We start from the raw sequence: 128,202 nt of genomic DNA, 5'->3' as shown, positions 1-128,202 counted from the left end.
GTGTGGCTGACGGTGGGAAAGACAAAGAAGGTCAACCCGGGACGGCCCGGAGTTCAGGGGGTGGGCGGGCGCGGGGGGGAGGGTTAGGGAATCGGGGGAACGGGGCGGGCGGCCACCCACTGAGCTCTAAAAACCAATAAAATTTAAAAAAAGAAGAAAGAAAATAGGGGAGGGAGTAGGAAAATGGGCACGTCTCTGTCTCATCTCTGGTTCCGAGGAAGGAAAGACACCATTTTCGGCAAATTTGTGCTGCGGGCCGATTCCCGCAATGCGGCTACTGTGAAGGCTCGCCCGGAGCAGGGGAAAAACCCTTTAAATGTCGCTTGTCGTTGTTGTGTTACGGCCACAAGGTGGCACAGAAAACTCACCGATTTCTAGCAGAAAGGGATGCGCTCGGTGGGCTCCTCTTTGCAGGCATGTTGCAATGCGTGGTTGCCGCTAGAATGCCTGGTACATTAATCTTTTTTTTTACAACCCTGATAATGAGAGGAACAATTTTTTTTTCAGGTTTTTAAAAATGCTATCGTTGAATTTAAGTTGACAATAAAATGAATCTCTATGCAAACTTTTATGTTTGTACCCGGCAGGCAACTCTGTTAGCTACCCGTAGATTTCTTCAGTGGTTCAGAGCATTAAATTGAAATATAATGGGCTAAGAGATTTTAAATTTCTGCTTAAAGGCATTTTTTAAATAGCAGTTAAAATTTGAGGTGTAAGTGACCTTTGTAGAATCATTTACATGAATTCCAAGTTTTGATCCTAGTGTTATCTAATTTAGTTGATGTGAATTGTAGTTGCCTGAATCTGATTTTAAATTTGTTGTGGAGTCAATGAACACTGACTTTTTTATTCATGCCAGTAGATTGGGTAATGACAATCTGGAGGGAAGGGGGTGGCTACGCTTCCAGGCTTCAAGGCTAGGCTTCAAGGGGGTGGCTACGCTTCCAGGCTTCAAGGCTAGGCAATAACTCTCGGTGGCTTCCTTTAAAAGAGTATTCAACCCAAAGAAGCACATATTATTTCATGAGGATTTTTTGTTTGTTTGTTTCCAACATTTATAGTCAAGCTAAGGTCGTGGCAATGGACAATTGGTAATAGCTGCTGGTCTGATACTGAGAGCAGTGGGTTAATCTGCACTTGGTATACAGCAGAGAATACCACAAGCCAAGAAAGAAGATTAAATGAGTTAATATTTAATGGACGCAGCAGTATTAGATATATGGTAAGAATTTAATTAACCTGTAATTTTTTGTACTCCCTACTACTTCAAACACAGAGTACAGTATTGATCCCATACATATTTAGGAAATCTTATAGAACTGCTGAGGCACTTCAATTGTGTCTTTGTTTGGCTCTCTTTTCCCCAGTTCTTACACTGATCCGTTTGTATCTGTATTATTTTATCATATATTTAAGAAGTTAAAGGAAAGCCCTTAGGAAAAATAGGTGGTTCTGGTGAAGACAAAGTAAAAGCAAGCAGACAAAAAATAAAACAGAGATAAATATATATCATTAAATTCAGAAAGAAGTTTAAAGACTGTTGTTCAAGTTCTTTATTTTACAAAGGAGTACAGTGAAGCCCAAAGTTAATAAATAGTCTACTCAAGTTTTCTACTCTCAATCTAGCTTTCAAGGCAGCTATGAATAATAATAAGATGAAGTGTTTGTCTTTTCTTTTTAAGGTTATTTTACTATAAAGTTGAAATAGGAGACATAGAGTATAAAAATGTATGAAATCCAAATAAAGTAGTAGCACATAGTTTAGTCTCAGAGGTGACATCATGGAAAAATTAGAGGTTAAATAAAGTCAGAATTGCTGACTTTGACTTAAGGCTCTTTTCTTTAATAACTTTGCAGCTTTGGGTAAGTCATTAACTTTCCTCTGCTTTAGTTTATACATTTGTAGCAGGTAATTGGAAATAGGATTGTAGTATTTGCTTTGTCATACTTTGTCAGTATATAGACTGAGATTATGTGAAAGTATTTCAAAACTTGAAAATCACTGTGTAAAACCTCACAGCATATTTACAGGAAATTTTCATAGCACAGTTACAAGACAGCTCCTTAACTAATGAGCTTTTTGACTGTGGGGCCAGCCATCTTACCTCTCTGAGATCAGGATTCAGCTTTCCATATTCTATCCAGTGCTCTTGTCTTTTCCAAGTAACACAGTACAAAAGCACCATGTTTTTGAGTCCTGTATCAAGCTGGTGCAAAAAAATAAGATGGTTGTCATAATGTTGGGGGCAGAGATGTTGATCATGCTCTGCTAACCGTGACTGTGAAAGGGGAGAGGGCACCTAATAGGAATAGGACCATAGTTGTTCAGTGATTATATTCACCTTACTAACTATAGATAAGATTTTCTACAGGCCCTGGGAACCTGGAGGATGTGCTGCAAGAAGACAAACAGCTGTAAACAATGAGACTCCTTGGGGCCTGGATGGGTCCATTGCTCAGAAAAGAAAATGCATTTTCAAGAACAGACAAGGGACGGGATGCACTTTGATGTGGTTGCTGTGCCTGGAGCCTGACACGGCTCCTCCCCTTTCCCCCAGGAATGACGACCATTCTCAGGTCCTGGGAACTGACTAAACTGGGTTTTAACACCATTGAAAGTTAACTACCTTGTTATTGGACTTCTAGATGCTGGAAGGAGACACAGGGACCACAGACCCTGCAGCCATCCTCCCACCCCCCACCCTCTACCCCCCACTTTCTTTCCCTTGCATGCAGCCCTGTATAACCAGCCAGGTAATAAGGGAAGAGTAGAGCAGATTTTATGTGGACAAATCTCACTGCTTTCCCATTTGCCCACAAAAATGGAATAAATGCTCATATTTGATTCAACCTTGTCTCTGCTTAATTGGCTGAAGCAGCAACAGGCAGCCCATACCTGTTGTGTCCAGCTTCAATAACTCATCCCTTTAAAATGCCACAGTCTTACCCATTTAAGTTAGGGACAAGACAACTGGGCTCAGCCACTTGCTTTTCACATTTCTTTTGCTAAATGACACTATAGAAAAAGTTGAGGAAGTGAAATAAGGTCTAACAATGTATTGTTCAATTATTCCTTCATTCAGTCACCAAACATTACAAATTTTGCCCCTGCTCTCATAGAGTTCAAAGTCTAGGAAAGGTAGATAGACCTTGAATAGATATTCACAAAAGGAAATAAACAAATTACAAGTAGTGACAGCTTTGATAGATGTTTTAGGGAGTGCAATTAAACAAGAGACTGAATTGAATGGTCTCTGCCCAGGTTCAGGAATGATTCATACACATTGCTTGTTATAGCCAGGAAATCCTTCCATCCAATTCCTACAACTGCCTTCTTTTAGACCACTGTATGATACTTTGTTTTTCTTTAAGAATACCTGATGGCTGAGAACATCTCACAACAGGAAATTTGCTTTTCACTCACCTGAGCTATCAGATGCAGTGAGTGTTTCTTCCTCAAATGTCATGACAGAGACTTACCAGGAGAGTTATTTTTTCTTGGTTTTCTTGGCAATATCTTAACATTTCATTTATGCAAAAGTAGGAGAGAGAAGACACAGAAAAATACATCTCAGAACCTGGTGGTTTGAAATAGAAATAATGAATTATTAAATGTTTACAACTGTGATATACAAAACATCTTGATAAAATGCCATCTGTTTTTCCTTCTACTTCTTTAAAGAATCTTTTTGAGAATAGTGCTAACTACCCCCTTTGCCTGGTGTGAATCTAAGGCTGACAGTTCATCATTTTTTATTTTACTCACTTAGGTCCAAGTTTAAAACTGAAAAATCTTACCCAACATAAATTCACACAGCACATCTATTATTTCTGGATGTGAGATAACCAGAGCTCTGTTCTCGTTTTTATTTTAAGGTTGAGAAAAATCAGGCCTCAACTTTCTAGGTGTCTAATTCTTGATAACTTTGTTTATGGCAGTGTTGCCGTAATGTTGAGTTTGCAAATGTAAGGAAGAGAACAGGGACTCCATGCCCAGTAGCCTTAAGGTTATGCAGGATGCTCTGCTCTAGACTGATCTTCCTTGGATGTAATTTTTCTCAGTGATCTTATTTTCTCTGCCTTTCTATTGTCTCTCCCTTCCCTGCATCCATTTCAGCATCTCTGTGTTAATAGCTACTGTATGATGCCTCTGCTTCACTGGATTGCCTCTCCCCAGCCTGTGATTCCAAAATGCTTGTCCTAAATGCTTCTCAGTCCCCCAGCTTGATTTCTTTCTCTGTGAGAAATTAGGCCAGAAGCTCATCAGAGAATCACTTTACAGTGCTGCACCTGCATTCCCTCCACCCCAAAGGCACCCCCACTCCACATCCTTCAGGAAGAGACCCTTTCCCATTCAGAGTAATGCCTGGAGGCAGAGCTGTCCCCCTGAGAGCTGAGATTGTTCTTTCTCACTGCAAGGTATCCAGGTTTTCGCTCTTCACATTCAACTCCTGGTTTCATTCATCAGCCCTACCATTTGTTTAAATTGACTGAATTAAAATAGCTGGAGCTAACACCACGGGATCCCTGTTCATAAAATCCATTTATAATTAGGCTTTAATTTGTGGCAGTATATGTTTTTCCCCAAAAATTTTTATTTGGAAAATTTTTAAACATAGAAGTTGAAGAGTACCTCTATTTATACTCCTCAGCAGAGAACATTTTTGAGCTGCTATTTCGTATTGCTTTCCATATTTTCTGTTGTCCTTGCTTTGTGTAGATTGCTGGGCCATTAGTATTTTTGTAGCAGGATGGAAGCAAAAGCCTTTAGAACTGGGCTGCCCAATAAGATAGCAACTAGCCACCTAAGGCTGTTTAAATTAATTAACATTAAAAATTAAATTCATCAGTTGCACCTAAGATATGCTTTAGCACAGTGGTTCTCAAACTTTAAGATACATCAGGATCATCTGGAGAGTTTGTTAAAACAGCTGGGCTGCCACCTATAGGGGGGTGGGGACAAAAACGTGAATTTCTGACGTATTTCCAAGTGATGCCAATTTCTGGATGTGAGATAACCAGAAATCAGCATGCAGAGATGGATGCAGAGATGCTGAAATGGATGCTGTTGGTCTGGGACCATGCTCTGAAAACCACTGCTTTAGTAAAAATTTTAAAGTATGGTGATAAGACTATTTATTGACCAAAGTTACTTCATTATTCGGGTTTTATAAGCAGCACAGAGGACAACCTGGATGCTGTAATAATAGTTGGCCTGGATGATAAAAGCCATGGATAGCAGAACTGAGTGGAAAATCAGAAGTTCAGGTGAGGACATAAGTTTAAAATATCCCTTATACCTTCAAGTGGAGATACTAAAGAGGCCGTTAGATATTGGGGCATGGAGTTCAGGATAACAGTCAGAACAGAATATACAAGTTTGGGAATCATCAGGTGTTAGACGACATGTAAAGTCATGAGAGAGCATGAGATTGCAAAGGCAGTAAATGTCACTACAGTACTAAAATCAACTAATGGTGAGTCCCTGAAGGCCTTCAACCTTACCAGGCTACCTACCACGAAGCCAGGGTTTTCCAGACTTGCTGAAAGTCAGATTGTCCTGGGGAGCTTGTGGTAGCTTTCTCCTATCCCATTCTAACTCAGTATAACTCAATAGACATTTTCAAGCCCTTTTCTGGGGATTCTGATTTAATTTAAGATGACACTTAGAACTGTATTTTTAGCTATTGCCCTGGTAGGTTTTTCTAATTAAATAAGTTGTTAAAAAATTGTTCTAAGATTGTTGAAATATAAGAGATAATATAATAGGCCCAGAGACTTAGAACCCACCATACTGAGGTTATCAGTGGATTGATTTGGACGGGTTAAAGGATGCCGGGGAGAATGCCATGGAATTACCTAGGTTTTGGCATGGGGAAAGCAGAACGTCATAAAGCCCTAAGACATATCTGGCTAGTTTCATACTATATTTCATGCAATTTTATTTTAGCACATCATAATATATGATAAATAGAAGAACCTCTGCTTATTTGAATGAAGTCCTTCCTCACTCTCCTTTTCTCTGAGCAAAATGTTTCCATTTTGAAACATTTATGGAGAAACTCTAACCGTTCTCCATAAAACCTGTTATTTACCTTCTTACATATAAGTTTACAATCTTACAGTTACTATATTGTGCTCTCTAGCATTGCACCTGTTTCAGGTTATCAGTCAGTATAACTCAATAGGTATTTTTCCGTAAGGTAAGGCAAAAGGCTGCACTTACCACTGAGGTTGAGCAAAGGCACAATCTGTTTGCCTTTAGAAATTTGTGTTTTCTGACTTCAAGAGATACTGCTGAACAAGACATTTCTTCACCATCCTCGATGAAAGATGAACATTAATAATGCAGATGAGAATCAGGCCAAGTGATGCCGAAGAGGAAACAAGGTCCAGAAGCCCTAATTCCTTTTAGAGGAAGAAATTTAAAATGGTAAGTTCAATAGTTCCACCATAGCAAAGTACGAGGTGAGCATTATAGATCCCTGAAGTTAAAGAGTTAAAAATCAATGTATGGACTCTTACACTGTGGAAATACTTACACCTACACTTACACCTCTGTCTCTTTCTCATAGGTAATAAAGAGGAAGTATATGTGCTCTTATGGATGTAACATGTTCATTTAAAATGTATATATATATCTCCAATAATACTATAGGATACTAAGGCCAAGTTTCATTTGTAACCTTTGTGATATGTTATTAATTTATATATTTTACATATAATGACAGGCCTCTGATATACAAGTAAAGAGGGAAAGATCTTAGAGGGGTAAGTTAGAGAAGAACATTTAAAAGCAATGCTAAAAATTAACTAATTTGCTCATTTACTAATTATATACTGAGTACCTTTTGTGCACAAAACACTATAAAGAATACAAAGTACAGTGGTACCTTGGTTTTTAAATGTGATCAGTTCCGGAAGCCCGGTCGAGCTCTGAAACATTCGAAAGCCGAGGGATCCACAGCCCACAGCTGGGCCTCAGGACCTTGCCCTCAGCGGGAGCCGTGGGGCAGGTTCAACTCCCGAGGCATGTTTGGAAACCGAAGCGTTTCCTCCCGGGGTCACAGCGTTAGTAACCTGAAATGTTCGCCAACGGAGACGATCGAAAACCCAGGTGCCACTCTACTTAAGGCTAGTTTCTGATTATCAGACATTATCTGGTGTGTGTTGGTGGTGGCAGACGTGGAGGAGAAGGGTGATGAGAGGAGAGCCCCACCCCTGCATTGAGGCCCTTTATGTGCCATCCGAATGGCAATTTTGGGGTCCTGGTTTGCCTAGGAGGGCCCTTGCTTAGGCCTGCTGTTGTAGCGTAATTATTAATAGTCCCCTCCTTCACTCTCAAAAGTGTCTGGGTTTGCGCTTATACATCAAAATCCCGCAGAGTTTATAAGAGATAACATTCTCTTCCAGTAATAAGAAACAAGGGAGCTGCCACTGACCCCTGAGGCTGGGTTTGGTTTCAGGAGGTAGAAAAAGATAAAAAGGTAGGGAATGGAGTCAAAGCTTACAGCCCATCATTGCTTTCTTGTTTTCCCCAGTAGCTTCTTAAATGATGTCCCTGCTTTCTGTTTCCTTTTCCTAAAAGCCAAGTCTGCTCTAACTAGCACCTTCACTCTGCCTTCACTTTTTTACAAATGCCTTAAGGATTCTTCATCACCGTAAGTTAAAGCCAAAGCCCAACGTGAGCTTAGGGTTCTTCTTTATCTGGCCGCTGCTTGCCTCTCAGTCCCCGCCAATGCTCACCTTTCACTTCAGCAATACTGAACCTTGGTGAATGTTCTGAACGTGCCATCCTGTTTCTCATTCTCAAATACGTCTCTGGCCGTTATCATCGGGGCACACACGGGTAGTCACTGTGTATGCTTGGAACTGTCGATCTGAAGCTCTACTTGTATGAACTTGTTTAACCCTCTCAAGAATCATTATTACCATTTACAAATGAAAAATCGAGGCAAAGAGGGGTTAAGAAACTTTTCAAGGTGGTTCAGCTGGAAAGTAGTTTAGCCAATACTTGAACCCAGGCCATCTGGCTTCAGAGCCTATGCTTTTGACCACTACTGTATAAAATTTCTGATGTTTTTGGGCTGCCCATCCCCTCTGAGTCTTCTAACCCAGATCAGAATATACCCTGTTATAATCATCCCCGTAGTCTCCCATAGAGTAAATCTGTACTTACTACTTTTGCTAAGCTAGAAAGATAAGCTAAACAATAACAGATGTTGGGGAAGCAGGTTAGTGGTGGCTGAGAGGAACAGAATATAGTTAGATCATATTTAGTTGACGGTGATATTCAAGTATAAATGAACAGCAGTTGCAATACTAGCACAGACGTGGCAAAAAGGGCCAATGCTGCAGTATTAATCTAAAAGGGGAGAAAAAGTTAATAAACAGTAAAGGCAAAGATTCTAAAATACACAAGGAGGCCTAGAGTAGCTTATTTAGTTTTATAGAAGGCAAAGGAAGATACATTTTAATGAAGGAGGTGGTGATGGTCATCACCATTAGATTCTAAAAATCCATGAAATATGATGACAGCTGAGTAGAGGTCATTGAATTTGGCTAATTGTAGACTGGTGGGAGTAAGAGGCAGATCTGAGAGCATTAAAGAGAGAAGGAAGGTGCTTTGGAAGAATAAAATTCGGCATTGGTTTGGTATTTGAATTTGTCAGTCACAATTTATTTCATACAGCTTAAAAAAGAAAAAGAAAAACCTCTATCTTAATGCTTCCCCATGAAATGTACACATGTTGTGGCAAGTTTAACACAAGGTAGTGAAGTCATTAATAGTTTAGTGAGCAAATTAAATTTTCCTTGACAATCTATTTTTCATGAAGAATTTACGAAAAATATAATTTCCTATAAATTTATTCTAAGAAATTTCTGGTCCTCATACCCTCATAAATAAAGGTTACATTCCTGGAAAACAAACAAACAAAAAACAAAGAAAAAATGCTGCAGTTAAGATTGAATAGCTCTATGAACATCTTGCCTTTCTTAGTGAACATTAAACAGCGATGTAACTCATGATAACCAGTAGCAGAGAACGTACAGCTTTGCCCCACACGGGTAACATTCTTTGCTCGTATGTCCGTCTTTTGTATTTTCCAGTTCTTTCCTTCTAATGTTATTGAGAAGGATAACAGCCAGCCACAGCATTTTGAAAACTCAAAGCGCTATGTCAACAAGCTTATTCACAGCCAAATTTTCTCATAAATATCATTGGGACTTATATTTCATTGAATTATAACTGAGACTGAAGGTGGTTAAGTATAGAACCCTGACTTTAGAAGGTAATGGGACAGTGGGTAAAAATGCATCGGACTTGAGCAAAGTTAATTTTCAAGGTTGAAACAACAATTTTGAAAGTGCAAATCCAGACAGAAAGGCTCAATCAAGAGTCAGAGAATAGAAAGAGAGAAGAACTCATGGGGCAGGTCCCAGGGTATGTAGAAATGAATGGGGAAAATGATCTCTGGGAAGACACGAAGGGAAGGAAAGAGGGAGGGAAGAGGAGAGAGGGAGGATGGGGGATGGTAAAGAAGGAAGGACAGCAGAGAGAGGGGCGAGGAAGGGAATAGAAAGGAAGGGACGAGAAGGAGGACATTTTTCATTGGCGAGGAAAGAAGTTCATGACAATGACCCCGTGTTTCTTGGTGAAGCAAAGGCCAGTGTTCTGAGGGGATAAGGAACTTGAGCAACACTGAGTGGACATTGCAGATTATCCACTTGTGATGTTAAGAATTTCTTGGTGATGCAACTTCCCCAGCAATGCGTGGTTGCCTGGAACATTTTCCTCCGCTAGTGCCTTTGCTGCCACACGGATTGAATCAATGTTAGTTGACAACCTCATAGACTATTCCCATGTGCCAGGGAGAAATGTACTATCAGCTGCACTTGATGGAAGTAATGTTTTTGATTAGGAATGTTTTAATAAATTCATAGTAATTCAGAAACATTTATTTTCTTACATAATAACATGAAATTTTAGTGCATGTGATAGAATATGCAATTACAGGACATTTGTTCTGTCTTTAATACACTTTATATAGTTCTAATGTCTGAACTATCTGGTACACACATACAAACATACAAACTTAAGAGGCTGAGTCGTTTATCCCAGTGGTTTCTAGACTCCTGATTTCAAGTACCAGTAAAACACAAATAGGTGAACCAACACAAGGCTGCCAGTTTTTAATTTGGTCAAATAAAATATTAAAACAAGTTACCTGCTACCATTTATTCTCATCATAATTTCTAAAAGAGCTTTATAACATAAAAATAATTTTAGCCTTTAAAAATAATTTCAAAGACACACTTTTTACAATAAAATTCTTTAAAATGAATATGTTCAGCTTTATAAATATTGATGACATTATTCTTAATATCCTAGGTTAACTGTAGACACCTGAAAACCTTGACACGGGGGATGCTGGTCTGTGGAACTGTGTTTAGGGTGATTAGTTTACACTAATATGTGCAGACAGCTAATAAGCTAGCCACCTTCTATGGTAATACGGACAGAATCACCAGAATTTAGACCATACAGCTCTAATTTAGGTCTGCCTAGCTTCAAATACTGGGGTCTTATTTTTAGCAATATAAAAATTAACACAAAGAATAAAAAACGTAATCATTTAAGTTACTCTTCAGGAAGATGACTTCCAGGAAACAAGAATAGTAGATAAAATATAGTATTCTTTAAGGTAATTGGAGATAGCATATCTAATTTTCTGGGTAGAAGTCATAAATTTTAGGATACCAAAAACAGATGGTAGAGTGAACACACATACATAAACACTTCAAGAACTCCTTCCCCCAAAACACACATATTTATACCCATATATATTTATGTATTTAGATTTACATACATGCATATATGCATATAATTAATTTCCTTTGAATCCACTTGAGAATGAATTGCAGACATCATCCCAGTCATCCCTAAATACTTTAGTATGCATTTTCCAGGAACAAGGACATTACCTATAGTAATGTTATAGCTGCACTAGACTTAATAAAATTAAGAAAGTTAACCCTTTTAGAATGCTAACAATTAATCAACAGTCTATCTTCAAACTTAGTTTTCCCAATAATATCCATAATCACTATTATTTTCCAAGTCAAGTATCCAATCTAGAATCAAACATTATGTTTAGTTTTTATAGCTCTTTAACATCAAGCAGTTCCTTAGCCACTTTTGTTTGTTTTTTATAACATTAACATTTTGAAAAGTTGAGTCATTATTTTATAGAATGTCTTCAATTTAATTTTCTTTATAGTTAAATTCTGGTTATGCAATTTTGACTGGATACCAAAAAATTATATAATTGGTCCCATAATTGGTCCCATAATTTGAAGGTAGTGTTTGCTAGATTTCTCCACTGTAAACTTTCTTCTTTATAAATTTTTAAAATTAATACAGAAGAGATACCTTGAAACTATGTAAATTTCCTATTCCTCATTGAACTTGCTCGTGAGTTTTAGTATTCACTGATTATTCTTGCTTGAATCAATTGTCATGATGGCCAAATGGTGACTTTCTAACTCCATTCTTTCTACTACACTTACTAGCTAACATTCAACTGCAAGGAAGATACTTTTCCTTTTCTCCATTTATTTATATCAGTATATACTGGTGGATTCTTATTTTACTCAATGGGTTACAATCCATTACCATCATTATTTATTTTTACCTCAAATTGCCCATTTTGGCCAGTGAGAACCCCCTTCAAGCTGTTTTACTATGTCTTACTAACATCACTCTATTCCATGAGCATTAAATTACTTTTTGGCACAAAAATATTATGCAAAGTAATACAAAAATATGGTGATTTATATGATTATGTTCACCAGTTCTCTTCGTATTTGGTGAGTACTGGTGTGGATGTGGAGTATAAAAAAATCTGTAGGAATTCTTCTATAATTCTAGTATATGTTGATTGGAAATAGGAAATTCTTTTCAGCCATTGATAAATCAGAATTGTCATGTTGTTTTAGGGCTATGATGTTATGAAAAGATGAGGTTGTAGAAGGATGAGAGAAGCCCTGTGCATTACTGCTCTTTTTCTTATCAAAGCCATGTTCTCCCTTCTGGCTTCATGACTGAGAGTGTCAAATGCAGTCACTGCCAGCCCAGAGCAACCCAGCAAAGAAGGAACTGAGGGACAAATACCCAATCCACTCTTCTCCCACTGCTGCTTTCCTGATGGTGCTTCCCTGCTGGGGCTTCCCATTGGCCAAAGCAGTCGGGAGCTAGAGAGTTAAGAGATTGATTGATGAGACTGATGCAATGTCTACAATTACCCTCACACAGAGCAGGGTGCAGAAGCTTGGAGAAGCATGTTCTTGGAGGTACAAATAAAATATCCAATGCACACATAGCAACTTTTACTTTTTTAAATACAGGTTTAAGGGCTTCAGTTTGTGCCTCAAGTGGCCATCCACCAGTACTTGGGTTTCCTTACTTTTCCTCCTGGAGCCACCAGCTTATGCTCTGACATTAGTTCTTTCTCCTAACAGAGACACACCTTACTGTCAGCCCAGGTAGATCCATTTGTGTGTGTGTTTGTGTTTAGCTCCCCTTCTCCCCCAGTTTGTAGAATAAAAATATCTTCATTTTGTTTTAAAACACTTTTAACCAAAAGTAACTGGGCAAACAATAAAATAGAAAATGTAATCTTTATTAGTTTTGCACATTTTTAATGTTGGTTAGCATCATTTAGGGTAATAGTAGCATTTTTTCCAGCATGCAGTTCACGAATACAGTTTATCTAAGTAGTTTTAAGAAAAAGAGGAGCCTATGGTTTGCTTCTTCTGTAAGAAACATAAAATGTCCTGATGTAATTGACTAGGTAAGTTAACTACTCTCTGTTTTTGTGGGGAGAAGGGGGGGAGTGAAACCCACATCATATTTAGAGCAATCTAAAGCAGCATGACTCCAAAGAAATAAAAACATAAAAATAAGTTAGAAAAGAAGGACAAAAATGAAAAATTAAAACTGCCTTCAATCAGTGCAGACACCACCAAAAATGTAAATCAAATTTTATACCCTTTTCCAATTGCAAAGCATAATTTGGATGTGAGTTGTGAACCTATTTTGCCCTTTAAAATTATTAAATAATCTAAAACTAGCAAATGTAATAAAAAAGCAGAAATATACAACTACCCAGTCTTGTTTTCATTTCTTTTTTAGCAAATTTCTTCCATTAAAAAGTACTATGGACAGAAAGTAAGAAAAGTGATTGTGATCTCAACCTGAAGATAATGTCCTCTTCATATTTATGTACATAATGCTGAAAAATAAAGTAAAATGACTTTTTTTTTTTTACAGTATTTATATTTGCTTATAAAATTCTAAACACATTTTTAACAGGTTAAGCAGTGTTTTTTGTTTAAACATGTCTGTACAGTCTGGCTATACACCATATGTTATCCACTTAAAATTTAAAAATAACCAAAGGCTATTAAAGTGCTGCAAACTATTGCTTAATGACTTAAAGAAATGAAGTCTGTTGAACAATTTCCTTGACTTTACCACTGACATACGGTTTCTCATAAATGAGATTCTGAGCAGCGGGAGAAACCAGAAATAGCAGCATGGTAATAAAAACATGCATTGACAGCATTCAAACTATCTATAATGGTACAGAATACAATATATTACCTGTGTAAAGCTTGCACTCTATAGTTCTTGTGGTACATATTTGATGCAATAAATACTGTGCTTAGGTCATTATTTGTTTGCTCAAACGTGCACCACAGGGTAAAATGACTATTTACATAATAAATAGCATTTCATTAACATATACAGTGTTGACCTTGCTGAGCTGAAGATGGCTGAACAAAGTGCAGGGTTAAAGCAGAAATTTATAAAGGGTTCTTTTGGTCAATTCAGTCTTCAGGGGAGAAGCGATGCTCATTATTCAGTTTCTTAATACAATAAACAGAAACATAATATTATGATTCCAGACATTTGAAGTTTGCACCTGCTAACATTTAATGGCCAGTCTCCCCACCCAAATGATATACTTGGTCTAGGGGCTGGATTTAAAAAAAACAAGATGAGCAAAGCACCTCCAAATATTGCCTAATTTCTCCTCCCAGAAACATGGATGGAACTTAAGAACTCACTGTTTTCCTTGTGACTTTTTTGTCATGCATGATCTCTAAGTGTAGCATGCCCTCATGCAAACCACGTCTTTGTTCAGATGGGAGGACGATGTGATTGCCGTTACTCCTGGTGGCATGCCTGTTAAAGAAGTCCTTTAGTCTATTTCCCAACAGAAACCCCATTTACAAAAATAGTCACATATAATAAACAACATATGGATTAAAAAAAAAAAAGATGAATCCATTAACAGATTTTGTAAAAATGTGACAAATGTGGCAGTTGAAATGCAAAGAGTGGATACAACTACTACACTAAAGTGTTTCATGTTAAACAACCCAAATCATAGGTTTGCACCCCTTGGAACTGGTCCCTACATTCTGAGTAGCCAATTTGTCTCTTGTCTTCAGCAGTGTCAGCTGGTAGTGAGAACAGTAACCTCCTGTCAAGATCATCTCCCCTTTACACAGAGTCGCAGTTTTCTGACAAGGGGTCACTGTCTTAGTGTAGGCACTGACCTTAAGTAGATTTGTGTAAAAACAGTCAGTTTGGCATTGACCTCCTAAAGGAGTCCTGTTGACAAAAATACGTCACCTTCACAGGCTGTAAACAAATAGTAATCCAATTATTTTTTATCTGTTTTAGTTTATTTCCCTTTGGCTTTTTCATCTTTGCCTTCTTGCTCGTGTTTTTCCACGATTGGCTTTGTTACCCGATCATAGGAGGGTGGACAAGCTGCTGTGGACATGGTCAGATCAGTTTTTTCTGTAATAGAATTTTCATTTATTCTGTCAATTATCATGTCTTCTTTTACTAGAAGATTAGCCCCACCTTTGATTTTATTTTTATTATACATAAATGAAGCTTGTTTTACAGTTCTCTTTAAAAGGTGGCGCCTATAAGCGCGCTGAATAATAACAGCAGACACCTCCTCTTGTTTTCGTTTTAAAGTTGTAGTAATTGGCTGGTAGGAGGCCTTTGATGGATTAGAAGCCATGAATCGCTCTTCCATCTGTATTCGGAGAGCGTCCATCTCTCCACTCTCCCCCAGAACCCTCTTAGTAAAAGCAAACAGGATGTCAAGACAGTGGATCCGGTCACCACTGACCATGGGCAGATCCATGGCAATGAGCTGGAGTTTGTTTGGTTGTGGCAAATTGAGAGGAGGCTCAAGAGCAGCTGCAAACTGAGATAGTTTTTCAAATTCCATGAACTGGGTCGCATCGGGATCAAACTTCTCCCAAACCTCATAGAACATCTCGAAGTCGTCCTCACTCAGGGGCTCTGCACTTTCTTCAGTGGCAACGCTGAAGTTCTCCAGGATGACAGCGATGTACATGTTCACCACAACCAGAAATGATATGATGATGTAACTGACAAAAAAGAAAATGCCAACAGAAGGGTTCCCACAGTCTCCCTTAACTGGGCTTCCAGGATTAACTTTATTAGGATCACAGTCTGGAGGGCCACTATTAAGAATAGGTGCTAACAATCCATCCCAGCCAGCAGAGGTGGTAATCTGGAACAGGCAGATCATGCTGTTGCCAAAGGTTTCAAAGTTGAACATGTCATCAATTCCAACTTCCCTCTTAACATAGGCAAAGTTGGACATTCCAAAGATGGCATAGATGAACATGACCAGGAAGAGCAGGAGGCCGATGTTAAACAACGCAGGAAGGGACATCATCAGAGCAAAGAGCAGTGTGCGGATCCCCTTTGCCCCTTTGATCAGACGTAGGATTCGGCCAATCCTGGCAAGACGGATCACTCGAAACAAGGTAGGGGACACAAAATATTTTTCTATCAGCTCAGCCAGAAACATGCCTGTGGATTAAAAAAAATAATAAGAAGAATGCCAACGAGTGATGAAATTATCTATTAAAATAATAATTTTCTGTCAAGACTCCAAGGTGAAGTTCAGAGTACTGAAATTCAGTTACATAGTCTTAAATTTGACATACATATAATATATATAATTGTATATAATATATATTATAAATAAACCATAATTTTGAGATATGGGATTAAATTAACTCAATATTTGCTTTCATCCTCAAATTCATGTTAAAGCCCTAATCCCCCAATGTGATGGTATTTGGAGATAAGGTCATTGGGAAATAATTAGTTTAGATGAGATCATGAGGGTAGGACCTTCATGGTGGATTAGTTCCCTTATAAGAAGAGACATTGGACAGCTTGCTCTCTCTCTGAAAGCCCCCCTCCTTACAGTCACATGAGGATAGAGTGAGAAGGTGGCTGTCTACAAGCCAGGAAGAGAGCTCTCATCAGAAACCCACCATGCTGGCATCTTGATTCTAGACTTTTAACCTCCAAAACTTTGAGAAAATAAATTTCTGTTGTTCAAGCCATCTGTTTTATGGTAATTGGTTATGGCAATCTAAGCCAAGACAATATTCAGTTCAATAAATATTTTACAGTACTTTTTGATCTTGAGGGGTGTTTATAGACTATTTTTATCTTACCTTAAAATCCCAAGACTGAATCCAAAATAAATAATAAGTTAAAAATTCTCAATTCTGGCTGAACAGCATTGGCCAACAGTATAAGAACAAGTTTGTGTGAATACAATTATTTTTTCTGAAATTGCCAGATCACATATCCTCTTTTCAGTCCTTAATCATCTAAAAGTATCTGCAGTTTTTGATGGTATTTTTAGCTCTCCATGAACTTAATATTTCCTAAGTTTGCTCTATAATAATCTTATATATTTATGTATATATGCTTTGGTGCATCTCTAAAAGAATCCAAGGCTGATGCTCTTTTTGATCACCTATAGCTGACATTGGTCTCTCAGCCCTCTTCTTTTAAACTTTTTTCTCCATTTGCCCATTAAATCATGAAATAATGATTGTATTCAAGAAACCAAGTGTTTTTCAGTTACACTGTCTCATTCTGTGAAGGGCAAGTAAGCGTGTGTGCGTGAGAGAGAGAGAAGAGAGAGAGAGGGGAAAAAGGAAAGAGAGGTGCATACAACTTTAGTGTCTTATCTACAAATGATTACACCATGGATTAGTGTAGGAATCAAAGGCTGCATACAACATATGAATTGGATATAAGACCAACTCCTTCAGAGGGGAAATGACATAAAAATTTGCCCAACAGAGGTGCCCCACATTGGATTATTAAATATTGACCCAATATCATCTAGTTTAGGAAAGAATGAATACTTCAGTCCCACGGATGGATTTCTTTGTTTCACTGGAGCTAGAGTCGTATCTTTAATGATATGTGCTATTGCTCATGTGGCCTGTTGAACATTCTAACCTTTGAAGTATGTAACCAATGAAATAATATGCCATGCCACCTCACTTCCCTTGTGCATTACTATTAAACCCATATCAGGGTACTCTAGAAAATCTCTACATAATATCCTTAAAAAAGTTACTGTATGCTATTGCTAACATTCTGTTCTTACTTTTATTCTCTTCTCACTCTGTGCTTTACCTTATCTTGCCACCAACTTCCACTCCTATTTATGTGCTGATGACTCTATGTCCATATCTCTGATGCAATGTATTTCCTAAATACCAGACTAAATTTCTATTCCTTTTCCCAACAGAGCCATCTAGAATATTGTATAGGCTACTCAATCTCAAGATGTCAAAACATTTTGATCTTAGTTAATAGTACATTTCTAATTCAAATGAATGAAACTTTATTATATTGACAAATAATACACCTAGTGTCTAAAATGGACAGAATAGGATACAATACTGTATATATAGCAGGAGCCACATTTTGTAAGAAAAACACACCTGGATGAAATACATTAAAATGTTCTCAGTGGTTATCTCTGAGTGGTGGAATGACCTCTAATTTAAACTTGATTGTTCCCACTTTTACTTGTATTGAGCTGAATTTAAGAGACTTTAAATATTTCTTACCTACAATGGAGAGAATGACAACCACAAAGTCAAAAATATTCCAGCCTATGGTAAAATAATAATGGCGGAGGGAGATGAGCTTCAGAACACACTCTCCAGTGAACAGCACAATGAACACCAGGTTGATGCGTGACAAAACGCTAGTTACATATTCACTTTGGTCATCTGTTTCTACCATCATTGTCACCATGTTGAGACAGATGAGAATCATGATGCTTATGTCGAAAACTTGTCTGGTTACAAAGTCAAAGACCATTCCTTGAAATTTGTTCTGTAGAGAAACAGAAATGCTTTTAGCAACAGGGGAGTTTTCTGGTGCACATTAACATCTATATAAGTATTTTCTCCATTCACTCTCTAGTATTGTACAGAATAACCACTGACCCTGAATTTTGTAAAAGATGGTTTATAATTTGTTATTTTAAATTCAGTTATCTAAATTGCTGTTTACTAATGTGTATTCCACAGAATAACAATCCATTCCTTGTCAAAAGGAGTTTCTGATTAAAAAACATTACATACTAAAACTCTTCTCTCAGAGGCACAAAATGCACATGAACAAATTGGGACTATGAGACGTTAAGAAATCTGCTTTATTTTGTTTTACCAAAATGTCCCATGATCAGTTGCACCATGCATCTGTTTAAAAATGTAGTATCTATCAACATTTCATTTGCCTTAGTCTCAAATAGCTGTTCAAGGGGACTTGGGATTTCCAGGACACACCTATAACATTATGCATTTGAAGTTCATGTATGTCAGCACTGATGTTCTCCCACCACACAGTCTTTGCTGACATTGTCAGATACAGAATTCTGATTTAGCCTACACAGGGACAAGAATAAGGAGAAGCACTCCTTATTCTTTGAGGTAAAAAATTCACATCTCCAGCCCTGGCCAGTGTGGTTCAGTTGATTGGGAATCATCCAGTGCACCAAAAGGTTGCTGGTTTGACTCCTGGCCTGGGTTGTGGGCTCAATCCCCGGTAGGGGAAGTGCAGGAGGCAGCCGATGGATGTTCCACTCTCACATCCATGGATCTCTTTCTCCCTTTCCCTTCCTTTCTCTCTAAAAATCAATATATATATATATATATATATATATATATATATATATATATATATATATATATTTTTTAATTCACATTCCTTGTCACTGATCTATGGTTCTGCTCCTCAGTTCTGCCACTGTCAATACTTGCAGTCCATTGTTTGGCTCATTTCCCTAGGCCACAGAGGACTCTGAGAATATTGTCTATCTTACATTTTTCCTATACACAGTTGACCCACTTCTACTTCCACTGTTAAGGCTTAACAGAGAAAGTATATAGCACTCATCATTCTCAAGAAGTCAACTGCTGGCTAGCATATTATGAATGTTTACTAGTATTTTGTTCCCCAATGTACCCCAGGAATAATTTTAACCTCACAGATCATCATCATAAATATCAATACAGTGTGGGATAAGGCACATTTCACAGCAGTTGTTTTGTTGGTTCACCATGGAAACACAAGAATGTTATTGTCATTATTAATAGTATTTATTGACTCTGACTTCTGTAGACTTCAGTAATTTCTAACTTTATAGCCGTATATATGAATAATGATACTAGAATTCTTTACTCCTCCAAAATACTCAGTAACTCTAATGAAAAATAAAATGGAAGCAAGATGCTATTTCATGTAACACTTCATCAACTTGATAATCTGGCATAAACCTGCATATTTTAACCCCATTGAAGCTTTACTCCTTTCCCTAAGATTATTTGGTAACTACTCTTGAATTATACGATTAACTTTTTCTTTCGCCCATCACATTGCCTATGAGTCCATTTAGTTTGGATTCTAGCTGTGAAATACTAAATCCCTTAAAATTAAGGGTGCATTTTCTGTTTCTTCTTTTTTCTTTGGTCTGTCTCTTTTTTAAACATTTTTTACTATTATCATAAAAGATATGAATTAATGATGCTTTAAAAATGGAAGAAATCTCTGCTGCTGGAAATGTTAGCTGCTCTCTCTTCTGTAGGAAAACCCATGCAAGTTTTTGTTTTTGTACATTTTTCCCCATGTCATTTGGTATTTCTTACTCCTGGTCGAGGTATAGGCTTTTGTGGCTTTTTCGATCCTAATTTTTTCATTGCATTATAGTATTTCTTCTGTTCTTCTGTCATAAAGATGTCTTGACCTCCAAAGTATAGAAAAGAAAAATCAAAACTGGTTAAAACTATGTCCCTTTGCACACAATTTTTCAATGTCAAACTTAAAATAGGAAAGGGATTAATTTAAAAAGGAAATGCAAACTTCAACCAGTTAGAATAATTATGCTTGGAATTTTAAAATTTGAAAAATTAAAAGTACATTTTAGGTACTATAATCTTATTTAGTTCTCACAATCATCCAAAATCGACTTTGTTATTTTCATTATGATTTTATGGAGGGAAAAATCCCAGAAACTGAGAGGTTAAGTATTTTACTCCAGACCATCTACTAAGTGAGTGGTAAAATTTGGTTCTGAGAAACTAAATACTTGGTTCACTACACTATACATACTGCCTTTCTGAAGCTAAAAATGATTTTTTAAAAAAAATTCAAACATAATAAAGAGCTAGAGTATATATATTGCAAGATGGTTTAGAGTACTCGTAAAAAGGCACTTTCACTCTGTCAAGAATTGGTGTAAGAGGATAGAAAGAAAACTGGACAAGTTGATAGAAGAGTTAGGGGATAAGTCGGAGATCATAAATATGGCAGGTAGGTGATAGACCAGTAGATACAGAGGATTTGGAACTCAGGCTAATAAGGGAAATAAAGTAGCCTGGTATTGACTATAAAATAATATTAGTAATAATAAAAGGGAGTGGGGCAGGAATGTTCTAGTAGTGAGAGACTCATAGAATGAAAACACTCATTATAAAATAATAAAACATACTGAGCAAATGAGATGAAAGCAATACAGAAAGAAAGAGATGTAACTGGCAAAAAAGCACTTGAAAACACGTTCAAACCTACCAGTAAAAGGCATAAAAATAAAATTTAACACAAATTCCATTGATCAAATATCAAATATTAAAAACAAAGGTAGTGTCTGATATCTGGGCACACCGGTACATTGTTATTGGCAGTAGGAGCGGGGATGTTATTTTGAGGAAGCAAAAACTACTTTGCTCTGGGAATTTATCTTTTTTTTTCTTTCTGGGAATTTATCTTAAGGAAATAGTTAAAAACTTTTTTTTTTTGCACAAAGACTTTTGACAAGGCACTATTTAAATCATTAAAGATGAGAAACAACCTAAATCATCAATATTATGGGAAATGGTTAAGTAAACTATGACAAAGTATATATGAATACAACAAAATACTTATGTAAAGTCTAAAAGAGAATTTATAATTATAGGTAAAATAATTTTGATAACAAGAATATGTATAGAGAAAGTCTGAACAGAAAACATTATGTGAATAGTGGCTACTGATGAGTAAAGATATACACATATATATATATATTTTAAATATATCTTTATTGCTTTCAGAGAGAGGAAGGGAGAAAGAAAGAGAGAGAGAAACATCAATGATGAGAGCTGTCATTGATCGGCTGCCTCCCGCACGCCCCCAACTGGGGATTGAGCCCGCGTCGAAGCTCAACCACTGAGCCACGCCTGGATGGGCAAAATATTTCTTTACTTTCCATATTTTCTATAATGTGCATATATATTTGGAATGATGATAATAATATAAAGAGCTGTTTAATTCAAGACTAGAACTGGCTGGTAGTTTATAATTAAATATCAGGAACAATGAAGTGGAAATATATAAAAGGAACGAATGAAGGGCTTTAGCTGGAAGATAAATTTTTAGGAGGGGAGTTGTTAGGATAAAACAACAAGTTGACTTTGGGAAAGGGGCATATGCCTGGGTTCTTTTCTAGCTCTTTTCTAATTATTCTCTTTCAAAAGATAGAAAATGTAGTCTCAGATTTTAAAAAAAGAAAGAAAACAGAAGAGAGAGAGGTTATGCAAGCCTCTGCACAAGAATATGGAACACATTCTTAGCTTTCTATAACCCGAAAGAGATGGGCAGTGGATGGCAGATTAGAAGGAGGGATACAAAAAGAGATTTTAATATATACACCCATTTGGTTTCTGAATTAAAGTACCATTTTGTTGTGAGAACATTTCAAATAATTTTACTATCTTTGGTGGAAGAGAAAATGTTAGAAATACTTATCTTCTTTTTTTGCTGGTTGAAATTATCTATGATGACACCAATAAACAGGTTCAAGGTGAAGAAGGACCCAAAGATGATGAAAATAACAAAGTAAAGATACATGTATAAACTTTCTTCATACTTAGGCTGGAGTTCCACCTACCAAAGGAAGATATTTTGTAAAATATCACAATACATGTTGATGCTGGAAGACATTGGTGCTTTCTCATGAGAATAGAATTTTCCCTCTGGTTCAGGTACCTTTAAAAAAATCTCTAAAAGTAGCCTTTAAGAATGTCTTCATGTAAAAAATATGGTGATTAGGACACTTATGAGTCTATTTTTATCACTGTAAGTATAACTAACATCTTAATCTTTGGACAGTAGTATGAGAAATTTTTTAAGGTACTGAATTTTAATAATTTAAAAATTAGTGCAAAATGTTCTCTTGAGTAACTATGTATAGACTGTTTAGAGACAACCATTTGTACGTACACGGATTTATTCAGCAAAAAAGAATTTATTCATTTGGATTTTCGGCATCATACTTTCAACACTACAGCATTCACTGAACTTTTCAGATTGAGTAGACATAACTAGGTCTCCGTCTTGCAAATTCTCAACTGATAATTTAATATCTAGATTGTACTTATGATAAGTTAGCATTGAACTATCCTCTATCTCTTAGTAAAGGAGTCAATTATGGAGAGTTCTCTAATAGGTTCATGTCCTTCTAAAGACAATAGCGTTAAAGGCCAACCAAACACACAAAACAAAATAATAAGTAACCAAATGAAATAACACAACTCTAGCGGATATCAGGAAGGTATTCAATGTAAAACTAAAGTTACTTGTGGGAAGTGCATATCAAGAAACATAAAAGTGAACCCTATCAGGTCAATTTAAAGATTAGAGGGACAGAGTCTACGACGATAGATTAAACAAATTGGGCTTCCGAATAAAAAGATCAAAGCTTTTAAAGACTCTTAATTTTACAAAGTTTGAGGAGCAGAGTTGGAATGAGCATGGATATCAGTTCTTTTCTTGAAGCCTGAAGGAGGCTGTGGTAGGAGAAATCAAATAAAGTTGGTTTTACTTCGATGACATAAACGTAAAGGAATATTTTGGCCATAGAAGTGATAACAGCATTAGTAAAGGCTTCAGTAAATTTATAGATACTAAAATCATATAAAAGAATGAATTTGAAAGGAACTGTCATAGAAATTTAAGGCTGCCTGGATGACAATATCCCTAACTTTCACACTGCTGCATATGAGGAGTAACTACATATTTCAACTACTGATGGTAATCACATATATTTTCACATTTGCTCCTGCACACCAAAATTATTACTGATTATATATTTACTAGATAAGAGGAAACAAAATAGAAAATATTTAATAGAAGAACATTTGTTAGTTATTAAGTATATGAATAAGCTACTTAATTTTGCCTTTCAAAATAATTAGTTTTGATTTATCTTTGTAAGACTTTTTTGATAAACTGGTATACTTGAATATTTATTTGAGTTATACTTTTTCCTTTATTTTTTAATCACTGTAGAATGATTCCATTTGGCTGCTATGCTGTGCTGAATTAATTTTAGCACCTAACCAATATTATAAACAGAGAGAATGTACAAAATACTTACATTTCTAGAATCTACTGCTGCATACATTATATCCATCCATCCCTTAAATGTGGCCTATTAAAAAAAAATCCATGCTTTAGTTTGGCGCAAAAAGAATTGAGACCTGACTTTTAATAAATATTCTTAGGTATTTTTTAAAAAGGAATATTTTCAAAAGACTTTCAAAGCAAATTTTACATGGATTTTGACCAACACAATATTTTTAGTTAGTCTGTTCATTTCCGGAACACATAATGAACAAAATGCTCATTTGCTATATCCTTCTGCTTGGTAACCAAGTCACAAATACTTCTCAGTTCTTTAGAGTTAGTGAAATCATGCAATTTAAAGTGCTATCAAAATTTGGTAGAATACTTTAAGAAAGACTTACAAATACCAACACATTTGGCAATGTCTGTAGCGGCAAACAATTACAATGATCTAATCATCTGCTGATATCTATCTGCAAAGTGATCAAAGTGACTGAAAGTTTAAAATTTCTCTTGATTTGTAACACTAAGGATTATACGGGTATACAGAAGTGAGAAAAAGTGCATTTACAGTTGTGAATATATGAAACGTAGACTTTATTCTTGTATTATTTATTAATTATTATATTATTTATTTGTATTATAACTGTAAGCCTACTTTTGCCCACCCCTGTATATAAAGTTAGAGGTGCAACTATCCTTTTAAGAATTTTGGACATAACATCCAGAAATAATCCTATATTCCATCTTTCTCTAGAATTTTTTATGAGAGTGAATTACTATGGATAAGAAAAGTGAAAAAAAGTAGACACTTGGCATTTACAAGTTCAAGAAGGATCCTAAGTCTAATAACTTAGAGAAATTTGTTATTTGTCCCAGGATATGAATTTTGAGCCCCATAAGTCTGAGGGGATCGTTTGCTACCTAGTAAGTAAATCTAACAAAGTTTTCAGCATCTGTATAGCAACACACACACACACGTATTTTCATAACACTAATACTTGCTAAGTGGTAGATATCATGGGAAGAAAGGCACATAAGGGTGGGTGTGATGACAGTGAAGGGAATGTAATGACTGTTAGGTAGACAACAGAAGTTATTTGTATATCAAAGAGGGAAATGTTGAATGTGTCAATGGCTGAGGTCAATGATAGAACATGTCCATTACACACTAGGTACAGAAACAGAGGAAAGTGATTCAAGGAACCATTTCAGTGAATTACTAATCAACAGAGAGGTAATTCTGTATAAAGCCAAGTATATAGTTCAGAGTTTCTTTAGGAGCAGAATTTATTTAATGACTTTGTATAGGATCATTATCCTATATTTTCAGGTTTGTTTAGTATTCTAAGGAATTCCTTGAAATTTTTAAATTTTATTTTCTCAGCTTTATGAAGTGAGAAACTTTTGTGATATTTGCAAGTGTGGTTATTAGTTAAGGGTTAGGATAAATGCTCAAGGAAATATCATGTGTCTGCTATATTTAAAGAAATCATCCTCACCAGGTTTTTTTTAAATCCCTATTTTAATTGCATGAGCATTCAAAGTAAGTAAGCAGCATCCACAAGAGAAATAAGAATTCCCAGCAAGAAGGTGGGAAGATTCTGTAAAGAAATAATAGTACAGACACCTTTGAAAGAGGTGCAGGATGGTTTTGACCAGTGTAGGGTTTTTGCTTGCCTAGTCTTTTGGTTGAACAATTGAAATAATTATCTTGGTGAAAAGAAATAGATATCTGCCCTAAGAACTCTGTAGGACCACAGGGAAGAACTTATACGCTTAAAAAATTTTTAAGTGTGGGTTCAGCAGCCAAAATAGAGCAGTATGCTTACAATGCTTTTCTAACAGTCGGGATTCTGTCTTTATCCACTGCTTTGTTGTGATGCACTTGCAGCTAAAAGCATCATCATATGAAAATATTTAAAGGGCCACTATCTTTTGTGTTTTTATAAAGTGTAAACTACTTTTCTTTTGTATAAATCAGAGACCCAGGAGTGAAAACATTACTATTAAGATAAAATAGACTTAAGTAATTATATGGAAAGGTCATTTGAGGTGAAACAACAGCTGCTTATGTTTCTTTTCGGTATCCAGGCATTACCCAGTATCACTTCCACCTTACTGTGAGAATATGATCCTAAAACCTAAGTAATATTCCCCAATCTTCAATCCCAATGATGCAGCTCAGTGGCAGTTCATTCCCACCAATTGGAGTCAATCCAATCAGGTGTATTGAGTCTATGTGCTTTAGGGGGTGGGTTGGGGTGTGATACCTCAATGAAACAAGCTTTTCAATTCCAATAGAACAAAATAATAAACTTGTTGATGTATTAATCAATTTTTTCACTTGGGAAGAGAAAGCAATATGAGAAGAAAGAGAAAAAGACATTTGGAAAGAACTGAAATACCTTGCCACTATCAACTACGTCTGTATTGCTTAAATATACGAGTTTCCACCCATTTGGGCTTATAAACTGGTACTAACAAATCAAAATTAGAAAAAATAAATAGGTCATAAACTTTCTTCTTAGTAACTAAATAATGGGTATATGTCATTACTTTATTATTCCAAACAATAAACAAATTTCAGAGAAAAAAGAGTGTTCACTTACAACTTGAAGCAAAGAGAGATACCCAAATCCTACATTATCAAAGTTTACTTTCACATTTTTCCATCGGGCAGTTTCATTTCTTTCTATTAGTTTTTGGCAATCAGAATGATTATTCACTTCGTTGATTTCAAATATGTCACCAGTTGTGGTGTTAATACAGTGGTAGAATTTGCCAGCAAACAAGTTTACGCCCATGATGCTGAAAATTAGCCAGAATATAAGACAAACCAGAAGCACATTCATGATGGATGGAATTGCTCCTAAAAGGGCATTCACAACCACCTAATACAAAAATGGAAAAAAGAAAAGTCAGAATTCTTGTTGGTTAAAAAAGATAAGACATTCCCGTACTAATCTTTAATTTTTCACTATTGAGACTATACTGGGATATTTAAAAGTAAAGTAAAAAAATCTTACAATAAAATCTATTCTTTCTTAAGCAATACATTTAGGGAAACAAATATTGACAATATGACAAAGAAACAAAAAGTTTAAAAATAGAGAAGGGGAAGTACTCAAAAGTTAAAGGAAAAGCAAAATCAGAGGAATTTGCTGCCAGAGGAAGTCAGAATATGTATCATTTATTAGAAAAAAGAGACATAAGAAATCTTAATACAGACTAACTCATTAAAAAAAGGCAATATATTAAAGAACAAAACTAAAATCTTTGGGTGAGTGATTTGACCAATATACTTTAATAAATTAAAAATTAAGACGTATAAATATAAAAATATTAAATATCTGATATAATTTTGTCCTTAATTATTCATGCATTGCTATGACTAATAATTTTTGCATAAGAAGCAAGACAATTTAGCATTATGTATTTCATTAGATCATCACATCTTTATTTCAAGCTCCAGTCATGTCAGTTGTTTCATTTACTGAGTTTAATTCAATAAACTTATTTTAAATGAAACATAATAGAAATCAGTTTCTTCAGAAAATAAAGAAAGGAGGGATGCCATATGCAGTTCCCAAATCTGATGTGATTACATCAAGTTCTGGGCTAAATAATTATCTACTCTTTCCTATAGAAGCATGCCCACCCCCCGTTTTTATTTCTAGATCATAAATTCAAACTGAGTTTTCATATTTGGCAACATTGTAGGGATGACTGTTCTTGTTCCCTCCTCCACAGTTCCCATGGGAGCTGCATATGAGTAGCTAAGAGGGAAAATAAAATAGTTCCTAAAATGCTCACCAGTGGCAGATGACGCCTCAGTCTTGAATATTAATAGCTAAGTTAATTCTACCTATGAATCTCTATTATTCTTGTCAATCTGATCCAAAGTAAACAACAGGCATCAAAATACCTTCTATCTGCCATTTCATGTCAGAGTATTTTTAGAGCAAAGTTTTGTGACTGCCTGTCTGAAAAAACAAATACATAAGCGAGTTCCGTATGCGTCTGAGCCCTGCTTAAAGTCTGTAAAAAACTGTAGGCCTTCTGGGTTTACAAAACAGTGTAATGAGTGGGCCAAAGGAAATGATAAAACCACTAATGACAAAGGTGGAGAAATGCACATGAAAAATTAAGTTGGCTGAGTTATCCAGGCAGATCCCAATGATGTCATCTATGCAGTCTATCACACTGACACATGGCCCCTTGCCTTATCTCATTTGGCTCTCGGCATTAATACAATTGATTGAAGAAATATTTGTTTCATACTTCATTTCAGATGTGGGGATACACTTAGATTTCTCTTGGATTCAAAATTTGAAAGCTAAAGTCAAGTTATTACTTATTTGCCTCCTTTCCTAAATATTTTGCCAACCATCCAGATAAAAAAGCTATTTCTATTGTGTATACACAAGAGTACATGTTAAAATATATGTTCTTGCCTACAACAACCAATTTAGGGCATGACCAGAGGACTGGTTACCTATGCCTATCTCTAGGATATTTTTTTCACACCAATCTGTAGGCCTCACTCTTCTTTCTTCAAAACCTCCGTCATCCCTGTCACTTCTTTCCCATTTTCACCTCCACCATTGTAGTTCTGGCTCCCGACAGTTCACACTTGCACTATCGTTAGAGCCTTATAACTTTCTCCTTCCTTTGAGCCATGTAAGGTGAATAAATCTTCTTCAAATGTCACTTTAAAATTATTTCATGGCTCCCCACTCATTATATTTTCCTTACCTTGATATTCAAAACACTCCACAACCTACATTTCTAGTTTTAACTTCCCTAGCCACCTACTCTTCATGACAATCCAGCTAATAGAATTATCCTAGAATTGAGATGCCATTTCCTTTGAAATTTCTTGTCCCAAACCTTCCTTTCTGAAATACTCTTCTTCTCAGAAGCTTTATTGAAAGTGGTAATTTTTCCATGGAGCCTAACTTCACCCCCTCAGTTTAGCTTCCAAAATAAAGATGAATGTTTCTTCTTTTGATTTCAAGAATTAGAATACCAATGCTTGTCAGGGCAGCAGAGATAATTTAGTGTTGTGTTCTCAGTTGACAAGAATGAGGCTAAGATTGGTCAAGTTCAGAAAGTAGACCAGAAAGAAGTAGTGTCCACTGCTCTTTGCACTCAACTTCACTAATTCCCCTTAAGACTTACTTGCATTTATCTGGTACCCATATTGCTCTGTATTAGAGTTAATTGCATTCCAATAATCCTCAAAGATGATAGGCTTTTTCTTTTGTTAAATTTAAGATGCAAAAAATATATTTGTTAATTTTCCAAGGCCCTGAGTGCCTTGCTTAAATATAGAAATATAAGAGAGTGCTTTGAATAAAAAATACAAAAATGGTTCATTGAATGAATGAGTGAAGTTTAGCATTTATTGATCAAAGCATAATTGTTAAATGTTCATTGTGGATATGGAATGAGAATAGAGAGCTGGGCACAACAAAAAAATTGGGATTAGTTAATATGTCTGAGAGATTTACTTTGAAGAAGGGGACTTGCTTGGCATTAAAATTAACTCTATGGAATTCATGGTGCACATGCTCTGCCAAAGTGCCTTCCAGGCATGATTGCAATGTTGGCATACATTTGGCCCAGAGAAAGGTTTATTTTTATAAAGGTAAAAAAACTATATTTTGGAAAACATTCCACATAGTAGTAGGGAATTTACAAAAGTCCATTCACATTCAGAATTTTATTAAATTCGGCAATGAAGGATCAGGGAGGGAAAGGAGTGTCTTTTCCCAAGAGCCTCAAGCCAGTTCTTGGTTTAGCACAGAGGGAGGTGTATTAAACCTCTTCAGCCCCCAGGGAACTGCAGTAATTACCACCCACGTGGTAAAGGCACTAGGCAGAACTAGCCTGAATGAATTGAGAAGAACAGATTGAGGTTTCAGGCTGTGTAAAATGAGATATCTAGGAAAGGAATTATTTTAATGAATTAATATTTGAGGTTGCTTCTCACAAATGTTCTATAAAACATCATCAAATGGAATTTCTCTATTCTAGCACAATCCATTCTTATAAAAACTTTCGTTTCTGGTTCATTATCTGCATTTTTTATTAAGTCAATATGAAATGAGGAATTGACAATTAAATACGCAAACGAATATGAGGAATTTTGATACATGCAGAAATGTCCTCTTGTCTGAATGGTCTTTGAACTTCAAATCAATACTAATGGATTCTAATGTTTCTCTACTCGAAATACAAAATAACTATACGAATAAAAATCAAAAGTAGGCAAAGTAGAAGTCATACATTATTAAGTATGAATCTTAAGAGAATCTTTTAAAAATATAATGACTATATTTGTTGTGGAACTTAATTAAGGTAACTATTTTTGAAAGATATGATACGGCAATTACCCATATAAATATTCCAAACATTTTCTGCCTCAAAAATAAAAGCTCCCTTTCTTGTACATTATTCCTAAACTTAAAGAATACATAAAATGTAGGTTTATTTTCATTTATGTTTCCACTGTGATATCTTCTAAGATCCTAAGAAGTTAGCTGGATCTTAGAAGATACCATAGTGATTTATTGCATTAAGTGAGTTTTTGCATTAAATTCATTTAATTAATGAATTTAAATTAAATTTAATGAATCATTAATTTAATGAATTTAACTTAAATTCATTAATTAAAACATCATATCATCAATATACATGATAAGATGTTTTTGTTTTATTTCTAGGTGGGTGTTCTAGTCTGCATAATTCAAATAAGTCTTTGTATGTTAACTTACTTTCATTTAAAACATAAATCACATGTGCTTACCTCAACTCTTTCTTAATATATTTTTGCCTTGTTACATTTTGAAAATAACCCTATAAACTTACAGTTAAAAAAATGAGAATGGTCACACAGTCAATACCAGTATTATGAAGCCAGAAATATTGCGCCCTAGCATCTGCTCACATTTGTACACAAGGCAAGGAATCAACTGCTGGTACTCTGTATCTTGTTGGCAATTTTCAGGACCCAGACCAATGCAGAAAATGGTAAGGGTTTTATTCCTCAAAGAGCATCATCAACTTGACAAGTTAAAATATGCACCCAATCATTCTAAACCAAGGTCCCCCACCATCACCAGTCAATCTCCCCATCAACAGATAACTCAATATACACATAACTAAATCATATTCAACGAAACTTAATAAAGATACCAACAGTTGGGGCTGAAATCCACAGAGGGTAAATACTCAAAGCTACTTTTCTCAAAAGAAAATTCAAGACAGTTGAAAATCGGGGATTAGACTGCAAATACTGTATTTTTCCCTACTGTGGTGCAATAGTACCCTTCCCAATCCCTCCCTCATCCCACTACACAAAGTCACAGTGAAAGGATGAAAGGTAGCAAAAGGGGTAATACAGTACCCATAATAAAGGGCTGAGGGGAGGAACCAGCGCTCCACCCCATCCAAGTTGGAGCAAGATTATCCTATATAAAATAGAAATATATAGTTTGTTATTAGTTAGAAATCTGTATGACAGAACATTTGGTGTTACTTTTTGTATATGATGCTCTCTGTCTGTTTCCCTATCAATCAAGACTTGAGTTCTTTTGAAAAAGAAGGTCTTTATGATTTCCTAGATTAGGAAATTAAATACACAAATTTAAGTACAAATTTTATTTTACTCTAGATAGTCACGACATCAGTTCACTCAGTTCAGTTTTACAAGTTCAAAAATTTGGACTGGAAATTTGAAATACAATAAATGTTGAAAAGCTCTCAGCCAGAATGTGCATAAAACATGCAAAACATAAAGTGCAACGTGATGATAACTTGTTTATTACTATCTAACTTTCTATCAAGCATTGTACAGCATGCTTTACTTGGTAATGTTGCATAAAAGCACATGCTTTGAAAAATGTGACAAAACAACAAAAATAAAATGAATGGCTGATTTACGCTTTTGCACAGCTATTGTGATTTTATGCTGCTAGGGAAAAGAATAAACGAGAGTTTCTGCGTGTATTCAGATCTCACTTCCCAATTATAATCATCATTATTATCTCCATCCCCACCATCATCCATGATTACATTTTTTTACAAAGTTAAAAAGTTAGGAACACAAAAAATAGAATCCATAATCAGGCTATTTTGTCTCTACAATGCCAAATACACATTGAACTGATTGGCCGTGATAGGATTGTGTATATGCTGTCATTATGAGGCAAGGAACCAGATTCATAAAGCTGTTAATTCAAATGATTAGTTCACCTCCTATCAGCATTTATAAGGAGTTTATGCTTTTAAAACTTCGTGTTTCAAAAATTAATCTCTCCTTATAATGCAAAAAGCATCATTGATCAATAATTATAGGTAAGATATTTCTGTAAAAATTGCAGGTGGACCCACAGGACAAACACGGTTACGAAAATAACGTGATATACGGGAGTACCTGGCCATTTAATTCATGGTCAGTTTTGAAATGTTTATAACAGCTTCAGATGCTTAGCATTGCTCAGATTTCAGGAGACCGTTAAAACGTATTACAGCAGCCCCTTCTATCCGAGGGCGATACATTCCAAGGCCCGTAGTAGATGCCTGAAATTATGGATAGTACCAAACCCTATATATATAATGTTTTTTCCTACACATACGAACCTATGATAAAGATTAATTTGCAAATTAGGCACAATAAGAGATTAACAATAATGACTAACAATAAAATAGAACAATTATAACAATATACTATAATAAAAGTTACGTGAGTGTGGTCTCTTTCAAAATATCTTACTGTACTGTACTCTTTCCACATAAAGGAAACACTCACTGTAAGGCACTCTTTGGCATATCCAAATTGCCAGCATTACTGCTCTTGAGCTTTGGGGCCATTATTAAGCAAATAAGGGTGACTTGAAGGCAATAGCTGTGACACTGTGACAGTCAGCCTGATAATCAAGATGGTTACTAAGGGACTATCTCGCTCTTCAAAGGAATGAGTCAGGCCTTGGGTTGGACAGAGCCAGATGGTATGAGATTTCATCACCTTACTCAGAATGGCATACAGTTTAAAACTTATGAATTGTTTATTTATGGAATTTTCCATTTAATATTTTCAGACCGTGGTTGACCGTGGATAACTGAAACCATGGAGTGAAACTTTGAATAAGGGGGAACTAATATACTTTGATTCAGGTGACAAGTTTTCAAGTAGAAGGTATTAAAATAATATTTTTCTCCAGAACTATGAAACACTAGAAAGTGACATTTTAATCGGAAAATAAACTTAATTTTCACATACCCTGGAGAGAATTTACTTTAATATTTTAGTAAAAATATAAGGATCTCTGAGAAATAAAAGAGGACTATATTATGTTGTGTTAAATTATTTCTAATGAGGACTTCTTTATATGTGGTAGAGAAACTGAAGACAAGTCTTATGTTCTTAAAAGGTGACATTTAATATAAATTTTATTTTAGTAGAACACATAATAAAGCTATCAACAACCTGGAACAATGCAAATGGAAATCTGCAATTTATCTTAGTTTCTACAAATATAACTAAATCTTAGGCAACAAAAGAGCAATGTTTTTCTTAAATTAGACTTGATTCAGCATCTTTGTTTCGGTAAAAAAAATTTGATTTTTTAATAAATGACTACTTTTTATGTTATATATCTTATATATAAATGCTCCATGCTTTTAAAAAAGGTATGAGAAATTAACAACAGCAAAATTTTTAATCTGTTATGAATCATAGGGAATGATTTAGTATTTCCTTAGAAATAACATAAAATTTTGTGTAATTCTGATAACTGAGATTTAAGTTATGGTTAATTTACGAATCATCTATGTAATGAGTCAAAATTACATTTTGTGTTCATTATGCTATGAATGTTTTACTTCATTGTCACGAAAAATTGTGTGGATTTCTGTATAAAATCTTTAAGTTACTATTACTATTACTATTAAGAAGGTTAATACAGTTACAAATTGAGGCTATATTAAACATAACTTTTAAAAAAGTTTAAAATTTAGTCAATATTTAATATCTACCCTTGAATATATTAAAACAATGCAAACTTTGGCATTATACAGACAAAATTCTGAGATTTTAAAATTTTTTCCTTTACTCTTATTCTTAGGCACATGTGTAATTCAAATTATTTCTAATAAAACTCATAAAATACAGTTTAGATCCTCACAAATGAGAAGCGCACGACGTCAAATTTACTTTAGCTGATTATTATCACATCATTACACGTAGTACTTTTAATGGTGCATTTGCTTTTTTGTATACAGGTTTGTAAGGAAACTCCCAAGGTAGAGTAGGAAATAAAGTCATTTTAATAAGCACAGCAGATAAATGATGTTGTATCATTTCTAAGGAGGCCTAAATTCTCTTGCATATCATCTAGAAGTTAATATGCAACAGATAAAAAGATAAAATAGCAATTTTGCAAGGATTTGCCATTCTTTTGCATGCATCGGTTTTTTCCTTTTTAAAATTTAATTTAATTTGATTTTGGCTACAGGCAATGCTTCTGGTTCTTTCCGTTTCCTTACCCTCATGCCTTCAAATCGCGATAAAGCTCTCAGGGGTCTCAGAGCTCGTAGTGTCCTGAGGGACTTGATGGCCCCAAGTTCTGAGTAACCCAAGGCATTCGCTGTTAAGCTCACCAATGAGACCTGCGCCAACAAACAAACAAACAAAAACATGAACAAAGAAAACTGTCATTCAATTTTTAGTTACTGTCATACAACAAATATGATTATGTTTATAATTACTCAGAAGGCAAATGGTTGCATACTTTCAGTAAACCTTTTACAACTTTACGGAAATATTTTCAGTTTGATACAAAAAAGTAAAAGCTAGGTGAATAAAACCCTCAAATGTCATGTAATTCTTAATTGTTCTATTACTTTACTGGTAGACCAATAGTTTTTAAAAACTAAATAAAAATTAATTCAACAAAGAAAGAAATCCAAGTGTAAGAAATGTCATTGGCTATCCTTTATTTTATTAAAGTCGCTGCTCAATATAAAGCTTTGCCTACAACTAAATAAGACACAAAAGCTGCTATTGTATCAGAAAAAGCAGGAAACCTCTATCTTGTACTGGTATGTTCAACTAATTATAATTGATAGTCTCAGAAATCAATGTGTTAAATTACATTAATTTTGCATTTTTTTTCCCCAAAGGGGATTCTTTGTCTTGCTAATACCCTGTGCTTTCACTTGTTTAAAGTTTAGTCCTATGTAAGTGAATATAACTTAAAAAGTTATTTCATCTTGAAACTCATTTTTTCTATACTACTTGATACCTTCTGCGATAGTATATGGTCCAAAATGGCCAATCAATATTTATCAAATAAATCTATCAATGCATTTACTTCATTTGCATGAAATATGCAAAGACTAAGAAATAAAAATGTTAAGCGTCTAATTCTCTAAATCAAGACTTTACCAAAACTCCATATTCAAACAGTTACAATTCCTTTCATTTGAAAGTGGCTAGTACTGGACAGTTCCAAATACAATGGACACTGTTTTTGTAAAATTTTCTATTTTTAAGTGTATTAAGTAGCCTCATATTTATTATAATTTTTACATTACTTTAGATGTGCTATAATTCCTTTTGTCTTTTTTAGTGATTTACTAATCCTTATGAAATAATTAAAATTGAACATTTAAAAATAAAAGTATTATTGCAAAACTACAAAATGCTCTATAGAATTACTGACCTAAAATATATCACAAATGGTTATTAAAAACCAACTTGTAATAATTGTGAGGAGTTGAAATATAACTTCTAATATTTGAAACCTCAATATTAGAAACTATTTCTCTTTATGATATGATGAAGCAATTCTTTTTTTTGAGGTTTTTCCCTCAATTTACTTATTTCATAGTAACATTATTAAGCTTTTCAAATAGCTCTGGCTTTACTTTTGTTTAGAATTAAGAGATATAACATATGCAGGACTCTTAGCTCTAGAAATACTTTCCACAAGAAACCTACATAGATCTGCTGGATTATTGTCTTTTGCAGATAAAACTATTGCCTATGGAATTGTGATATTTTAGATACACTTTTCTAACTCTGAAATTATGTCAAATTGATAATATGAAACATGATGTTTAATTTTAATAAATTCGAGGGCAGTCATTTCTTTTAGGGCAAATGAAGTATTAGTCATTAGCTACACAAATCTGTGAAGGTCTGGTACAGTACTAGTCTACAGTCTAGGGAAACTCATCACTGCGTGAAACAGTTTTCCCCCACTCTCTGTACGCCTTGCTTCTTCTAATGAAGTTATAATCTCCATTATATACTCTTTAAACCTGTCCTTTAAAAACTTTGAGTAGATCAAAGAGAATTTAAAAAATTGGCAGAAGCTCCCACCATCATGACTGTTTGCTGAGTGCCTTTAACACTATATGCACTAGTATTATCATTTACAGAGTCAGGAGCCAAGTGACTTACTCACTGGCATACAGCTAATCAGTGGTGGGACCGAGATTCAGACCCAGCTGTCTCATTCACAATAAAAGGAATTTAAGCAACATACCCAATTTTACCACTTTCCGTACAAATTGCTGTTTTTTTACATTCAGCTTTTTCCTAGATAATTACCATAAATCCCATCCCTCCAATGCTAAGTTCTTACTAAATCAGCCTATTACAAAAACTACAGTATCATTCAATGAATTAGTTTAGGGATTATTAAGTAGCACGTCCCGTCAACCCAACATAGTGGCCAGGGATTCACTGTTTTAGAATTAGCGTATACAGAAGACCAAGTACCTTGAATGTAAGACACAGATAAGAAGTGTACCTACGTCAACAATTAAGAAGTCCAGCCAGCACCAGGCATTGGTGAAGTATGTCTGATAGCCATATGCCACCCATTTTAGAAGCATTTCCAAAATGAAAATGTAAGTGAACACCTTATCAGCATATTCCAACATTGTCTTAATTGTCTTTCGCTGATCAATATATATATCTTCAAATGCCTATAAAGAAAAGTTATACATTTTAGATTTCGAAAACTATTATATTCCATAAGCTATTTTTTCTGATCTTCTATATATATATAATAATATAATATTCAATTGGAATAGGACAGAGGAACCGGAGCTATTGTGGCTTTTTTCCTTTTAAAGATCTTTTATGAATCAAGGGAAAATTTATACTCTCCATTTATATTATACCTGGAAGAAAAAAGTAAAAGCATAATTCTAATGAATTAATTTGACTTATTAGGAAATTGTTCTTGATGTCATATCCTGATGGTGCTACCCCAACTTGAAATTATTTATTCCTTTTGTTTAATTTCTTTTGCTTCCCCTTGTTGGCTTTTTACGATAGAAAGGAGGGTGAGGAAATAAAAAGTAAAGCTTAGATTTTCCATAAAGCAGAAATTGTAACCGATAATCACATTGTCCAATTACACTGCATAGTTGGGCTCCTTTGTTTCTTCCTCCCCCCTTCATTTTGTTGATGGTTTATATTTCTCAGCAGAGACAGGGTCTGGTACATTACTAGTCTACATTACTCCTCATTTAGATAAAATTACTTCTTTTTTTTTTTTTTTTTTAAATATATCTTTATTGATTTCAGAGAGACGAAAGGAGAAGGAGAGAGGTAGAGAAACATCAATGATGAGGGAGTCATTGATCGAGCCCACAACCCGGGCATGTGCCCTGACCGGGAATCGAACCCTGATCTCCTGGATCCCAGGTTGACTCTCAACCACTGAACCATGCCCGGCTGGGCAAAATTACTTCTCATTGAGACCACAATATGTATTCTTCTAATAGGAACCTCTTTCGATATTTCACATCTAAGTCTCACATTCATTTCAGTGGTAAAAGATTACTTCTCTCCTGAAGTAGCATGTAGAGAAATTTATTTCATCAGAGAAATATGCAGGAAAATATAGTCCTAAAATCTAATTATAAACTTAAGTTAAAGAAATGTAAGTAATTTGGTTTCAATCAGGTAAGATCCAGCTATCTGTCGGTCTGCCTGTCTGTCTAGCTGTCATCTACATCTATCTGTCATCTGTCTAAGAGCTTGAAGCATTCCATTTGTGTCGGTGTTTTTCTGAAATGCTATCTATATGTTGTAGTTTATATATTTGTTAACTATTTTTATATAAATGTAAATTGATTCTGATGTAAAGAAAACCTTCCTATAAAGAGAAACCAGTCCTTAAATGGATCACTTGGGCACACTGCCCACTAGTTGTTACAATATTCATGGTTCCCGAGTAGCAGAAGAACAGCAACAATTCAGAAGGGGCGGCCAAGTGGCTCCTAAGGACTTACTGACCCTCCTTAAACAGGTAATAACAGTACCGTTTAGCAACACGGTTCATTAGGCTTTAGAGGCTATAGACTCCCAGTCGCAGGGTTATCGCAGGGCTGCAGCGGCCACGCTTACTTTCTTGTTGAAATCTAAGTAATTGAATAGCCATATTCTTCGGTTACAATAAATAAACTGGAGGCAGACATTGTCTTGGTTACTGAGTAAGCAAAACTTAATAAATAGCTTATGAGAAATGTGTGTATAAGTGATTCAGAAGTGAATATTTATACATCAAGTTCGCGGTCTGGGAGACGGAAGGGGGAACTGAAGGTGCCTTGGAAGTGGCCAGAAGGGCAGGCTGGCGACAGAGAGACGCACGTGCGCATATGGAAGAAGCGGGCAGAGGACAGTCTGGGATTAACCAAAGGGGGGGGGGGGCCGCTGATGCTGTGGAGTCGGCAATGGACCTACCATGAGGGTTTGGGGACAAAGTGCATTTACTAAAGCAGAGCTAATGAGCCACTGGAATTCGACGGTTCTGGAGCTTAGTCTTTTGCCCCTTTGCTCCGCGTTCACTCACCAGCGCCCCGCTGCTGAGGAGGATCATGAAAACTATGAAGGTTTCAAACCAGTTGTGCTCCACTATTCGGAAGCACGTTCTTCTCAGGTTCCACCACTGTTTTCCTCTCCCTTCCTCCACGCTGACTTGACAGCACTTGAATCTTTGGACACAGCCTGCAAGAATAATGTTTAAACAGATAAAATGACAACCTCTGGCGCAGCCCTGATCCCTCTTTTCTTGCCCGTTGCCATCCTACCTTGCTAGGATAGCTGTCTAAGCCTGGAGTAGCGAGAGCACGTTTACTAGCTGTGTGAAGTTATAAAGGGGAGGGGAGGGGAGGGGAGGGGAGGGGAGGGGAGGGGAGGGGAGGGGAGGGGAGGGGAGGGGAGGGGAGGGGAGGGGAGGGGAGGGGAGGGGAGGGGAGGGAAGGGAAGGGAAGGGAAGGGAAGGGAAGGGAAGGGAAGGGAAGGGAAGGGAAGGGAAGGGAAGGGAAGGGAAGGGAAGGGAAGGGAAGGGAAGGGAAAAGAGAGAAAGACAGGGAAGGTATGTGCAAGGAAAGAGAGACGAGCTCTCATAAAAGAGCGTATAACTAGTTACCAGGAGAACTAAGTGGGTACATTCATTGTAGCCGTTGATCTCTTTTCCACCACAGTCAGATGAAGGTAGTTTGAGAAGGGCTTTGAGGGATGTGTATAATTTATATAGGAAATAGTGGGAGACAATATATATCAGGCCCTTGAAGAAGAGATCACTAAATAAAAAATAGTCAAATATATTCATCCCTTCAAAACTCAAACTCCCCAGAAAATCTGACCATGGGAATTATGACTCATGGGGAAAACAAAGCTTTTAGACCTATTGTCCGTATTGTACCAGTCTCAGCTAGATATTATTCGGCTATCGGGTATTGGGCAGTGCGTATTTCCTGTGTCATCCAACAAGCATTGGGAAATGATGATTTCATTAAACCATACAGCTTAGCATTTGCAACTCGGTTAATTTCAATAGCCAGATAGTTACTTTTAAGACAAACTCTATGTATGAGAATTTTGACTAGTGTTTAAGATGCCAACTTGTGAAATCACCATTTTATTTTTAAAACGATAAATTAGTCGCTGATTTTGATTATATTTTTTCTTCATGTTCATGATCCCTTCCACATAATGGACAGAGATAACTGAAACATAACAATAGATTTAAAATCTGTTAGTATATTAGAGTTAATTGAAATAGACCCACTACTACAAAGTTCTATTCTATTATGAGTGGTCTATTTTGGGTGATCAAGAGTTTAACAAACAACTTCACTCTGTAAATGGAAGCTTATCATGAGGGGCATTTTCTTTACCTTCAGTGAAACAGGCTTCAGGTTCCATGGTTTCCTCAGGTTCCACCACGGGCTGTTCCTCTGCAGGTGCACCGATGTCTACAGTGCTGCCTTCAGATGAGCTGCTGCTTTCATTAAGTTTCTGTGCACGAGGTGGGCATAAAAAGCAAATCGCTTTAATTTGGGTAACTAATAAGTAGCCTAGCAAGAAAGAATTAGTACTATACATTGATTTTGAATTATCTTTGAAATGAAGAGATTTTAAGTTTAGAGCCAAAGTGGGGTTAAGAGGAAATAAGAAAATTGTCTATATTAACTTCTTTACCATAATTCACAAGTAAATATGAAATCGGATTGCTATGTCATGAAGTTGCAAATGGCCATCAGAAATATGTACTAAGCAAAACACTGTTTTATGACTTAGAGAAGCCCTAGTATTTGTTTAGGAGCAAATCTTTTAATTTTCAAGTGGTTAGAATTTTTCACTCTTAATTTCTAGTTTAGCTGCATTGTGATTAGATAATATCCACATGATGTCTTCTCTTTTTAATTTATGGAGATAGATAGTAAGCCTATATAGTATCTGCTGTTCTGAATTTATTGAGGTTTACTTTGAGATCCAGTGTATTCTTAATTTATATGAATATATCATGGGCACTTGATAATAAGAGCTATCTGTAAATATAATTTTTGAGATAATATACATTTATAGCATATTTACCTTTATTATTTATATTACTCAAATTACCAGTGTCTTTATTGAATTTTTCCTTTTTTTAAATCACAGGCTAAAAGAATGTTATTAAAGGCCTCATCACCAGTACACAGCCTTTTTATCAGTATATTCTTATGGTTCTCATTGTTGGAATCAAAGATGATGTGGCTCTGAGTAGTTTATTTGGTTGGAGTAATAACACTATTACTCAAAAAAGGAAGGGAAAAATTTTTAGATGTGTGGAAAGAGTCTTTTTCTATATTAGTATATTAGATATAAATTCAGATAAAATACTAAAGAAATTGGATAACAGCTAAACTAAAACATTCTCAAACAAGTATTTCATTGATTTAAAAACCAATAAAGTCAATTAATTTTTCCTTTTTTGTTCTTAAATTTAATTTTATTTTGAAATTCAGCTAATAAAGGCACTGGTTCTCATAGTTTTTGAGATTCATAAACTATTTTAAAAATCTATTTTAATGTTTACTAAACCATTATTCAACCTTTAATTTACTAACTTCCAGATGACAATTTTTAAAAAAAATCCTCATCTTAGGATATTTTTTCCATTGCTTTTCAGAGACAGTGGAAGGGAGAGAGAGAGAAACATCGATGTGAGAGAGACACATCAATTGGTTGCCTTTCGCATGTGTCCGGACAGGGGCCGGGGATCCAGATCGAGCCTGCAACTGGGGTACATGCCCTTGACTGGAATTGAACCCGAGACCTTTTAGTTCCTGGGCCCACGCTCTAACCACTGAACCAAATTGGCTAGAGCTAACTTCCAAAATGAGCTAGTTTATTTGAAAATATGTTTTCACACATGACTCTCAAGAGCTAAACTCTACACTGACTTGTATTCTCCATGTGCTTCTGGCAGGCCGACTCAACAAGTGAGCCCAGGGAAGGCAGGGCCACATCATCACTGAGGCGCCCAGTCTGCCTCTCACAGTAACCCTGATGGCAAGGACATTTTCCTCCTCAGTGGCTTTATGCAACATTGTTTTCTTTTTGAAAATGTTCGCTATCAAATGATTTTGACCCTGAGCATGAAAACAAAGCGAAGCAAATAAAATACTCCATGACTTTTTTTTAAGAGTAAATTATTAAATGGTACTTTCTTGATCTTAGGATGTTTTTGCTTTTATTTTAGACTTGGTTTGTTATAGGGAGCTTATTTATAGGATTTAATAGGTGTTCAATTTATAGTGAGTATTAAAATAAATTTAAAAATAAATCTGAAATTTAAGGGTCAAAAGGGTACAGAATATGTATATGTGTGTATATATATTATTTTGAAAAAAATACTTATTTTTAAAGCTAGGTAGGTACTATTTTAAAGGTGACCCTCTTACTATTGTTATATATTTAAGATATATATCTCTATATATCTATATATATATATCTTAAATCATACATAAATGAGATGCTCTACAACCTCAAAAATATTAATATTTCATTGTGTACATTGTGCATTAGTAAATATTTCTAATGTATACTAAGCGTATTAAAAATTAAAAAGACCTCTATTAAAGACTCTCAACCAAGCCTCCATATAATATCAAAGGAAAAGGCACTGTACTGAGATTTAGCATTTTCACAGAGCAGCTGGAAAAGTTAAATATTAACTGATTAATTCCCATGTCATCCCTGAAACCCAGATGATTTCTTCATCAAGTTGTATGTTAGAAGGACAATCTACAGTAGATTATTCATATTTACTAAATATTGAATTGTCCTTATTAGTTGTGAAATCTAGTGTTAGTCAAACACTTGCCCAGAGTAGAGGTGAAGGTATGAAACTCTAATACACTCAATATATGCATAACCCATGGATAGAGACAATAAAAAGCCTGGGCTGGGGGAGGGGTGTAGGGTAGAAGGGGCCAATAGGGAAAAAAGGAGACATCTGTAATACTTTCAACAATAAAGATACATTAAAAAAAATAAAAAGTTAAAAAAATAAAATCAATAAAAACATTTTAAAAAAACCAAAAAGACTGTAATAAACTCTAAATTCTGCTTTAACATATATTTTAGTATCAATGATTAGATGTAAAGTAACAAAAGAAAAATGACATCTCATCATATATTGGACGAACAGAAAATTATTGTAATGTGAATAAGTTGGACACACAGAAAACTCTGCAAGATTCATCTATAATTCCCAGACTAGAAATAAAATTGTAAACCAAATGAGTAATTTCCGTTGTTAAAATCATTTTGCTGAATTGAGCAAAGAGTCACCAGTGTCCTTTTGACATTAATTTTCTTACGTTAAATAAGTTATATTTAACAAATATTTAATGTTTCTACTGGCTAAGGAAACTGTATGATGAGATGGTTGAGTTCTCTATTGAGTCAGACAAGCTTGGGTTTGAATCACAGTAACTGGTTTTATGGACTTCAGCCAATTAACTTAATTCCTTAAGCTTTAGTTTCAAATTTGTAAAATGTCTCTTACTCTCTTACTTCATATAGTTGCTATAGGGATCAAAGGCGGTAACACATGGGCAATGCTTGGCATGTGCTTACCGAATAAATGGTAACAATTTTCATAACAGTTTGAAATATATGTATCACCTCACACCTGTCAGAATGGCTACTATCAATAAATCAACAAACAACAAATGGTGGCGAGGGTGTGGAGAAAAGGGAACCCTAGTGTACTATTGGTGGGAATGCAAACTGGTGCAGCCACTGAGGAAAAGTTTCCTCAAAAAATTAAAAATGGAACTGCCTTTGGACCCAGTGATCCCACCTCTGGTAATATATCCTAAGAATTGCAAAACACCAATCAGAAAATATATGCACCCCTATGTTCAAAGCAGCATTATTTACAAAATAGCCAAGATCTGGAAACAGCCCAAGTGCCCATCAGCAGGTAAGTGGATAGAAAAGCTGTGGTACATTTATACAAGGGAATACTATGAGGCTGTAAAAAAGAAGGATCTCTTACCCTTGGTGACAGGATGGACGGAATTGGAGAGTATTATGCTCAGTGAAATAAGCCAGTCAGAGAAAGACAAGTACCAAATGATGTCACTAATACTTGGAATCTAATGAACAAAATAAACTGACCAAAAAAATGGAACCAGAATAATGGATCCATGGAACAGACTGGTGGGTGCCAAAGGGGATGGGGTGATGGTGACAGGAAAAGAAGGTGAAGGGATTAGCTAAAGAACATATATTCATACCCCATGGACATGGACAATAGTGTGGTAAGGCCAAGGGAGGGGGAAACAAGGGTGGGTGAAGGTGGGCAAAGGTGAATGGGGAGGGGTACACCTGCGATAATGTCAACATTAAAAATTTTTAATTAAAAGAAGAAAATTAGATGATATAAACTAAAGGACACTTTTCTGTTTTTGAGACTTCCCCACAATAAATGGGAAGTGAAGGCGCTCAGTTCTAGACTTCCTTTGAATTATCTTTCAATAGAGTTTTAGCTTAATATTTCTAATTAAGTTGCTATGGACTGAATTGTGTTCCTCCAAAATTTATTTGTTGAAGCCCTAACTCCCAATGTGACTGTATTTGGAGATGGGGCCTGTGAGGTCGTGATAAAGGTTAAATGAGATCCTAAGGGTGGGGCCTTAATCCAATAGGGCTGTTGCTCTTACAAGAAGAGGAAGACAGCAGAGCTCTTTCTCTCTCCACACACACACACATCAAGGAAAGGCCAGGTGAGCACGCAGTGAGAAGACAGCCATGCACAACCCAGGAGGGTGCTCTCACCAGACACTGACCCTGCTATCACCTTGATTTTGGACTTTACAGTCCCCAGGAATGTAAGAAAATATATTTTGGTTGCTTAAGCCATGCAGTGTACAATATATTATGTAGCAGCCTGGAAGATTAATACATAGGTCAATATAATTTTAATTGGAGGATCTACATAGAATATTTCTTGTTAAGTTCTCTGCCATGTAAGTGAGCCAATGTGATGCAATGGAAGATACACAGAACCTATAAACAAAGGCTATACATTCAATTCTCAGCTATATCCCTCATTAGTTATATGACCTGAAGCACCTTAAGCTAATTTTCCTGTCTGAAAAGTTAGAACGATAACACATTCCTTTCAAGGTTATTATAAGTATTAAGTCAGATGATGTTTATTCATTTCTGGGATCATTCATTGACTCACCATCTAACATATATCCATCAATAAAGATGAGAAAACTCTCACAAAAATTTATCAATCATCTCCCTGGGTTTAAATCTTTGATCTCTCAGCTGAATAAAACTTTATATAATGGCAAAAAATTCTAGATGGAAAACATATAATCATAAATATAGGCAATATAATAGATGTATATACATACAAATTCATACCTACCCTCAATTACAAAATCTTACCTCTTTGCTTTCTTCCAGATCCGATTCACTACTGAAGTCTTCTGTGTTTAAATTTTCAAAGTCAGACTCTCCTACAGCAATTGGTACAGTCACAGTAAGACTGGGATTGTTTATGAATGACATGTAATCACTTTCATCAATAATGTATTTTTCAACACTGCTGCCAGTTGCTATTCCACTTGTGGTTCCATTTATATCTTTAAGATAGTCAAGATCTTTCCCAATTTCTGTTGTATGATTGGACATACAACTGTCTTTCTTATTGTGTAGATCATCAAGTGGTTTAATCTCATCTAAAATCTTCTGTTTTCTAACGAAGGATTGTTGAATAAATTCATATATTTTTCTCTTCACATAAGCGATTCCTTTATGCATCCTATCCACAGCTATTTGGAGATTGTTCATTTCATTATCATCATCAGTGGCTGCAAGGTTGTCTGCACTAAATGAGCTCAGAAGCAAGGCCAGAAAGAGGTTCAGGACCTTAAAAATAATACAGACATGATTATAATTTCACCCCAATATAAAGAAGAACAGATTGAGGTCACTCGTTCCTCTAAGTATAAAAGAAACTATACGTTCTAACAACTAGACCAAAAAGGAACACCACAGCATAGTGGTGAGAAATTGGGCAATCTGAATTTGTGATCTTGCTCAACAGCTACTTGACTATACATACATCCTTCTGAAAAGAGATGATTTCTGTTGGTCTCAAGTTCTCTCACTTATAAAATGAGAAGTTGAATGGAATGAGATGCCCTAAGGTTTACCTAAGTTTAAAATTGTGTGATTATAAGGTAACAGGTTGATGCATGTACTTGTACAAGAGTCCTAACCTTAAAAATCGTTAGAGTTTGCAATTATGAATTTAAATACATTCCATAGCTTCTTTATTGATAAAGAGTGATACTGAATTGCACATTAATTTAAATATGACTATTATGACCCAGAATGAGAATTAAGGGTTTAACATAGGCATTGACATTTGTTTTCTTAATCTATAGTATTTTTCCTATCCCACTAATTGGACTAATTGACTAATTAGGAGAATTATTTATAAGTAACCTTTAATATTTCCACAAGACTGGCACATTAATGTATATATCCTTTAGAGTATATTATATATTTCTATACTATAAAAAGTAATTAATATTCCAAACTTAAGAGAGAGAAGAGTTGATCAGTTAACTCCATTTAGGTAATCTCATGACTTACTAACCAATCATTGCTTTGACTGAGAGCCACTACAGAAGTGGCTAACCCAGGTTGGCTAATGCATCTGCCATATGACAGAGAGTGGCTGAATACCATTGCTATGAAGGGGCAAGGAAACAGTAAAATCACTAGGAACACTTAAAGGCACCACTTTTTAGTTGTAAACTATCAGGTAAGATTGGGTTTTCTCTAAATTGTTTTCAGACTTCTCCGTCCCTTGTCTCTGAATGTTCCCAACATATCCTATTAGGCCCATCTTCAATATGATACTGTATAGTAAGTAATTCACATAATAAATGCGATGAAATGATTGACAAAATGATGTTGAGTATAATTACTGTAGGGTCCCTGCTATATTGCTGTGTGGTCAAAATGAGACTTTAAGCATATCCAAGGTAAGAAACATTTTAAATTATTTATCATAGTTTTTGTTTTGGATAAAGTGGTCCCCTTCTGTTGTGCTCTTAACCTGTTTCTGAAATACATATCTTCAATGGGCACGTACCACAAGGTTTCCAATGACCATGACCATCATGAAGACAGTAAGGCACATGGCTTGACCCGCGACCTCCATGCAGTCCCACATGGTCTCTATCCACTCTCCACACAGCACGCGGAACACAATCAGGAAGGAGTGGAAGAAGTCGTTCATGTGCCAACGTGGGAGCTTACAGTCACTGGCAATCTTGCAGACACAATCTTTGTAGCTTTTACCAAAGAGCTGCATGCCAACCACGGCAAAAATGAAGACGATGATGGCCAACACCAAGGTGAGGTTGCCCAGGGCCCCCACTGAATTGCCAATGATTTTTATTAGCATGTTTAAGGTTGGCCAAGATTTTGCCAACTTGAAAACTCGGAGCTGGAAAAGAAAACATTAATATATATTAGCATGGCCTTTAACATCTGCCCTGCCTTTGAACCCTCTCAGGCTCATGGTTAATTCTGGATCCCCTAACAAGGATCTGGTTCTTTCATATTTTAACCATGTAGATAATTTTCCCTAAGAGTAAATATTTAATGGTTACTTGGGGTCCAGTTACTTGGTTTGTGAAGGTGTTTGTGAGGCATACCAGACCTGGCACTAATATTAACAGCATGCTAAGTAGCATAATACTGAGCCCTACTATAAGTGGAGAAACTGTTGATTATTCATCAATGCTCCTTTGGACCACTGACAGCTAGATGTGCCTGCATTTTAAAATCTGGAATATTTCCCATTATTATAACCTTTTCCCTGATATGCAAGAACATATATGTGAATCACTGGGCATGTTAAGTAATCCTACAGATTTCTGTCCTGTGATTTTTGGGAAGGAGCATGTTTTCCAGAGGGAGAATTAGAAAAAGTTTCTGCATGCACATCTCGTATCTGATCGCCATCCATTGCTGCAAAGGGCTGCTTATATTTTCAAGTTACTACAAAAATACGATATATTTTCTTAAAAATTTAGATCCAGCAATATTAACTGTAGTCATCTCTAAAAACTAATTAGTCAGAATGGAAACTGAGAAATATATTAAATTTTACATGACTATGCTTTTGGCAATAAACGTGGTTTTTTTTTTTTAAATAAGTGGGGTAATTTTATCCATTGAGGGACAGTTTCTGATAATGCAAAATGTGACACAAAAACTTAAAAATGTTAATAGTTGTGTGTTCAAACCTATGACAGTGTTATGCAAAAACCCTGGGTATTGGACAGATTTTCTGTTGTTGTTGCTGCTTTGTTTTTTTTATTTACCAGTCGAAATGAACGGAGAACTGACAACCCTTCCACATTGGATAAGCCAAGTTCTACGAGGCTAAGAGTCACAATAATTCCATCAAAGATATTCCAGCCTTCTTGGAAATAATAGTAAGGATCCATGGCAATAATTTTCAGAAACATTTCTGCTGTAAAGATCCCAGTGAAGACCTAAGAGCAAAACAAAATTACTCTACTTCCACCAGATATTGATACCATAGAATGACACAATATTTGCTCTTAGAACAAAGTGTCTATGCTACTTTCCTCATGTGACTCTATTACTTATACTTGTACAGTAAGTTATAACTGATAAAAGGCTCTCATACACATGATTTCATTTTATCCTCACAGAGTTCATTAAGTCACTAATGCAGGTATTACAATTATCTTACTGACCAGGAAAAAGGACTTTAGATGGGTTCAATGACTTGCCTAATAGCATACAACTGGAAAACTAGGATTTGTGTGCCAATCTGTTTTCAACCAGTGTTCTACCCATTACATCAAACTGCCTTTCCTCCTGACTTCAGACAGCACAGGTACTGACAAGACTTTGCCCATAAACAGTTTTATTTATCTATAAGTTTATTCTCATTTCCCTCAACCCAGATAGTTATAACACCTGTATATCTATCATTATAATATGTGCATTATCAATCTGTTATGCACATGAAACAATACATTTACTTCTGTAGTATAAACACTAGCGCTTTAAAAATGTAAATACTGCAGTGCAGGGTGTTTTTCTTTTTTCTTTTTAATTCTCACCCGAGGATATTTTTTCCATTGCTTTTCAGAGAGAGAGAGAGAGAGAGAGAGAGAGATCAAAGTGAGAGACACCATTGATTGGCGGCCTCCTGCACAGGTCCGGAGCCCCAACTGGGACCAGGGATCGATCCTGCAACCGTGGTACCTGCCCTTGGCTAGAATCGAACCTGGGACCCTTCAGTCTTCGGGCCAACACTGTAACCACTGAGTCAAACTGGCTAGGGCACATGTTTTGCTTTTTACCATCAAAAATCCTAAACAAATATTATGGAAAATACATGCATTACCTTAGAGCCCCCTCTCGGGAAATAAAAACTAATATTCCTAAGTTGAGTCAGCTGACAAACACTTCAATAATTTATACTTTTTAAGCACAGTAGAGAAAGAATTAAGTGGCAACCTTCACCAAAAATGGCCTTGTTCATCATACAATACACAAAATGTACTGGAGGATTTCAATATTTTATAGTTTTGATATGGAATAGATGGATAAAACAGTACCTGTCCTACCTAGATCCTGGAAGTGGAAAAGCTGGAGACATTTTTGAGTGGATAAATTATTGCTTATAATGATGAGGACTAAGCAAGATAAAAAGAACTACAATTTTATTTTAGCCTTCCACAGGTAGGGGAACTGTGATAATATCATTTCAAAAAGTGAATTTATAAGTAGGTATAACAAATAATAACTCCTGAATAAGACCTATTATATTTTCTTTAGATTATACTAAATCCAATGCACAAAAATTGAGACATTTGTTTCAAAAGAGACAATGCAAGTTTAGTAAAACTAATCAAAATGGAAATGGAATTTGTTACAAACCTTCTACTGTATTTGTTAATGTATTTGTATCATTTGTATTGTATTTGTATCATTTTAAACTGCTTCTATATCTTAAAGTTATAACTATCAATATTGACTTTTCAAATACTCCTATGCCTATTACTCTCTCAGTTTTTGCTCTGAATTAAGGGCTATTATTGTTGGCAAAATGTATAGTGTAGCCAGCTAGAAATAATTCCTATCATTTAGGAGCTAAGAGTAGGAAGTGTGGTGGAAAGACTGCTATAAGCTATTAAACAGTTCCTCAAACAAAAATTTGAAGACTTGACACATTTACCTTCCAATATGCTTACCAAGTTTCCTACTGTAAGCACATTATTGAAATGCTCTGTCATTGGATAGTGCTCCATGGCCATGAAAAGAGTATTTAAGACAATACAGATGGTAATGGTCAGGTCAACAAATGGGTCCATCACAACCAGGTTGACAATATGTTTCACTTTTAACCAATATGGTGAACAGTCCCAGATTAAGAATATGTTGGCAAATTTGTACCAACATGGTGGGCATTTCTGCCTGGATTCTTCAAGTTCTAGAAAAAATAAGAACAACCACTAAAAGATATACTTTATGCGTACATTTATTTCAGATCCACTAGACTTCTTTTCAGTAATCAACACACTTCCCTTTGCTACAGAGTCAACCTCTTTTGTACTTTAAACACCTAAAGTATTTATTCTTTACATTCACAAAGATATTTCTTCAGACAGACACATAGAACAGAGGTAGCAAAGGATCATTTGTTTTTTCTTGTATGCACTGATGATGTGGCTCAGCATTTGGCCTTAAGTTAAGTAAATGATCTTTTAAATGAAGTCTCAATAGAAACATGGATTGGGGTAGTGTAGATACTGTGTGAAATTCTGTGTTAATATATAGCTAAGCTATGTTCCTCAGGCTATAAGAGATAGGGTAGGGATCAATGTGAGCCAAGAATCTTCTTTTTAATTTGTTTTTATTTTGCAAAAAATGACCTATTCCTCTCCTCCAATCTTGAGAGTATTTAGGTTGATGTTGGAAGTCTTAAACTAAGTAGAACAGAAGACAGGATCACTATGACTAATGGGATTAGAAACACCTAATAAAAATGCTTATTCTGCGTTTTCAAGGGGTTTACACATACAGGAAAACATTTGTTAGAGGTCCAATATCATTAAATTTAAATATATTTTTTAAAGCTCCTAGAATTTATAAGTAGGTATAACAAGTAATAACTCTTGAATAAGACCTATTGTATTCTCTTTAGATTATACTGCGTCCAATGCACACAGACATTTGTTTCAAAAGCGACAATACAAGTTTAGTAAAATTAATCAAAATAGAAATGGAATTTGTTACAAACCTTCTACTGTATTTGTTAAAATGCTGGCTATACTCATTGCTCTTTGCCTTTGGGAAGGATCTTCTAGAAAGTCCATGGACACATGGAAAGAACTTGACCGTCTTTTTCTCATTTCAGTTTCAGTGGTTGTTCCCTGTAAAGAAAACACTAATGTATTAAATAATTAACTTGAGCAATATGATAAATAAACAACGAATGTGACACAGTGAATTTCATGAAAGACATGCATCATGCACTTTCATCTTTAATCGGTGATGGCAGATATTGCTGACTTATTGTATCATTAACCTGGAATGTCCAAACTGTCAACCATTTAGCCATACAGCAAAAACTGAGTTTGTTTAACCTTCTGATTTTATAATTTTATGAGACACGATGTAATTTAGATATAGTTGATAATCTCTTGAATCATATTTAACGGTTACCCTTATTTTGGAACGAATAATAAAAAACTAACAATTTGAAGAAGTCATATAAATGATCAAGGCATTTTATTTTGAGAAAGCCATTTATTTTTAAAGAAATACAAGTGATTATAACACATGAAGTTGCCATCTCATTTTCTGGGCACAAGACATAGATGGTCATTGACAACACAAAATGTATGTTTAAAAAATGCACACACACACATGCTGCGTGGACAACAGTTTCATCCAGGGTACCAAAGCAATAAGTCATCTGATTCTGACTTAGTCATGCCTCATCATGCTGCTATATTTCCAAGGACGTTCATAGTCTAGTAAGAGGCAGGGTGTGTTTAGAAATTCCTCACTATCTAAGTATACATCACAAACACATAACATACCTTCAAGCATAGACAATTATTTTACCTGTCTGTATTAGTTATTTGGTTCTTTTCACTTGGATTAGTTTTGAGAAGACCTATATCAGCATTTTCTTTTAGTAGGACAAATATGGTACTAGAAATTTTGAGATAACAATGAAGCTACGTATTTAAGCACAGTGTTCTTGAAAATCTTTTAAACTAAAGCAGGGTTATACTGAAGAATCTGTTGGAAAGATTTATTATACACCCTTTCCAATTAAACATAGACATCACCCATTCACTTTTATACCGGGGCTTTAGAAGATGTCCTGCTGTCTAAGTTCGGCACGGGTATATAGCAAACCCTCCAACTGGAGGCAGTAATTTATTATTGTGTCTAATGTATCCTGAGCATGTTTTATAAGTAAAGGCATTCAGGTGTTATTATGCAAGAGAGTGTTGAGGCTTTACGTTTTAGTTGGTTAGTCTAGAAAGGTATTACAAGATGCAGGTGCATTCACAGCTTGACCAACCAGGAATCATTCTCAAGGGGTTCCATTCTGTAGAAACACTGGCTGGTGCAGCAATAATGGGCCAGCCATGCCTGAACTGTTTAAAACTTCCTTACATTGTCATCAGTAGCTGGCTTATCTATTATCACCTCTGGCAGAAGCTGTCCAACAGGCGAGGTAGGAACCGAGGGTCCGCCAACCAAGGAAACCACACCATTGCAATCCACGGTGCTGTGCATCTTCCCGCTCGCTGGAAACACCGCCAGCACCCGGGATGACCTACTGGTCTGACTTAGGTTACTGTTGCGGCGCTCTCCGTGCCGTCGGGGCACAAATAAGGAGTCTCTCCGGCTCTCATTATCCTCAAAGGTGCTGTGTTCATCATCAGCAAAGTCATTCTCTGATCCCACGTCCTTCGCTCGCCCTCTAAAGCTGAAAAGGCTCGTTCTGCTATTTCGCCTTGGAGAAAATATGGAGCCCCGGATGCTCAGCAACGACTAAAGTTTGAAACCAAATGAAAAATAAAATCATATTAATAGAGCCATCTGAATTTGCTTTTATTTTGCAAGATCAAGTTGAAGGAGATTTCAGCATTCATAACAGAACATGATTCATTCCTTTTGATTAACAGTATTTTTATTTTATGTGCATTCAGAATAAGTTAAATTAGTTTTATAAGAGAAGGTTTCTAGTCCTTGAGATTAATGAGTGGGGAGATAGACTACAAGTTAAAGATATTGAAAAACAAAACCCTGAGCTACTATTTTTCAAGTTCAAAAGGAAACACCCTTGGCACATTACTATGGACACTATAAACATTCGATAAACATCAGCAGCATGACCATCATAAAGTTACATTTATTTTCATTGCTCTTTCAAGGAATTTCATCACTTTTCATAAATTGTTTTAGTCCATATTTCTAGAATCACTATAAATTAATTATATTTCCTGTTTCACCTATAAGGTCCAGTGTTTTTGGAACTCGAAGTTAAAATTTCTGAAATCAGAGTGATGAACTTTTCGATAAAGTATACCATGACTAATACTTTCAGAAGCACACATGATGGTTTATAGATTAGTTGGGGAGTGGGGGCAAAATAAAATTACCAGAAAGACATTACTGGTTAACTAGTCCCAAACCTATTTTTTTTTTTAAAGGCCGAAGAAAGGAGGGATAAATGGTGATGGAAGGAGCTTTAACTTTAGGTTGTGACACACAATACAATATACTAATGATGTATTACAGAATTGTACCCCTAAAACTTATATAATTTTATTAACCAATGTCACCCCAATAAATTTAATTTAAAAAAGCTGAGGATCAGAAAGATTAAATGTCTTTAGTTACAAGTACCAGCAAAGAGTATCAGGATGAGAATTCAGGTCTCCTGACTTTCAACTCAGTGTTGTGCCAACTACACCAAGCTGTAGGCTTACATATATGCGGAGTAAATTTTCTTAAAACTATGTAAAAAAAGAATGGGTTTAAATGTAATAAATCTAATTTTCATCAATTCAATTGATGAGAATCCGTAAGTCTAATTTAAGTCTCCACCTGTCTTCAGCATTCTGATTTCCACCCCTGCGCATGAGCCCGCAGTGCCGTACCTGGTGCGGGGAGGAGTACCTCTTTTCATAGGTCAAGCGATTTCCTTCGATGGAGAAGCGAAACCCTTTCCTCCTGATGCTGTCTTCAGATTCGGATTTGTGGAATTCATCTTCATCTTTCTCTTCCCCACCAGACTGTTCTTTCTGCTTCCTTTTCTTTCTCCGGTTTCTTCTTTCCTTGGCACTCTTGGAACTCAGCTTGGAGGCTTCGGAGGAGCTGTCTGAGAGCCCGCCTGCTGCGCTGGGCTCTCTGGAATGCTCCGAGGCGGTTGCATTGGCTGCCTGCTACATGGAGGAGAGATGGTGTTAGCCGTGGCATTAGAGAAGACTTTATCTTTCTGAAAAATGGTCCCAAGTATTTGCATGACATACAAAAAATACATTTAGCTGATTCAAGATGATCTTACGCAGAAGAAGCTCTGTAATTGTTAGAGGGAATTATTTTTTCTTTGCACCTAATGAATGCTTTCAGAGTAAACCTGGTGTTCTCTGTGCTAACATGTATTGTATTTGAATTATGCTTTACAGACCACATATTCAAAATGATCAATCAGGCATCAACAAGAACAGAAATTCATTGTACTTTTTGGGATTTGATTTACTCTAAAAATTGGTATTTACTTAGCACTGTCTTCTTCTCTCTGAAAAAGAAACTGCAGGTTGGGAGAAAAGCTGATGAGTTACTTGAGGTCATATCCAAAGGCAGGAGGAATGAAATAAGAGGTGAGGTCCTCTCTCCAGTTCTTGAAACAGGGTTGTCTAATATCCTCAAAATATTATCAATGAAATTCATGGAAAGCAATAAAATCCCTTCCCCAGCCTTGCACAATGCTCTATCAGAAGACTGGAGGAGGGAAGGGCAATAGTTTCTGCTAAGCAAGACAAGACATTCGGTTCTCCAGCACTGGCCCTAGCTTCTTCAGCGCAGCGCTGGGTCGTGCTGGCCACATGAGCATGGGGCAGGAACAATGCTTTTAGGTTGCAGCCTGTAGGTGGTACGAAGTTGGCAACGCTGGATTATTATTACTGTCCCCAGAGTACACTCAGTACAGGGATTCCTCCAAATAAATTAACATTACCCACTAAACTTATGTAAAGACAAAGAGTTTGTATGCTAAACTAAAGAGTGAGGAAAGAAGGAAGTGACAGGAAAGGCATTTTATTGAACTATAAATACTAATGCCTCATTTTAAGAACAAGTAATCCTTAAGTTAACAGATTGCCACAAATTGATAACTTTCATAACATCAGAGAATATTATATCACTTGATGAGTTCCTTATTTATGAAAGAAAGGCAATTAAGAACCACATTAAAAACCAATATAGGGGAAGGGGGATGGGTGGAGGTAGAAGAGGGTATAGAAGGGATAAATGGTGATGGGAAAAAATAAAAGTTAATTTAAAAATATATAGTTTTGGTTACAGACTTGGACTATCTTCTAAAAACCAGGTGATTTTATAGATATAGATATAGATATAGATATAGATATAGATATAGATATAGATATAGATATAGATATAGATATATAATAACAAATAAAATTTTCTGAGACTTAAGACTTTCTCCTAATGCCATATAGTCATTCAGTAAGCATTTATCACTTGAGAAGACCCCAAAATCACATTTTCCCTTTTATTCTAAAAATATTCAGATGATCAAAATAGCATGAGAGAGTTCTATTATGGTCAATATTTTAAACATTTTGGAATAGTTAAACTAAATGATCTATATAGGTGATCAAAATGTAGAAATCTTTACTAATCCCCTATACTACTAGCTTCTCTTAAGTACAACCAAATTATCTGTCTCTCACTTTCTCTCCAGTATTTTTGTAAAAACAATAAAAATAAAAAAAGATCGTACCATGAGACAGGACATATTTCATTTGATGAACTTACCTGAGCTGCTTCCTGTTGCTTTTTAAGCTGTTCAAGCATCTGCTGAAATTCAGCCTCTTTCTGCTCTGCTTCTTCCATGGTGGCCTGATTCTGTTCCTCATAGGCCATGGCCACCACAGCCAGGATCAAATTTATCAGGTAGAACGAGCCCAAGAAAATGACCAGCACAAAAAATATCATGTATGTTTTCCCAGCAGCACGTAATGTCTGGAAACAACATCAGCATTATTTTTCAATATTGTTTCACTAACTGGTGGCTTCAACTTACAACTTGTGTGTTTTGTAGGGCTTTGATATAAATAATAATTATGAAGGTTATCCCCCATTTTCTTCTCTGCTAACTCATGTATTGACATTCTGATCTCTAGAAGGGAATTCTTAGAATTACCAAGAATAAAAGTCAAGTAAAATACCATGGAGACCTTCATCAAAGAGCTGAATCTTAAATGAAAGTCAGGGAAGAAACCAAAGTCATCTGTCTGCATCTGTTTATTAATTTTCATCATCTGCCACCTGAGAGATGTAGCTAGTGCTTGAGAGGCTAGATGGAGCTGAGGGCAAGGTATGTGTTCTTTTTGGGAAGATCTGTGTCTGGGAAGGGTGGTTATTAAGTTTTGAGCCAAGGGGAAATTAGAGAGAATCACTGTCCCTACCATCGCTGTGCTAAATATGTGTTATAATCAATAGGATAAAGGAACTCAAATCTGACTTCAAGTTGTGTTCTTTTCACTATATTATGCTCTGGTCTGAATTTCATTACTAACTTGGCTTTCTTAAATACTTCTATTTAAATACAGTATGTGTCTCTTCAGGTTCTCACCAGTTGGTAAAGGTTTTCCCAAAAGTCCTGAGTCATCAGTCGAAACAGGGACAAAAAAGCCCAACTGAAAGTATCAAAGCTTGTATAGCCATAATTGGGATTTCTACCAGCTTTCACACACACATATCCTTCTGGACATTGGCTGTAAGTGGGAAAAAAGAAAGTTTACAAGAAATTTTGCTATCTTTTTATTCTAGCGGCATGCTATATTTATAACATTGTCTAGTTCAAGAAATAGAAGTATGAAAAATAAATAATACTTTTCTCAGCTTTTGACTTGACATAATTTTACTAGCCACTTGATGCCATCATTAAAATGTGGCATAGAATTTCTAATAATATTTTACAAAATTGTTTTCTGTCCATAATTAGCATTTTAACATATCTCTTGGCCATTGTCTCTACTATGGAAGCTTCCAGAGTTGACTCCTGGCTCATATATACTCATCTAAGAAAAAAAGCATTACAGCTAAACTATAACTTCTTGTTTTATGAAACATAAATGCTTGCCTAATACTTAAATAATCCCTCACCTTACAAGTAACCATAATTACAGTAAATTAGTATAAATAAAGTTAGTAGGCTGTCATCTGTCAGTTTCCACAAAAAGAGAAAACATTTGTGTAGATATACACACACATGTACACGAATGCATACAAATTATTAACTTACCCGGCATCAGAGCTATTTCCACATAATAATGCATCTAAAAAACCTTCCAGAAAATAATGATATCCTGTTTAGAAAAAAGAAAGTCATGTGATGAACATTTGCATTACATTGCACACTGAGAACAAGAAAGTCAGGCCCCACTTTTGGAGTTCACTGAGTAATTTTAAGTACATTCTATAATTCAAAGACACAGGTATCTGCCCTTTCTCCCTCCAAATACTAGATATTATGTTAAGGGGATTAAATACTTACTAGCACAAAGGATATGTTCTTTGTAAATGTGGAATTAGTGATAACTATGTGTATTAACATAATATTTTAAAAGGTATCAGTGTTTTTCCACCTTCATTAAAAAAAAAAAAATTGCATTCTGTAAAAATAGATAAAAATTAAACGGATTCCTTTGCCTTCCCCAAACAGTCACATATTTCAAAGTGAAGGAATTATATCTTTTCTGGTCTTCTAGAATTTTAAACACAATTTAGAAATGCTTAACGATTAATTATAATTTACTTTATACCAACTTCCAGAATATATCATAGGTGGCTTTTAGTAAAGAATGCATATGTCATGTCAACTACTAAAACAAATCAAATAAAAATAATCTAAAGTACTAGAGCTTAAATAATTACTATAGTGAATAGTACATTATCTTAAAGCTTTCTGCCTCTGACAAATTCCTTAGATTCTTTCAATATCCAATTGAAGTGTCATTTCTGTGAATTAGTCCTTGATATTCTCTACTTACTTCCCACTAAAAATTGGCAAAATTGAAAAGTCCCCCTGTGCTACCAACAGTAAGCACATACTCCCATTATTACTATACTCATTGTCTGATAGTGTAATTATTTGCTTACAAATATTGTTTCTCCTTGAAAGAAAGCCTAAGAGTTAATTCTTTCCATATTATAGTGTTTGGAATGTAGAGCTTTTCAATAAAGTTCACTGAATGAATAAGTAAAGGGAGAACAGGAAGAGAAACATGACAGTAAATCATCATTTTGGAAGAACAATTTCTAAAAAGAAAAATTTTAGCTTTTCTAAGAAGAAATATTTTCTAGGTGCTAAACTTTCAGAGAAATGTATCCTATGCATAGTTCTGTAAGGGATACAAAATACATAATACAAAATATAAATTTCACTTTTAAAAAATATATATATATCTTTATTGATGTCAGAGAGGGGAAGAGAGAGGGAGAGAGAGAGATAGAAACATTAATGATGAGAGTCATTGATCGGCTGCCTCCTGCACGCCCCCGACTGGGATCGAGCCTGCAACCGGGCATGTGCCCTGACCAGGAATCGAACCCCGATCGCCTGGATCCTAGGCTGATGCTCAACCACTGAGCCACGCCTGGCTGGGCTAATTTTCACTTCTAATATCTTTATTTCTTTGAACATAGAACAATTGTGATAGAATTTCTTAACTTTTAATTAAAATTAGACAAAGTGAAAGGAATATGTAATTTCTGGATGAATTTTTATATCAGGTATGTATCATTGAAGTTTTATCTGTTAAACTCAATGATCTATAAACTTAAGCTGAAGAAAACATAACTTTCAGTTATGTTGATCTTTAATTTTAATAAATTTCATTTTCTAGCACTTTCAAAGAGAAACTGCTTTGTTTATATTTGTATTTGATTTAAGATAAACTTTTTCAACAAATGGAATATTAGTAGGTAACAGATTTTTAGAGCTGAAAAAGGCCTTAGATATACTTGACTTTGAATGTAAGAAAAATGGCATCTAATAAATTTTCACCACATAAAATAAACCCTAAATGACATCTTCATAGTCAGTTCCTTGATATTAGATTTTAAAACAATAAACAGATTTCAGAGAGTTGATGACAGCAATGGACTTATTGGCATATGAAGTCAATAAGGGACATTTCAGGTACTGCTCTGACACTTATTTTTCTTAATCTAGATATTTACGACTGCTTACAAATTATTTGTTGGTGTATCACTAATATCATGGAAGAGTTAATCTATAGCAACCAAAGCATTGTCCAGTATCAAAAGCATTTGCCACTATAAAAAGACACTGATTAGTTTTTTTTATTATATTATTATTACTTTAAGAATTATCAAACCACCAGTAACCATTTATAATTAACCCTGCGTGGTCTACACAGCCAGTCACTAAGGCTTTCGTCTTCTTTGATTTTTTTTCCCCCCTAAGTATTAGTCATTACCTTAAAATAATAAAGATATAGCTAAATTTAAGTACATCTAAAGTCTAAGTTTTATATATTTAATATTTTTCTCTAAAAGGACATCCCTATCCCTCATGAATCATGTTCTAACTCTCTTTGCCTTTGAAATATTGCTACTGGCAGGTACTAAAATTAAATAAAAGAGAAAATTTCACTTACTTTTCTTGTCACTTTAAAGAGAAAGGATATTAAGCCAATTATTTTTCCATCCTTCTAGAGTAGGCCATTTAAATGTTTGACTATTTTGTCTAAACCCTTGAAATAAAAATAAACTGATTCCCATAACTCCACTGATATCTGACATTTTTATTACTCTCTCTTAAAGCTTAATTGACTCTAATTTCCTTCTATTTGATGTAATACTACTTTTAATTCTTATTCTACAAATATAAGAATAATGTTTGCCTTTATTTCCAAAAAAATGACAATAAAAATAACCTACTAAACTGTAAGCACCCTGAAGCCATGGGTCATCACCATTAATTTTCCAGTGTCCTATACAGTTTTTAGTATATAAAAGGCATTCTGTAATAAACGGTTTATGGGTTACATTTGCATAGTAATTTACAGTTCAAAAAGGGCTTTAGAAATTTTTATGTTATTTAATTTCTCAACCAGCATAAGAAGAATGTACAGCAATCAAAGGTCCTGGGAAAAATTCTTTCTAGCTGAATTCTTTAGCCTCTTATATGATGATACAACAGAAAATGCTATTTAAGAGTCAAAATTAAAATAGTTATTAATAAAATAATTAAATGTATGTGCAAACCATTGCTATGGTAATTAAGAGATTGCAAATTGTGATGCAATCATTTAAAAAAAAATCCATGCCTAAATGGAAGGCAGGTCAATAATGAAAAAATAAATCTACGTAACAGTAATTCTTACTTGAATCTTGAATATATGATTTCCAGTCAAACTCAATGATAGTTTCATTTACAAGTGTGCCATTGTAATTCACAGTTATGTTCTTCTCTATACTATGCTCCTCCAGGGAAGAATTGGTGGGAGGCCATTGAATACATTTATTCCGCAGGTTGCCCATGAAGAGCTGCAGCCCGATCAGCGCAAACACGCTCAGACAGAACACGGTCAGGATCATGACGTCGGAGAGCTTCTTCACGGACTGGATCAGGGCCCCCACGATGGTCTTCAGGCCTGAAAGAAAGAAAGAAGGCCATTACTAGGAAGACTTAGAAAGTGTGAAATAATAAAAGGCTCGCACAATTTTCTTGAAAACATGCACAAGTCTGAAAATGTTTCCAATGCTAGTGAAAGATCAACATTTCATGGTAGGCTGACGTGCTTATGGAGATGGTGACCTCCAAAAACTTAATGATCTAAACAATGAAATGAAGGTCCGTATCCCAATATGTTGGAGAGAAAATAACAGGAGATTCAAGGTCTTCATAAAGCCTATATTAAGGAAAGGCTCTTATATTTCTCCTTTTGCTAATGAAACTTGCCCCATAATTTCATTAGAGTAAGTTTTATAACAAATTACCTGAATAAATATTTTTGAATTCCTACTTATAAGTAAGAAAGATTTTGATATAAAACTGGGGGTGGTTTGGAATACAGTTACACCTTAAGATAATGAGTCTTCCATGCATATTCATACTAGTCTTTTTAAACAATATTAAGATTACATTGCATAGACATAGTCATCAACAACTACAATAAATAAGAAATCACAGATTGGTACATTCAATAGGGGCCAAATCCTTGCAACTGATATAGTAGAAAAAATGGCATCTCTAAGTGCAAATCACATAAGCCGTATATTACAGTTCTTGGGCAAAAAACTTTTAAACTACAGGCTGATGAAAAATGTGAGACCATGAAAAATTATGTCCCGATAATAAGAATCATTTTCTTTGGAACACTCAATTTTGATGATTTTGATTTTGATTATTATGGTTCCGATTTTCTGTAATGCTGCATATCAAGCAAAGAAGCTATTGCTGAAAAACACATGATGGGTTTTAACCCAGCTCTCACCTGGAATGACTGAAATTGTTTTCAATGCTCGGAGAACTCTGAATGTTCTCAACGCTGAGACATTGCCCAGGTCCACAAACTCTGTCACATATCTGCAATAGGGAGTTCACACACAAACACAATAACAGGATACAAAGAAAGAGTTGTAGGTACAAGGAGCCTTATGCTTTACACTAACCACTTCTTACCTGGAATTACAGAAATAGTTTTCAAAGCTCTCAAGACTCTGAAAGTTCGAAGAGCTGAAAAATTGCCTAGGCTTAGAAATTCTGTTACATACCTGTAGAATTAAATCAGAGTTATTCAAGATTTAAGCAGGATTTTATATACTTGCTTGGATTTTTTTTATAAAGACCTTCTTGGTGATTTTAAATGATAATTTTGTAAGTAGCAATTTAAAAGTCAGTGTCTATTGCTCTGGTTTTCTTCACCATATAAGTTAAGGCTATTAACTAGATGTAAACTTCATAAGGTACACAATCCTGTTGCTATTTTGAAAAGCAATACAATCAACTTCATGTGTAACTTGATGAATTTAGGAAAAAGAAAAGAAACCTTGGCTATAGTTTCAAGGCTTCAGTTAGAAAAAGTATGCATATAATCATCCAAGAGTAATTTAGGCATGAAAAGGCAAAATGCCTGACTATCTGTACATGACAAAGCTTTTCTAGTATAACTCTTAAGTGAAAGTTAGGCAAGTTAAGGAAAATATTTTATAGGGGCCCAATGATGCCCCGGCCATTACAGCTATTTTATTTTCAAAAAGCAGTAGTCTCAATATGCTTTCTCTTAAACCAGAGGGAATGGCAAAGAATTGGCTCTTCCTGACTAAATAAGGAATTAAGACGAGACAGGCAGCTTTTGGAGCCCTGAGTATACTGGCTCCACTTTTCCTGTCCACCTTATTACACATGTAAGAGGCTAAAAAAGTCAGCTCCTGAAAGAGTGCTGAGGGCAAGTGGTGTAGGTGCCCTGTGCCCCACACCCCCGTTCCACCTACTCCTGAGTGACCTTCCATTGCTTGTCTGAGTCTCTTCTTCTTTGGGGAAATTTACCACTAAGGGAAAAAGGGGGTGGGGGAAGGGATGCAGGTATTGTGCACACACTGCGTGTATCTGGAAGGGAGGTAAGGACAGCAAGGTTCATGTTGAGGGTGAGGAGAGAGATGATGGGAATTACAAGGGGAAAGAAGAGAAAGAAAGAAACGAAAAGGAATCAGCTTAGAAATAGAAGTGGCAGAGAGAATACATCTGTTTAGGTCTTAAAATTCTTTGCTAATGAAATAAAAATATATTAAATACCTTATTTTTTCCTACTGGTTTGATTCAGAATGTTTTGATGCGAGCAGATGTTTACTTACTATTGTTCTACCAAACTAATCAAAGAAGATGGGAAGAGTACATACTACAGGTAAGGTCGATGAAAGTCGGTGGGGCCAGCAGACTTGTTTTTGCCTGTATTTTTTTTTAAAGCCATTTTCACAGATGTATTATGAATACACTTCTGCTTTCATTTTAAGGTGTGTGTGTGTGTGTTGAAAAAGTAGCGTGTATGAAATTTGCTGACAGATGTTTGTTGCATGTGAAAATAGTGATTTCAACCACTTCAGACTTTATGCTAAAGTGAAGTGTACTTTGACCTCTGTTGTACTAAATTAAAATCCAAAGCTTAAATGTATAAATCACACCAAAATATTCTACAGTTAAAGCAAGCTTATTCTTTCAAAGCATTTCAGAGAAATCCAAACCATACTCTTCTGAAGTTTCAAAAAAGGCACTTACGCAAATGTAATGACAGTAAAGTCGAGCCAGTTCCATGGGTCCCGAAGGAAAGTAAAATCTTCTAAACAGAAGCCCCTTGCAACAATTTTTATAAGTGATTCAAAAGTATATATTCCTGTGAAGGTGTACCTGGAGACAAGTATCCAAAAAGAATTGATAAAGTAATAATTTTTTTCATAACATATCAATTTCTTTTTTTAAAAAAAATATATATATATTTATCAATTTCAGAGAAATGAAAGGAAAGGGAGAGAGAGAGATAGAAACATCAATGATGAGAGAGTCATTTATCGGCTGCCTCCTGCATGCCCCCAACTGGGGATCGAGCCCGCAACCCGGGTATATGGCCTGAAGGGAAATCAAACCCTGATTGCCTGGATCCTAGGCCACCGCTCAACCGCTGAGCCAGGCCTGGCTGGGCCATATTAATTTTTTATCACTCCATCAGCAGAATAGATGAATATTATAAAACGAATTTAAGCAGGTTGGTGTTATTTTCATGGAAATAAAACACAGCCCTAAATTTAAATTCAACTCTCTAACACATGAAGAGTGTCCTAAGAGCAGAGTGAGAAATACATGCTGTATGAAGTCTAGGTAGCTGCTGTCTAAAATGTCTTAGTATTGACATAAATGAATAAAGCCCCCTGAGAATTAACTAGTACATTCTTGTGATGGAGTGGCCAATCAATAATATTGCAGAAGCATAGAATGATTTTCCTTTAGAAAGTAAAAAACTCAATTTCAATCATGTTTTATGAATGAGAAAACACTGACAAATTGGCAAGTCTTTGTTTTTCTCTTTCCACAGAACACGACAGGTTAACTTACTTGGAAAAAGAATTTTGTTAACATCAAAGTAGATAATTCTAGAGTCATAAGAGGTGAAATTTTAATTTAGAATGAAAGATGAGGCTAACTCAGAAGCTTGGATGTTTCCAAAGTTTAAATCTTTTACTCAGAAGTTAAAGAACAAAATCACAAAAACATAGGGTGACTAAAGACCTGTGGGCCTCACACGTTAACTTCAATACTTTAGGTATTGTTTGTATATAATTTTTTCCTTCATAATCTTTCTTCTTTTCTGATTGGTTCCAATCTGGAACTGTCTAAGAGTTGAAGAGGTTCTTGGGAATACCTCCGGGCTGCTGTTTTAAGGGTCAACAGCCCTAGAGTAATAGTGGTTACAACATGGGTAGTGTGAGCAGCCCAGCGGCACTTTTCACAGGTCTGGACCCTTGGCTCTCAAATGTATCCCATAACAGAGCCCGTAACTGTAGTTAGTAATGTTTTTGGTGTCTGAAAATGCTACTCTTTCACCTTAGTTAGTTTACTCCTCAATCTTTTGAGTTTTCAAGTTTGAAAATCCCAACTGTTGGGATACTTTTTCGGTGAATTTTTTGGTAACTACCACCCTTGAAACATACAGGCTTTACCTGAATAGGATGTGCCTGATGGAAGGGAAAACTTTGTGAGACTCCACATTGTCTTCTTCTGGCACGTGTAACCTGACCCTATAAATTCTTAATTCACTGAACTCATCCAAAATTTATCTGGAACCAAGTTCTACTATGTTGGCTCTTTTTTGCAATTGTTTTCATCACATTTGCTTTGGCCGCTGTAGATCCCAAAGGAAAAGTGGTAACTGTCCAAGAATGACGGGCTTCTGGTAACCACCAAGTACAGGTGAAGGAGAGACACTAGACTCAACACAGGAGGCCTGAGCATCAATGGGTATCTTCGTCCTGCCTTGTAATTGTGTCTAGAAATGCCTTTACAAAATATGTTCTTTGGTTTTACTTCGAAGACACGTTAAGACATAGTTTCAAAATCCTAAATACATATGTATGTCTATATGTCTATATATCTATATATTTATATCTATTTAACACACATACATATAGTCACATAGTAGGTGGTTTAAAATATAAGTTGAACTTACTCTACATTCTTTGTCCAGTCAGGAGGGTTACTCATTGTCATAAACACACAGTTCGTCAAAATAGTGCACATAATTAGCATGCTGAATAATGTGGGTTATTGTTAAGGAACACACACAAAAATTCAAATCCATGTATTATATTATACAAAACTAACATTGAAAAGCTTAAACTGCAGTTTAGCCAGGTCTCGGTGACAAATACACCGTGGGCAAGTCATCTAATCTCTAAATTTCAGTTTTGCCTTCGGTAAAATGTGGTAATAGTATCACCCTCCCAGAGTAGTGATATAGATTAAATGAGATCATGTACAGGAAAGCTTTATATAAGGACAAAGCGTTGCTTTTGCTACTATTATTAAATCAATATATTTACCCCCCAGAGAACTTTAGTGGGAAAACTGTGTGCAAACTGGAATCATACAGCTTTTGAGCAGAGAGACTGACTTAAACTAATTCAAGTGATTAAAATAGTAAATTGTTGAAGAGAGCACATATCTGCAATATTGTAATTTCTTAAATACGTGTTATATAATATAGTTCAATACCTTTAAAAATTTATGTACAAACTGCAGCATGGTGCTAGGTGTAGGGTTGCTCTCTTTTGACTGAATTAAATGTAGCAGCATTGGATATGATTAAAAGCGAATATTCTTGAAGGCCAGGAATTCACATAATGTGAATATAATTAAAATTCAGTCTAAAAGTGGTCTTGGGCAAGTCACTCAGCCTCTCCATGACACTGAATCTTCTTATTTCCCCACTGACTTTTATACAATGGACTTAATTTTATATAGCCCTAATCAACCATAGACCTCATCAGTTTGAGGTGCAGATTAAATGACTTAATATGTGTGATATGATCTGAGTATTAGCTAGAACAAATGATTAAGATGTAACAGAATTATGGAGCTAAAAGGGACCTAAAAAAAAAATACTATAATCACTCTATTTTAGAAATTAGGCAAATAAGGCCTAAACCCTAGAGAAATTAAATAACTTGGCTGAAGACTAGAACACAAGTTTCCTGACTTCATATTCAATATTTTTTCTACTCCAGTTTTTTTGCCAAAACAAAAATTTTCCATAAGTAAAAAAAGGAAGCTTTCATCAGATGACCACATGATGGCACTAGAAACAAAACCTAGGATAAGAAAACCATACGGGTAAAAACGCCGAACACAGGATTTTTATGTTTCAAATCTTTAAATTTTAATAATAGCTTATTTATACCACTAAGGAATTTCTTGCTGTCAATTTAAAAATAGAATGGCCTTTTACTTTTATAATTTTTTTAAAAAAATCAGGTAGTATGAGTTTATGATCATTATAATTTCTATATTTATTATTGCCAAAGCCATCCAATGAAACATAACCAGAAATGAATGAACAGTTGAAGTTATTTGCAGTCTTTCTTTTTTAAAGCACCATGGGAATAACAATGCCACGTCCCTAAAGACCAATTTATTTGGAAATATATTCTAAGCTTCTTCCATTAACTTTCATAGTTTTTACTAAGTAATCGGTTTTGCATGGCAGTCATAATTCAATGATTTAAATTGGAAATTCAGTCAATATTCCTGTATTTTCTTCACAGATTTCATTAGGAAATCTCAAGAATTAACTAAGTATTGGCCTGACCGTCTTTCATGGGAAATATACTTAAAGGTTTACTCTAAGGTACACTGAAATGCTCTGTATTATAGATATGCTAAACTTGCTCTGGAAGTAGATTCCTGTGTTCTATCATTCTTTGCTACATATTCCTGATAATCACAAACTGTGTACAAAGATGGTAAAGACAAATATAGCTATCTTATGCTAGTTTTGTAGGACTCAAGTCATACAAATCTCATTAGAAAGATATATGGAGATACATAATGTTAAGACTGTAAGTTTCAGTGACATCTATGTGACTAATAAACTTTAAAAACAAGGCTTATAAAAAAAGATTAAGGCTTCTATGACAAATGTAGATACAAAATTAGAGTGACAAAAGCTATAAAATATGCATGCCCTAATTTAATTTTACATTTAGCTACAAAGCACTTATAGATTATGCACAAATAGTTAATATTGATTACTTGAAAAGGATATGAATGTACCAAAATCTTAATAGCTATTTTCCTAAGAGGATTGAAGGGAGTTAAAATGTACAGGGCAGAGGTGGCACTGAACCGGAAGATGGCCTTCCCTTTATTCAATACTATAAAAGTCTGCAAGATAGGAACACAACATAGAAGTATAAAAGTATAAACCATTTAAACTCTATTGTCTACTTTCTGTTATTTGTCACAATGAATTTTCCAATGTTATGACTTTTGATGTGCACCATGAAGACAAACTGTCACTGGATCTCTTTCTTAACTAGAGTGGACATCCAAAGGTATCACTTACCTTTTACTCAATGCTTACCTGCAGTTTCATCACACATAAGATATATGTAGATACATAATGTTAAGACTTTGCCAAGAGAATTTACTTATTTTCTTTATATCTTAAAAATCTGAGTTAAATAAATGCCTTAAATGGGTGCATCTTTCATTTTATTCTAAAAATTCTAAGACACTACGATTCCTTTATAGTGAGTTCAGCTTTTCCAATTCAAATATCTTGAAAATTAATCCTGTGGAATGCAAAATCACTCAACAAAACTAATACTTTAAAAAAATAACTATTCTTTTATCATTTGTGCTTATAAGATAAACATTATCGTTCTATTTGTAATAGGAAATAAAAACAGCCACCATCAAACCCACTCTTGGGTTAGATGGATATAATCCAATAATTGATTTTTGGAGGCCAAGTTCCCTAGAGAGTATCTGTTGACCAGGAGTGCTAAATTCTGTATTGGGATTTCTGAATTAGCTGACACATTGAATTCTAATCCCAATTGACTGCTTATCTCCTGTAGTGCTTTCTTAGCACAGAGAAAAAGCTCAAAGCCCCTGTAGAATCTGGGATCCATGAATGTGAACAAAACTGCATTCTAAAAATTAGGTATATTTAATTAGCAGTGTGCAGACAAAAAAGAAAAAAGCAGCAACATACAATAGCATATGAAGGATTCTGACTCAGTGTTTCTTAAGATGCCTACTTATAATCAGAGTTGGAGGTGGGGGAAGCCGTTTTCTCTGTGAAAATTTCATACCTTTTTAATTAAAATTCACCCATTCTTAAAAAATTTTGTGGGTTTTTTGGCCTTAGAGTGCATACCTGTAGAGATCACATTATGACATGGCAAGCATTAACTTTATGGTTACTTTCTACTAAGAATCTTCGATAAGGGTTTATTCTCTTTATTTAGTCTTCATATCATTAACAGATTTCTCATTTCTTTTTCCCTCTACCCTCAGGGTTTTCTAAATCCAGGGAGAGTAATCACCCCAAAACATTTACTGAATTGCTGTTTGAAAATAGCACTTCCTGTCCGATATGTGTACAGTGACCTGAATCAGGGCTGTGACAGTGTGGTCTCCCAACCGGTGCTGGTGTCCCCGTCATTGCTGCTCTGTGACAAGACAGTGAGAGTGAGTGTTTAGAAACTTGTAAGTCAGTTTGACAAGCTAATTTTACATCTGTTGAATGCAATAGCAAAAGGGGGTGTATTTAATTGGCCTGTTTTAAAATTTTCTAGTAATTAATTTATTGTATTTTATGGAAGAATGATGACCTCACCTTCACAACAGAGTGTTTAAGAAGCATGTTCTAAGTCTAACTTTGACCCTATATTTCCCTTTTAATCTTTGAAGGTTTCTGGTTCAGAATACAAAGAAAAACTGTATACCAAGTGCACTGTAGGAGGGGAGTTTCACCTGTGCTTACTGGAGGAGCACTCAGCCATGTCTACAATACTTAGCCCCATTTTTTTTTCTGATCCATTCAATGCTCCTGTCCCTAAATGACATTGTGAGTTCATCATAAAATATGAACAGACTTGTGCAATGCAAACGCCTTTGCCCTAAGGAGTGCATGCATGCATGCATGCAAGGAGTATGGTCTGCCTTGCAAACCTACAGCATATACTTCCTTTTCCCAAAAACATGCCAAGTAAAAAGTGATAGAAATATTGGAGGCTAGGAATGGGAGAGCCAATAAAAATATAACCTAGCACACGTATTTTAAAAATAAGAATTTCCTTATATCAAATATTACAAACTAATTTTAAAATAGATACTAGTGATTCAAAAAGATCATGAGGAAGTTACAGTTCATAGGTAGTGTAAATCATGGGCTTGCGGATGAGGTCCAGGGATGCTCTTGGTACTGACTGTGGCTCAGTGGGTGGGGAAAAATCTCCCGGCTCATCCCAACCTAAGGAGACAGGACCATGGGCATAAGAGGTCACCTGTGACTCTGGCAATGAGTACCTTGCAGCCCAAAGGAAGAAGGAATTAGATGGTGAGTGACGTGGTAAAGAGGTAAGAGAAGTTGGAGAGGCCAAAAGAGGGTGTAGAGGAGAGAAAGGAAAATTTTGCCCAAAGGACTAAAACGAAAAAGAAGCAGAGCTCAGAAACTGCACAGAGAGGAGCTAAGAAAGGGAGTAGAAAGGGCTGGAGCCATCAAGGTGAGCTGAACAAAGGCCCTGCACCCCTGATGCTGATAAGGAATGCTAAGTCTAAAAGCCCTGTCACATAGAGGAGTTAACATTTTGACACACATGTGAAAGGCAAATGGACATAATTCTCAATTGTTCCAGCCTTAGTTGGAAACTTCCACTGGTTTTTGGTTGTATTACCTTTATTTATTTATAAAACTCAAAGAATGTGTAGAAGATTATTACTTTTAACATTTACAGGAAATACGTGTACATCCTGTGCATGCTTTACAGTTTGAATTTATCATGAAATTAATGAGGTTTTACTGTATGACAATGTTTCTTTTGTTTTAAATTTTCACATGACATACAGATGGCCAAGACAGCCTCTCGAGAGCTCCCCAGGAAGCTGAGAATAAGAACAGTAGGTGAACCTTTCAGAGGATTTCTTCTGTGAGGACTCCTCTGCTTTTCTCGTGTTATAACATACATACTTATCAAAAACCTTTATAAATGTCGCTTTAAAGTGTTTACAGGTTTATTTTAAACAGCCTCCCAATAAAGCAGACTTACAGAGCAATCTGATATACAGAATCTTAAATGTGTTACCATTTTTATGTCAATAAGTTCCATTTAGAACTTCAAACTTGCTCTTTACAACTGATTTGATTTCTATTGCCTTATCTCCATCTCCATCCTCCTTATAGTTGCTACCCCAGCCAAGAGACCAAACATTTCATTTATAGGTGTTAAGAAGTAATGAAAGATACTTGTCCCCGGGGACTCAGGCACATGTTTCTCCAAATAATGGTATTAATGTTATTGAAGGGAGAAGAGAGCCAGAAGAAGGGAGCACCGTTTACTTATAAGTAGTCAAGTAACTCTAGAATTTTCAGGGGTATTATACATAGATACTTGCCTTCCCCATTTAAGAGATTTAAAAAAGGCTCAAAATGGGAAGAATTCAGCCAAGATGTTACGTACTGCAAGCCGTATAAACACACGCAGGGGTGGCAAAAGTAGGTTTACGGTCGCGAGTATGCGAAAGAGTTTATTTTTGTGTTATTACTTATTAATCACTGTGTTATTTTCCATATGAACAACTGTAAACCTCCTTTTGCCCCACCCTGTATTATATAACTTTAAGCAAATAAAGATTTAAAAACTGTTCAACTGACTGTGATTTTGTTTTACTTTTTCCTCTCTTTTTTTTATTGTGATAAACTGCATAGCATGAAATTTACCAGCGGAACCATTTCTAAACATGCAGCTCGGTGCCGACTTCTTTTACAGAGTGCGTTGGATGGCTTATACCGTGAAGGATCTTGACAGCCTCTAAATTTAATGAGTTCTATGAAAATGCCATTAACAGAACTCACAATACTTATTGCCTGAAGTCACCTCAATACGAAAGGAAAAGTTGGACGTTGGCAGGGAGGCCAAAGGCTGATGTAGCAGCGTCGGGCCTGAAACAGGCTTCCCGCTGTGGCCCTGGCGACAGGGATTCATGGGTCACTTCAGTACCTTGCTGACCGGCTCTTTCGAGCCCAAACTCACTCGTGCGGCCGGCTGCTTTGGTCAGCAAGGTGTTTAAAATTACTTTAAATTAATGTAAATGCAGACACGATTTATCTAGTGAGAAGGCAGCGAGGTGTTTAACATGTGAATCATTTTGAGCTTGAGAACAAATTTCAAAACATAGCAGTTTGATTGAATTAGAAAATGAGATTCTATATATGAAATATCACTTTAAAGGTACATTTGTAGGACCACAACTCTTTATATATTATGGATATTGGTCAAGTTTTTCACTTATCTCTTCATGTATTGTTACCAAACTCAACAGTTATTGAGCCCCTGTTTAATAAGGTGCTAATAAGTAGGAGCACTGCAGATACCTCAAAAGTAGCATGAAACTAATTTTAGGTTCAAGTTTTAATCTAGTTGATTTCAATGTAAAAGATGTGTTTTGTTTAGCACAATATTTACAAAACTTTTTGCTATGGTTTATAGAGGAAACAAAGATACATAAGTTATTACCTCAAGAAGTTATAAACTAGTGAATATTCAACTATCTCTACTAATAGAAGAAAGTTTAGAAGGATAAGTGAAGGTTTACCTAGACTAGAACTTCCCAATAGAAATATGTGAACTAATAATCTGAGCCACATATGTGCTTTTAAATATTCTAATAGCCATGTTTAAAAAAGATAAAAAACAGTAGGTGAAATTAATTTTAATAATGTTTTCTTTAATCCAATATTTCCAATATGTTACCATTTAGGAATGAAATCAATATTTAAAATATTGAGATATTTTACATCCTTCTTCCTACAATACTAAGTCTTCAAAGTCTGAATTCACTACATTTTATGTACCATAGTCACACATGGCTGATGTCTACTGTATTGGGCAGCACAGACCTAGACATAAACCATTCATTGTACTGCTGCTGTAGGTCTCTCTTCAGCAAGACTGCCACGTAAAATATCATTTCTTTAAAGACAAACCAAGAAAAATAGGCAAACATCCCCAGTAGTCAATAGCTTAATAATCTGTAAGGAAACATTAGATTAGGAAAATATAAGTAAGATTTGTTTGAATTTATGTAGTTATTAAGAGTGCAGGCTCTGGATGGAGTCAGAGGCCTGGTTCAAAATCTGGCTCTGGGGCTTCCCAGCAGTGAGACCCTAGACAAGTCACCTGATTTTTTTGCCACTCGCTTGCTTGTTTTGAAAAATGTGAATCAGTATATTTAGCTCTTAAAGGTGTTGTGATTTCAACTCAGGAGAGATTCTCATGCCCAGTGTTTTGCATTTTTTTAAAAATAACTCAGGTGATTCTGCAGTAGCAGGGCTGTGAATCTGTTTTGGTCAACTAGTGAATTTTTAAATTGCCCAAATTATCAATGATTATGTTGCACACATGGATTAAACAGCAAAAGCTATAAGTAACAGAGAAAGGTTAGCAATGATCATGAACAAAAGAAAAATGCAGAATGCATTATTGGTTATTAAATTTATGCCTTAGCTTCAAAATTTAAAACAAGCAATTTTCAACCTGTATGTACACTGTGTTCCAAAAATGTATTTGGAAGTCAACTGCTCAGAACTTTGAATGTATTTTCCCACAACGGAGTATAAGTTGGCTTGCAAGGTACACCTCTCTTTCCTTAATGGTGCCCTGGCACTGGACCTAGGAGAATTCCCTGGCTCTGTCTTTTGCCAGAAGTGGGATCAAACTTTTTCCAGCTCCAGGTTGCTGGCTTAAGAAGAGCTTCCAGCAGGGAGGGGTAGAATAAGAGTCATGTGGCAGGAGGAGAGATGCTTCGGAGGTTAAGGTGTAAAGAACTGCATAAAGAAGTCAAGACATTCCTATTATTACACATCTCTGGGGACAGTCCTCATGCTGAGGAAATTCCATGACATCTAATTCTATTTTTTTTCTGTGGGCTCTCTAAACGGTCTCACCTACTTCCCTGCCTATTTGTTATAACCTGTGGATTCAGGCCAAGGTTTCCCTCCCTTTCTCACTCACTGAGGGATGGAAAGTTTTCTCACAGGTTCTCTACCTGACTCTGAAGTGAGCATGCAATATTAAAATAGCTTTGTTTCTTTTCTAGTCTCATTCTGTTTTTCCCTTTAGACAAGGGATAATCAACCTAAAGAGCAACTTGTGGCAATTGCCTATCTGGGGCCCACCAAGTTTTAATATAGCCCTCACCTAAAAACAATCACAAATCAAAATGTTCACAGAGGCTAGGAGGCAAGAGGTACCTGCCAATTTTTGGTATGCAGATCAGAAATCCTAAATATGCATGATTATGCGTGTGTGTTTGTGTATGAATGAGTGTGTGTATAATCTTCAGACTTATAAATCTCAGAAACTAATTCAAAATTTTAAGCAATATTCCATGAGTCAACAAAACGAGTCTGTGGACCTCATGCCTCACAGTCAGTTTTTTTCTTTGCTTTAAGCTCCTGCAAAGGAGAAGAATTTGTACCCAGAGAAGAGTTTGCAAAATTGCTGTCCCTGGCCTGTAGCTGGGTGAAACAGAGGGGGTGGGGCCAGTGCGGGAGATGTCCCCATAGAAGGTGCCAGCCGGGCTCTCATCACCCAGGGGTGCAGACACCTTTGCCTCTACCTCAGACTGAGAGGAAAAACTATGACCACAGGTGAAATAATAAAATCTGGGGATCAAATGTTTGTTAGCTCTGAATCTTATCCCATACCATGGGTGTGGTACACTCCTACTGACGCAGTTAACATTTCACAGGCTGGAAAAAACTAATTTGAGGCCCAGTTCTAGTGCAGGCTTGTGTGAGAACTTTGAGCAATTATTCCATGTTGATTTCTACATTTAAATGGAGACGATTATAAGAGTGCTAACCTTAGGCTTCTTTTGAGTATTAAATGAAATACAACATGTGAATGCCCTTCATGAATTCTAAAGTGGCATGTAAGTACAAGATTAAAAGACTGAAAATGTGTGTCTGTCTGGTTTTCAAATATATACACATATGGGCTCTTATGTATCTGAAAACCAGGCTAGTTGTCACATTGGAACTTTCCTGTTCAATAACTTCCCTCCCAAATTCCATATGTAGAAAGCAATGCCATTAGCTTGTTCCCTCTGGTACTTGAACGTCACACCTCCGAACAGGTTCGATCCTATCCATTATTCTCCATCTTCATTATCCAAAATCTAGGCCAAGTGTTGGGAAGACTCCTAACTTGATCTTTTAAAATGTAAAGTGGACCATGTCACTCCTCTACCCAAACCTTCTGATAATTCATTTTGTCCTTAAACTTCAAACTCTTTAAGATGTACTAAAAGAGGCCTTTTACCACGCCCCAGGCCCACCTCCCAACCTCATCCTACTCTCTTCTTAGCACAGACCAGCTACATCACATACCCCTGGAAGATTTGTCTTTCTCTTCTCCTTTCTGTCCTTCAGATCCCAATTTGAATTCCATTTCTTTACAGGGGCACACAATTGAAGAGTCCCAAATCTGTCCTCTTTGACAAAAAAGGTGCTTCTCATACAACTAGAATCTGGTGGGAAATGCAATTTTCTAATTATTTTAGAAGCTGATCCAGATCCACTGAGCTTCTAAAATTTTAGTTTGTACAAAGGCATGGGATGCTCCTGATGGAGCAGAAATAGTGAAGCAGCAAGTCAGCTTTGGGAAATACTGCCAGCCTGGGAGGAAAGGTGCACAACCAGCAAAGTGGCATCGATGGAGGGTCAGGAAAAGCAGTAACGGGCTTATTTAGATTCTATCACTGACTCTTCTCCACTGGTATCATTAGTATGAGCGCAGACCCAAAGCAGCATGGCAAAGGGCCATGGAAGCGGACAGATCAGGTTTAAATCTAGTCTCTGTTACTTAATAGCTTTGTGATCTTCAGCAAATTACTTCACCTCAGTTTCATTATTTTTAAATACAGACAAAGGCTATTTTGGAAAGCCATGTGTTTCAAATAAGAACTGTAAATGCCCCGATACATAGCGTACAGAATACAGAGCCATTGTTTTTGCCTGCCCCGAATAACTTCTTTAACAGTCCCATCTCTTTCTTTTAGAAAAACCACTGCCCTATTGTCTGCCCTTGGGACTTCTGTGGAGCTGAGCCATCCATTGGCCACACAGGCCAATGTGACACTACTCTTGCTAATAAGACCATCACATACCCTTGGCCAACATTGGTTCAGAGGAGGCCATGTGACCTAATTAAAACCAATGCCAGGGCTTTTGCTAGAGCTCTTGAAGAAAAGATTAGCTCTTTTCCTTGGAGTTACTAGGCTGTAGGATGTTAGTTTAGTGCTATCGGTGGCTATTTTTGCCATCGTGTGGGAAGGACCAGCCTACCAGTGCAGTAGCATAGGTGAAAGTAGAACCAAAAACCGAAAAGGACTGAGTCTGGATGATATTTTAGGTACCAGATCTTTAGATGGTAAAACCAGAGTTACCCTACACATTTCTTTCTTGTTGTTTTTTTTTTTGTTTTTGTTTTTGTTTTTTGGTTGGTTGTTTGTTTTTTAACTAGTTTTGGTTGCATTTTGGTCACTCTGATTTGAAGGGTCTCTTACTAATACAGCAGGTCCTCAGTAAATGCTAACCATTATTTTATTACCAATATCATCATCTTGGGATTGTTTCTGAGACAGAGGCTTAGAGGTGACAAAAAAGGAGGTGCTTAAGGAAGAAATGATGGGTGGGGAGGAGAAAGAGTTGGAAGTCAATTACGCTGTCATGAATGTACAGGAGGAATTGGGAGCTAATAATACCCAAAGAAAAATTATAAGTTGGGAATTGTCCATATGATAACTCATGGACCCATAAACTTTTAATTACCATTTACTTTCTTGATTTTTTGTTAAATTACTTTTGCAAGAAAAATTCCCCGAACCCAATGAAAAACAAAGCAAATAAATCTCTCTACCCAATATAACAACTAAAAATTCCTGTAGCCAAATAGATCAGACATGAATTTAAAATAACAAATTCATGTATGCCTCTTCATGCAGGCCTAATAAAGAAGGAGTATGCATATTTTTAAAAAGAACTGCTAAAAAGAGAGAATAAGGTGTTTTTAAATGGTCCACGAGACAATCAAGGAAAAGGTATGCTTTTAAAGGATACATTTCAACATTCCATAATTAACAAACTTATCCATTCTCACCACAGATCTAAAATACCTCATTCTATTTCCAGTACACTGCCACATTGTCCATGGTACTAGTGAGTCATCTATAATTTTAAGAAGAACATGAGAAGGGAGAAGTTCTCTGTAATAAAGAGTGGGCGAAGAATTTGAATGCATAGCTAAATGGTACAAAATCAATCCAAGCTATGTAAGGTAACTGTGAAAAAAAATCCCATAGGGGGAAAAAGGAAGACGAGTTCACAAGCTAAAATGTGCTTTGCCACACAACTAAAGTAAATAAACAGCAAAGGGAACCCAACCTTGAATGATGTTCTGAAGACCGCTGCACCAGAGCTCGCATGGTATGGACAATTCTATGACAGTATTCTGGCTGCACCATTTTATTTCTTAGCCCCTACCTTGGACTTCTGAAGACTTAAAACATCTGAGGGTTGGGAAAGTTCCTAATGCTTCCATACACCAGGAATGCTCATGAGAAGGTTGCTATTTCTCCAGTTACTACTACAATGTCACTGATCAAGGATTAAACTACTTTCACAATTTTAGTAGAATTTTTTAACATTATGTAATTTGCACACTTTAAACTGGGGCAGAGAAGATAAAAATATGTGGGCATATGCCATCTGGAAATACAGCATCAGGAGTGACATTTCCGTAAGCTTACTGACATTGTCTTTGTAGAAGATCACAGAGAGCTTAGTGTCTTTTCTATTCCTTACACATTAATTCTATAAATATATATATATATATTATGTATGTATACATGTACTTTAATAAAAAGTGTAACAAAAAGAATAGATTCTGCGACTATTTTTACAGTAGTCTTGCTTTGTTTATTCTATGTATATTAAGAAAGAAACTAGAGACTTTGCATATAGATACGAATGACACATTAATTATTGTACTTGAGTGAAACCTTAGAGAAGTCACTGGCCTAACTGATGTTTGCATATTCCAACTCACTCAATCAATATAATCCACACCCTCAATATCAGTAATAGTGGAAAATCTCATTCTAAGAAGCACTTTCCCTAGTGACATTTCCACATTAGACCCTATGGCTATGCCTGAGTACTGTGCATGTGTACTGCCTTGTTTTAATGAAGATCACCCTGCCCATCTCAGATACTCAAGTTACTAAAATAAAATTACTCATCAAATATCAAAAGAAAAATTTATTATTTTTGAAAGGTGATTACTTTGCCAAGCGTTCTAACTTTAATCAGAGCAAACTAATTCAGAATTTAAGAGTAGTCCCTCATATGAAATAATACAATTATGAAAGAAAATTTAAGATTAGAAAACTGTGTTCAGGCAACTAGAGAAAGTTTTAAATGCAAAAGAATGAAATTTCAAACATATAGCTCAACCAGGTGTCCTAAGCCTGCCATATTGGTTTTGCAGGACTTTGGTCCTGCAAAAAGTTTCATTTGCATTGCTGTTGAATGACTTACTTTTGAAAACTTGTTTGATGTCAGCCCAATGTGAAAGCAATTGGATGTGCCTCACCTTGGGGAAAACTCCTTCCTGATAACAATATTTTTCTTATCAGGTTGTTCTACTTGCACACTGTGATTTGTTCCAAAATGTCAAAATGTTTTTCCTTCCTCACACAATGTGCATTTGAAGATAAAGATAAAAGATGTTCATGGCAAATTTGAATGTGAACCTAACACAGTTTATAAGGGTTACATCAGCACAGGCATCTGGCTGACTAATCATTCCATTGATTCATACTCAGTTGTAAAACCTTTCTTTTAAGTTATTTAGAAGAGTTTGCATAATTTTGTTTCCCATCTGCCTTTATATCCTTTGTTATATATCACTCATTATGAAATAATGTTTTGTTTTGGGAACATCTTCTCAAGATAACACATTTTATCAGTCTGAAAACTAATTAAAAGGAAAAGATTGATTAGATGACCTGGTTTTCACATGAAGAGTCTCCACTCTTGTCAACGTGCTTTAGTTCGGTCTTTCTCAAAGCATTCATTTATTGTTTCACAAATAAGGATATGGCATATGAGCTGGGATGCTATATTCCAGCCTGTTTGATGAAGACTCTGGGTGGCTTTAACAATTTTTAAAGGTGTTTACTGCTGGAGAGATAGGGACTGGGTGTCTGGAAGTAGCAAAAGGCCTTCTGGGGGTTGAGCCCCCTAACCCATAATTAGAGCAGTCTTTGAATAGACTGAATATGTCCAATGACTACCAATAAACTAACACACTCTATGGGGTGAATGAATTTCTGTCTAGAACACAGCGGTTGTCATTACTTCAATAATGAAGTAATTTTAAATAAGTTAAAAATGTTAAAATAATTGGATTATCTGCATTTTTACTTTCCTTGTACAAATAAACCCCTCATAATTTGCTTAATTTGGGCTTTAGCATTTCAGGTAGCATATTAAGTTGTATTCCAAAGGAGTGATTTAATGATAAAGTACAACTTTTCTCATAATTTAAAAGTCAGTAATGAAATGGATAATCCCTTAGCTACTAAGATTTGGCAATATTATGTTATAAGCAATGTTCAATGAAGAAAGAAAAATCCTTGGAAAATGATTATCTCTTCATTTACTGTAAAATGGGCAAAACAGGTTTTAAAAAGGGAAAGTAAGTGTAAGTATTGCATTTAAACCAGCTATATCCTGCAAGTTAAAAGAAAAGAAAAATAAATAAACGGTGCTAGTCATCCTTTTGTGAGGTTTTTATCTCAGAAACTACAGCAATGAAAAGTGATTTACAAAACTCTCAAATCCACATATTGAAATTGCCAAACTTATGTATTTGGCAAGGACTAATTTCATGTTGTCAAGAACTGTGCCAGCCACAAAGGGAGTCTAGGGTATTTTAAGGCCCATGTCCAACTAAAATATTTCATTTGCTTAATTACAATCTTTGTACCTTACCCTTCCACAAAGAGCTCAAAGATGTATCAGAAGAAAAAGATAATAAAATTTTGCAAATTAAATAGTCATAAATTTAATTCAAAATCAATACAATAATCTGTTTTGATTTTATCTTTTTCTATAGGCTTTTCTTGTAGGTTTGGTGAAATCGTGGTCTTAATGAAAGGTTGGGTGCTTAATACGAGGTACTCATTTCAAGCATGGGTACAGAAAATGCAAGCATTAAAATACAGTTTTTATGTCCTTCTGAATTCAATATTTTTGTTAATTCTTACCAATATAAATATGTTTTTAACAAAAGATTGAATAATTTTTTAAATTGGAATTTATATCGCAATGTTCCAGAAATTAACTGATTTATTTATCTAATATAATATAGAAATTGAAAACCCTTGTGGCATAAAATTTTGTTTCATGAAAAATTAATAATAATATTTTTGAAGTCTTTATAGCTTGTGATAATTCCAGGATTTTCAAGTGCAGAAAACACATAAAATTCTACAGTAAATTTTTTAATTCATTAAATTGGCTGCGTCTAACTTAAATTTGCTATTAAGTATCTGTCGTGGTGCATTTGGGACAGCTTCACCAGTTATAATATATTCATTTTTCATGTACGCGCATAAACACATGCAAACCTGTTTTAGTTCTTAAACAGGAGGATACTAAGGCTGTGCTAATTCAGCCTGTGTTGGTGCTATAACAGTCCAAGGTATGCAGTAGGCAATTAGCAGCGAAACATGCCTGATAAAAAACACTCACTTTTTTATTGATATAGTACGGGTCCAGGTCCTCCAGCGGCTCTGACACCATATCTGGAGGGATGTCTCCATAAATAAAAGGAAGGTTCTTTCCAGCTTCCAAGTCACTATTTGGCTTTGGGCCATTTTCGTCATCATCTTTCTTGTCTGGTTTGGGATTCTTAGCCTTTTCTTCTGCAATGCGCCTTTCAATAGCCGCAAGAGATTCTCTGGTGAAGAAGTTGAAGCTGTCAGGTCCTGGTGGTACAAGCACTGTTTGCTCCATCTTGTCATCCTGCACATTTTAATTACCATTTATTCTGCATATGAGAGTCCTAAAAGAAAAAAAGAATGCTGATATTTTACGGAGATTAAGAGAAGACTTACTATCTATAACTATTGCATTAAATACTAGAGTACTGAAATTTGTTTCCAATTAAATTGAAATGTAATTACTAAATATGAATTCTTTTTTTGTAGTAAGAACATTTAGCATTAGATCTACCATTTTAACAAAAATTTTTAAGTGTGTAAGACAGTACTGTTAACGATTGGCACGAAATTATACAGCAGACATTTAGCACTGATTCTAGTTACTTCAGGAGTAGAAAAAAATCACTAGTTTGTCTTAAATGACAGCTTTTTCTCCAGCAAACCCTAAGTGTGTTAGCATTCTTGCTATAACACTGGAACAGATGTAGACCTGAATAGCGACTCCCCGCCTCTCGCTCCCCCAGGCCCTGGGGACCGGCATTCTACACTCTGCTCCTAGGAGTTTGGCTGAGCAGACACGATTTCTACCTAGGGTTTTGTTCCGTGTGCCGACCGTGTTTGTTCATTCTTGTGCTTTGCAGACACAGGAACTGTGCCCTAAGTTAAGAAAGCGTTCAAGTCTAGCCTTAATTAAAGTACAGTGGGCGAAATACCACCATGTCCCTGATGAGTGGCCTTCGCTCTGTGAGACCCAGGAGGCGAGCATGCAGCCCAAAGGAGACAAGGGCTAGCTCAGCGACAGGGTGCAGCAGAAGGGCAGCTGTCTGAGGGGACACAAAACCCAGCCCTCGAGTCCTGGCAAGTGGCTCCTGACCAACGTGGTCAGAGCAGTTTGCTGCAGGCAGCCTTGGTGACCGATCAGACAGTCACTGATGTCCTGATTGGGCCTTCATCTACTCTGAGGTTGAGACAACTGGAACTGTGACTGCTCATGTCATTAGTGATGCTGGTGTTGGCTTACTTGAGCACACAGAAAGAGACAATTCAAGACTGGACAGATGCCATTGATATGGCTAAGAATGAAAGACTAGACTAGATAGAAATTACTAGATTGGGTCGTGGTGGGAGAAGATAGCTAAAGATACAGGAGACAGCAGGGTTCTCCTATTTCAGAAAAAAATAACCAGAAGGAAGGCAGGATACCATGAGCTCAATAGGAACTGCACTATTTTTCTTACTAAAGCAATAACAATATTCTTGCTGATACTATACTCCTATAGTGCTAAACATATTATGAGAACCTGAGGCAAAACTCTCAACTCCAGATAGCAGAGTCAGACCTGATCTGATGCCAGACTCCAAATCCCAAATGTATTCTTTTCAGGCATATTTAATATAAGCTCAAATTTCACAGATATTACTGAGCCAAAACTTCCCAGAGCCTAACCTATTGCTTGGCGACAAGTTTTATTTGGACACTGCATTAACTCATTAAGGTCAGCAAGCTATGATACAGTTAATTGTGTCTTTTGTATATATGAATTACAATAATAAAATTGCAGCTATAACTATTCTGTGAAAAGTCCTATAGGGACCTCAAATTTCACTGAAGGAGGTTCTCACTGCTGTGAGGTTTATGACCAGATTTTTCAGTGGGTGACCAGAAAGAAGGGGGGATTCAAGCCTAAATGCGTAGCCTCCGTTTATTGAGTTATCTAACAAACCTTTCAGATGTTCTTACAATCTACCTGCAATCACTGAGAGAATAAAAAAATTACATTAGTAAATTTAAATAAAAGCAAACTCTGCTTCTCCAATAAGGCATCAAGAAAATAATGGCACTTATTTCTTTATTTGGAAATAAAAGTTAGGGATAACAAATTGGTGCACTGTCTCACAAGGGAAGTATTATGGCAGAGATGTATGTATGGTTTTTATTTTTAGCTAATCAGGTTTTGATAGAAAATATGTGTAAATAATATAAATTCAAAACATTTAACAAAAAATATAGTGTAAATTCTGCCTTCCACCTTGTTCTGCAGTGCTCAGTTCCTGTTCCCAGAGGTAACCACTGTTATCTGTCTCCATCTATTTTTCTAGATATGTAATAGGTACACGCGAATCAGGAGGGTATGCGTATGTACACGTATTCTATTTAAAACAAATACACACAATATCTTACCATATAAGCTGTTTTTCACCTAAAATATAAATTAAAGTTCATTCCTTGTCAGTTTCTATAAATTCGACTCTTTCTTTTTATTGCTACATGGTTTTCCATTGTTCGTAAGTACCATAATTTATTGAATCAATTTCCCAGTCAAGGGCATTCAGGTTGTTTCAAACATTTTGGTATTAAGAATAAAGCTGCAATGAATATATTTTATACACATAATTTCACATATATGTAGATTTATTTATGGAATTAATTTCTAAAGGTAAATTGTCTGTGTAAAGCGAACCTCTAATTTTGATATAACTGAATAATTACTCTCTATGAAGTTTGCACAAATTGATTTTCCTGACAGCAATGTAACACAGTGCCTGTTCATCTACATCCACAACACATACTGTTATAGTTTCAACATTTCCAATCTACTTGGGGCAAATATAAAGTGATATTATAGTTTTAATTTGCAATTGTTTTACTATGAGAAAAGCTAAACTTTTTTTTCATATGTTTAAGAACTACTTTTTATTTTATTTTCTGTGACTGCCTAAAGAACAACCCATGTTTTCATTTTCTTTTTCTTTTTAATCTATAGCACCTTTTTAGATACAAAATGAACCATATAATTTTGCAACGTGGGGCCTTTTGAAAAAGTATATGTTTTTTGACCTTATGATGATCTTGTGCTACAGATTAAAAATTTTTAATTAAAAATTTTAAAATATTAATGTGATGATCTTACTCTAATTCTTTGACTTCTATATTTTGTGTCAAGCTTAGGAAAGCACCTATGTCCCTGGAGGTGTGAAGGGACATATCATATATTGTGTTTTCTTGAACTTTTAACCTTGTTATGATTTAATTTTATAAATATAAATTTGTAACCTATTTGGAATTTGTTTTCTCTATGAAGTGAGGTAGAGATCCTTTTTCCTCCCAGTTGTTACAACATTAATTATTGAATGAATAACTTTTCTCCACTGATACACAATGCTACCTTCATTGTATGTTAAAAATATAATTATATATTTATTTATATGAACCCTAAACTCAGCAACAAACTTTACAAAGTAATCCTAGATGTATTTCATTAAAGATAAAAATTAACACTATTATTTAACAATTTTCTGGTGTGCAAACCAATATAATTAGATATGAGGAATGATTACTTCTTTTCTTTCCTTTTATTATTTTTTTAATATAAGAATAAAGGGAATAAAATTATAATTATTTGCAAACATAGGATTATATGCCAAGAAAACCCAACAGAATATCTGCAAAATTCCTACAAGTGGTAAGCCAGTCAAATTGTCTAAGATGAAAAATAACATTAAAAACTCAGTAGATTTCCTTTATAAGAACAAGACAGGTTTGAAAATACAATGGAAGAAAACAGAAACTTTCTCACTAAGATTAGAAACAAAGCAAGGATGTTCCCCCCCTCACCACTCCTTTTCAACATCATCCTGGAGTCCTGGCTAAACAATAAGACAAGAAAATAAACTAAAAGGTATACATATTGAGAATGGTAAAATGAAAATGTCTTTATAGTTGATGACATAACTGTCTACGTAGGATATCCAAAAGAATTAACAAAAAATTCCTAGAACTAATAAGCAATTATAGCAAGTTTGCAGGATACAATGTTAATATATACAAAAGCCAATCACTTTTCTGTACATCAACAATGAACCTGGAATTTGAAATTGAAAACACTAAACCATTTATATTAGCACCCCCCAGAATGAAATACTTAGGCATAGATCTAATAGACTATGTGCAAGGTTTATATGAGGAAAACTATAAAACTGATTTTTTAAAAATTGAAGAACTTTATAAAAGGAGAGGTGCTTCCTGCTCAATATTATTGGGATGTGAGATCTTTCCAACTTGGTATCTATTGGTCTACTGATCTACTGATCAATGCAATCTCAATAAAAATTCCCTCAGGTTATTATTTTGTGAATATTGACAAACTGGTTCTAAAGTTTATGTGGAGAGGCGAATGACCAAGAAAAGCCAACATAATATTAAAGGAGAAGAACAAAGTTGAATGACTGACACTAGCCCACCTGAAGACTTATTGTAAAACTACAGTAGCCAAGACAGTGTGGTATTAGCAAAATAATATACAAACAGAGCAACAGAACAGGATAAAAAGACCAGAAATAGAGCCATGTAAATATCGTCAACTGATCTCTGACAAAGGGACAAAGGCAATACAATAGAGCAAACATAGTCTTTTCTAACAAATAGAGCTGCACCAGCTGGACCTCCATATGCAAAATTTTATCTATCTATCTATCGATCTATCTATCTATCTACCATCATCTGTCTATCATCTATCTATACAAAACGAGACACAGACCCTACCTCTTTTACAAAAATTAACTCAAAACTGATCACAGACCTTGCCCGGCCGGGCATGGCTCAGCAGCTGAGCATCGACCTAGGATCCAGGAGCTCGCAGTTCAATTTCCAGTCAGGGCACATGCCCAGGTTGCAGGCTCCATCCCAGTCAGGGGTATGCAAGAGGCAGCTGATCAATGATGACTCTCTCACCATTGATGTTTCTATCTCTCTCCCTCCCTCTCCCTTCCTCTCTCTGAAATGAATAAAGATATATTTTTAAAAAATTGATCACAGACCTAAATGTAAAATGTAAAACTATACAATTCCTAGAAGATAAACTAGGACAAAATTCAGATGCTCTTTGTTTTGGCAATGAATTTTTAAATAAACACTGAAAGCACAACCCATTAAAGGAATAATTGATAAGCTAGACTTAATTAAAATAAAAACATCTGCCTCATGAAAGACAATATCAAGTAAATAAAAATAGAGTCCACAGAAAATGTTTGCAAAAGCAAAGCTGATAAAGGATTGTTATCCAAAATATACAAGAACTTTTAAAACTCAACAATAAGGAAACAAGCAAATTGATTTAAAAAGTGGGCCAAAGTCCTTAAGAGATACCTCACCAAAGAAGACATGTAGATGGTAAATAAGTATATGAAAAGATGCTCCACATCATATGTCATCAGGGAAACACAAATTATAACAAGAATGAGACACCACTACACACCTAACAGAATGGCCAAAATCCAGAACAGTGATAACGCCACATGCTGACAAGGGTGTGGCAGAACAGGAAGTCTCATTTATTGTTACTGGGAATGCAATACAGCCACTGCATTGTTCAGCCACTATTGAAGACACTTCTGCATTTTCTTACAAAACAAAACTTACTCTTACCATACCAATCCAGCAATTGCCTTCCTTGGTATTTGCCCAAATGAGTTAAAATCATGTCCACACGAAGACCTGCACATGGATGTTTATAGCAGCTTTATTCATAACTGCCAAAACTGGAAGCAACCAAGAGGTCATTCAGTAGATAAATGGATCAGCAAAGTGTGGTATGTACAGGCAATGGAATATTATTTAGGGCTAAAAAGGAAAGAGCTATCAAGCTATGAAACAACATGGAGGAAACTTAAATGTGCATTACTAAGTGGAAGAAGCCAATCAATCTGAAAAGGCTACATACAGTATGATTCCAACTATATGACATTCTGAAAAAGGCAAAACTATGAAGACAGTGAGAAAATCAGCGGTTGCCTGCGGTTGGGGGAGGGAAGGATAAATAGGTAAGGCACAGATGATTTTTAGAACAGTGGAAGTTTTCTGTATGATACTATAAGGTCATTATACATTCGTTCAAACTCATAGAATGTTCAACACCAAGAGTGACCCCTAATATAAAGTACAGATTTTCAGTGATAATGATGCATAGTTGTAGGTTCATCAATATTAACAAATGTACCATTCTGGTGTGCAGTGTTGATGGTGGACTGTGTTTTTGTGGGGGCTGGGTTTATATAGGAACTCTAATTCCTACTCAATTTTCCTGTTAACCAAAAAAAATAAAAGTCTATTTAAAAGGGGAAAATACAATTGATGAACATTTTATAAATAAAATGTGAGTTTTTTAAAGTTTTCAATAAATTGAAAAGAAATATAAATGGATGAAAAGGCATATCTTATTCTTGGGTAGAAATACAATATAATAAAGATATGGAATTTTCCTAAATTAATGAGTAATTTAAATGTAGCCCACAAAACTACCAAGAAAATTTTAGAACTATACAAGCTTACTTCAAACTTCATATGAAAAACTAGAAAACAAAAATAACCAGAAAATTCTGATTTCAAGTTCCACTTTATTATAGAAGCTGTGTAAGTCAAAGTGTTTAAAATTTCCAAATAATAGATTTTTCCACTAAGTTTTTTATTTATGATTAGTTTTATCACATTATAATCCCATAATGTAGTTTATACCATTTCTGTTTCTTGGAATTTATTGATATTTCCTTTTTGTCCTAATTGAAGTTGTTTCTCAAATGACTTTATCAAAACACAGAAAAGAAGCGCATTCTTTATTTTAAAGATATAGAGTTCATTATATATCAATTCAATTTACCTTTTTTCTTATCTTACTCAGACCTATGTCTGTACATATTTTTGTTCTACTTGATCTATTATGATTAAAAGAGGTGAATTAAAGTCTACTTTTAATGTTGCCATTTATTTTTGTAGTTCCCAGAATTTTTGTTCTATGAATTTTAATACTATGTTATTTGGAATGTAGATATTACTTATGATCAGATTTTTGCAGTAAACTAAACCTTTTACTCCCTTACATAGCCCTTGTATCACTTTACTGCAATTTCTTTCCTCTAAAGACATCTCTGCCTGATACCATAAAATGACTCCTACTTTCTTCTCATTTGCATTTATCTGGTATGTTTTTGCCTATCCATTTGGTTTCATCTTTTCTATTTCACTGTTTAGTGCTATCATTGATATGTATATGTTCAGATATTATATACAGGTATATTTAAAATATATATGACCATTGTGGCCAATCTGTGACTTGCAAAGGGAGTGCCATTGGAGATCATTGTCCAAGAAGTTGTGTAGATGGAACAGAAACATTTTACTAAAAGCCTTCCTATTCTCCAGAAATAGTCCATTTGAGAAAACCCTCTAAGCGAATCTCTCTAATCACAGGCTCTCAATGTCAACTGGGGATGTAAACAACCAGGAAGATAGAAGAAAAGAATTTTACACCGACAAATATGATCACTTCAAATATAGTACCTAAAATTATAATTTAATTCAGATGCTAGAATTACATTTATATGCAAGAAATTTAACCCATATTATAATGATATCATACCGAGGTTAATTAAAGTATTTCTTCAACTTTAATATACCTTATATTCAAATAGTATTAAAAATAAACCTTATATTACATTAATTATAAAAATAAAAAAATTATATAATCACCTATTACATAAGTTTACTCATGGAATATCTAAAAACTGTCAAATACAATTAATATTAATATTTTGTCAGTAAGTTATAGAAAAAATTCTAAATTATATTTAAAATCTGTACATACTTTGCTAAAAAATACAGAGATAGATCATGAGTTTTCCATTTACACTTGAAAGGGAACCTTACTTTTTAGTGTAAAAATTTATAACTGAATACTTTAAATGGTCCTAATTTATGAAACTATACTTCATTAGATATGGGAGAGAAAAACCTCCCAGAATCTGTAATTTGGGCTTCCACCTTTCTCTCTACATAAGAACCAGCATTTAAATACATTTTTGGGTTGACAGAGGAGCCCTGGCTTCTTTCAAGAGATAAAACAACATAAATTTCTTGGTGAGAAAAGACTTCAAAGAGATGACATATTTTCATGATGTATAATGACAGGCATTTAGACAAAAAAAAAAAAAAAAAGAACTGAGAGAGAGAAAAAGAGAGGAGACTAAACAACCATAGCAAGAAACAAAAGAATATCGGGGAGTGTATGTTAACAGAGAGCAAATCTGAAAGAACAACAAAAAATACTGGGAACAAGTAGCGTAGTGGGCAATAGGAAAATGGGAGAAGAACGTTTTTTGTTTTATTTTGTTTTTTAGAAAGACAGGCAAAACTAAAGTAGAAACCGATTAAATAAGAACTCCTAAAGAAGACAAAAAATCAAAAAGAAAGTAAATGGAAGCCAGAGGAAAGGAAATGGAAGCTGTCAAAAAGCAAAGTAGAATCATGAGTGGAAATGGTAAAGTAATAGCAATAGTAAGACCAATGTTAATTAATGTGGGTGAAAGAAGAGTAAGAAGGGGGGAAATGTATTAGAATATACAAATAATAAATGAAAGAAACAGTACATTCTGGTGATATCAAACTGACATAAAAGAGGAGGAACTAAATTAGTAGCATTAGAATGATATTTTAGTAATGCTACACATTCTTGGGGGGGCTTTGTTACATCAAAAAGTTACTAATGATAATATTCTGCGTCACTTCTAGACTTTCCTAATTCATGACATGTATTATGATAATAAATACTCAGATCTGGATGAAGTTTTTGTTTCTGGATATTTCATACGTCTTTTTTTTTGCAGCAATTACACATGTATTACATGTTGGACTTGAGTAAGCATTTTTCACAGCCAAAATACTTCGCTCTGAAGTGGCTCGTGAAGCAATATGGTTTTGGTTACCTTCGCAGTGCAGACGGAGCTTAACTCATGAGCTCTCACAGTTCAGACTGCTTTGGGCATATGTATTTTTTTCACCCAAATAGAAATATCCATAATAGCTCAGATGGGAGCATTTCATTTTCTCTGTGGCATTTCACACAAGTCTTAATCTTATAAATGTTTTGCTACTTGAAGAAATTTGGCCATTTATAAGTTAATTACTATGCTGCTTCTTTTGGGGAGCACCTCTGGCCATGACTACTGGGGCCTGGGCGGGGAGGTCTGCCTAACCCTGGAATTTGGTTAACAAGTCCTTGGGGTTTTCATATAAAGCTATGCTCTCCAAACACACTTCCATGAGGTTGTAAGATGATCCTCTGTAACTTGCTTGTCTTAACCCTTGGCTTAATTCTTGTCTTTGTTCAGAATTCACGTGAGAAAGAGGGATGCTATTTAAATATTCCCCTTAAGAGACTTCCAACATCCACAACTTTGCATTCTGGTGCCATTGTGGATTTAGGAGAGCAATAATATAATAATTCAGTGACTTTTCATGGGATTTGTTTGTTTGTTTGTTTAACAATGTCCTTAAATTCCATGTTGTTTTTAAAGCCTAAAAGTAATTTCCTTTCTCCACTCACCTCCCCCTACACGCTGAGACAATTCTCTCATCTTTTTGTCCAAGCTTCTACTGCTGCCATTATGACCTATTAGGATTATTGCTATTATTTTATGCCTTGTATGACCCTGCAAGAAATTTACAAGAGGAAAAACAATTGACTAATTGATGAGTGAATTAAACACATTGTCTTAGATTGTCAGGGGTTGCAGCTTTTAAGTGTTTCCTTACTGCCAAGAGTATATACGTAATCCTTAATGTTATAGTATTTTGATGTTGATGTGAAGCAGGTCATTAGAGTTCACAACACAGGATTTCCAGAAGTGAAGACTTAGTTTGCCTCAGCCTCTGAACTTCTGAAATGTTAAGTAAATTATTTTAAGAAAATCAGACAAAGATAAGTCAATCATAAAATTTAGAAATATCAAACATTGAAAGGAAAGTTAGAGATTATCTAATCCATCCCTCTCTTTTAACAGAAAACAAAGTGAATCAAACAAAGTTGACATTTCTTGTTTAGAGTCTGTGTGCTCCCTACCTCCACAATAAATATGTGATCTGTCCAGGGTCACGCAGCTTATTAACGGCAGAACTGGAATCAGAACGTTTACTTCCTGTTTCCCAAGCCAGTGCCTGCCAGATTCTAATAATTCTTAAACAATTTTCAAGTGCTTTAATGATTGTAAACTTAAATAAAATGTAAGCAAATATAACACAGTAGACATATTAAACTAGTAGTTCTTCAATGAATTCTATTCCTTGGAGAAATACAAAACAAATATAGTAAATGAAGTAGCTTGGCAGAAATAGAGACTATCTTTAAAAATCTGCAAAACAGAAGACATCAAAAAATGCTCATAATATTTAAATTTAGAAATTGTATTATGTAGGTTTGAAGCCTGATGAAGTATATTTCCACAGTCAATTTATATTTTATTTCTAAAACTTTTTAAAGTTTTGCTAAGCCTGTTACTGCTAGTTATCTACTGAGTAGATCACTATATAATTCACCTAACACCAAAGTTATAACATAATCATACAATATTTATGTATCTTGACCACCTTATACTACATAATTTGAGGTAGGGAAAACTCATATATCTGCAATTCTGTCTTTAAAATGGTTTGAATTTCATGCTGAGGAGAAAATAGACTCCTGCCAAAATGACTGCCAGCTCCTTGTAGAGTCCCTCTACTATTCTGGGGACATAAACCATCTGGAGATGGCAATTCGTGGAGAAGTATTTGAGCTGATTTTGCAGTTTTTCTGCCACCCACTTTACATAAGACTGTTACTGCCAATAATAGTAAAAATAACTAGGTACAATGTTATTCTTACAGTTGTGATCTCACATAACTCTTTTTTGAACATCCAACAAAGAAACTGCTGTTCATAGAATTTCACAGGCCTAGAAAATATTATTTTATAAATTTCTTTTCTAGAAATAATTTAGTTTGGTATGTTTATGGTTTCTTTATTTCATTTGGTTTTTAATAATATCCATATTTAGTATTATAATTAGGATTAATGACACAACATATTTCACACATGTGTTTAAGATATTTACATTCTTTAATAACTCTATTATCCACCCCTAAGTTTTTATGCTACATGCAGATTACATTTAAAATAAGGTCACATAACTAACATGTCTACATATGTATTTGTGTATTTTAAGAGTATTTTTCAGGACATCCTAAAAATAAACTACAAAATTCACTCTATCCACAATTGCCTTTGCCAGTCCAATATCAATAAACTACTTTGTTCAAATTGGCTACACAATGAATTATTCTGTTGAACAGATGGTCTATATTTACTTCAGACACTAATGCAAAGTTAACGCAAAGAGCATGATAAAATGTACTGTATGGTAAGCTAAAATAAAACACTGCATTCTAGTCATGTTTGGAATTAAGAAATATATAGCATATCACTTTTTTATTAATAAAATTGTGCAATTTGGGGCATGTTTTTTGCCTCATTGCATAACTATTGAATTAAATGCTTAGAAAAACATAATAGAACCTAAGTTCAGTTGAAGCTAACTTTGAATATAATCTTACTTTGGAAATATGTTTGAGGCAGTATTTGATGAATTTAAAAAAATACATAGACTCACTCAAATCAGTTCCCATAGTGTGCTTGACCGTACATATGGTGTTGTAGCCCACAGATTGTACTCTTACTCCACACAGAACTTTCTTATGCCAATTTAGTTCTAATAGGTATTATCCTGTCTTAATTCCTATTTTTCTTTGCTCTATGGTAAATTTTATTTGGCAAAATAATTCATTGGGTCTAGTTTTATGCACAATTGTTATTTTTAGATCATACCTTTAACTATACCATCAGTTTGTTTCCTGAACTCCAGAAACCACTCAACCCAATAAGACATATCTTGCACTTAATGTATTTCTAAGTAAAATGATGTTTTGACAGCATGAAGTACTGAAATGTATGTGTACTACATTTAGACTGAGAGCTTTACCCATTAGAAAATCATTATGTGGTGGAATAGTTTACTGAAATATAAATTTGTGTGTGCTGTGTTTATATTTTTTCTTTTCTCTATCAGTTCAAGCAAATTGAATTGTGAGGTCTTTAATGCCTCAGGAATTAAAGTACAGTAAACAGAAGCTGCTAAAGTCCATGCTTTCTTCTCTCTCTTGGTAAAATCTTAAATGCATTAGAGATGTGATGCTAGAAGTTCCAGAGCAGGGGAGACTGCATGGGAGAGTAGTGAGAATCTAAAGATGCGGAAGGAGATGGCAGTGCCCTAGGCAGGCAATAAAATATCAGAGGGTAGGCTGGGAGGCTAGATCCTTGCCAGCAAGGGGCTCAGCCTTACCCCAAACTCCTATACACTAAGCACGGCACAGAGGCCTTAAGGACTGGAAGGGGTTAAAGGGGCACCTCAGTGGCATTCAGCTGTGATACATGCTCAGTCGTCTGCTCCCGGTAGGAGGATGGTACATCTCCAGCAGTTGCCGTGTGACTTTCAGCCCTCCTGGTAGGTGCAGTTCCTGGAATGTACGTTCTTGCCCCACTGTTCTTTGACCATGTGCCTTCCGTTGGTCACAGAAGGTGAGAAGACAAACACAGTCTCCAATCAAACAGAAACTTTCAGCGCAGTGTGGTGCCGCCACCCAGCCTCTGGTTCTTCCCCTCTGCCCCGAGAGTGGCGTGTCTCCAGTAGGGGCTGCTCCTTCAGCCTGGCACTATTGTTTTTAAAGAGTTATAGAGTTGGCCTAGGAGAGTGCTTGGTTTGTTGTGACAACTGCCATTCTCTTCTGGCTAGAACACGAGCTGGAAAAAACATAATTGTGTCCCAAGGCCAATCCAGCACCTGGGGCTGGGCTGGCAACTGGAGGTAGGGGGTGCCAGGGCCAGCTTAAGCCATGGGGGTGCTAGTAACGGTCATGCTGATTTAAGAAATCGAAATGGAGATGCCAGAAAAAATACGCAATAACCAGTTAAATTTGAACTTCAGAGAAACAACAGATTTTTTTTAAGTAGAAGCATATCTGATATAATATTTAACTTTTACTAAAAATGTATATACATTATTTATCTGAAATTCAAATTTAACTGGGCATTCTGTATTTTTATTTGTTAATCTAGCAAGCCTAAATCTGCAGAAAGGCTTCTCTGTTAAAAATTCTTTTCACGTTGCCTAAAATTCAATTAATTAACATTTTCAGTTCAGTTAACAAGCTTTTCTTTTTAAAAGACAAATATCTCTGGGAGGTATATGGGTCGTTCATGCATCGGTGTTAATTAATTTAAAGAGACTGTTTACTTCTCTGTCTCATTTGTTTCTCAGTATCAAAGTGGGTAAAATAAGTCTAACTGAGGGTATCAGGTTTCCTTTTTTGGTGGGAAGAGGTAGAGTGTGGGGTTGGGTAGAAACTGTTCATTTCAATGGAAGGATACCTATAGATGAACTATGTTTAGTGGGGATTTTCTGACAAAATTATTGAAATGTCAAGGAACGAATGACTATAAAAAGATGGAATGAGGGTGGAGTGTAAGATAGCAGTGCCAGAGAAAAATCAGTTATTATAGAATTTTTCTTGAAGACAGGCTTAACCAATGAAGGAAATCAGTGGTGAGATTTATTTTTCAAAAGTGGATAATGGTAAATGTTAAAATCAGTGGCAAGCAGACTTTCACAAATGGTAGAGATATCACAATCAACTGTTTATTGTAAGGCTTCCTATTAACAGTAGGCTATTAGTAGTTAAGTTTTGGGGAAGTTAAAAGCTTTACATGGATTTTTTACTGCATGAGAGGGTTGTTACACTTAACTTCATGTTATGTAAGGGTCAATTGTACTGTCTTTACCACTTACTGGGCAGAGACAGGTATTTTCTTATAAAATGTGGTACACTAAACATAGCTACAATTTTTTTTTTTTTTACCTCCCATAACTCCCAGAAGAGCAATATGTATTTAATAGGCCCTCCAAATATTTTGGTTAAATGAACAATTCTTCATTAAAATTCATCTTTTAAGCAAAATTCCCAAACATATTCTAAACTCCAAAATCTAATATTTTATATTATCTCTTGTTTTATTCATATTGCTATTTGCTACTCCTAATCAAATAATCCAATTTTAAAATTTCATTTTCTTAAGACTTGTATTTAAAATAACACAATTTAAACTCAAAATGGAAAAAGACTTAAATGTAAGATATGAAACCATAAACATTCTAGAAGAAAACATAGGAGCAAAATTTCAGACATCTCTTGTAGCAATATATTTGCCAATACATCTCCTAAGGCAAGAGAAACAAAGGAGAAATTAAAACACATGGGACTACATCTGCAGAGCAAAAGAAACCACCAACAAAACGAAAAGGGAGCCCACTGTATGGGAGAACATATTTGCCAATGGCACATCTGATAAAGGATTAATATCCAAAATATATAAGGAACTCATACAACTTAACAAAAGGAAGACAAACAAGCCAATTAAAAAATGGGCAAAGGACCTAAATAGACACTTCTCCAAAGAGGACATACAGATGGCCAAGAGACACATGAAAAAATGCTCAAAGTCACTAATCATCAGAGAGATTAAAATTAAAATGACAATGAGGTATCACCTCACACCTGTCAGAATGGCTCCATCAACAAATCAACAAACGACACATGCTGGCGAGGGTGTGGGGAAAGGGGCTCCCTAGTGCACTGCTGGTGGGAATGCAGACTGGTGCAGCCACTATGGAAAACAGTGTGGAGGCTCCTCAAAAAATTAAATATGGAGCTGCCTTTTGACCCAGTGATCCCGCTTCTAGGAATATATCCTAAGAAACCCGAAACATCAATCAGAAAGAACTTATGCACCCCTATGTTCATAGCAGCTCAATTTACAATAGCTAAGATCTGGAAACAGCCCAAGTGCCCATCAGTAGATGAGTGGATAAAAAAGCTGTGGGACATTTATACCAAGGAATACTACACAGCTGTTAAAAAAGAAAGATCTCTTACCCTTTGGGACAGTATGGATGGACCTGGAGAGTATTATGCTAAGCAAAATAAGCCAGGCAGAGAAAGACAAGTACCACATGATCTCATTCATATGTGGAATATAATGAACAAAATAAACTGATGAACAGAATAGATCCAGAGACATAGAAGCATGGAACAGACTGAGGGATCTCAGAGGGAAGGTGGGGGTGGGAGAGTGGGTGGGAGAGATTAATCAGGGAACTTCTATGCATAAATGCATAACCCATGGACACAGACAATAGTGTGGGGAAGGGCTGGGGCTGGGGTAGATGCAGGGATCAATGGGGGCGGAGAAGGGGGGACATCTGTAATACTTTCAATAATAAAGATAAATTAAAAATAAAATAAAATAAAACAATTTACCAAAATTAACTCAAACTACAATTACATTCTCTTTCAGCTACTAGCATTTTATTGCACCACAGGCTGCATGAAACAGGCATCAGGACATAATGAGCTAACCTGCATTATAGTTTTGGGTTTTGCCCCCTCTTGAACAATGACTTTTATGGGAAAGAGAGCTAAACAGCCAGTTAACTGATGAAGCAAGTTATACAATGCGGAGTTTTGCAGCTACGCACTAATGCAGTAGGGAGACGCTGCAGGGAGGCTGGTAATAAAACCATTTCTGGAGTAGCATTGCTTGTTTTCAGCTGAGAAAAAAAGATTTTTCTTTTCCTTTCTTTCTTTTAAATGGACATAACTAATCTAACATTAATTCCTTTAAACACTGGCTACAAGGAAAGGTATTTACTTTAGGAAATTGTTTAGCAAGTTTTAGAAACTAGACATAGAACTTTTAAATATTTTAATCTCTCTAGTAACCAACGCAGAGGGACCTTACAAGAGGGAATTTGATGCCACTGATTTGAATAAAGAAATGAGTCCTAAACGTATTTTATGCTTTATTTAGTTTGAGGTTCATTTTGAGCTTAGAAACAGGGCTATAACAACATTAGAGATTAAAGAGCACTGGTAGAGTCTTTACCTGAGCTGAAGAGAAGGGGCTGACTGGCCTGTTACCTTTGCAAGCATTACTCAGCACTCTGGGCATTTTCTGATAAATCTTGCCAGCTGCATAAGCAGATCAAGACCCTTTTTACTGCTGCTCCATTGTTTGTTTTTCCGCCAAAGAGGAAGGGAGAAAAGACAACTGCAGCATTAAGGAAAAAGGCAAATTGTGCAAATATTCAGTAAGAACCAACTCAACTCAATCTCTTCTGTCCTATAGTCTCCTGCAACTCTCCTAGAAATATACGCATAATCATTCTATCGGACACATTCAAGAACCAAAATGTGTGCCACCCTGTGCTCGGTAAATTTTTTTTGAATGAATAAATAAATGAGTGAGTGAATGAATAAGTTCATAATTGATGGCTTACCTTAGGCCATTTGTTCAGTGCACAGGTCATAAGATGGCAACATCACTGTCTTATCTCATCTCATGCTAAAACGCATGTTATCACCAACTAAGAGTACTAAAACATAAAGCCACAATGAAAATGTTCAGAGTTTTAGTCAGGTAAAAATTCTCCTTTCTTTGAAATCCAAGAATGTAACATAAAATTTTAATTAAGTGACGATTTTTATATTTGTGAACTAAAATTAAATGGCATATTGCTTGTTGTTTTTCTAATAAACACTGAGCTTTGAGGATGTAAGCCACTGCATTCATAAAAATCATCTGTGGATCTCTTTGAAAATACCAAAAAAAATAAAATAAAAGAGAGAGAGAACTCATGGGCATGGACCACAGTGTGGTGATGGTGGGAAAGCTAGTGGGGGGTTGTCAAGAGGACATAGAGGGGATAAATGATGTTGGGGGGAAAAAAGAAAATACATAGTCTAAGGTCCCAAGCCAAGACTGTTTTAGAGCTCTGAAGTTCTGCCCTGAATCTGTTCTCAAGCCACCTGTCCTGGTGATTAGAATATAGGGCTTGTACTTTATCAATAGACAAATATTGGAAAACATTTGTAAGAAGAATGGATTGGGTGAAGCATCCTTAACAAATATCAAAAGCAGGCTTTTGGTACCTAAGGAATTGAGTTAATTCATGCACGTATTGGTCTGTTGATTAAAAATAAATCCATGATTTAATTAATTTAAATGCTGGAAGGGATCGTTTTCGACCCAGAGATTTATTTTCTTAACCATGGAAGTTTGGTACAATCACTGGATTTGGAATGAGAATAACTTGGTTCAACTTTTGGTTCTAATTCTTAATAAAACTGTGACACTAAAATAGTTTCTTGACCTCCCTCAGCTTTAATTCCATCATTTATAAAACAGGAAGGATTGTTATAACATACTTTGGGTGCTTCCTAGCCTTCACACATTTTTGGAAATTTTGCCCCATGTGTAACTGATGCTGAAAAGATGAACCTAGACAACCATGCTTGTACCACCTCCCATTCCCGTCCCATCCCAATCCCACGGCCAGAGCCAGATAGGTTAAATGAGGACACTGATCACAGGGGAACCAACCCATAAGCCCAACTGAGCCAACAGGATTCTCTTTCTGGAGAATGTTTAACTGGAGTAAGACTGAGTGAGTCAAAACATTGTGGGAACCTGAGCTGAGTGATCTGGAGTCGAGTCTGGGGAAGTGATATCTGGCCATGAGCAAGCAGAGGACACCAGCCAAACCAGCAAAAGCGAGATAAGCAGAAACAAGAAGTAAGTGTGCAACCACCGAGAAAAAGTGGGCTGTTTTTATTTTGTTCCTGGCTTCTCAGTTCCATTTCTGGCTCTTTATGGCTTAGCTGTGTTTTGGTCAATGGGATTTCCAATTATATTCTTACAGTAAATAGCCCGTTTTACTTATACTAGTTTGAATGTGTTTTTATTCCTTGAAATTTGGTCAGTGTTTCCAGACCAAAATTTCAAAAATGTAAACAGCCTTTGCTCACAAAGGTTCTTAAATTTTAACTGCCCACCTTTCAGAGGAAAAAGTGGAGATTCAAGAGAGCTGCATATCAGATAACAGAGTGACTAGCCCCACTCAGATGGCTTGTGGGAAGTTTAACATTTGAATTTGGGTCTACTGTTTCACAGTTCAATGCTTTTGTTTTAAATCCAGAAATTCAGGCAGCAGGGTTGATATTTTATTTGAAACATTTATTGTCCCAACATGTTTCCTCACTGAGAAATTGAGCCATCTACTTTTTCATAAAGGTAGAATAAAAGAAACCTACCAGGACAAATCTTTCTCAAAAATGATCTTTAATACAATGTCAAGCGCTTGGACAAATTTATAGTTGGGCTGTCAGAGCTCTATGTTATAAAGGATGGATAAAAACTTACCAGGAAGAAAAAAAAAAAAAAAGGCAGCCATTCTTAGTACACTTTAAACATTAAAAAAAAAAAAAGACATTTGAAGAATGACTGTTTTTGAGAATGGTATGCTGATAGGTCTGTCAGAAAGGGCAGCCTGCAAATGGAAACTCTGAGTCTTTAAGGAGTTGAGTGGTTGGAAAAATCTGGGGTGATGAATATCTGGGGCCCTATACACCTTCCTCAAACAGTTTGGTCTGGCGCTGCCAAGGCAACTGCAGGTGGGACTCGAAATTCAATAAATCTAGGAGGTTTTTTCTTATAGCTAATTTTTAAGTTGATAATTGTATGGCTCATGAATGGTGTTATAAATATCCTAATGGCCCTTGGCAGAAAAATGGTTCCCCACCCCTGTTTTAAATGATCATTTTAGATCTTGTATAACATCTGCCAGAAGGAACAAATTTTAGCACAATTGACACTAAGTTCTGCCCATAATATTAAATTGAGCCAAATTTATTTTCCACATAAAGTCACAGTTTTATATGTTATATAATCCTTTGGCAGAAATAAGGAATAACATTCAACATTCAAAGAATTTTGGTATAAAAATATCTAGTGTGTTAGATGTTTCAAAGTAGGGCCAGAAAAGAAGCTGAGTATGATAAAAATACCAGAAATGTGTATTTAATTGGCATAGGCATATAGTTGCTAGGCATATATGTAGTAGAAGAGAATTCAACAAAAATTTTTTTTAAATGATCACAAAATACCAACCAGCCAATCAATCAGTCACCAAAGAAACTATTAACCCACAACTACGCTAAGTTACATGCTAGACATAGGGCCATCAGAGACTGGCAGTGTGCTCCCCTTTAGTTACCAACTTTCCTATGTAGATAATAGAATTTATCTATGTAAGTCCCCATGTTCGCCCACCCTATCCTTTTAGCTGTTAGAAGTACAAACTTAAACTCAAGATCTAACAAAAAATCAATATGCTACTTCAGCATTTCGCAATAACTTCACCATTCTTTTTGGCTTTTTGGTCTTCATTATTCTGATTTATATTGTTTTTGATTTTGTAATTCTTTTCAAATCATTTTTGGAAATAGAAAGAAATAAACCAAATGAAGCTTTCCCTTGCTACAGTTTATGCCCATTTCCAGTGATAAAAGATCCAATCGCACACTGTCCTTGAGACAGACTTGCATACACTGGAAGGCAGTTATAATGTCTCCCTTTAGTTTTCTCTTTACCAAACTGAAAAATTTTCAATCCAATATCATAAATACAATATCATTATTTGTACTGTATTTGCTCCTTTCCAATCTCTGCCCAACTTCACTGATCTGCTTAGAGATTCTAATAGAAAAATGGTAATAAAATAGCATAAAGATGCCTGAATTTCGTATACATTTTCCTTAGTACAAATTATTGTCATCTTCTAGTAATAGGATATCTTTTCTTATCTAGTCTGTGTCTTTACATAAATCAACTTGACATTTTTTTAAAAAAGGATTGAAACAATAAAATTGATCTTTATATGTAAAAATATCCTATGATCCTCCTAGTCTTCCTGCAATTAATCAGAAACAACAAATATATATTGACTTCCTGTTAAACACAAGGGCCTTGTTGATTCCACCAACTTGTGACTGAGTTTTTCCACCATCTTGTTATTTGTATAATTTGTTTTTTTTTATTTAAAATATACCACACCTTGGATAAACTTTACATACTACAGTCTCTCTTGGCTTAATGAAACAGTTTCTGAAGGTTTCAAGGTTATTATGTTTCCTATATCCCTCAGAGCTATTAATGTCATTTACTACGTACCACTTAAACTTTTCAATTTCAACATCAAGATCAGTAGTAAAAAGTTATTTAACAGTAATAGTCTCTGGATTGATTTCAATAGAGTATAATTGATATATTTCTCCAGGACATCATGAAATCATTGTTAACCATCCTGAATCACTTGAACATTACCCTAACAGTAATATGACATAGACTAATATATGCAGGAAATCAAGTTCAGTGTTATTCTGAAGATTACAAGAATTTATAATGCCCACACCAGTTTTGTTTCATACTGAATACATGCCTTATACACATTCATACCATAATCTTTTTAAAAATTACACGTATATGGTAGTACTGTCTTTAATAAAATACAAATTCTTTCACAGAAACCTTTATGCCTGTCAATGTGTATCCTTACCATCAACAGACACTAAAGTTTAACTTCTTTCATGTGGTGATCTTTCACAATCTTGACATAAAATTTGGGAATCAATGATGAAAGATCATGTACAGATATGCAAAAGCCTCCCTGAAGACAGATGAGTGATATCTATTATTTTTGTGATGATGAACATGACTTTTTACTTTGTCACAGAAGGAAATAAAATTGGTCTGATAATTTCTATTCACAGGGTCATAGTGGTTTTATCTGTACTATTTTAGGTGACTCTCAATTTCAATATAAATATGGTTTTTATTGTCTTGTTATTTTCTTATTTTTAAAGATATTTCAAGATAATCAGTTAAGATAAAGGTCCTAAAGTTATTCAATCATTTTTCTCGAAGACACCCCCCCCAAATTTTCCCTTTTATGCAGTCTACCACTGGAACAAACCCTCTATATTTTCAATATTACTGACAGAAGTCTTCTAAAGTAGAAGCAAAGTATAATTACTATATTTTTATAAACTATTAAATAAGAAGACAGAAAAACATATGCAATATTTTTTATAAGACAACCCACAGAATGGGAGAAATTATTTGCAAATCATATATCTGATAAGAGTGTACGCAGAATATAGTTTTAAAAAACCTCTTACAAGTCACTAATAAAAAGAGAAAAACCCATTTTAAAAATAGGCAGAGAATTTGGATAGACATTTGCGCAAAAGAGATATACAGGTAACCAATAACCACATTAAAAGATGCTCAGCATTATTAGCCATGAAGCAAATGCAAATTCAAATCCATAATGAAATACCACACCACACCACTAGGATGACGATAATAAAAGGACAGATAACAACAAGTGTTGTTGAGAATGTAGAGAAACTGGAACCCTCATATATTGCTGGTGGGAATGTAAAATGGAAAGGCATTTTGGAAAACACTTTGGCAGTTTCTCACAATGTTAAACATAGGTATATTATATGACTCAGTAATTTCATTCCCAGGTATCTAACCAAAGGAAATGAAAACCTATGTGAATACAAAAACTTGCATGGGAATACTCATAGCAGCCTTATTCATAGTAGTCAAAAAGTAGAAACCTCCTAAATATCCATTAATTGGTGAATAAACAAAATGTTTATTACATGGATATATCAGGGCAATTAAAAATAATAAAGCACTGATACGTGCTGCAACATGGATGAGCCTCAAAGATATTATGTTAATATGTTAAGTGAAAAAAGCAAGATGCAAAAGATGATGCATTGCACTATTCCATTCATATGAAATACCAAAAGGCAAATGTACAGAGACAGAACTTAAATGATGGTGCCTAGGGCTGAGAATGGGAGTCAGGAATGACTACAAATGGGCATTATGCTGCTTTTCAGCTCTATGGAAATGTTCTAAAATTAAGTTGCAGTGAGGTTTGCACAACTTTATAAATATACTAAAAAGCACCTGAGACCTATAAAGGAAGCTAACACCGCAACAATAATCATGTCAACAGTGATAATTATTTCATTCCCTTACTTTTTTATGAATCAGAGTATCTTGATTCTTTATCCATTACTCCTTTTCGGATTTCAAGAAGTTGAGAATTTTATAAAAATAATAATGACAACATTTAAATGAAGTTAAGAATGATTATTCTTTATAGAATGTCTATTAATTACCTTTGGTGTTATGTTGGGCATTACAAAAGAGAAAAATCAATGTTCCAAATTTAAGTTGGAATTTTAAATCTTATTATGACCAATCGAGGCAGAGTATTGAATTTTCATTGAGATTAGTGCATATGACTAAGTATATTGATTTCCTTAGGATCAGTAATATTCACATATTTTATTTATGTGGGTTAAGGTTATTGATATTTACTGTATTAGAAATTAAAATGGAGAAATCATAAAAATGTTTTAATTCATTTATAAATAATAACAAACCAATAGCATGTTAACAAAATAATATATTAGGTGAAAAATAGTCATAGCCCTAAAAAAATCTGAGTGGTATTATTTTATAAATTTTCACATCATTTTTAATATATGCTTACTATATGCTTTAAAGTCTAGATTTTTAAATCAGCTTTGCATTCAATCTGTTTTAATTTACATCTGATGAAGAAAATCTGACCTCACATAGATATGTAGCTGGAAAACTTTAATAGCCTCTTTACATAATTGTTAATAGTCTTCTAGTTTTCTATCAAAACTAGAGAAGTAGAGAATCTGAAACCATATCAATAAACTCATTGTTTCTGCTATGCTAAAATCTGTTTATCTTGCACTTTGAATGGATCCATTATCCATGCATGATTTTATATCGTTATCCATTGTAAAATATTGGTTGATAAGTCATGCAGATCTTTGAAATGTTGAAACATTTCATTATCCATCTGCTAACATCACCACTAATCACATCAGAAAATCTTTTAAGTTTTGAGAAGTTGTTGAGCTCATGGTGACAAATACAAGTTTTCCAAAATTCTAATTTTTCTTTTGAAAGTTTAAATGTTGTCATTGGTAACAAATATTGTCAGTTATTTTTTCTTGAAATGACAGGCTCACTTCATTTCTGAAAAATCATCTGTCAAATAACCAAGTCTGAATAACCACAATTTGTCTATCAGTCAGTCCTTCAGGTAAAAATGGTGTCCCATAGAAAAGCAGTTAGTTTGGCTTGCAACTCAAACAATCGCACATGTTTTTTGTGGGTTTTTTGGGGGGAATTTTCTTTTGAGTCAACTATCATCATAATTTAGCATGTGGCTGATATTCTTTATGTGTACGTCTCATTTCAGCACACAGAATATTTAAAATATGTGTAATTGCTTGTCTAGATGAGAATTAATACTTTTTATTGCTTCACCGAAGACATTTCTTTAGTAAAACTGGCTTTTAATTTTATTTATTTACTTACTTATTTTTACTGGGAGTGAATGGCAGTGAAGAATACAATGACTACTACTGCATTTTGGAGTCACTGCCTTGACAACTGCTAAGGTAGTTTTCATTGTTCTTGCATCATAAGTGCAAATGTCAATAAAGTGAAAAAGGCAAAAAATGTTTTTGTACTATTATGAAGATAGTTTTGATGTGATGGACTCCCTAAAAGGTTTCAAGGGGGTCTGTGGACCATGCTTTGAAAATACGTGCTGAAATCATGTTAATAATTTTTTTGTTTCTTGGATTATATTCTATATGAATCAAAGACTATGAACATGCACAGAACACAACTGTGGAAATATTTTTACATAACTCACTGGGTGGAGGGAGGGTTAGAAATGAAATGCAAAACCAGAGGTTAAAACAAAATGCCTAGGAATGAAAAAAATATATGAGTAAAGAAAAGCAGTAAAATAAGGTTTGGCCCCAGAGAAGAGAGAGTTGAAATTCCATTCTTTGTTATTCCAGAGAGAGTTTTATGGAGCTCACCCTCTTGTTTTCTTTTTCTTTGTTTACTTCTATCCAACTTCTTCACTATGTTCAAACTTCCATTTTGGAGTTTCTTCAAAAGGCACTCTTCATTCATACAGGTTGATCTATAATCCTCTAAATGCCTTTAAAAAAAAATGGTGTGCAATCTTTCATACTTCTCAAATCACCCGAAACCTGAAACGCCGAGGCCCATGTAGCACAGAAATTATGGTATTCTAGACTGAAAACCAGTCTGTTGTCTCTCTGGTTTTGTCCTAACACACTGACATACATAGCCCAAAATACCACTGGCCTTTAAAATGGCATATCACATTCCAGGGTAATATCAAAACTGCTGCCTGGTAGCATTTATCAAGGCTTAAAGTAACTCTTTCCAGTATTTTCAAATTCACTGAATTTCTTTGATTGAAATATTTGATGTAACAGAACTCTCTTAGTTTTCTCTTCTTCCTGAATATATAATTAAAAACCCTGAACTCCGGTTCTTTTTTTTTTATTCAACATTTCTCTTTAATTTTTATATTATTAATAATTGCTTAAAATAAGCCAGATATTTTAATCTAAGACTTGTCATAAACATTTATTCTCTTTCACACAGGTTCTTCCCACTACACCCTCAACACAAATAATTTCACATCTCCAAACGCACCAGATACTAATAATTACCCTCATTGCTCCACTCTGCCTCCTCTGGCTCAAGAGTATAAGAGTATACACTGTTAATTTACTCTTGTCATTCCATTTGTGGTAATTTTATAACTTGATTTTGCCAATTTGATGAGTTGAATTCTATATAGCTTAAAATTTTATGTACATACTGTGTTAGTATTTACAGGTTTATTTGTTTGTTTTTTGTTAATCCTCACCTGAGGATTTTTTTTTACATTGAATTTTTTAGAAAGTGAAAGGGAGTGAGGGAGGGGGAGAGAAAGAGAGAGAGAAACACTGATGCGAGAGAGACACATCGATTGGTTGTCTCCTGCACTCTCCCAACCAGGGGCAGGGATTCTGCAACCCAGGTTTGTGCCCTTGAAGGGAAATCGAACCTGCGACCCCTTGGTCCACAGGTGGACACTCTAACCACTGAGCAAAACTGGCCAGAGTGGTTTGTTTGTTTTTTAATGTTCTCAATCTGAGGTCAATTTTTACTGAAACTATTCATTGGGAATAGTAGATGCTCCATGAGTATATAATAACTTTCCTAAAATTCTGCTAAATTCTAAAGGGAAAATGCACATTACCAAATTATACAATTTCCAGGACAACAGCCCTTAGACATTTTAAAACTAACTTTATATTAGACCCTTTCCCAAAGCTCATTTATTGTCACAAAATTTTCAAAATACTATAATTTTATTATAGAGTGTTTGGGGGCTAATAAAATATTCAAACATTTATCTGTTACCTCAATAACTTTGAGTTTACTGTTTTGATTAGCAATATAATACATATCTTTGTATAAAAAGGTACACCTTTCCCTGGCCAAGTAGCTCAGTTGGTTTGAGTGTCATCTCATACACCAAAAAATTATGATTCCCAATCAAGGCACATACACCTAAGTTGTGAGTTCGATCCCAGTCAGGGCACTTAAGGGAGGCAGCCTATCAATGTCTCTCTCTCACATTGATGTTTCTCTCTCTCTCTCCCTTCCTTTTTCTAAAATCAATAAACATACCCTTGGGTAGGATTTAACAATAAGTACACCTTGCAGAAGCCACAAAAAAGTCCAAAGCCTTACCCAATTACATTAAAAAATAATACTTGCTAACTTTTATTTTGATTAATAAAGCAATATATGCTTATTTTGGAGATTTTGTATCAAAAATATTTTGGTATATAAAATAAATTAATACTGATAATTTTGCTTATGCAGAATTATTGGGGTTATTTTATCACCTTTATCCTTTAATAGTTTTCTTTTTGCTTTATATAATTAGCATGTATTATTTTTATTATAAAAACAAAATGCAATATTTTATTTTTTTTTAATTTTTATTTATTGACTTGAGAGAGAGAAAGAAACATCAATTTGTTATTCCACTTATTTATGCACTCATTGGTTCATTCTTTTATGTGCCTTGACTTGGGATCGAACTCACAAACTTGGTGTATCAGAATGACACTCTAACCAACTGACTACCTGGCCAAGGCAGTAACATTCTTTTGTTTTGTTTTGTTTTTCACTTTATAAAGAAGGAAATGGACATTTTGATCCCATACACCAGATACAATGATCACATTATTTCCAGGTTTCTCCCTAAGCTAATATATCTTTTTTTGTTTTCTATTTTTCTTTGAAATAAACTAGATAGATATGTTTACATGGTACTTTTTAATGCATCATTATATTCTGAGCAGTTGCAATAGGTGTAAATATTCCTTGAGACATTATGTTTAATGGCTTTATAACATCTCATTTTTTGCATAGGTCATGATTTATTTAATAATTCTTCTAATTTCAGGCTATTTTCTTCTAATAATTCTTCTAAATTCAGGCTATTTTCAATTTTGTTTGAGTGGAATTAGTCCTCCTGAGTGGGGAAATAATTTGGTGGGACTCTCAGTCAAGGGGTCCAGTTTACCCGTAACTAAAGGGATCAGATTCATAATCCAAACTTGATCAACCAGATGCTCACTTCCTAAGATTTTAATCTTCAATAATGTAAAAAAAAAAAAAAAAAATTCTGAAAGCAATTGAACTAATTCATTTCAGGAGATAGCAGCACCTGGCAGAAACCACCAAAATGCCTAAAATCTAGGCTTCCTGACTGTTACAGCTCTCCTTACTCTTGCCATTTCCAGTGTCTAGATTTTAGCTACTCCTCAACTTTGTAAGCTGTATTAACTTTCCAAAACATTGCTTTTATATTTAAATTATCCTGTTAAAGTTGCTTATACAGTTTGAAATTATTTTACTTACAAGTTCCTCATGAATACCCAATATTTTATATTGTTTTGTCACTTATATCTTTGAAACAAGTAAGAGCCTTAGCATAGTAAACTTATCATAGATTATGAAGATAAACATGCCTTTATAGGCTTACAAGTGAAATCAATATCATCACCATATTACTTCTGCTTTCTTATTCATCATGCTTCTTTAAATACAAGCCCAATTAATTGCCTTCATTGGACTATTAACAAATACACAGAAAACTCCATATTATCCAGTGTAAAGAAGGCATGAATAATAAAAATCCACCATAGTATGACAACAATTTTCTTAGCAACAAAAAATGACTTATCAGTTTCAATCTTCTTTGCTCATTATTTTAGCAATCATAAGTGTAACCAAAGACAACTGCTATGGACTGAATTGTGAACCCTTCAAAATTCATGTGTTGAAGCTCTAACCTTTAATATCTCAGAATGTAACTGTTGTTGGAGATAGGGACTTTACAGAGGTGAGTAAGGTAAAATGAGGCTGTTGGGGTTGCCCCTTTTACATTTTGACTGTTATCCTTATAAAAAGAGGGAATTTGGATCCAAAAAAGTACCCTTGGGATGCACACACATACAGAGGAAAAAAAATATACCTGAGGATACATCAAGAAGGCCACCCTGGGCAAGTCAAGGAGAGAGGCTTTGGGAAAAAAACACATCTGCCAACACCTTGATCTTGGATTTCTAGCCTCCAGAACTGTGAGAAATAAATTTCAGCTGTTTAAGCTATTGGTTCTGTGCTATTTTGTTATGGCAGCCCTAGCAAGCTAATGCAACAACCAACCCATTTTGAATGGAATTTCTGTATCTCAAGTTCAACAGTTTCCTTCTGATGGTGTTTATGAAACAAAAACAGACTAGCAACGTATATCATAAAGAACATGGATAATGTCTGTATAAAGTTTGATAAAGCATGTGCAATACATTAGAGGTGTTTCTTAGAAATAACTAGTAATCTTTCTCTAAAATATTAGCTTATTACTGAACTGTACCTCATTATCTTATTAAATTTCCAGTAGAGTAAAAAAATGAATATACTTTCAATTAGAATTTTTTGACATGAAGTTAGGTCAAAAAAGTGTTTAAGAGTTAAAATCTGCTGAAGGAAAAAGACACACAAGTTGAGGAAGCATCGAGAGTTCCAAGCAAGAACAACCTAAAGAGGCCCACGCCCACACACATCATAATTAAAATGCCAAAAATTCAAGACAAAGAGAGAATCTTAAATGCAGCAAGAGAAAAGCAAACTCTTACTTACAAAGGAGCTCCCATAAGGCTGTCAGTTGATTTTTCTCATCAGAAACTCTAAACGCCAGAAGGTAATGGCATGAAGTATTCAAGAAAACGAAAAGCAAGGATCTGAAACCAAGACTACTCTATCCAGCAAGGTTATCATTCAAAATAGGTGGTGAAATAGCGAGCTTCCCAGACAAAAAAAAAAAAAAGGCTAAAGGAGTTTTTCACCACTAAATCAGCATTGCAAGAAATGTTAAAGGGACTGCTGTAATAAGAAGTAGAATGCTCAGTAAAGCTTTCCTGTGAAGCCATCTGGGTCAAGGCTTTTGTTTATTGGGAGTTTTTTTACTACTGCTTCAATTTCATCAATTGTTATTGTCCTATTCAGGTTTTCTGATTCTTCCTTATTCAGTTTTACACAGTCTCACTCATATGTGGAATCTAATGAGCAAAATAAACTGAACAAAATAGACCCAGAGACAGAAACATGCAACAGACTGAGGAATCTCAGAGGGAAGGTGGGGGTGAGTGGGTGGGCGGGAAGAGATTAACCTAAGAATTTATATTCATATTATGAATAACCCGTGGACACAGACAATAAAGTAGTGATGGCCTGGTATGGGAGTGGGTGCGGGGGGGGGGGGTGGAAGGGGTCAAGGGAGAACAAAAGGGGACATCTGAAATACTTTCAACAATAAAGTTAATTTTTTTTAAAAAAAGATAATGGCATATGGGTCAATTTTCTTTTACTTTAAAGTTATGTGAATTCTCAAGAAAGACTATCACTGCTCTTTTTTTAAATAAAAAAGTTGTCCCTAGCACCCAGTGTATAAAAGTGTTGTTAATAGTAATTTGCTAAAACACAGATGCACATAAATATGGCACAACCAACAAGATTAACAAGACAACTCCATGGGGGAAAGAATAGTCTTTTAAACAAATAGCGCTGGGACAAATGGATATCAACATGTAAAAAATGAAGTTAGACCTCTACCTCACATTATATACAAAAATTGGCTCAAAATGTATCATAGACTTAAATGTAAGTGTTAAAACTATAAAACGTGTAGAAAAGAATATAGAAGTAAAGTTTCATGACTTTGGATTAGGCAATGATTTTTTATATATAACACAAAATCACAAGTGACAAAAGAAAAGATTAAATCAAATATTATAGATATTTCATCAAAATTAAAGCAAGATTGTAGATGGAGCACCAAAGGAGGCAGAGGCCATATGAGAGGGCAAGGAGAGGAGTTTTTACCCCTTGTAGGGATAAAATAAGAACCAAGTTCTATTCTCAGTTAGAATAGAAACTCACATTTGCTAGAGAGGAACTATAAGGCTGGTAGGTAACTGCGAAAGAGTAGAAGCAAATAGCCAGAAAATATAAAAGCATAAACCATTAGAATGTAAATTTTGAAGAAACAGAAATGTAACAAAAGTTTTAATACAGGTAAAAACTGAAAGCGAATGTTTTTATTTTACTATACTACTTTGAAATCACATTAATTAATTTTCAGAAGATGATTTGAGGAACTGCAGTGCCCTGACCACTCCGGGGTATGTAGAGGCTGGTCTCCATCCTCAGTCATCTCAGGGTAAATCCTTATGTGCAAGAAGACTGATTGGGTCACTGGGGCTATTTTTATTTTAACTGATAATTTGCAGCAAGCTAACCAATAATTTCATTCAAACAGATTTTTTTCATCAATAGTGTCTTTTAAATGCTTTTCAGTCAATTTCCCTGTATTCTAGGAACCATAGCATGTTTCAAAGAACTTAACAAAAATTGTTAAAACTTTTTTTGCATGTGAAAATGGCTGTTTGTTGTTTTGGTTTTTTAAAAACATATCTTTATTGATTTCAGAGAGAGGAAAGGAGAGGGAGAGAGAGAGAGAGAAACATCCATGATGAGAGAGTCATTGATCGGCTGCCTCCTGCACACCCCCGACTGGGGATCGAGCCTGCAACCCGGGCATGTGCCCTGTCTGGGAATCGAACCCCGATCACCTGGATCCTGGTCGACGCTCAACCACTGAGCCACACCCTGCCAGGTGACTGTTTTTCTAAACCTAGTAACTTGTCACCATTAATATGAGACTTAAATTGCTCCTAAATTTGTTTTTTGGTTTTGGGGCTTTTTTTTGGTAAAAGCCAGGGACAATTAGAGCGTGCTCAGCAACTCCACGCATCAGGCTGGTCACCTGTATGGTCTGTTTCCTTCCATTTCTTCTGCTCTCATGATCACAAAACAGGTGCCATTCCTTATACCCTTGAGACACTGTGCCCTTTGGGAACTTTGTGTTTCCTCCCTTTTCTCTGCCCAGAATGCTCTTCTTTCACTTCATTCAGATAAAAAGCACTATCTGCACCTCCTAAACAGCATTTTTGTAATAGCTTAAAAACTTCACTTCTTTAATATGACCTTTTCTGTTTCTTTCCTTTTGTTTTAAACTGACCTTGTGCAGCACCCTGACTCCTTGTCCTGCAGGTCGGTTCACTCCCTTAATCATTAAGCCCTGAGGACAATGAGGTTCTGATTCAATAATCTTAGGAACAAAGCCTGGGTCTGTTGACCCCAGACGTAGAGTTTCATCAAACCAGAGATAACATCTAGGCCTTAGTTGTGTTTTAGCTCCAGGCCCAGAAAAGTGGCAAAACCAGACAAAGGGATGCCATGTGCTGATCAACTACCTCCTACCCAGCGCTGACCAATCAGTAGAGGCTACCACCCTGACCACAGCCCTAACTCCCTTAGTCACCAAGATTAATGATTTAACCCATCCCCTGGGAGCCTCTGGGGAGCCACGTCTTTGAGCATTAGCTAACCTGTCTTTCTTCGGCTGGGCTACTTCCTAAAAATAAGTGTTGCTTTCTTTGCTGCAAACTCCTGTGTCCTATTCCTGTTTTACTGGGCTTTGATGTCCACAGGCAAACTGATCTTCCTTTGGTCCAGTAACATTTTCTTCCTTCATGCTGCTCTTGCCTCACTATCTCCTTACCCTGCTATATTTTTCTTCAAAGAAAGCATATTCACTGTTATTTCCTTACACATTGATTTGCCTACTGCCTAACTCCATCACTAGACTGAAAACGCCATGTGGGCAGGAATTTTTGTTGTTTACCACATTCCAGCACCTAGAGTAGGGACTGTCTTATGCTAGAAGAGGGCACATTCATTTGCTGTTTTTTTGTGTGTTTTTTTTAATGAATGACTATAGATTTAGGGAATCATTCTTAACCAAATAAAGCATTTTGAAATTCCGGCATGTGAGAAAGTAGATGAATTACAGCTGCCATGTACAGACCACACCAACCTGAGTCCTGACTATCAGTCAGGGCTAAGCCAGAGCTCTACCATCACACAGGTGATTGGAAGGGCAAGACACTGCGGCCAGACTACCTGGGTTCAAGTTTCAGCTCTGCCACTTACACACTGTCTGACCAAGGGCAAGTTAACTCATCCTCACTGTGCCTTGGTTTCCTTGTCTATAAATTGATGATTAATAACAGCACCTACCTCATGGAATTAAGTGAGAAAATATTTGTAAAGTGCTGCTTGCAATGGTGGCTGGCACTGAATAAACGCTATCCATCTTTGTTAAATAAAATAATTAATAACTGGGAACTTCAAAACATGGCCAAAAGAAAAAGTTGGAAAAGCACTGTGTGGGAGAAATTTGGCTTAACTATTTTTCTGACCACAGTTGTTCTCAGAATAACTCTCTTCCCCACCTCGACCCTATAACCAGCATAATCTAGGGTGAGCTGTGAAACATGCTCAATAGGCTAATCAGAACTTCAAAGGGAACTGATTACTTCGCAGCTACAGCTTCATTGATCCCGAGTTGAATATTTTAAGAGCTTCAGTTGCTGATTCCCACTCTCCCTCCACCCTCCCTTTCTTCCCCTTTCCCACTTCTAAGGTATCTGGGAGATCAGGTCTTGTGCTCTTGGTACTTACAGGGAAGAAGTGAGGGCTTGGTCTCTCCAACTACCCAGAGGAAAATACCTGATATGGGCCCCCAGGCTAAATCTGGGGGGGATGCTTTTATGTGTCAAGCACATACCAATATAAACTGGTGAGGACCACCTGGTCTGTAAAGTGCTAGGAATAACTCCAAACTAGCCCCAGATTTCTCCCTCAACCCCCAGAGAAGATGCTCTTCCATTTCCCTCTCTGAATCTCTGGGCTCCCTGACAGTGTCCTCTACACAAAGAGCTAGAATGTTTCTTACTGAACTCTGGAAGACTCCAGAGTTTTCCTGTGTTGGTGACCAAAGACTACTTCTGGGTCTCTAGTCCATCCCTTCACCCTGGTATCTCTGGTTGGTAAAGCAGAATCCTGTCTAAGATCCCCAGTGCCTTCCTGGATACTATATAATTAATTAGGCCTCCAATTGTTCCTTCCCTCCCCTCCCATAGATGGAGGAACCCTCTTGTCCATGGCTTAAAGGGAGACTGTCCTAATAAATGAGTCCCCAGATAGAAAATATCACAGGAAGTAAATGGAGACTATTAGCATCAGCTAAAAAAATCCAAAAAAATTATGTTTGCCAGTATGAGCATTCTGGATTCACTGGCTGCCTGAAAAAATACTTGGAAAAACAGACGCACAATGTTAAGAGGGAAGAAAAAAAAAAATCATCACATGAGTTGCAGTGAGTTTAATGAAACTAATTCCATTGCTGGGTTCATGTGATATATAACCAGCTACGGGGCTCTGTTCTAGTGGTTTATAATGTTACTTCACCCTCTCCACGAAATTGTTTTCCCGTAAATCTCTGTGGCCATCCATTCCTGTCTACACATTATGTTCCTAAAATAGACACCATCTAAAAAATCTCTTCAAGGAGCTTTGTGGAGGAAGGCCTAAATTGCAACACTGCTCCTAGAAGAAGGGTGCAATGGTTTGACAGCAACTAAAAAGGCAACAACCACAAAAGGGAGGTTTGCAGGAGTTTTTCACCAGCTACCCTGCTTCCCAAATGCACAGCTGAGGGGAAAGAAAGTGTCAGACGCCTGGTGAACGTGCACAACCTCCACTTGCATCACCCTGGCGTGCTAGGTATTGCAGCAAATAGGAAAGGTAAGCTACCCACTGCTCCTAAAGCAGAAACCACCAGCCTCAGCATGGAATTTTCCTATTTCTGTTTGGCATCATCCTCTTGGGGTGATTTAAAGTGCTCTATGGAGAAATATGTTCTGTTACTACACTAGTGCATCCGAAACACCACATGAACCTGTAAATCCATAGAAAAAGGAGCTACATCTTGTAAGTGGAATAGCAACAGCGTTTGGCAATTTGCAAGTTTGCTGCTGCACCTCAGAAATAGGTAGTCACATGCACATATGGATAGAACGTTACCCTGCTTTGGTTTTAGCCAAAAAGCACAGGTAAAAAGCACCTGCCACCATTCTATTTAGGTTGCTTTGTTAAAGAGGAGTGACAGCTGTCAGTTAGTAACTGAAAGCAACAAAGAGAAGCGTGAAAAGTAAATGTGGGGTGGGGGGGTGACTTCAAACACATGCCTCTAACAGGTAGGAGAGGGAATCCATGACAATGAAATGTTTGGAAAAGCCTCCCATCCACCCAGAGACATTTTGTGTGCCTTTTGGAAAAGCAAGATGCTTCACACTGGGAATGGAACAGCATCTGCAGTATCATTGCTGATAGTGACCTCTGTCTAATTAAAAGTAACTCATTATTTCCCACTTGGCATTTCACAGACAGGATTCTTGCCCACTTCCCTAAGCTCCTTTTTTAGCATTGTCCGGTTGGAGTTAGGGGGAATCAATCTTGTCCCCTTCTCGCCCAAACCATCGGGCATTTCTCCTCAACAGCCCAGCCTAGCCTGAGGAGGCTGACCACCCCTGCAGTGCGAGGCTCCAGCAGCAGTCCTGCCTTCTCCTCCTGGCCTTAACACCCAGATCTAATTTTTGCTCCCTCCCTAAGAACACTATGACCTCTATTCGCAGCCAGTCCAGCTCTAAAGCACCAGGGACGGAGGGGGCTTCAGAAGGAGACCTTGAATAGGATCAAGGCAGGAGCTGGCCAGGCTCCAAGCTGTCTCAGGCCAAGGAATCGCATCTTGTATCAAAATGCTGAGCTGCAAAACAAGCCCCATTTCAGTTCGTGGAAGGCTGAGAGGGGAGGGGGGAGGGGAAGAAGAGCAGAAGGGGAGGAGAAGAGGGGGAGGAGGGGGCCAGCTGGGCCGAATTCACAGACAAAAATGGACTTCCTGCTCTGCCCAGTCCCTATTTCCACCGGCTCCTTTTCCAGAGGAATAACTGGAAGGAACACGTCTAACGCCGCGACGAAACGACCAGATGGCTTACCTGATGAAAAGGAAAATTACCCATCTGCAATGAGGAACTGCATCTCCCAGAGCCCAGAGGATAACAAAGTGCCTTCAGTTGCAATTGTTCAGATTCCTTCTTGCAAAAGGTGACCAAGTATTTCCAAGGGCTGCGGTCTCACTGGGGCAGAGCACACACACACAGACACACACGGACACATGCACACATGCACCAGAGCCCTCTGCAGCATCCTATCCTCTCGGCTTCATCCCAGCCTCACTCTATGGTACCTAATACAAATCAGCAAATAGCTTGTTTAAAAAAAAAAAAAAAAAAAAAAGTCGAGGTAGCGCCTTACATTATATCGCCATCTAGTGGGCCAACGTTAAATATGGTGCCGGGAGCCAGCTGTAAGTGTTCTTTCTCAGCCTCGTTTCTCTGTCTCCTTTTTCCCCCTTGGCCCTCTCATTATTCCTCCCTCTTCTTTCTCCTTCGTTTCCAATACTTCTATCCTAGGAAACACCTAATGGCTCAAAGATGAAAAAGTTTAAAACTAAACTTGGCTACCTCCGAATATAGCAAATAGCTTTATCGTTTTTGCATTTTATTTTCATTTATAAGTGTTCCTTTATTCCCACTGTGACTCATTGTTATCTTTACAAATTACAAAATTGGTGAATAAAACTTTGTGTTTCTGTTCAAACCTAGAGAAAATTGGGTGGTCCTTTATTACAGATCTATGGTTTTTCATTGGGGATCTACTTAAATTTTTCTTATTTGAATATTGTGATTAAGTAATAGGTTTGGTGTTATAGTGAACAGCTGAAGAGTGAGCAGATGTGAGTTTTACTTCAAGTTCAACACTAATGACCGCGTGCCTTTGAGCAAGTCACTGAATTCTTCTATAAAAACTTACATTTCCCCCATCTTTATCTGTAATTAGAGGTTAAACAAGATTATCTCCCCACTCTACATATCTATGGTTTTATTTTCTTTCACCACAGTATGTTTCCCCATCTTGTGGACATGACTTAAAACTTAATTACAATAGGATATTTTAGTAAGCAAATTTTGAATGCAATTAAACTATTAACTCTTGATAGAATTGTGAAAGCCACATATACCAGGTTTTCCTAAGACAATGGAGAATCCATGTGAAACTTCATAACTCCAGAAACTGATAGTAGAGTTTCTGTGTTATATACTGTACTTCCAAACTGAAACAGCCTTTAACATTTGGTAGTGCATAAGCTCACCATTAACTAAGTGTAGTCATTTGTAGTAATTTGCAGTAAATATCTCATCCTGGTTGTTTTTCACCTGACATACTTATTGTTGATAACCGTCATTGCATGTGCTTTACCATTTATTAAATGACATCACCTTCAATATTTTATTTTTCTATTTTTTTACTACAGGACTGTACAATAGTTACTATTAATATTATTATAGTATTTCCCTTGCACATTTGAGAATTCTTATCAATAAGGCTCAAGGCCATACCTACAGCTTAAAAAGCAATAAAACTAAGGTTCTTGGTCCCAAAAATCCGTTGTTCTTTGCAACATATCAAAAGCCCTCTTTTTTGTTCTAGAATCATAATAATGTAATTTTTATTTCTATGTTTGCAAAACATTTACTAAACCTTAATTATAAATTACTCATGGACCCATCTCCTCATCTATAAAAGAAAGAAATTGAGTAATCATGTCCTGTTCCAGCTCAAAAATCCTACATTTTCACAAAGGCCAATCAAGGTAGCATGAGCACATTACAGAAAGTCAGTCAGTGTCTGGGAAATGGTGTTGCTCATTCTCTGGCAGTCAGGACAATGCTGAAAGGAGCTGGAGAGACTGGTGACCAATATTTGGTAAATAATTACCAAGATGTAGAAATGAAGAAGTGGAAAATAAGTCAACTAACAGGTATTTAAAAAAATTTTAGACTAACGTATTCCATATGGATAGTACTTATGGTTTAGACATATAGGCATAGAAATAAGAGCACCCCGGCCACATGCTTTAGTGCATTCCAATTGCTTATTATAGGGCACAATTTTTTGAGTGTCTGCCCATAGCTTCCCCTCTCTAATCTCCAGAAATGAACCTGTGCTCCAAAGGGCCAGAGCAGGGAGGTGTCTGACCATCTCACCCGATAAAAGAGAACAGCTGCATGTGATACTAGCAGCTGTGAGTCCAGCCTTCCCTCCCAATGCAGACTCAGGACCAGGTGAGCCAGGGTGCTGAGACGAAGGAATCTCCCGTGTATGGAAGAAGTAGTAGCAAAAAGAGCCAGAAAACTCTCACTGCCTTCCTGTTCCTGGCTCCAGTCCTTCCCAGGATCCAGATACTTTCCTGATTTGGGGTTCCATGATAGACACAAATAAACTCCATTTTTGCTTAGTTGAACTTAGTTTCTGTTACGCAGTGGAGTCCTAACTAGTCCACTCACTTGGGGAATCCTAACGCCCTCAGCCTTGAAAGCTATCAAATACTGCGCATATTCTGGGCATCTGGCACTTCATTTCATCGCTTCCTCAAGCTCCTGCTACATGCCAGTCACTCTTCCAGATACTGAGGTTACATAAGTGAACAACCCAGATCAACATCTCACCATTAGCAGAGTTTGCTCTGACACTTCAGAAAAATGGAAAACCACGCTGCTTTCAATACCCCACCCCCTCCCACCTCTGTATCTCTGCTCACAATCTTGACTTCTCTTCACAGACCTTCCCCCCATCTGTACATGGAAAATTCTACCAATGTTTTAGGTCACATATTCTTTTTTCTCTAATGTCTTTCTTTTTTTCTCCGTAGGTAGAATCATTTTTCTTTTGTTAATTACAGAACAACTTTACATTTTATTGTAATATTTAGTGAATGACTTAATATTTAGTGAATATTTAGTAATATTTAGTGAAATATGGTCATTACTAAATATTTAGTGAATATTTAGTAATATTTAGTGAAATATGGTCATTTGTTAAGGTGAAACCATTAAACCTAAAGGAATAAATAGCTGTTGTCACACAGACTCTGGGGGAAAAAAAAAAAGGCCAACATCCCACCCATTGCACAATGAGCATGTTTAATGAGTAAATAGCTCTCCATTCTGTACACAGGACATTTCATTCGTCAGAGCTGAAGCAACTTAACAACATTGGTAACTTTAAATATTCCTTATGTAAGGCCTGGCAAAAAGACAAAATATGAGATTTTTATTAAATTAGGGAAATTCACACTTAAAATCACTTACTCATAAAAGATGGCAAAAGATAAATTTAAATGAAACCTTCTATGTGCCGCCCTACAACGCTACGGCACTTGTTCCTCTTGACCTTGTCCTGAGAGTTTTATGTACGTATCTTATTCGCCTCCCAAATTCTAAACTCCCTGTGAAACCAGCTGTGCATTTTATTTATCTGTGTGAGTCAAGTCAATTTACTGAGATATAATTGGCTCTTTCTCACTGTTCTGTTTCCAGTTTTAAAGAAAGAATCGGTAACTTTCCCCCCTTTCCTCCCACCCTTAATGTTGGCCATTCCAAGAGATTCTCTGTAACTTGTCTCAGACGGGAGAAAGAATATAAATGCCTATGTGACAATATTTCAACCTGTGACTGCATGGACTTTAAACCGGCTAAGAGGCTTGGGCGGGGCCTTACCTGTGCCAGAATGTCTAACAAGGCAAAGAGAATGAAAGCACAAGATAGCGTATAGTCTTCCCACAGTTCTTTCCACCATGAAAATTGGATTGTTGCTTTGGCACAGCTCTGCTGGGGACCAGTGGCACCAGTTTACTATCTGATGTCCAAAAGAGTCAGGGAATAGGGCACTGGGACATCATCACAGTCCCTAAGTGTTGGGTATTAAAGAGGAAGAGAGGTATCTTAGATGGAAAATGTTGCACCGGGTCTTTTTGTCTGTCAGTTCTAAGACAGGATGCTCGCCTATTGCAATTAGAACTTTGAAAGAAAGTTCTACATTAGGAGGCTGAAGAATCTGTGTGATTAATATTAGAATATTATTTAATATTTTATTGCACAAAAAATAAAAGGAATTTGTTATCAAAACATTCTGTCTGATTTCCATCTCTTGGAGTTCTGAACTTTTTATCCAGATGCCTTATAAAAAGAGTTAACTGAATTGATTTGGGGCTCTGGTGGCAGTTTGGGATCAGACTTGAACTTTGGCTAAAATTTTCCCAGAGTAATGGTCAAATCGTTGTTTCGAACTTTGGATTTCTTTGCTCAGAATTATAAAGTACATTTGAGTTTTAAGGCAGAAAATGTTTATAGGTCCTTCAGTAATTTGCTTGGGAATTTGGCTCACCAAGTGACATGAAGCTAGGTCCTCTCTAAAGGAAAAAGATAGGGATGTTGGTGTCTGGAGTTGAACCTGGGAAGTGGTCTGATTTTGGGATGGTGCTCCAGAGGATATAATGGGGATTAATGGTGCCCCAGAGGCTGTGGGTGGTGGCAGGCCTTCTGAGAGAGCAGTGAGTGATTCCAACATGGATAGCAAATGTCAGAGCCAGAATCTGAATCCAGATCTTAAGATTCTAAATCCATAGGACCACTGTATCATGACCTCACTTCAGATCTGGCTTTGCTCCTTTGTGATCAGAAGACGGAACTCAGCTAAAGCACAGCACTGCTGTGATTCCACATAGAATTTTCCTTTTGTAGATGTGAATTTCCCAGTACTTTCTTGTATAAACAGAATTCTGCAAAGACTTATTACCAATGCCTTGCTCTCCCTCAAGTATTTACTAACACAGGGACTTTAGCAACTCTTTTAGAAATAAAAACCATTTCCCAGCAGAAAATAATGAACTCTTATCTTTACTTTCCAAGTTAATTTGTCCTTTCGAAACTGAGCCAGAAGTGAATGTGGAATTTACCTGTTTTTAGATAAATAAATGCAATTAAGAACTCTCTTTTAGGACTAGAGCCAATTAGTTTTCTAGCAAGTTTAAAGTTACAGTTTCTTAATAGCACAAAATTGGCCTATTAGTTTCAGAATACCAGTATTAGAAGGTTAACATTTGAAACTAGTAAAGCCTACATATCCTCTCCTAAACACACAAATCAGCTGTTTAATCATATTTCAGGCCCCTCACACTTGAATTTACTGAGTCAAATCTGTTATAGGGTTGTGATTTTTTTCACTCATAGATTGCCAGTTTTAAAACTACCTACAATGTTTTTCTTCCTGGTTTTATTTAAAAATACTTCTTGTGTCTGCCCAGCCGGCATGGTTCAGGGGTTGAATATCAACCTACGATCCAGGAGACCGCAACTCAATTCTGGGTCAGGGCACATGCCCGGGTTTCAGGCTCGATCCCCGGTCGGGGGTGTGCAAGAGGCTGCCGATCAATGACTCTCTCATCACTGATGTTTCTCTCTCTCTATCTCTCTCTCCCTTCCTCTCTCTGAAATCAATAAAGACATCTTTTTAAAAAATATTTCTCTTGTCTGTAGAATCAGTGTGTTTGTGGGCACACCGAAATATTTTAAGTTTTACAAAAAGTTTCTAAAAAATTATTAAAATTACTCCCAATTCCCTCCCTATTAGCAGAGGACAGTCAGGGTTTTTCTGACCTCGCCACAATGCTGTATTTTAAAGTGAGAGAGAGGGAAGGAGGCTGTGGGGCCGCGACGGAAAGTAGGCCCTTCAGTCTCCCTGTGCTGTCCCTGCCATTCTAGCCAAAGTAACGAAAGCCAGAATTTAATTAGAAATCCATAGGCAATCATTTCCAAGGATGCAATTTTTCTTGTTGGAAGATTCACTGCAATTTCCTTTCAATTACATAAGCAGCCATTGGTGCTGGAGAAGAAAATAATGGTCTTCCCAAGCCGAATAAATCAGTGTTATGGACAAGATACAGTAATACACAAACCTGATTTCTCAAAGGGGAATTAAATATATGAATGTAAAACATCCAGTGAGGTCAACATTGCAGTATTGGTTCAAAATGGGTATGAAATTACCAAACTACTTTTTATAACTTTATAAATATTATTCTTTCTCTATTATACAACCACCCAAGCAACATTTTAAAAAATCACTTTATCATTTCTTGGTATATACATATATCAGGTCATTATGTTATATATCTAAAACGAATCCAATGTTATGTTAATTATATCTCCACTTAAAAAATCACTTTAGTGTTTTGTATAAATTTTCGGTTTTAAATTCTTTCTCATGCTTTCTCATTTGGGAGCCTGGTTTATTATTATTTTTCTTCGGTTAAAGTGTAAGAGTCCACTCTCACTATCTACTGAGGATAACATCAAGTCATTTTTCATAACAACAAAGTTTCCTGAAATAAGTCAGGAATATCACACCTTCAACAGCTCGCTTCCTTCATTTCCTCTGCTTAGAGACCTTCTCTTTTCGGGCTATATCCCCTCTACCCTTCATCTGTGTACCTCCCCACGCCCAATCTTTTTGAGAGCAAGAACAATGTCTTATTTAATTTCCCAAACATATGCCAGTGTCTGTGGTTGAATTAAGGTATTCTCTGAAGATAAACTGATGACATCAGCTGACTCTAGATGAATCAAAATCCCAGAATAAAATCCCACAAAAATTTATATGTAGGATAAAGTAACTTTTTTAAACCTTATAAAACACAACGTCAGCTGACATAGATGTTCATTTTGCTACTGCTTTATAGAGATGATAAGTATTGAGGAACAGTGGAGCTTGAAAGTTCTCAGAGATCATCCAAACAAGGATTCTTATTTTGGATCTGAGGAATGATGTCAAGAGAAGAGATGTGACTTGTCCAAGGTCACACAGCTAGTTTTATACCACAAAAGTCCATTCAAATTTTTTCCACGTGAAGGAAATTAATATTGAGTAGATGCATCAGCACATAAGAAGCAAAATGAAAGTGAGTGGAATATTTCTAGAAATGCCACAATTGATTTTCACTCATGTTGTGACCGAGAGACGGATGTGATGGAGTATATGACTGCAGTCACTGTTTAAGAAGGTGATGGACTAACCAACATTGGTTTTAGCAAAGGTTAAAGAAAATGACTGTCCTTCCGTCTAGCTTAATTAACCACAAAGGGTTCAAGCTCAAGGGCATGAGCACCGGCTACTCCAAGTGTAACACTGACAGATTTTAGGAATGCAGGCCCAGGAGATATCCGGGAAGCAAATGGTTAGGAAGTTCTAGAATTTCTTTGAAAAACCAAAATGTAATCTGAAAATATATTTTCTGTTTCTTTAAAATCATAAACCCTATTTACATGGCAGTCAGCTTTCATATATGGAAACAAAATTTAATGTTTCATATGCTTGAGTTTTATTCCTTTCTTTAAACTTATAAAAGCTCCATAAAGCTTTGACTCTTGAAACAAGATCAAATATATCACAATATTTAAAGCATTGTGTCCAGAGCTACTGCCACAGAAGGATAAATAGAGGAAAGAAAGATAAATGTAAATTTTTAAAAATGCATGAACAGTCATAAAAAGCTAAGTTACTGTATCGGCCTCTATTCTCTGCTTACATGTGCTCTTTCCCATCCTCTTAAGTCAATTAAACATTATATTTGGGTTTTTGCAGGATCTATGTCATGTAGCAATTTTCCCCCCTTTGCAGAGAAGAGTCAGTTAAAGCTAGTCTTGGACTGATCACTTATTGGAACCTAATACCAGTTTGCTATTTTAATATATCTTTAAACCAACGACATCATTTGTCTACATATCGAAGAGGTTTAATTAGATGTTTTTTATGAAGAGGACTGTTTTTACAACTAAAGTAAATAACTGATATTTAAGAAGACAGCTCTTTACAGAATAAAGGTGAACTTTGCTATAACTTAGCATAAGTAAACATGTAGTTCCTGTTCCCTTAAAGGATTCTTTCCAACATCTTTTTCTGTTCATGTTCAAAGGCAGAAAGCCATTGACTTTACCAAGAGCAGAGCAAAGCTCTCTGTAATGTGTGCATATGTCATTAGAATTAGGTGCTGCTGTGTTTCTCAGGGAGATCAACACCTTTCACACATCCTTAAGCAGTTTCAACCTTCAGAAATCTACTTAACAAATTTACACAAATCATCTATGGTTACATGTCTTCTTCTCTCTCCCCTTGGGAAAAGCAACAATTCCACTGTGGGCCAAATAAAGGACAGAGGTCATTCAGGGCCCGCTTCAGGGCTTCAAACTCTTTAGAACAGATTGCCAAATAAGTGGGGAGAAGTCCTCAAGGAGAGCCAGATGATAATTATATTTAGTCCAGTCTTCCCAGAATGCCTTGGAAATTTTGTGGCCCATGAACTGAGCTGCTGCTTCTGGGATTGTCTCGATTCATATCGGACAGCAGAGCACCAGGATGTCTTACACACCACTGGGATCACCGGGGGCTCGGGGGTAGGAGAGGGGTGCTAGGCAGCCGCGCTCCATTGCCTGTGGGCAGACTCCTGTATCTGGTCTTCTGTAGAGGGGTGAAAGACAGATTTCTCTACTCATTAGGTAATGTTGACATGACGGCACCACTTTAATATTTTCCATGGCACTTGGGACATAAAGAAGCTCAGAGACTGATAGACTTGTTTCAATGTTCCACTCAGTCTCTTTGAAAGTCTTTACATTCTGGGTGTTATCATTACATTAAAATAACCTGCATCCCTGCTCTCTGTGGGGAAGAGTAGGCTGGATAGCAGGAAAGGGCTCTTTCGGCGTCTGCACTTCCTTAATTAACACATCTTCCATGGGACCATTTATATTTCTGCCCCGCCCCCTTACTTTTTCTGCAACTAGGCAAATACAGAATGGGGAACTTTCCATGACTTCAGCAATGATGAAACACAGACATTATTTGCCCTTCTTCATGTGGTAGTTTCTTCTAAGATTTCATATGTTATATGTATAATTTAATATATTCATATATATCTCTATATATCTATATATATTATATCTCAGCTGTTTGTTAATGTCCTAACTCCCTTTTTCTGCCTTCCTGTTCCTCTCCCGTCTGCTCCCCAGGACAGCAGTACCTTTACTGGTTTTTCATTTGCCCAGCTCTTCTTTACGGAGTCACAACAGAGCTACCCTTCCATGAAGCATCAGATGCAAACGCTTTCAAATTGCATCCCCGATTCAGTCAGGATTCTGGCAGGAAATAGATTACACATTCAAAAGGGGCTAAATGAGCCCTGGCAGGTGTTGCCCAGTGGTTAGAGCATTGGCTCGTGCACCAAAGGCAACCAATCAATGTGTCTCTCTCACATTGATGTTTCTCTCCCTTTCTACCCCTTCCCAACTTCCCTTCCACTCTCTAAAAAAAATCAGTGGGAGAAACATCCTCCGGTGAGGATTAAAAACAAGGGGGTTTAAATGGAAATGTACCGGAGAAACTATTTTCTAAGTAGGTTAAGATGGTTGATAAGCATCCAGGAACCTGCAAAGAAACGAGCCAGAGCTGCCCCTTGATCTGAATAGGCCAGAGGAGGGAGCAGGGGCACCAGATTCCAGCGAGCACTGGGGCTTTGGGAGCCTGGGCAGGGGGTTACCCGTAGAAGAATGTCACCTCTTCCTTAGGCTGGAAGGGGGGTGTGGTGGGAGGGATCCTCCAGTTTTCTACTAATGGCTGCCTTGGGCAAAAACTCCAAAGAAGCAAGAAGACAAGGGCTCCCAGATTATGTCTAACCATGGCAAATGGCCTTTGGGGGCGAAGGGTCTTTCCAGCCCCTGGTCCCACTTCTACCAGGCATTTCGCTCCCACCACTCTGTTCTTTGGGGGTGAATTCTGCAGCCTCTGCTGGCGGGACCCCTTTTCCATGGCCAAGCTCATGCTGCGCTCTGCAATGCTGTTCCCTCCATGTGCATGCATAGTTCTAATTCTGCACATCTCGTGGTGCTTCATCATCTTGTGTTGGCTCCCTTACGCCCACTCTGTGTATAGTCCCTTCATTCACACTGTCCTTAAAACTTCCATTCCTTTGCAAGCAGACTTGGAAGTTCTACCAAGTGTGAAGGGCTGGTGGGAAGTAGAGAAAAGAACTGTGTCCCATCTTATCTCTAAAAACACTCTTTTCATTTTGCTTTAAAAATCAAGCACATAAATTTAAAGTATTTTGTCTAGATAAACATTTTTATGATACTTTAATACTCTTAGCACAGTGTTTAGTATACAGTAGGTACTCAGAAATACATTGATATTCCAACATCACTGTTTTCAAATATTTTCTAATAATGATTTAAGAGAAATAATCATTGATATATGCTGAAACCTCACAGCAATCTCCTGAAATAGATTCTGATATCATTATCACAATTTTATAGATAAGGAAACTGAGACTCAGAATAGTTTAGTAACTTGGCCAAGGTCACACAGTAAGGACATGATTAAGTGTGGTTTTGAAACCAACAACCTGTCTTCAGAGTACCGAATCTTACCACATCCATACTTTCTTGTTTTATATAAACCTCTGCAATGTCACATTATTAAAATCATTGTGGTAAGTCTCTGGGATCCAAGTTTAAAGGCAAACAAGTGGGAGATGACAGAGCTGCTCCTCAGTGGGCTGGACTACATCACATTACACTCACGCAGGATGCAATGGTGGAAAGACATTTCTACATGTGGCCAACCCAAGACAGTTTGTAGGTGTGCAATAGATTGACAGCCCGCTTTCTGCCAAACATGTTGGGGGGTGGTGCAGTCTGTGGTGGGTTGGGAGGGTGGCAGATGGCAGTGCTTTCTTTTCACTTGTTTTGGATTCTTCAATCTTCCACAGAATGTGAAAGAATGTAACTATGTTTGGAAATACACTCGCCAAGTCAACAAATAAACTAAACACAGGAGGAGTGGAGGGGAGAAGCTTGCCTCAGTCTGGCGATGCTTTAGTTTCCAGAAGTCCACATTTGTTACAAATGGAGAGGCCCTAAAAGCAGAACTGCAGATCATGAACATTTCACAAGACTGCTTTGGCAAAGTTTCATGTTGCAAACACCATACTCAATTAGCTGTTTTTTTCTCAGCTCCTTTTCTAAAAACAAAAAGTAAAGTGCTTTCTGGCTCTGCTTGATATTTGTGAAGACAAAAAACACCATACTTTCTAAGTTTTGAAGCTTTGCTCCTCAAAATATGGCAGTGGGCTCCCAGCATGGGCATCTCTTGGGAGCTTGTGAAAATGCAGAATCTTGGGCTCCACTCCTCCCTGCTAAAGCAGAATTTGCATTTTCACAAGATCATAAAGTGATACGTGTACACATTAAAGTCTGAAAAGTAATACCGCTGGCAATGACCTTCACAGCCCACCTCAGATTCTTAAGACTACCCACACCTCTCTGTACCCGGCAAGTATAAATCATCCACTGTCCTTCTCACCATTCTAACACTCCCACCTACCTTTGGAAGGTGTGCTTATACAACTGAGTCAGTCAGGTACTCCCCTTCTTCCACCAAGAAAACTCCTGACCTACCCTTCAAGTAACATTTGAATGTCAATTGTCCGTTCTGGACCTTCCCTTCCCAGTTTCTCTTCCCCCAGGACCATTCTGCAAAGGCAGTCACTGTTAATTTTTTTTTTTTAAGCTTTTCTGAAATTTCTTGTGCCTATCCAAGCCTTGCCTGCCCAATCACCACTCCTTGACTCATCAGTTCGTTGAACCTCAATCCTTGCATCTAGCTTCTTTTGAGTTCCCAATTCCTGATATTGATATCAATGTCCTAGCTGCTTAGAAAAATACTAGGAGGACTCCCTACAACAGCCTGATATAGTGGGGAGTATGTGATGCCAAATATTATTACAAACTATTATTTTCTTAACACTTAAAATATTGTGAAAGGCACTGTAATAAGCCACTTGACATATATTATCTCTTTGAAATTCTGACAGGGAGATAATATGGTTCTCAGTTGGCAGCTGATGAAAGTGAGATTTTCAGAGAGGTTAAATAAATTGTCTGGGGGGTCACAGAGCTAACCAGTGGTAAGGAAGGGGATGTTTGATAACAAACTTGCACCTTTAACTCTATGAGGATAAGATGTAGGTTGACAATTTCCACTCTGAATAGAGGACTGTAGTACTGGGCCAAGTGACAGCTTCAGAAACATGGAATTCACATATACAACCAGTTCATTTGGATTTCACTCTATTAAATATGTTTAAGTTAGCTTCTATTATTAATGAATTTTTCTGAATTAATATTCTAAAATGGAATAAAAGATCTTTCAAGTTCTCAGGTATTTACTTTAAAATCAAATTAAGTTATAAGTGACTGTGTGATCTGGTGTTGGGAAACTAGTATTGTAAAGGAAGAATTTATAGTTGATGTTGGAAATAATTTTTCAGGTTTTAAGTCTGAGACAGTCTCTATATCAAATCCAAAATATTTTTCCCCCTCAGGTTAAACAAAGAAAGTAGCAGAATGATTGCGAGTCATAGGGAGCTTTAAGTATATTGCAACCATAAATGAATTCATTTCTCTCTTTTGGAATTTGATTTTTCCTTTTAGATCTCATTTGTAAGTTGCTACTTAATTGACCTGGTGAATAACGTTATGTAAAGTCCAAAATATGATGGAACTAGATAGCAATGACAATTACACAACATTCATTCAGTAAAACATTTGTTCAGTAAACCTTTACTGAGAACCCAACGTTGTGCCATGCACTGGGCGCAGCAGTGGGAAGAGAGGGTCTGTTGCTATGGCTCTACACTGTCCCATGAAGACTGAGGAGATGGCTGGGTCAGTGGGGTAACTCTGCTAAAGCTCAAGTTTAAGTTAAATTGAATTTAATATCATCTTTTCAGAGGGGGAATGATCCCATCCTCACGGAGATTTTGAGACATTAAGTTACATAATATATATGACTATTAGTATAATAAGCGATATGTTGATATCGTTTCATAAATACTTTAGTAACACAGATAAAGAACAATTGATTAAGCACATTATACAAATAAATGTAGGATAAGTCAGGGGGAATATATTACTTAGCAACAAAAGCAAAGACTTGGTAACACATGCCAGCCCTTCTACTATCTGAATGATTTTGGAGTGGGAAGATTCTTGAAATAAGTTTTTATCAAAAAACCAGAAAGTATACTCACCAAAGTGTTCAAACCACATACAGTATTGAGTCTTGCCTTGCAGAATAGTGAAAACAGAAGTAGGTTTGGCATCTGGGGATCTTGAGGATTTTTTCTTTCTTATCTGTAAAATTATAACAGTAATGGGACCTATCATATAGGGTTGTTGTGGGTCTCAGAATGAATCATGTGTATAAAATTACTTGGAAATACAGATATAATCATTCAGATATCACCTATTGTTATCCCAATTAATTGAAATATATCTATCTGGTAAATTTTTATACATACATTTTAGATTAAGTCTCCAATTCACAGATGTCTTGGAAAAAAACTTAATTTGAATTTGTAGTACATTGTACTAAATTTCTAACCTGTTTGAGGTAACAATTCATGGGCAGATATAATTTAAAATGCTATGACTAGCCCGGCTGCTGTGCCTCAGTGGTTGAGCATCAACCCATTAACCAAGAGGTCACAGTTTGATTCTCGGTGAGCACACAGGCCAGGTTTTCAGGCTGGATCCCCAGTAGAGGGCCTGCAGGAGGCAGCTAA

At 35.9% G+C, this 128,202-nt stretch overlaps 1 protein-coding gene across 4 annotated transcripts; it reads right to left on the bottom strand.

Moving 5' to 3' along the window:
• Positions 1–12,662: 12,662 nt before the first annotated feature.
• SCN1A (sodium voltage-gated channel alpha subunit 1) lies at positions 12,663–114,849 on the bottom strand. 4 transcript variants are annotated; one of them, XM_016199328.2, is made up of 27 exons: positions 114,623–114,849; positions 80,132–80,444; positions 67,346–67,464; positions 65,252–65,341; positions 63,310–63,438; positions 61,529–61,620; positions 60,416–60,685; positions 57,307–57,370; positions 56,635–56,776; positions 55,815–56,021; positions 53,915–54,199; positions 52,422–52,802; positions 51,028–51,160; positions 49,979–50,217; positions 48,068–48,241; positions 46,828–47,184; positions 45,108–45,590; positions 40,046–40,166; positions 38,716–38,870; positions 36,665–36,838; positions 34,388–34,510; positions 26,446–26,727; positions 23,865–23,918; positions 22,235–22,372; positions 20,101–20,205; positions 18,016–18,286; positions 12,663–15,934 (listed from the first exon to the last, which is right to left on the bottom strand). In XM_016199328.2, the coding sequence occupies exons 2-27, from the start codon at positions 80,393–80,395 to the stop codon at positions 14,757–14,759; spliced, it is 6,030 nt and encodes a 2,009-aa protein (XP_016054814.1). In that variant the 5' UTR covers positions 80,396–80,444; positions 114,623–114,849; the 3' UTR covers positions 12,663–14,756. The 4 variants fall into 4 exon arrangements, with proteins under 4 accessions (XP_016054814.1, XP_087675931.1, XP_087675932.1 ...); XM_087819805.1 differs by lacking the exons at positions 67,346–67,464; positions 80,132–80,444; positions 114,623–114,849 and having other exon boundaries at positions 65,252–65,566; XM_087819806.1 differs by lacking the exons at positions 67,346–67,464; positions 80,132–80,444; positions 114,623–114,849 and having other exon boundaries at positions 52,455–52,802; positions 65,252–65,566.
• Positions 114,850–128,202: the final 13,353 nt, after the last annotated feature.

The sequence above is a fragment of the Miniopterus natalensis genome, chromosome 8, assembly GCF_054644295.1.
Source record: "Miniopterus natalensis isolate mMinNat1 chromosome 8, mMinNat1.hap1, whole genome shotgun sequence".
NCBI classification, from domain to species: Eukaryota; Metazoa; Chordata; class Mammalia; order Chiroptera; family Miniopteridae; genus Miniopterus; species Miniopterus natalensis.
The sequence above is the reverse complement of the archived record's forward strand: the minus strand, read 5'-3'. Positions and strand labels throughout refer to the sequence as shown.

Excerpts from the sequence above, each read along its gene's own strand:
- SCN1A (XM_016199328.2), bottom strand. The coding sequence starts at position 80,395 with ATGGAGCAAACAGTGCTTGTACCACCAGGACCTGACAGCTTCAACTTC. Across the intron at positions 36,839-38,715 it reads TCCTCAGCAGCGGGGCGCTG|GCATTTGAAGATATATATAT; the intron begins GTGAGTGAACGC and ends TTTTCTTTATAG. Across the intron at positions 18,287-20,100 it reads AGCCTATACCTCGACCAGGA|AACAAATTTCAAGGAATGGT; the intron begins GTAAGAAATACC and ends GTTTCTCTACAG.